Source organism: Arachis ipaensis, chromosome B1, assembly GCF_059453495.1.
Source record: "Arachis ipaensis isolate K30076 ecotype BB chromosome B1, ASM5945349v1, whole genome shotgun sequence".
NCBI lineage: Eukaryota > Viridiplantae > Streptophyta > Magnoliopsida > Fabales > Fabaceae > Arachis > Arachis ipaensis.
In genome coordinates this window covers 6,246,316-6,390,494 of record NC_142436.1, presented here as the reverse complement: position 1 = coordinate 6,390,494, position 144,179 = coordinate 6,246,316, and the positions used below count along the sequence as shown (strand labels likewise).

General features: G+C 33.0%; 3 protein-coding genes, 5 long non-coding RNA genes and 2 pseudogenes across 14 annotated transcripts; 4 read left to right on the top strand and 6 right to left on the bottom strand.

Annotated features, from left to right (window-relative positions):
- Positions 1 to 5,752: 5,752 nt before the first annotated feature.
- On the bottom strand, positions 5,753 to 8,392 carry LOC148575621 (uncharacterized; annotated as a pseudogene).
- Positions 8,393 to 13,674: 5,282 nt separating this feature from the next.
- Positions 13,675 to 14,335, top strand: LOC107610977 (uncharacterized). The gene is made up of 2 exons (XR_002358239.2): positions 13,675 to 13,737; positions 13,821 to 14,335. It is a non-coding gene; the product is annotated as an uncharacterized LOC107610977 (long non-coding RNA).
- Positions 14,336 to 17,803: 3,468 nt separating this feature from the next.
- On the bottom strand, positions 17,804 to 18,710 carry LOC148575620 (uncharacterized). The gene is made up of 2 exons (XR_015902198.1): positions 18,579 to 18,710; positions 17,804 to 18,262 (listed from the first exon to the last, which is right to left on the bottom strand). It is a non-coding gene; the product is annotated as an uncharacterized LOC148575620 (long non-coding RNA).
- A 5,595-nt stretch (positions 18,711 to 24,305) lies between these two features.
- Positions 24,306 to 24,770, top strand: LOC107645138 (uncharacterized). Its single transcript, XM_016349120.1, has one exon. It carries the CDS (start codon positions 24,306 to 24,308, stop codon positions 24,768 to 24,770), a length of 465 nt encoding a protein of 154 aa, XP_016204606.1.
- Positions 24,771 to 57,944: 33,174 nt separating this feature from the next.
- LOC107616340 (uncharacterized) lies at positions 57,945 to 59,800 on the top strand. The gene is made up of 2 exons (XR_001614515.3): positions 57,945 to 58,044; positions 59,375 to 59,800. It is a non-coding gene; the product is annotated as an uncharacterized LOC107616340 (long non-coding RNA).
- Positions 59,801 to 65,318: 5,518 nt separating this feature from the next.
- Positions 65,319 to 66,512, bottom strand: LOC148575619 (uncharacterized). The gene has a single exon (XM_088502452.1). The coding sequence runs from the start codon at positions 66,510 to 66,512 to the stop codon at positions 65,319 to 65,321; it is 1,194 nt and encodes a 397-aa protein (XP_088358578.1).
- A 7,472-nt stretch (positions 66,513 to 73,984) lies between these two features.
- On the bottom strand, positions 73,985 to 75,617 carry LOC110269129 (uncharacterized). Its single transcript, XR_002358246.2, has 3 exons — positions 75,510 to 75,617; positions 74,806 to 74,898; positions 73,985 to 74,513 (listed from the first exon to the last, which is right to left on the bottom strand). It is a non-coding gene; the product is annotated as an uncharacterized LOC110269129 (long non-coding RNA).
- A 13,478-nt stretch (positions 75,618 to 89,095) lies between these two features.
- On the top strand, positions 89,096 to 102,585 carry LOC148575618 (uncharacterized; annotated as a pseudogene).
- A 6,095-nt stretch (positions 102,586 to 108,680) lies between these two features.
- Positions 108,681 to 110,928, bottom strand: LOC107616335 (uncharacterized). Its single transcript, XR_001614514.3, has 3 exons — positions 110,596 to 110,928; positions 110,361 to 110,415; positions 108,681 to 110,049 (listed from the first exon to the last, which is right to left on the bottom strand). It is a non-coding gene; the product is annotated as an uncharacterized LOC107616335 (long non-coding RNA).
- A 7,251-nt stretch (positions 110,929 to 118,179) lies between these two features.
- LOC107610813 (signal peptide peptidase-like 5) lies at positions 118,180 to 121,505 on the bottom strand. Of its 7 annotated transcripts, none has more exons than XR_002358226.2 (9): positions 121,255 to 121,505; positions 121,024 to 121,143; positions 120,244 to 120,866; positions 120,030 to 120,121; positions 119,777 to 119,919; positions 119,581 to 119,651; positions 119,166 to 119,299; positions 119,017 to 119,072; positions 118,180 to 118,917 (listed from the first exon to the last, which is right to left on the bottom strand). XR_002358226.2 is itself a non-coding variant. In XM_021116712.2 (8 exons), exons 3-8 carry the CDS (start codon positions 120,347 to 120,349, stop codon positions 118,897 to 118,899), a joined length of 489 nt encoding a protein of 162 aa, XP_020972371.1. In that variant the 5' UTR covers positions 120,350 to 120,866; positions 121,024 to 121,143; positions 121,255 to 121,505; the 3' UTR covers positions 118,180 to 118,896. The 7 variants fall into 7 exon arrangements, 3 of the variants coding, with proteins under 3 accessions (XP_020972371.1, XP_020972367.1, XP_020972363.1); XR_002358223.2 differs by having other exon boundaries at positions 119,185 to 119,299; XM_021116712.2 differs by lacking the exon at positions 119,166 to 119,299.
- Positions 121,506 to 144,179: the final 22,674 nt, after the last annotated feature.

Here is a 144,179-nt window from a genome sequence, read left to right as displayed (position 1 = left end):
ATGTAATGTATGTTTTTTGTTAACGTCACACTTTATTTACCATGTACTTTTTGTTACCCTCACACAATGTTTATTTTTTCTATTAAATATTTATAGTAATGCATAAATTGCTACACCCCTATTGCAGTTTATGCACAAATCAAGCCAACACGTAAATCGCGACACTCCTGTCGCGGTTTATGAACAGTTCCTCTTGCACGTAATCTGCGACACCCTTATAGCGGATTACGTGTATTGTGTAAACTGCTACACCCCTGTCGCGGTTTACATAGAATAGGCAAAAAATACATTTTGGTATCCATTTTTCATTTTGTGAATTTTGGTAATATTGGGTTGCATTTTATTTATATTAGTAAATTGCCTTATATATTATTCCACAATGCGTGCAATAAACTTTTATGTTTGATATCCATATATAGCTTCCAATTCCAGTCTCATTCATGCACAAATTGTATACAATTTTTTTTAATAAAGCAATTTTAATTTTTCATTTTATTTTCTTTCACATACATTTTCTTTTTCCTGTAAATAGTGGTATTTTTTTCTTTTTTGTTTTAAGTACACTTTTATTAAGAATTGCATTACTAATCTAAAATAAAAAAAGTGAAAAAAAAGTGATACATATATCCAAGAAAAAAAATAAACTTAAATATCAGAAAAAAGAAATCTTATATTAAAACATTTAAAAATAACATATCCAATAAAAATAGTCATAATATATAAATTGAGATAACAATTTAAATTTAAATTAATATAAAATGGATTTAATCAAATACCAATATTAGAAATAAATTACTTAAATAATATTTAATCTATTCTAGTCTTTAGACACATATAAATTAGAGTCATTCTCGTAACGACAACCAACTGAAACATCATAAGTTTGGACATTTAGAATTCGTGCAAATTCAGACCATCCTCTTGTTAAATAAACTTCATCATCCACTATCCATGCAATATGGCAAGGTATAGAATTGTCACACCGAGAAATTAAACTAATCCTTATTCCCCTCAATGGCATTGCATTGATACAAAAGAAGGCCGGTAATTTTTGAAAAAATTTATAATATGTTATAAAATTATTTTAATAACAAAAAACTTAAAATAAGAAAATTTAAATATATTACCAATTGTTGAAATTGCATATCCGAGTTTGACACGAATTTAGCAAAACTGAACTTAAATTGAGAGAATTCATTCTCATTATGTGCTCCACTTCGAAGATCTCCGGGCAGATGTAGAAAGCATGGAGAGGATGGAACTTGAACTTGGCCTACAAAATTTCGTAAAAATAATTCCTCAATAAAAAACCGAGTTCTTCCCAAGAAAACTAATTTTACCCACATTTTATTAGGTTGGTCATAATATGTGAGTAGATCTAACCATCCTTCGATAAAATAAAGTTTACTGCTTTTTTTTAGACTCTTACCATGCAGTTAGAACCCAAATCAGTGAATATAACTCGATGAGGTATTTCATGGATGTGATGCATTGTAAATGATTGCGACAAAAAACAATCGCACTAGAACATTAGACGAAAAGAATAAGTTGGAGTAAGAACAATCATTAAATTATCAAAAGAATAATGTAATAAAATGAGTATATAAAAAATACTATACAAAATTATAAATTGTACTTTAAAAGGATTAACTTTGATGAAAAACGAAGAATACATTCTATGAAGTAGTAAAAGAAGAATACTAAATTTAAAGAAAATGAGTTGACTCTCAGATCTCTAGGCTCATGTACCACCAAAAAAAAATTCTATATATAGACTTTATTAAAAAATATATATAAATTAGTTATTATTAAGATAAATTTTGATTATTTACGTTAGTTATACATCATATATTTGTTTTGTTAAAATTATATGATTTTATCATATTATATCCGTATCATTAGAGGAAACAGCCCTTCTTGGATACATAAAAAAAAATAGAGCAACCCAAACCCCATGCTAACATCGTAACCACAAAAAACCTAACAATATAGAAATCTCAACAAAACACCAAACGAAGATGAAATCTCCTTCAATGAACACATCACGTGAAGAGCCATTAATGAAAACCCAAAAAAAAAAATTAAACTTCAACTACACACTGTATTTCTAACCTTGTTGTAGCTGACGATGACGATACCCTCTGCTTCAACAACTTCGTACGATTGGCGTCCTTCCTTCTCCTGCCAATAAACTCAGTCAAGCACTAACTAGAACGTGCCCTAATGTGATAGCATTCTCTGGACGAAAGGAAGAAGAAACGTTTGAAGAGAAGTAGGAGAAAGACTAACGAATGATCAACCCTCTCTCCAAGCAACCTTTCAATTCCCCTCCATCACAAAACGACGTCGTTCTGATTCATCAACCCCCTCCAAGCAAAACGACATTGTTAAGGCGGCCTACGTGGACCATAAACCGCCAGCTCAGCGCTCCGACTGCTGAGTCATGCCGGAATTGGGTGGAAGGACCAAGATTTCACACGGAGCTCAATCTAAAGGGTGTAATTAGAGCATTTTAAAAGTGAGGGGCAACATTGGTGCACAGGCTCAATCTGAGAGACCGTTTTAGGAATTTACTCGTTATTTTTTTCCTTAATTTTTTCATTTATTATCATATAAACAATACTTTATTTTTTATAATAGTAAAAATATATATAATTAGATTATATTAAAATTTATTTATTTCTTGAAAATAATATTTAAAAAATTACAAAAATAAAGTGAAAAAATTTATATAAATAATATACAATACATTATCAAATTTATACTAAAATAAAATAATTTTACACATCTTAAAATGTTGTGTTACGATGGGTAACCGGAGATTAATGGGCTGGATGGCGTTGGTTGGCCCAAACGTATGAAGGAGGTGGCTTTCGAGTGGATCTGCTACTCGGTGCCCTCCGTCCGACTTGTGGCGTGTGAAAGAATGGGGGGTGGTACCTGCAAAGACACTCCGATGCCTAAGTTAGCAAGAGTGTGAGCAGTTTAGAGAGTATTGGAACTTAGAGATACCTGAGTGGTGTCAGTGTATTTATAGTGGTGAACCAATAACCACCGCTGAAGTAGTGCCACCTTTTTAGGTGGATAACCGTTCCCATATCTTAGGGAGGTTAAGATACGGCTCTTATGAAGTGGTTAGAGAGATTCTAGGGGCAGTTACTCATTCGAATGAGTGTTATCTGCCAGCTAACCCTCGTAGCCGACTTCTTTGGAGCAGGTCGTGTTGAGTACCGACTTCTTGGGATGAAGGCTGGTACTGGGTGAAACTCGACCCTTTGGGTTGGGTTTCTTTGCTTGGATCCTGGGCCTTTATTATTGGGCCAGGGTATGAACAGTGCCCCTACTCGAGCCCAATTTCTTTTTAAGATTTGGGTTCGAGTATTCTACTCGGGGTCGTAGCCGATTTGTAAGAGGACCGACGTGATGGTTTGAAACCGATGTGACTTTTCGTGACCTTTTGGTTCTGACAGTTACGTCTAATCAAGCGTCGTGTCCGTTAGGGGTGTGCGTAGGGATTTAATGGCCTTGGTAATGGTGCATCTTCATTAATGACTGCCCCATTTTTACCATTATGCCCCTAATGTTCTTATAAATACTTTCCCTCTCTTTCATTGTTTCGTTTCTGCGATCTTTCAAATTTCCCTTGCATTCGTTCGTACTGCACTCTTGCGCTTTCGAAGGCTTTTGCTTCCAACCCTCATTTCCAGATAAAGGTTAGTTCTTCAACATGCCTTTGTAGATAAGTTTGATTTGTAGACTTTAGTTTCGCATCCCCCTCCCTTTAGAGACCGTGTTAGTGATTTTTCTTTTCCCCTTGTAGGTTTTTGTCACCCCTTTTTTAGAAAAAGAAATGGCTTCTGTAGATGCTCTCTCTCAATGGGTTGATGTCACGGTCTTAGGGGAGGAACCCTCAGTCGATTCTGAGTTTATCACCCATCTTCGTACTCGCCACAGAATTTGTTCTTCTGAGGAGGATGAGCCGAAATATGAGTTGGTGGCCCCGGGTCCAGAAGACCGGGTTTGCTTTGGGAGGGCTAATGAGGCGGCCTCCCATTTTTTCTTTATGTATGAGTGTATGATCACCCGTTTGGGTGTTTTTCTTCCTTTTTCAGATTTTGAGATGTCTGTTTTACGTCATTGCCGAGTCGCTCCTACCCAGCTTCACCCCAACTCTTGGGATTTTTTGAAAATTTATCAATTCATCAGCCAGGCTTTAGAGTTCTCGACTTCTTTAAAGATTTTTTTCCATCTTTTTCACATGACAAAACCCTTTAGTGGGCTAAACAATAAACAACAGTGGGTGTCGTTCCGAGCCATACAAGGTCGGAGAATTTTCACCCTTTTTGACGAATCCTTCCACGACTTCAAAAACTATTTTTTCAAAGTGCAAGCTGTAGAGGGTCACCACCCCTTTTTCCTGGATGATAATTCTTCCCCCCGCTTTCCCTTATACTGGTTGGAGGCCTCCCCTTGTGAAAAATATGGTCTTGACGACCTGGATGATGTGGAGGCAGCCATTGTAGGGTTCCTCCGAGAAGTTTGGGGGAGGTCTCCATACTTGGACACGAAAAAGTTTCTCCAGGGGTCTCCGAGTTTTATCCAGGCGCAACTAGGTAGCTTTCATTTGTTTATTTGGTTTTCCGACTTGTCTGACTAATTCTTCCGACTTGTCTAATCTATCAATTGTTGCTTTTTTCAGAGATGGCAAAAACAAATGCCCAGGAGTCCTACCAAAGGGTCCAGGAGGCCAAAGCAAGGTCTCGCGCCAGGTCCGGTGGCGCTAGGGCGGTTGCTTCTCCTCCTCCTCCTCCTCGGAACGTCGGGACTCCTTCTCAGCCTATAGTGATTTCTTCTTCTATTTCCTCTCTGCCACCCCCCTCCGCTCGACCCACTCCCGAACCAGAGAAGAAGAAGCGCAAGACTTTAGAGTCTGGCGCTTCTAGTGAGGCGGACGCTCTTGCGTTCGTCCGAAAGAACATTTTTCCCCATGCTCGTATAAGCATGGATGATGTTTCTGTTCGGCATTACCTCACTACTGTGGTTGAGGAGAGTCTCAAGACGGCGGGGGTTTGTGGCAAACTCTTAGATATATTTGAGAAGACTCCTCTCAGCTCTTTAGGGATGACCTCGAAGGTCGAGGAGCTGGAAGGTAGGCTTCGCATATATCAGGAGCACGAGAGGGAGTTGAAGGGGGAAGTCGCCAAGCTGAAGGAGGAGAGGGATAGCCTCCGAGAGAAGGAGAAGAAGTTGCAAGCCCAATGCAACATGGAGGTGGATTTGAGGAAGGCAGCGCAAGCCAGTTACAATAGTTTATTTGATGATCTTGTGTCTGTAAAGGATGACTTGCTGAATGCTCGGAAGGCCTATACCGAGTTAGAGGACTCTATTGCTGATGGTGCTGACGAAGCTTGGAGGATCTTTAAGGAGCAGGTCGGAGTCATTGCTCCTGACTTGGACCTTTCTCCTTTAGACCCTGATAAAATTGTCATTGATGGTGCCATCATGGATCCTCCTGTCCCCGTGGTGGAGTCCGAGTCCGATTTGAAGACTCGGGGGCAGAGGATCATAGAGTCCCCTCCTCGCTCTAAGGACGCTCCGAGTTCTTCTACCATCCCTCCGACTTCCTCTTCAGCTCCTGCTCCTGGCGCTCCTCCCGACTCTGCTGGTGGTGATCCTTCTACTCCTCTTGCTAAGAAGTGATTTTGGCTATTGGGGCCCGGCCTGTGGGCCCCACTTTTTAAACTCTTTATATTTATTTGTTGATGCTGAAACAATTTTTGGCCTTTTAAGGCCGTAAACAAAACAATTTATGATACCCTTTTTAATAAGGGTTTAATTTAGCGATTAAATAAATGCCCTTTTTTGGATAAGGGCTTTGAGTTACCTCATGCGCGCATGCTTTTCTGTTCGTGGTTCTTTTGAATTTTGATCTTTTCAAGGAAAAACTTTTCCTTGGGCTTGTCTGTCTTTCTGAGTCTTGTCGATCTTCAGGACAGCCTTATATCCCTTTCTTAGTTTTTTCCTACCTCTTTTTGTTATTCCTAGTACTCAATTTTGTTTCATTGAGCTTTTCGTGACTTAGGCTACTTTTGCGATTCATTTTAGTTTTACTCGGTTTCGCATTTCAACTTATGAGTCGGACTGCTTCCGAGTTTATCATGATCGACTTCTATAGCCTCTTTACACCGACTTGTACCTCGTCGTTTTATCCTGACGACCATCTAGGTCGGTTCATGGGATTTTCACGTTTTGTCGAGCTTAAATCGGCGCGTTTCGTAGAAATAGAATAAAAAAGGGAATTTAAAAGAGATATTAAAATGAAAAAGATCTTTATTAATTGAGGAGGTACCTTATTGCTACTAAGGGCTTTTGACAGTCTATTTTTCCTTAGCCCCTACTATGATGCCTCGTTAAAAACCCTTCTTCCAGAAAAAACCCTTTGATTTTGGGAAAAATCATGAAGTTGGGAAAAGAGTACATCAAGGAGTAGAGTTCGCTTTTAGCTGTAGTACCTTTTCATATTACAAGCATGCCATGATCTTGGTAACTTGGTGCCGTCAAAGTCGGTCACCCTATAATAGCCTTTTCCTAAGACCTCGTTGATCTTGTATGGTCCTTTCCAATTAGCAGCGAGCTTTCCTTCCCCAGATTTGTTGACTCCAATGTCGTTTCTGATTAGGACCAAGTCATCTGGGGTGAAACTCCTTCGAATGACTTTTTTGTTGTATCTTGCGGTCATCCTTTGCTTCAACGCTGCTTCTCTTATCTGGGCTTCTTCTCGAACTTCGGGGAGCAAGTCGAGCTCCTCTTTGTGCCCCTGTATGTTCCCGATCTCGTCATGGAAAATCACTCTTGGGCTTTGCTCATTGACCTCTATTGGGATCATGGCTTCTACGCCATAAACTAGTCGAAAAGGTGTTTCTCCAGTGGCGGATTGGGGGGTTGTTCTGTAAGCCCATAGTACTTGTGGTAGCTCTTCAGCCCAAGCTCCTTTTGCATCTTGTAATCTTTTCTTCAGCCCTGCCAGTATGACTTTGTTGGCTGCCTCGGCTTGCCCATTGGCTTGTGGGTGTTCCACCGAGGTGAACTGGTGTTTGATGTTCATACTGGCTACTAGGATTCTAAAGGTGGAGTCGGTGAACTGGGTTCCATTATCTGTGGTAATGGAATAAGGTATCCCATACCTTGTGATGATATTTTTGTAGAGGAACCTCCGACTTCTTTGTGCAGTGATAGTGGCCAGTGGTTCTGCTTCTATCCACTTTGTGAAATAATCTATTCCCACTATTAGGTACCTGACTTGTCCTGGCGCCTGAGGAAAAGGACCTAACAAATCCATTCCCCATTTTGCAAAGGGCCACGGAGAAGTGATACTAATGAGCTCCTCTGGGGGAGCCACGTGGAAATTTGCGTGCATTTGACATGGTTGGCACTTTTTCGCAAATTCTGTGGCATCTTTCTGCAAGGTTGGCCAATAGAATCCAGCTCGGATTACTTTCCTGGCTAATGACCTTGCTCCGAGATGGTTTCCGCAGATTCCACTATGTACTTCCTCTAATACCTCAGTGGTTCTGGAGGTCGGTACACATTTTAATAATGGCGTTGATATCCCTCTTCTGTAGAGGATATTTCTTACCAAGGTGTAGTGTTGTGCTTCCCTTCGGATTTTCTTGGCCTTCTTTTCCTCCTTAGGGAGGATGTCGAATTTCAGGTATTCGACTAAGGGGTTCATCCATCCGAGGTTTAATCCGACCACTTCGAAGACTTCTTGTTTGTCTTCTATTTTTACCACTGAAGGTTCCTGGAGAGTCTCTTGGATCAGGCTTCTATTATTTCCTCCTGGCTTGGTACTTGCTAACTTGGATAGGGCATCTTCTCTGCTGTTTAGATCCCGAGTTATGTGTTTTACCTCGGTTTCCGTAAAGCGCCCAAGGTGCTCCAAAGTTTTTTCCAAGTACCTCTTCATGTTTGGGTCCTTTGCCTGATATTCTCCACTTATTTGGGAGGTCACCACTTGGGAGTCGCTGTATATCATCATCTTTGTAGCACCGACTTCCTCTGCCAGCTTCAATCCAGCAATCAAGGCTTCATACTCTGCCTGATTATTTGAGGCTGGAAATTCAAACTTGAGAGAAACCTCTATCTGGGTTCCCCTTTCATCTACCAGTATTATGCTTGCACCGCTTCCTGTTTTGTTGGAGGATCCATCTACATAGAGTTCCCATGTAGTTGGTTTTTCCTCTTGATCTCCTGCGTATTCTGCAATGAAGTCGGTGAGGCACTGGGCTTTAATCGCCGTCCGAGTTTCATATCTCAAGTCGAACTCGGAGAGCTCTATTGCCCATTGAACCATTCTCCCTGCAACATCCGTCTTTTGGAGGATTTACTTCATGGGCTAGTTCGTACGGACTCTTATTGTGTGAGCTTGAAAATAAGGCCGTAGCTTTCGTGAGGCTACCACTAAGGAGTAGGCAAACTTCTCTAGTTTGTGGTACCTTAGCTCAGGGCCTTGTAGAACTTTACTAATGAAATAGACTGGGTGTTGGCCGTCCTCGTCTTCTCTTATCAAGGCTGCTGAGACAGCCTTGTCTGCCACGGATAGGTATAGGACGAAGTCTTCTCCAGCTACAGGTCGGGTCAAAATAGGAGGTTGGCTCAAAAACTTTTTGAACTCCTGGAACGCCTCCTCGCATTCAGGAGTCCATTCAAACTGGCATCCCTTTCTCAATAGGGAGAACAGTGGAAGGGATCTTAGTGCTGATCCTGCCAAAAACCTGGAGAGAGCTGCGAGTCGGTCGTTAAGCTGTTGGACTTCTCTTAAACAAGTCGGGCTTCTCATTTCCAAGATAGCTCTACACTTATCGGGATTGGCTTCGATCCCTCTTTGTGTTAGCATAAATCCCAGAAATTTCCCTGCCTCCACCGTGAAGGCGCATTTTGCGGGGTTTAGTCTCATCCCATGCAGCCTTATGGTGTCAAAGACTTGTGAGAGGTCTGACAAGAGGTCGACTTCTTTCTTGGTCTTTACTAGCATGTCGTCGACGTATACTTCCATTAGATTTCCAAGGTGGGAGGCGAACACCTTATTCATCAACCTCTGGTATGTGGCTCCTGCATTTTTTAATCCAAATGGCATGACCACGTAGCAAAAGTTGGCTCTGGGTGTGATGAATGATGTCTTCTCTTGGTCTGGCTCGTACATCGGGATTTGGTTATACCCCGAGTAGGCGTCCATGAACGACAAGTATTGATACCCCGAGCTAGAGTCTACTAGGGCATCAATGCTTGGTAGTGGATAAGGGTCCTTGGGACATGCCTTATTTAAGTCGGTATAGTCGACGCACATCCTCCATTTGCCATTTTATTTTTTGACTAGCACTACATTGGCTAGCCATGTTGGGTATTTGACTTCTCTGATGAAGCCAGCTTCCAGGAGCGCCTGTACTTGCTCTTCCACTACTAGGGCTCGCTCTGGGCCGAGCTTGCGTCTTCTTTGTTGTACAGGTCAGGACCCCGGGTAGACCGAGAGCTTGTGGGACATGAGCTCGGGATCTATCCCAGGCATGTCGGAGGCCTTCCAGGCGAAGAGATCGGAGTTATCTCTTAGGAGCTTAGTCAACCCTTGTCTTAGGGTTTCCCCTAGGTTGGCTCCTATGTGAGTGTTTTTTCCTTCCTCTTCGCCGACCTGAATCTCCTCTGTTTTTCCCCCGGGCTGTGGTCGCAGCTCTTCTTTAATCCTTGCTCCACCGAGCTCTATTGTGTGGATTTCTTTGCTCTTTCCTCTCAGGTTTAGGCTTTCATTGTAGCATTTTCTTGCCAACTTCTGATCTCCCCTTACCGTTGCTATCCCCGCTGAGGTCGGGAATTTCATGCAGAGGTGGGGTGTCAATACCACCGCTCCGAGTCGATTAAGGGTAGCTCTGCCGATTAAAGCATTATAGGCTGACCCCACGTCGATGACTATGAAGTCTATACTCAGAGTCTTTGATTTTTTCCCCTTTCCAAAGGTGGTGTGGAGGGGCAAAAATCCTAGTGGCTTTATTGGCGTGTTGCCTAATCCGTACAAGGTGTCGGGGTAGGCTCTTAATTCTTTCTCATCTAATCCCAGTTTGTCGAAAGCGGGCTTAAAGAGGATGTCCGCTGAACTTCCTTGGTCTACTAGGGTTCTGTGGAGATGGGCATTTGCCAGGATCATAGTAATTACCACTGGGTCATCGTGCCCAGGGATTATTCCTTGTCCATCCTCCTTTGTGAATGAAATGGTAGAGAGGTCGGATGACTCCTCTCCGACCTGGTAAACTCTCTTGAGATGTCTTTTACGAGAAGATTTGGTGAGTCCCCCTCCCGCAAACCCTCCTGAGATCATATGGATATGTCTCTCCGGAGTTTGTGGTGGTGGGTCTCTTCTATCCATATCATCTCGCTTTCTTTTTCCATGAATGTCCGACCTTTCTATGAGATATCTGTCAAGCCGACCTTCTCTAGCCAGCTTTTCTATCACATTTTTAAGGTCGTAACAGTCGTTTGTGGAGTGCCCATATATCTTATGGTACTCACAGTAAACACCGTGGCTCCCCCTCTTTTATTTTTAATGGGCCTGGGGGCGGCAGCCTTTCAGTATTGCAAATCTCTCTGTATACATCCACTACAGGAACTTTTAGAGGAGTATAAGAGTGATATTTTCTTGGCCTATCGAGACCGAGTTCTTCCCTCTCCCTCTCTTTCGTTGAGGGAGGGTGACCAGGTCGCCAACTCAGGTCTCTTAGCTTAGCATTTTCTTCCATATTGATGTACTTTTCAGCTCTTTCCTGTACATCACTTAAAGAGACGGGGTGTCTTTTTGATATGGACTGTGAGAAGGGACCTTCTCTAAGACCATTGACTAGCCCCATGATGACTGCCTCGGTGGGCAGGTCTTGAATCTCCAAACATGCTTTGTTGAACCTTTCCATATAGGCTCGTAAGGACTCCCCGACCTCCTGTTTTATTCCCAGGAGACTTGGCGCATGTTTTACTTTGTCTTTCTGGATGGAGAACCTCATCAAGAACTTCCTTGAGAGGTCTTCAAAACTGGTAATCGACCTCGGAGGGAGGCTGTCGAACCACTTCATCGTTGCTTTCGATAGAGTGGTCGGGAAGGCTTTGCATCGCGTAGCGTCGGAAGCATCTGCTAGATACATCCGACTTTTAAAGTTGCTTAGGTGATGCTTCGGATCTGTGGTTCCATCATAGAGGTCCATATCGGGGCTTTTGAAGTTCCTTGGAACTTTCGCCCTCATTATGTCCTCACTAAAAGGATCCTCGCCTCCTAGGGGCGGCTCTTCTCTCTCGTCGCGGGGGTTCCGACCTTTGAGGGAGGATTCTAACTTTAAGAGTTTTATTTCTAACTCTTTTCGTCGTTCCATCTCCTCTTTTAGGTTCCTTTCGGTCTCCTTTTGTCGTTCCCGCTCTTGTTCTAGCTGCTCGAGGCGGCTGTGGACTAATCCCATGAGCTCAGCCGCATGGGATGGTCCCTCTTTCTCTGATTCGCGCCCTTCCGAAGAATTCATCTTCGGATTCTTTACTCCGGAGGTACCTTCCCTGTGTTGATCAGCGGCTTCTTGGTGAAGGGTCAAGTCCGCATTGTGGTTTCCAGTGTCCAGATTCTCTTGTTCAGAATCTGACCCTACGTGACCATCTTCAGGGGATCTATCCGCCATTACTGGTTGATCTCTCGGGTCCCCGGCAACGGCGCCAATGTTACGATGGGTAACCGGAGATTAATGGGCTGGATGGCGTTGGTTGGCCCAAACGTATGAAGGAGGTGGCTTTCGAGTGGATCTGCTACTCGGTGCCCTCCGTCCGACTTGTGGCGTGTGAAAGAATGGGGGGTGGTACCTGCAAAGACACTCCGATGCCTAAGTTAGCAAGAGTGTGAGAAGGTTAGAGAGTATTGGAACTTAGAGATACCTGAGTGGTGTCAGTGTATTTATAGTGGTGAACCAATAACCACCGCTGAAGTAGTGCCACCTTTTTAGGTGGATAACCGTTCCCATATCTTAGGGAGGTTAAGATACGGCTCTTATGAAGTGGTTAGAGAGATTCTAGGGGCAGTTACTCATTCGAATGAGTGTTATCTGCCAGCTAACCCTCGTAGCCGACTTCTTTGGAGCAGGTCGTGTTGAGTACCGACTTCTTGGGATGAAGACTGGTACTGGGTGAAACTCGACCCTTTGGGTTGGGTTTCTTTGCTTGGATCCTGGGCCTTTATTATTGGGTCAGGGTATGAACAAGTTGTATATTTACTATTGTATATTTTTTTAAAATTAAATTAATTTAATTGAATAATTGAATTAGTTAAAGTTTTTAAACTTTAGAATTAATACCCAATTAAAGTCAGATTTAATCAGACTTGACTCTATTATATTCTATTACCCATCAAATACAAAATCAATAAAATCATGTCTCATCGCGTTAGATCAGATCAATTTTAATTGAGTGATAATCAAATTATCTGTATTTATGATCACCTCTAATTTTGGTCAAAAACCAAAACAAAAAGTATAATTTCAATGAACATTCTATACTAACAAAAGAATAATATTCTAATAAAAAAATATATTATTGTAAAAAAAATTTCAATAACATAGGAATCTTATCAGTAACTACAAATCTATTATATTATGTATTAAGTTGCATAGTCCATAAGTTTTTCATATATTTTTTTAGATACTTACATCATATATCTTGTATGTTGATTATGCCACAAATGTCAGTCAAGTTGCCATTCACTAAGTCATATAAATTGAGTCATTCCATATACGCCTCACTCAATTGAAACTTCGACTTGGACTACAACGTAATAGCAAAATCCCGTTGACTCTACAACCCACAAAGTGCATATTGTCATTGTCAATTTCATCCCAAAAAAAAATATAAGTAGACAATAAAAATATTAAATAATATGAATAATAAATATATTAAATATTTAATTTATTAAATATATGAATAATTATTTTAATATTAGAATTTAAATAAATAATTTGAGAGTGTAGTATATTTTTATTTGATTAGACCAATTTTAAAATTTATTATTCATATTATTTACAAAAATCATTATCTATCTAATAATATCTATCTTCAATTTCTATTCTTAAAATTTTTAATAATAAATCTTAATGGCTCTTCAAATTGCAACATTTCGGTAAAGTGTCTGAAACAAAACGGCTATAAAATTTTGATATGAAAGTAAAAAGAGTAATATATTTTAACATGATAATTTTTAGTATTTTTTAAAATTGTGGGGTACACAAATCAAATCCTCCAATTTGTGTTTAAAAGGTTAAAAAAAATTCAAAATATACAAATCAAAAGGTCTGATTTGTGTTAAAAAAAATTAAAAAACTCAGAATATATAACTCGGACCATGCGAGTTGTTGGATTATAAAATTTTGCTCTCACATGCAATGTGAAGGTGCCGCGAGATATATATATATACTTGTTGAAAAAAGAGGGCTGTGGAACTTGTGGTGGGCCATTGATTATATATGAAAGACAAAGGAGGGGGTATTGAAGTTTGAGTGGTCCCTCCCCCCCCCCCCCCCCACTGTTTTTTTCAGAGGTCCCCCCCCCCCCCCCCTTTTTTTTTCAGATATATATATACACACCCAACAAATCGCAACAAAAATAGACACCAAAAAAGGGTTCAATTTGCGTGTTCGACAGAGTTATAGAAGCAATAGCAGCCATGGATGTCAGGTAACGCGACTCCTTCGACTCCGTCATCTCTATGTATACTATCGTTTCTTTAGTGTTTATGTTTGCTACTTTGCTCTGCTCAGTTATAACTTTGGTGAAACTTAGGAACCGAACCGACTGCACTGGCCAGTTCGGTTCGAGACCAGAACTCATTTGCGGTTACATTTATTGAAATCATTCGGTACCCGTGTGGTTCCAATTTTAGATTCTTCATCCAACTTTTGGTAACACAGCATCTATAAAGTTTTTAGAAGTCTCTTTACAAAATGAGTTTAATTCTGAATCACTGTGTTGCATCTAAAGAATGTAACCAAATTTCAACGTTTGAAGAAGAGGAGAGCTCTGTCCACAGGCGCCGCAGCAACTATGCAAATTTCAACGTCTGGCATCCAGAGGAGGGGGAAAAGCACAGGCCTTTCTTTTTCTTTCTTCTTTCTATTTATTTTTTTGTTTATTTTTTATTTTAACTTTCAAGAGTTTAGAATTTTTTGTGTTTAGATAACTTTTATCTTTAAAAATATTAATTTTAGTTCATGTCTTGAACTCTTGATTCATTTTTTGAATTTGAAAATAGAAAATGGATATTGTCACTTCCAAATGACTGATATCACACACTCTAGCTAATTTATATATGATATGGTGTAATGATTGGTTGGTTTATAATGCGGCATTCAACCCGGTAGGTTAATGTGTCGCTTTTTTTTTAGGTGACTTAATGTGTCGCTTAACAATATGGAAATATAAAAAAAAAAAAAAAAAATTCATTTTTTGACTATTAAAACGGTAATGCTAAATGAGCTGGTAGTAACATAATCTGTAAAATACAATTTTATGAATTAAACTAGAATATTTAACACTTTTAGAAACAAAAGTATACACAATTATATTTCAAGAATCAAACTCAAATAATATAGTTTTATTTAGTAACAATAATCTTCGAAGAGGTGACTTTGATATTTTTTTTTTCCTAAAGAAAAAGTCTTCTAAGAAAACAAATGCTTAAAATGATTTGTATATTAAATCAAATCCGCTATTAAATGGATAAACTTAAATATTTAAACAATTAGATAAAATAAAATAATATATTTTAATATAAAATATATTTTTTAAGAATATTTTTTAATTTTATATTATTTTAAATTGGTTCGTTGCTTAAAAAAAAAATTGGGTTTACCGATTCTTTAACCTATTTTAGGTTTGCTCTCAATCGATTTTTTATGTTAAAAATCAGATATGTCTTAGGACTAATTTTCTGTTAATCTAATTAAATTGACCCGTTTAATATTCAAAAGAATTACAGAATTATTTTCTATCCAAAGAAGCGTGTATACAGTATAATCTGATATGCTGCTAATAGACCAGTCAATCATTTTGAAAGTCACAAAATATTTTACATAATGAAAATAAAGATAAATAAATAAATATTTTACACTTAATATTTTATGTCAAAAATATTTATATAACTTAATTAGGTTGATAAATTAAAAGGTAAAAATCTAATCACTCATAGATCAAGATAATAGAATAAATATATTACGAAAATTATAATTTTAATGATAATTAATCATTTTATTTTAATAATTTCCTCTAAATATTTTTTTAAACAAATCTACCTTGCATGACTTGGCTTTTAACTGCAAAAGTCAACAAGTATTAAACAACCTTGAGCAAATCGCCAAATCCTTCACAAAGGCACGGTGAAAGTGCAAAAATATTATATACATATTAAAAATAACCTTCAAATATAGTAGAATAGGAAATATTGTTTTATCTAAACTAACGTCTGGTAAACCTTTTTATTTTAAAAACGTATTAAGAAATAAAAATCTTCATATTTATTGAAGAAAGTGATGTTTTTTTTTAATCTTCTTAAGATTCCAACCGCAGACTATAGGTAAGTTAAATTATTCAGATTAATTCATTGTGTTTGGTGATTGTTTCATTCATTATTTTTATAACAATTATTAATATTAATATTAATTTTCATCGAAAAATTATAGTAAAATATATCCAAATAGTCAAGCATTTTTTTGAGAAGGAATTATTGAGGAGAGATTACCACTTATTTCTTGCGTAAAGCTGCTCTCTTGTATTTTCATTCTTTTCTGATTTGGTTTTCCTCTGCCCCTCGTTTAATTTTACCATGGATTAAGAATTTTTTTTTTTTGAAAATTAAAGTATTAAAAAAGTGTTTGAAAAGTTTTTTACGATGTATTTATGAAATTAAGAAAGAAAATATTAAACAAATCTTTGAAGAATTGTCAATTTTTTGACAAAATAAATAAATAAATAAATCGTATCTAGTATTATAATATTTTAAAAAATATAAATTTAGTATTTTAATTTTTGAAAGATTTATTTAATATTTTTTAAAATATATAAATCCATTACAATTTTTTTTAAAGATTTATCTTTTTTTTTGGTAATTAAGATTTATCTGTTTTATTATTAAAAAATTCACTTTATACTTAGATTTCATCGAAAATCAAAACTGAGAGACACGGTTACCACTCGCTAATCATAGTAGTGTATGCTGATTTTGCAGTGGAATTCCAAGCACGGAAGGTGGCAGCTTACACAATTTTGTGAATTTGGTTGAAGACGCAACTACAATTTTGCGTGAAGCTTTACCTGTGCCCTACGAAAAGCGCTCGTTAGCAATGTTGGTTTACCACGTTGCTAAAATCTGCTCTCTCATTGCTTCAAGAACACCCAATCCCAGCAGGGCGACTGCTACTCTCCTGATCTGTTCCACTCTGATTGCTTTCGAAGCCATCTTGTGGGTCGTGGCCGATCACTTCTTGTGGTTCGTCACAGCCAATGCAACTCTCTTATTCATAGCAATGATATGCTACCATAAGGACATTCACAGTCACAGCCAAAGGGCTCGCCAAAGTTGATGCTGCTGCTCATAAGGTTGGTTGGTTTAGACGACATAAAATTATTGAATATCACACATCATGCAATGCTAGTCTATTCAATTAGATTAGCTGGATTCCTTCTTCCTCCTTAGATTTTCACTTACTGTGCTGTGTGTTGTGACAAAAGAAGAAAAGAAATTGGATGTTTACTATTGTTCTGTTTGGTGAGTTTTCTTTTTCTTTAGGGTGTACTTTTTCCCGTTTACAGTTTACAAATTGTTGAATGAGAATAATGGTTCCCCGGCATGGCTTATTTTTACCATCTTTGTCTGATTTTCTGATTACTTGATGCTTTCATCTTCGTTCTATGGTAGACATGGTTATCACATTTGGTGTACCTTGAAACTTCTAGGTACTACATTCCATAGTCTATTTTCATCCAAAAGCTCACTAAAATGTGACCCTTTTTGGTTATTGATATGTTCTAGGAAGATTCCCACTTAAACTTTGTGGTCAACTTTATTCCTTTTCCCCCCTCTCCCCCCCCACAATTGCAAGAATGTTGAATGCACAGGTATAAATATCATGGAGCTTCTGCCAAACTCAATTTCTGTCTTAAGTTCTCCCGTTCTACCAGAGAATGAATGATATCTTGTAAAAGAAGCTGGCTTTTGTTAAATAGTAATATTCTTGAGGTACAAAGTTATGATAAGGGCCATGATTGTCTTTAAGCATATATTTATTTATTTATTTTATGGAATATAGAATTTGTATGGTAATTTCAATCGTTGAGCATTATGTCCAGCATTTTTCATTTTACTTTGAACTTAGAGATCTATTTGTTCCATAATTTAGAATTAAGAATGCGATATTCAAATAGGGAAAGATATCAAAAGAAAGAAAATAATGATTGAAATATATATATACACACTTAGAATAATGCTACACATTCAAGTTTTTTTTTTTTAACCAAATTCAACCAAGTTTATTTAACATAACAAAAATCAGTTATGGCTAATATTATTCCAAGTCTTATTGTTTAACTTAGTTAGACCTAGTACTTGGATGTATAGCATTATCCATAGAGTTATTGCACTGACTCTATGAGATAAGCTGCTTACTAGGGTAGAGAAAGACCCAAGAAAATTCTGAAAGAAATTATTAAAAGAAATGTAAGCATAATTTGGTTGAGTATATAGACATGATGTCCAACAGGGTGCAATGGCCTCATTTGTTCCATATAACTAAGTTGACCTAGTAGAATACAGCTTTGTTGCTGTTATTGTTGTGTTATTCTAGTGAGACAAAGAGAGATCACTTATCATATATATAATATGGGGAAGGTAGATGGCTTGCTAAGCAAGCTATAGAGGTGTATACAAGTCTTTTGACCCTTAGGCAGTTACCATGCCCGTTTGCAACAGTTAGTGACTACTGCCATCTATCATCAGCAGAGATTCTATGACACTAATCATACTCCACACGTAGGCCTAGTCTTATTGTACTCTTATATCTTGTTGGGAAAATACCCAATTTGGAAAGAATATATAGTAAGAAAGATGATATGAATATAAAACACTAACATATATAAAGTAGACCAACCAACATATGTAAAGTTTTATTTATGATTTCTCCATGGTTGGGAGTGGTCATTGGTTCAATGCCTGCATCATACAAAATACAAACAAAGATAGTGTTAAGTGGAAAAATAACTGGTTAAACTTGATGCTTATTGCTTAAACATGTTTGATGCTGGTAGACTAGATGTCAATGATATGCCTTTTGGTGCATTCTTCAGCAGTCATTCTAAGAAGCTAAAATCTGTTTCTGAGAATTTAGTACTTCATGTTTTAGGCTCATAGAAATTGAAACTATCAAGTAAAAGAAATTGGTTCATATCAAATACTCAAGTTTATCCATCAATACATCATATTCTTAGAAGTATTATATAAAAGAGTTCGTAAGTAGAGAGATATATACCTTTAATGGCTTCTGAAGCATGGAAAACTACGAGGTACTTTGAAATAGAGTGAATTGTGATAAAAACAGTGACTTCATGTTATTGAGGATCCACTGAGAAAAGCATGCATTTCAAAATAATAAGCATTTCAGGACTTTCTAGTTAAGGCAAATAAAGTATTATTCCCTCTATTATTAGATCACACAAATATAAGCACATCAAAATGGAAATAAATACATATTGAAAATTATCACACAGGCTCTCTGTCTCCCTTCAAAATCATTTTTCATCAAATCAACAAGATGCATCCTTTAGTCTTTCACCAGAATGTGATCGGTCATGCATCCTCTGTCAGAATGTGAGACTTTAACGCATATATTAGACAACAAATGAATTTCTAACCACTGCAAACTTCTCGGCAGTATCCTTTAGCAAACTGCTAGTTGCTCACTCATTTCTGTTTTCTCTTTTTTGCAACATAAGCTCTACTCGGCAACGGTAATTTCGGCCTAGCATCAGAGCAAAAATGATTTTGCGGCAACTTTTGATGCTACAATTTCGTAGTCCTATCAGCAGAAAGGGAGCATAAGTTGGACTATAAAGCTGAAGCAGGAATCTCCCTCAAGTTTAGCAGCAACACAGAAGATATCAATTTCATAGCCTGAAATCAGACAAGAGCTTGGTCACAAGGGATGATACAGAACAGTGCAATGTTGGCATATTTGTCTAACAAATAAAAATACGCTTTGCTTCAGAGGTCTTAAATAATTTTCATATGGCAGTCGAAAAGCCGATCTCCATGTCGTTATTCGTTAACAAGAGATTTTTACAAGGATTATGAAGGAAAGGAGTTTAGAGACTATGGTTTCTTGTGGTATTTGTAGTTCAAGGGAGATAGGCAAGCTTCAAATACATAAAGACATTATAGACATTCCAATATACATAGAAAGTGGAGGCTCAATCCTTTGTACAAGACAAATATCTGGCAATAGCAATCAACAGGAAATTCAAGCAACTTGCTTAAAGATAATCCTAAATAACAAGTGGCAAATTTCAAAATAAACTACTTTAGTAACTCTATGCCTTTCTTCTTTTTCTTTTTTTTTTTTTTTTTTGAGTACTACAAGTAATTGACTAAGATAAAATTGACAGAATGACAAAGTGCATTTGGGAGGAAAAAGGAATAATTCTCCAAATTAAAGTGTTGATGGCTTGCCTGATTTCCTTTAATTTCCATCTTCAACTTGCTGTTCCATGTCCGTAACACATGGTGACAAGGGCATAGATGGAGTCATAGTAGCAGAGCAATGTAACCAATGATATAAGCACATTGATGATGAAGAACCCTAGAAATTGACCAGCGACGATGAGCCACAAGAGTGCTTCAAATGCAATCACACCTGAACCGTGGAACAGAATAGTAATCAGGGTGTTGGGTCTGGGTGCCTCTTTTGCAATCTTGTGGCAAATTTGAGCCACCAAATAAATAAAGAAGGCTGGCTTGTGTTCTTGAAGAAGATTATTAGCAGTGGTTAAGTCTCCAAGCATCATGGCAATTGCTGATATCACCAATTTTATGAGAACATCGTAGACGCTGCTATAGGTCTCGCTCTCCCTAACAACGCCGCTGCAGAGTCATGTACCACACGCTAGGGTTAGCCATGTGAAGGGACTAATGAACCAAGGATCAGAATTTTGATATATGCTTCAGAGTTTGATCGTTGTGCTTATCGAACGAAAGTTTAGTCATTATGTAATGACTGACATTAAATAAATATTTGGCGAATTCTCTGGTGTAGAAGCTCCTTTTGCTTCTACACATGTAGTATTGTGGTGGCAACGTAATTGAGTGACAAGTATCTATTTTTAAAAGACAAGAACTGCTGTGTGACAGGGTGGACGCAGACTGCAAAGGCTACAGTAATTCTGCACTGTTCACGCGCTTGATAATTAATATCGTTGATTAACAAAAATTATGAATCCTCTAATTATGCTTAATAATGGGCCTGTATGAGTTGGAATTTTTTGTCTGTAGTTCCTTTAGCTAAGAAATCTAAAAATATTTGGGCTATTTTTTTATGGTTTTTTAGATAAGTTAGTTCATCTTATGTGTGATCCAACCTCAGCCTTATGTACTACAAGTACAAGCACCCAATGGCTTCGGCTTGTCTGGTAGTAAGCATTTTGTCACATTTTATCCGTATAAAAATATTTAAAATGTATACAATTATATAAATTTATATAAATATTGTCACATAGATATCCAACTATATTAAAGAGAAAATAAATTCTGTTATAATTATTACAGAATAATTCTTATATAAATTCTGTAATATGATTTGTTATGATGTTTTAAAAAAATGTTTCAATGTACTTAAACAAATTATCTTGTACTTTTTCAAACTTTTGTTCTAATATTCTAATATTTATTTAAATAAAGCTCTTTACATAATTAAAGCAACAAATGGTTAACTACATTTAAAAAATTTAGAAAATTATATTTAAGTATATAAATACATGATAATATTCTACCAACATAGATATACTTTTAATAAAATAGTAAATTGTAATTTTTTTCTCTATTAAAAAATAAACCCTATTCTTAGACTAAATTTTGGTGTGAAGTATGTAACATCCGTTAATAATCGTATTTAAACTTTTGATATTTAAATTTAAATGTTTGATGAAAAATTGAAAATAATTTTAAAAGTGGGTGAAATAATTTTTTGTTGATTTTAGGGTGTTTGGACTTTTGATGTAATCTATGAAATGAAAAATGTAATGGTGCTAATATAGTTGACTTAGGATGGTTTAGGGATTAAGATTATAATTTAGTCTAGGAATAGGGTTTGATTTTTTAATAAAGAAAGAGATTGCAATTTACTATTTTATTAAATGTATATCTATGTTAGTAGAATATTGTCACGTATTTATGTACTTAAGTATAACTTTTTAAATTCTTCAAATGTAGTTAACCAGTTTTTTAATTATAGTTGTAAAAACCAAATTGAATTAGCTGGTTCAACTGAAAAACTGATAAATTAGACCATTAATTAGTCCAATTTAAGAACTGTTTTAGGTTAAGAACCACTCAAGTCGGTCCAATCGAATTGCTCAAGAAAAAATTTTTAAATTAATAAAAATGTGATTTAAATTTGAGTCCTCCTTGTATTGCATGCTTCTCTAGTCATTAAACTATGTTATTTTTTATTATTTTATATGCTAATTATTAATTATATAATAAAATTACACAATAATTTTTTTTAATATTATTTTAATTTTATATTCACTTATATTTAAATTAATTATATTTTTTATTATTTATAATTATTAATGTAAATATGATTAAACATGTATAAATAAAAAATATTAAATATTTTTATTAATTATAATATATTTTTTTATTATATGATATTTATTAATATTATTTTTTAATACATACATATAGTATATAACAAATATAATAAATATAAAAATACTTTAATACAAAAATAAAATTAAAAATTATTTATTATGAAAAAATACTAAAATTTTATATACTTATTTAATAATAATTGGATTATAACTTGTTGATTATAATTTGTTGAAACTTGATTATTTTTAAAATATTAGTAAAAATATGTATTTTAAATTTTAATTTTAAATTTTTAATTATTTTATATTTTTTATTTACATAGTAATAAAATAAATCAATAAACTAGTAATTTTATCGGTTCGATTTTTATAACTATATCTTTAATTATGTGAAGAACTTTATTTAACTACATATTAAAATATTAAAACAAAGTTTTGAAAAATTACAAGACAATTTATTTAAGTACATTGAAAAGTATTTTTAATACGTCATAACAATTATATTACAGAATTTATATAAATGTTACAGAATTTATGTTTTTTTTTTAAATGATTGGATATGTATAGGATAATATTTATATAAATTTATATAATTGTGTGCATTTTAAATATTTCTATACGGACCAGATGTGACAAAATGCTTACTCGTAGACAAGCTGAAGTCATTGGGTGTTTGTAGTATATAAGGTTGAGGTTGGATCACAAACTAATTTATCTAAAGAAGCATCAAAAAACATCCCAAATATTTTTGGATTTTTTAGCTAAAGGAACTACAGACAAAAAATTTCAACTCATACAGGCCCATTATTAGACATGATTAGGGGATCTATAATTTTTGTTAATCAACAACATTAATTATCCTACATTCTAATATCACGTGCGTAAACAGTGTAGACATCATTGTGGTATCTGTACTCACCCTGTCACACAGCAGTTCTTGTCTTTTAAAAATGGATACTTGTCACTCAATCACATTGCCACCACAATACTACATGTGTAGAAGTAAAAGGAGCTTCTACACCAGAGAATTCGCCTAAATATTTTTGTCTTCCTAATAATTACAGAATATAGCAAGTAATTGAACAACTTGTCTTTTGCTTTTTTTTTTTTAATTTTATAAAAAAAATTATAAAAACAAAAAAATTTGTTTCTTATTTCACTTTTTATTTTTTCACAAAATTTTAAAAATATTTTTAAAAAATACAAACTAAACATACTTTCACTTTTAAAAATATAATGATACAAAATTACATTAGGAATCATGTCTCACCATAACTATTTTAGAACAAACTAAAAAAAATATAAAAATGATAAATAAATAATTATTAAATAACAAGCAATAAGAATTTATTTTTCTATTAATGAGGCAGAATATAAATTTTGTTAATCTGACATGTTAAGACTAATTTATCACAAATTTAAGTGATATAATATTTTTAATTTGATAATCATGTAAAATTTATTTGTTCATAATTATAAAAAATTTAAGAAAAAAATAAACACACTATAAAAATTAAACTCAAAACAAAAACGGGTTAAAAAATTTAGATACGAAAGTGGTATGAGTAATATACCTTAACATGATAATTTTTTGTGTTTTTTAAAATTATGGGAGGTATACAAATTAGACCGTCCGATTTGTATTTAAAAAATTAAAAAAAATTGGGGTACATAAATCGGACCGTCCGATTTCTGTGCCTCAAATTTTTTAATCCGATTTCTACTTCTCTAATTAAACGATTCCACATTTGAGAATAATACTCCAATAGTCCACGTTTCAAAAAAACACCACTACTATTCCAATATTAAAAACAAAAAATGACAAAAAAAAAAAAAAGTAAAATTGTAACTTTACTATAAAAAGAAAGTAACTTGAAAGATATTTCTTTGCATCCTCTATAGAAGAGGGATATCCACACCATTGCTGAAGTGTGTCTCGACCTCAAAGACGACAAAAGTTTTGGAAGAGGTGCACAACCATCTCGGACCAAGGTCTTTAACCAGAAAAGTTATCCGAGCCGGATTCTACTAGCCAACCTTACAAAAGGGTGCTACCGACTTCGTGAAGAAATGTCAGCCATGCCAAATGCATGCCAACTTTCACGTTGCTCCCCCCGAAGATCTTATCAGTATAACATCTCCATGGCCTTTTGAAAAATGGGGATTAGATCTACTCGGACCTTTTTCCCAAGCGTCTGGACAAGTAAAATACCTCATAGTGGGAGTAGACTACTTCACAAAGTGGAGCAGAACCCTTGGCCACCATCACAGCTCAGAAAAGTCGGAAGTTCCTCTACAAAAATATTATTACCAGGTATGAAATTCTCCATTTTATCACCACGGATAATGGTATCTAGTTCACGGACTCTATATTCAGAAATTTGGTAGCCAGTATGAAGATCAAGCATCAGTTCACTTCGGTTGAACACCTACAAGCAAATGGGCAAGCAGAAGCAGCCAATAAAGTCATACTAGTCGGATTAAAGAAAAGGCTTCAAGATGCAAAGTGGGCTTGGGCATATTGGACTATGCCTCAGTCTGCCACGGGAGAAACACCCTTCCGACTTGCTTATGGCATAGAAGCCACGATACCAATTGAAGTCAGCAAGCAAAGTCTAAGGGTGAGATTCTATGATGAGGTCGGCAATCTTCAAGCACATAAAGAAAAACTCGAACTACTCCCTGAAGTCCGAGAACAGGCCCAGATAAGGGAAGCAGTGCTCAAGCAAAGGATGACAAGTAGATACAATAAAAAAGTCATTCGTAGAAGTTTCGCCTCAGACGACTTGGTCCTGATTAGGAAAGACATAGGTGTAAACAAGTCAGGCGAAGGAAAGCTCACTGCCAACTGGAAATAGCCATATAAGATAAGTGAAGTCCTCAAAAAGGGGTATTGAAAAATTTTCGACTTGAGCGGTGCCGATCTCCCTAGGTCATGGCATGCCTGCAATATGAGAAGATATTATAGCTAGAAGCGCACTCCGCTCCCTGTTGTACTATTTTTCCCGACTTCACGTTTTTTTTTTCCCAAAAAAGGGATTTTCCTAAAGGGGGTTTTAATGAGGCATCAAAGCGGGGACTAAGGGTTAAATATTTTTTTCCCTAGTAGCTAAAAACAACCTTTTAAAAGTTATCTCCATCAATCAATAAGCATTTATTTTATCTCTCCATAATTCCATTAATATTCTACAAAACGCACCGATTTAAGCTCGAAAAAGCGTGAAAATCCTTTGACCGATCTGAGTGGTCGGCGAGATAAAACGACGAGGTACAAATCGGTGTAAAGAGGTTATAAAAGACGATCATCATAACTCAGAAATAATATCGCTAACGACTCACAAGTCGGGAAGCCCGAGAAAAGACCAAATGCATCGCAAAAATGACCTAAGTTATGAAAACAATTCAATAAACAAAATTGAATAGGTAAAGTTAAAATAACGGAACACAAAAGAGATATAAAAATCTTTCGGAGATAGAAGCGAAGGTTTTCTCAAAATTACACTACAAAAAGCTTTTCGAAAAGTCCTGGACGATAGTGAAATTATCTAACTTAGACCAAAAAAACTTTCTTCATAAACTGAGGAGATCAAAACAACATAGGTTTTTCACAAAAAAAAAACCTTATAAAGTTGAAAGATTATTCAACAAAAAACTATTTCTCGTCAAGCACAAAAAACACCAGCAAAGTGTGCATAATAAAAATATTTTTAAAAGGCCCTTATAAAAAAATGGACCCGCAAAACGAATAATTGTTGACCTTATTTATGGTCAAATGTCAGGAACCACCACATTAAACAAACACATAAAAATAAATTGTTCAAAAAGGACCCACAAGCCGGACCCTAATAGCTAAATCACTAGGAAAGAGGATTGGAGTCATCAACAAGAGTGGAACTCGAATCTGCTGAAGGAGTTGGAGGGGTCAGAGGGATCTCTTCAGTGGCAGAGGTCGGAGCTTTGGCTGGTTGACAAGAAAAGCTCGGCAGGAATCCTTCTTGTTGCTCCACCTCGCGAGGAGGGGACTCAATAACGCGCTATCGATCTCAGAACGAGGAGGAGAGACAATTGCACCATCAATAACAACTTTATCGGGATGGAGGGGTAAAAGGTCCAAGTCAGGAGCGATAACTCCGACTTGTTCCTTGAACACCCTGAATGCCTCCTCTAAGCTCTCCACAATAGAATCTTCCAGGTCCTGATAGGTCTCTCAATTCAACTCCAGCTACTTTTGCGGATCAATATTCTCAGAAAGAAGCCTGACATAATCTTGCTCTGCCTTCTCCTTCAACCCCTCGGCCATGACACATTGGCCCATCAATTTTTCTCCCTTTCTTGGAGTTGGGCAAGCTCCTCCTTCAACCAGGCATTCTCCCCATGCAGCCTCTTCTCCTCTTCCTGATACAGGACAATCTTCCCCTAAAGGTCCTCTATGGATTTTTGAAAAGAACTCAATGGAGTTTTGTCGAGTATATCAAGAAGGGCAGTACAGACCCCCGCCGTCCGAATTCTCCCCTCCCCCCCCCCTCGAGCAAGAATCTGAAGATGGTTTCGCAAGGAAGCATCATCCATGAAAATTTGGCTAAAAGGAAGGATGTGCTTCCTTGCAAACTTTGGACCATCAAAGTTGGTCTCCCCAGCAGTGGAAGAACCAGTCTCCGAGGTCTTCCGCTTCTTCTTTTCAGGTTCGGCGGAGGGCTGAACGGGTGGTGGGGCAGGAGCAGGAGGAGGAAGGGAAGAAGTTTGAATAGGGTTTACCAAAATAGGATGAGAAGAGGAGGTCTCCAAACCCGAATCTCGGAGAAGAGAAGTGTCAGAAGCTCCGACCTTTGCAGCATCAGTTTGGGCACAGGCCTTCCTCTTTGCTTTCTGGACTTTTTGATAGGCAACACTTGATCCACTCTTCACCATTTCTGGAAAGAAGACCAAAAACAATTAGTATACAAACCAGATAAATACTAGTCGGAAGATATCACAAAAGCAACCACAAAGAACCAAAAGCTACCTAGCTCGGTTTGGACGAAACTCGGAAGGCCCATGAGGAATTTCTTAGTATCCAGATTTGGAGCTCTCCCCCAGGCCTCTTGAAAAAACCCAACAACGGCCTCCTCTACCTCATTCAAGTCATCTAAGTTATACTTATCGATAGGGGAGGCCTCCGACCAATACAGAGAAAATCGGGGCTCGTTATTCTCATTTAGGAAAAAGGGGTGATGGCCCTCTACAGGCTGGACCTTGAAGAAAAAGTTTCTAAAGTCATGAAAGGACTTGCCAAAAATGGAAAATACCTTTTGACCCTGAATAGCTCGAAAAGATACCCATTGTTGTGTGTTTTGTTTGCTAAAAGGTCGGGTAAGGTGGAAGAGATAAAAAAAGATTTTTAAAGAAGTCAAAAAGTCAAGCTCTTGGCTAACAAGCTGGTAAATCTTCAGGAAACCCCAAGAATTGGGGTGGAGTTGGGTAGGAGTAACTCGACAGTGGGACAAAACTTTCATTTCAAAATCAAAAAAAGGAAGGGAAACCCCCAAACGGGTGAAAAGGCTATCGTACATGAAAAAAAATGAGAATGAGAATAAGAATCAGCAATCTCCCACAGCAAACCCGGTCCTCAGGATCCGGGGCCACTAATGCATACTTAGACTCGTCAAGCTCAAGACTACAAATTCTATGATGGGTACGAAGCTCGGTTATGAAGTCAGTATCCACTAGAGATTTTTCAATAAGTACGGAATCATCTACCCATCTCAAGAAGGTCTCAGGGATACGGAAAGACATTTTTTAGCAACAAGGGAGTATATATAAAAGTAATAAAACCTACAAAGAAAAATAAAATCATCAAAAAACAGGGCCCCAAAAAACAAGACTGTTTCTTCCAAGGCAAACAAGAAAACAATCACTAAGCGGCAAAAAGGCGATTTTTTTCAACATGTGAAAATTCTAAAACTTCGCAGAGGAACGACAAAGGCATAAAACTTCCCTCAAACACGTAAGTGCACCAAGCAAAAATAAAGAAAACACTACACAAATAACAAGGGAAGATAAAAAAGAACCAACCTTTTTTGTAGAATCGAAGAAAAGCAGTCACGGCGAAAGAAAGCGACGAAGCACCTGAGAACGGAAGACCAAAGGGAGTTTTTGAGTGAAAAAGTGAAAGAGCAGGGAAAGAAGCTTCGAAGAGTAGACGAAAGAAAACAAAGAAAGAAGAGGGAAAAGTATTTATAACAGACTAGGGACATAACAGTAAAACGATACAGTCATTAAAGAAAAGCGTCATTACCAATGTAACTGCCCCCATGTGTAAATGCAAAATCTCAAATGGACGCGACGTTTGATTAGACGCGACGCTTGAGAGATTCAAAATCACGTCGTTTTCCGACTTGAATGAACCCGAGTTCAATCGATACTTGAATCCAACTCATAGCTAAGAGATCGGACTCGAGTAGTGGCACTGTTCATGCCCTGGCCTAATATTATGGCCCAGACCCAAGTAAGCCAAAAAGGTCCAATCCAAAGGTTTGCCTTTACCACCTACCCAACCTTTCCAAAAGAGGTCGGGTTCCACATGAGCTGGTAGATAACGCTTATTCAAATAAGTAACTGCCCCCTAAAATCTGTCATCCACTTCTAGAAGAGCTATCTCAACAACTCTAAGATAAAGGAACGGTTATCCACCTTCAGAAGTGGAACTACACCAACGATGGTTATTGGATCATCACCTATAAATACACTGACACACTTAGGTAAAGCCAAATTCTAATACACTCTAAACCTGCTTACCCCCTTTGCTAACTTAGGCATCAGAGTGTCTTTACAGGTACCACTCCCACATTCTCTCACGTATACAACTCAGATGGCGGTTCTTAAGCAAGAACAGCTCGGAGGCCACCTTCTCTTAACATTTAGGCCAATCCCTCAAACCCAATCAATTTGTCTTAGGTTACCTGCATAATAAAGGTAAAATCGTAACTTTACTTTAAAAAAGAAAAGAGATAGTAAAGTTGAGGTGCAGTGTTGAAAATGTTTTAGAGATTGAATGAGCATCTCAGTTAATTAAGTGTAATGGAGCAATGTTACCTCTTTGTGACTAGGGTTGAGCTGGTGCTACTTGGGTCATTCTTGGTCTTGGCCATTGAATAAATATAAATTAGTATTTTTTGTCAGTAATAATATTACGAAAATATAAGTCTTTTAAAATTATGTTGATTTTATCTTAATATTATATATATTATAGTACAAAAGATTTATAAAATTAAATTATTTTTACAGAAAAATTGTAAAAAACAAAAGTCTCGGTTAACTAAAAAGACCAGAGTCTCTGTAGATAAAAAAAATTAAATAATAAATTTTTTAGTTATTATTTTTATATTAAAGAGTTTAATTAATTTTAACATTTGTTATCTAAAACTTAAAAGAATATAATGTGTATACTTTTACATTTGATTAGGTGTTAAGTATATTGTACAAATAAAAATAATTAACTTTAATATACTTGTTATTTGAAAATAATATTTTCTCTCTCTATTTATATAAAAATATAATTAGATATGAGTATAAAAACTTTATATTAATAATTATAAAATTAACTCAAAAATATTTTTTTTAAAATAATTGAATCTTAATTCTAATTATTAACCAACATTAGTATTCTCTCCAAATTATATGTAATAAATATTTGCAAAAAGAGAAGTAAAAATATAGATTAAAAGAATAAACAATAAAAATTTGAAATTAAATAAAAAATTAAAAAAATATGCATAATAATAATAATAATAATAATAATAATAATAATAATAATAATAATAATAATAATAATAATAATATTTTTGTGTGAATATTATTACAAATTTATTTTGTAATTATTTAATTATAAATTTAATATATTTTTTATAATTTTATGAATGTATTTGAATTATATTATTTTATTAATATTTATTTTTTGTATAATAGAAAGGTAGAGACTAATAGAGATTAAGAGAGACAAAAAAAGAGAAAGATAAAAAAGAAGAAGAGAAAAAGTTTGTTAATTTTGGACAAAAAAATTATTTTAATTGCAATGAAAGAATACCTTGTGACGCATTTTGATTTGTCAAATTAGTAATATAAAATATAACTCATAAGTTATTTATAGATTGGAAAAGATGGAGAAAAATAGAAAACGGGAGAAGAGGTAGATAAAAGGACGGAGGAAGGGAGTTTATTAATTTTAAAGAAAAATATTTTAGCACAATTTTAATGAGTATAATGTGACACATTTTAATTGTTAAATTAGTAATATAATATAATTATATTTAAATTTAAATTTCAATTCAATTTTAATTGTAATTTGAGAATATTTTATTATATATTTTAATTTTCAAATTTATAATTAATTATTGATAATGGTATATAAGTGAGATAAAATAGATAAAAGAAGGGATGTAATTTTATACTCTTTAAAACTTTGAAGTATTAAAATTTCTTTTAAAGAGTTAAAAAAAAATAGCATTTATATTTATTTTATATTTTTTATTTAAATTTTATTTGGACTAATATTAATATTTTATCTTAGGTCAGTTTTAACTTATTAGTTTTTTTTATTAATATTACTCATATTAGACTATTATGATATTTAAAAATTTATTATAATATTATAATTGAAACAAAAATAAAATGTTTAAAAAACTAAAAAATCGAAAATATATTTTTAGTACTAATTTTAAAAGACTAAAATATTTTTTAAGATTAAAGTTATTTAATTTTAATTAAAAGTTAATTTAATTTTAAAAAAGTAAAACTCATTTTAGTTTAATTATAAGAAGACAACATTTTTAGAATATTGACATCCAACTAACAAATACGCACGATACAGAAATTTTAGTACACAGCTCATAAAATTTAGTATATAATATAAAAAAATTCGGGTAAATCACACATATAAATCAAATGGAGCCCAAAATTACACAATTCTACCAAAAAGAAAAATGTTACAAGGATCTACCAGAAAAATAATTTTATGTAATTCAAATCAACCTCGTTCGAATTACCCATTCCAACACTAATTCGAATTAGACCAATTTGAATTACTAGAGATACACACAGATCGAATTGGTTAGATTTATGCAATTCGAAGTAGCATGAGTCAATTTATGCATGCATGTAAAGTCCCTAATAATTCGAAACAAGCTGTTTCGATTTACCCCTGATTTTGTTCTTATATAATTCGAATGGGGCTGATTCGAATTATTATGCATTGATCTATATTAAAATTTTTTATAGTATTTCTAACATCTTTTAAGTCATTTTTTAAAATTATTTTGCATGAAATAAAATATTTTTATGGTATAATTTAAATAAATTTATCAAAAAAAATTATTAAAAAGTATATTTACTCAAATTCCAAATATAATACTCTTCTACATAATTAATAATTTAAAAATTAAAAAAAATATTTTATTTCATGCGAAATAATTAAAAAAAAGATTAAATTTAAAGATAAATATTTATGTATGTACTAAAATTTTAAATAAAATATTCTACATAATCAATAATAATTTATAAATTTAAAAAATTATTTTATTCCATACAAAATTATTTTAAAAAAATGAGCTAACAAACTATTTAATTACGAGACTTTTTCAAAATATTCATGAGCTATCAAGAATATGAATTCGAATTGATAGCTCATAAATATTTTGAAGAAATATCGTAATTAAATATTTTGTTAACTTTTTTCCAATGCATAGAATAAAATATATTTTTTAATTTTTAAATTATTAATTTTTAATAAAATTAGTTAAATTATATTACAAAAAATATTTTATTCCATGCAAAACAATTTAAAAAAAAGGGGCTTAAAAGATGTTAGATGTACTATAAAAATTTGTAATATCCCAATGACTTGAGTAAATACATGTATGTACTGTCACAAAAAAAAAATACATGTATGTACTCAAATTTTAAATAAAATACTACATAGTCAATAATAATTTAAAAATTAAAAAATATATTTTTATCATTTATTTACCTAAATCAATGGGACATTTCAAATTTTTATAGTACTCCTAATATCTTTTAAGCCATTTTTTTTAAATTGTTCTGCATGGAATAAAATATTTTTTTAATTTTTAAATTATTATTGATTATATAGAGTATCTTATTTAAAATTTGAGTACATCATGAATATTTGTATTTAAATTTAATTTTTTTAATTTCTTTGCATGAAGTAAAATAATTTTTTAAATTTTTAAATTATTAATTATGTAGAAGAGTATTATATTTGAAATTTGAGTAAATGTATTTTTTAATAAATTTTTTTAATAAATTTATTTAAATTATACTGCAAAAAATATTTTATTCCATGCAAAATAATTTTAAAAAATGACTTAAAAAATGTTAGGAGTACTATAAAAATTTGTAATACAGCTCAATGCATAGCAATTATAATCAGCTCAATTCGAATTATATAAGAACAAAACCGGAGGTAAATCGAGATAGCTTGTTTGGAATTATTAGAGACTTTACATGCATGTATAAATCGACTCATGCTGCTTCGAATTGCATAAATCGGACCAATTCAATTTGTGTGTATCTCTAGTAATTCAAATTGGTATGATTTCAATTACTGTTTGAATGGGTAATTCTTCGAAGCTGATTCGAATTTAATAAAATCGTCCTTTTAGTGTATCCTTGTAACGTTTTCTCTTTTGGTAGAATTGTGTAATTTTGGGTTCCATTTGGTTTATATGTGTGATTTACCCAAAAAATTCGATGCACAGTATAAAAATTTTTTAAGAACTGTCTAAAATATTGACACCTAACTAATAATATACAGACTGTACAGAAATTTTGGTGTACACCATAAAAAATTTTAATGCATAGCATAAAAATTTTTTGTACACAACACAAATATTTTTAAAAGATTATATGTCTATAATATTGACTCACTCAACCAATAAATCATGTTCATAATAAATTTTTTTATACTATGTGTAAAAATTTATCTGTTACATCTATAAGTTTGTGTTTTGTGAAAAAATATTTGTGTTATGTATAAAATTTTTTTGTACCATATCAAATTTTTGTGCTCTATAACAAAATATTTGCACTAAAAAAAGCAAAAAAAAAAAAAAAACAGGCGTATGCTCTTTTTTTATTGGATTTGTGTCAACTTAATTAAAAAAATGTACACAAATAGTCAAATATATATAATGTGATATCAAATCACTATTCAAATAGTGCATAAAGACTTACACCATAGATGTTATATTTATGCATGTATGCAAGAATAGTTGTAATCATGATACTTGGAGTTTAAAGAAGCATATTGCTGTTGCTTCTTATATATAACCCAAATGAGATATGAAAAATATTATTTTTCAATATTTGAAGTCATAGCTTGTATTAGCAGATAATCGATTAAATAAATTGTGTCTAGAATAGAGAATATATAAGATGAGAGACATTTATACTTTAATTCTACGGGAGATCTATTCAGTTATAAGAAGTAAAATTTTATTTACAAATTCTTGATCTATCAACTTAGAATATGTAAAAAAATAATTTTATTAGTCATTAAAATAAGTAATTCACAAAATTTAAATTTGGTTTAATATATATGATTTGATTTGATTTAATTATTAATTAAAAATATTTTAATTATCTATTTTATTCATAAATTTAATATTTTAATGACTAATAAATTAATTAAATTAATTAATATACATAATTAGTAATTAATTTGGTTTAGTAAATTACAAGAAATAAATTAAAAAATATTACTAAAATAAATTAATATAAATTACAATAAATTATGTGATACTTAAATATTTAATTAAATTAATTAGTTGATATAATTAATTTATCATAATAAATTATATTTAATAAATAAAAAAAATACTCTCAGTGATGAGCGGATAATTTATACGCTTTTTGACATTATTTTTAGTATGTTTTTAGTAGGATCTAGTTACTTTTAGGGATGTTTTCATTAGTTTTTATGTTAAATTCATATTTCTGGACTTTACTATGAGTTTGTGTGTTTTTCTGTGATTTCAGGTATTTTCTGGCTGAAATTGAGGGACTTGAGCAGAAATCAGATTCAGAGGTTGAAGAAGGACTGCTGATGCTGTTGGATTCTGACCTCCCTGCACTCAAAGTGGATTTTCTGGAGCTACAGAACTCGAAATGGCGCGCTTCCAATTGCGTTGGAAAGTAGACATCCAGGGCTTTCCAGCAATATATAATAGTCCATACTTTGACCAAGAATAGACGACGCAAACTGGCGTTCAACGCCAGCTTTCTACCCAAATCTGGCGTCCAGCGCCAGAAAAGGAGCCAAAACCAGAGTTGAACACCCAAACTGGCACAAAAGCTGGCGTTCAACTCCAAGAAGGACCTCTACACGTGCAACACTCAAAGCTCAGTCCAAGCACACACCAAGTGGGCCCCGGAAGTGGATTTATGCATCAATTACTTACTTTTGTAAACCCTAGTAGCTAGTTTATTATAAATAGGACCTTTTACTATTGTATTAGGTATCTTTGATCAGTTGTATGCTATCTTAGATCTCGTTTTGGAGGCTGGCCATCTCGGCCATGCCTGGACCTTTCACTTATGTATTTTCAACGGTAGAGTTTCTACACTCCATAGATTAAGGTGTGGAGCTCTGCTGTTCCTCAAAGATTAATGCAAAGTACTACTGTTTTCTATTCAATTCATCTTATTTCGCTTCTAAGATATTCATTCGCAATTTAACCTGAATGTGATGAACGTGACAATCATCATCATTCCCTATGAACGCGTGCCTGACAACCACTTCCGTTCTACCTTCGATTGAATGAGTATCTCTTAGATCTCCTAACCAGAATTTTTGTGGTGTAAGCTAGAATGATGGCGGCATTCAAGAGAATCCGAAAAGTCTAAACCTTGTCTGTGGTATTCCGAGTAGGATTCAATGAATGAATGACTGTGACGAGCTCCAAACTCGCGATTGCAGGGCGTTAGTGACAGACGCAAAAGGATAGTAAATCCTATTCCAGCATGATCGAGAACCGACAGATGAATAGCCGTGCCGTGACAGGGTGCGTTGACCATTTTCACTGAGAGGATAAGATGAAGCCATTGACAAGGGTGATGCCTCCAGACGATTAGCCGTGCCGTGACAGGGCATTGGATCATTTTCCCGAGAGATGACTGAAAGTAGCCATTGACAGTGGTGATGTATTACATAAAGCCAGCCATGGAAAGGAGTAAGACTGATTGGATGAAGATAGCAGGAAAGCAGAGATTCAGAGGAACGAAAGCATCTCCATTCGCTTATCTGAAATTCTCATCAATGAATTGCATAAGTATTTCTATCCCTATTTTATTATATTATTTTCGAAAACTTCATAACCATTTGATATCCGCCTGACTGAGATTTACAAGGTGACCATAGCTTGCTTCATGCCGACAATCTCCGTGGGATTCGACCCTTACTCACGTAAGGTATTACTTGGACGACCCAGTGCACTTGCTGGTTAGTTATGCGAAGTTGTGAAGATATGTTTAGACCATGGTTCTGTGCATCCGTTTTTGGTGCCATTGCCAGGGAATCAATTTCGAACAACAATTCACAACCTGAGTAGCAATTTCGCATACCAAGTTTTTGGCGCCGTTGCCGGGGATTGTTCGAGTTTGGACAACTAACGGTTCATCCTGTTGCTCAGATTAGGTAATTTTCTTTTTGTTTTGTTTTCAAAAATTTTTCAAAAATCTCTCAAAAAAAATTTTTCTTTTGTTTTCGAAAAAAAAAAATTTAAATAAAAATGTTTTCAAAAATAAATTATTCTATGGCTTCAAAACTTTCAAGAATGAATTCTAGAGTTTCATGGTAACATGTTGAATCCTATATGGCTGAAAAGCCATACCCAAACCCCTTTGGGATTGGTCTTCAACTAATCACCTCAATGGATGTAAATCCATTCTAAAGCTTGAATGGCTATTAAGCCATGTCTGACCCTTTGATTGGAGCTTTAGACTAAAGAGCACAAGATTCCTGGAATTCATATTAAAGATTTTGAAATCCTTATTTTTGTTTTTCAAATAATTTTCGAAAAAAAAAATACAAAAAATCATAAAATCATAAAAATCAAAAATATTTTTGTGTTCTTGTTTGAGTCTTGTGTCATGTTATAAGTTTGGTGTCAATTGCATGTGCATCTTGCATTTTTCGAAAATAATCATGCATTCATAGTGTTCTTCATGATCTTCAAGTTGTTCTTGGTAAGTCATCTTGTTTGATCTTTGCATTTGCATGTTTTGTGTCTTTTCTTGTTTTTCATATGCATTCTTGAATTCTTAGTGTCTAAGCATTAAAGAATTCTAAGTTTGGTGTCTTGCATGTTTTCTTTGCATTAAAATTTTTTCAAAAATGTGTTCTTGATGTTCATCATGATCTTCATAGTGTTCTTGGTGTTCATCTTGACATTCATAGCATTCTTGCATGTATTCATTGTTTTGATCCATAACTTTCATGCATTGCATCATTTTTCTTGTTTTTCTCTCTCATCATAAAAATTCAAAAATAAAAAAAAATATCTTTCCCTTTTTCTCTCTCATAAATTCGAAAATTAGATTTGACTTTTTCAAAAATTTTTAAAATCTAGTTGTTTTCATGAGTCAAATCAAATTTTCAATTTAAAAATCCTATCTCCTTCAAAAATCTTTTTCAAAAATCAAATCTTTTTCATTTTTCTTAGTTATTTTCGAAAATTCTAAAAACATTTTTCAAAAATCTTTTTGTTATTTTTATATCAAATTTTCGAAAATAACATCACCAATTAATGTTTTGATTCAAAAATTTCAAGTTTGTTACCTGCTTGTTAAGAAAGATTCAAACTTTAAGTTCTAGAATCATATCTTGTGATTTCTTGTGAATCAAGTCATTAATTGTGATTTTAAAAATCAAATCTTTTTCAAAAACTAACTTCAATCATATCTTTTCAAAAAAAAAAAATATCTTCTTATCTTATCTTTTTCAAAATTTGATTTCAAAATATCTTTTCTAACTTCTTATCTCCTTCTCTTTTCAAAAATTGATTTTCAAAATTTGTTTCAACTAACTAACTAACTTTTTGTTTGTTTCTTATCTTTTTCAAAACCACCTAACTAACTCTCTCTCTCTAATTTTCGAAAATATCTTCCCTCTTTTTCAAAATTTCTTTTTAATTAAACTAATTATTTTTTTTATTTGAATTTTCGAAAAACCACTAACCTTTTTCAAAAACTATTTTCGAAAATCACCAACTCTTTTTCAAAAATAATTTTCAAAAATTCTCTCCCTCTCTCATCTCCTTCTATTTGTTTATTCATCTACTAACACTTCTCTTCATCTCACATCTCTGCTCTCCTCACAAATGTGTCTCTTTCCTTACATTACACCCCTATTCCTTTTCTTCTTCTACTAACAATAAGGAACCTCTTTACTGTGACATAGAGGATTCCTCTTCCTTTCTTGTTCTCTTATCTTTCTTATGAGCAGGAACAAAGAAAAAGGCATTCTTGTTGAAGCTTATCCAGAACCTGAAAGGACTCTGAAGAGGAAACTAAGAGAAGCTAAATTACAACAATTCAGAGACAACCTTTTTGAAAATTTCGAACAAGTAAAGGAGATGGCAGCCGAACCCAACAACAATAATGCAAGGAGGATGCTTGGTGACTTTACTGCACCTAATTCCAATTTACATGGAAGAAGCATCTCCATTCCTGCCATTGGAGCAAACAACTTTGAGCTGAAACCTCAATTAGTTTCTCTGATGCAGCAGAACTGCAAGTTTCATGGACTTCCATCTGAAGATCCTTTTCAGTTCTTAACTGAATTCTTGCAGATATGTGATACTGTTAAGACTAATGGAGTAGATCCTGAAGTCTACAGGCTCATGCTTTTCCCTTTTGCTGTAAGAGACAGAGCTAGAATATGGTTGGACTCTCAACCTAAAGACAGCCTGAACTCTTGGGATAAGCTGGTCACGGCTTTCTTAGCCAAGTTCTTTCCTCCTCAAAAGCTGAGCAAGCTTAGAGTGGATGTTCAGACCTTCAAACAGAAAGAAAATGAATCCCTCTATGAAGCTTGGGAAAGATACAAACAGTTGACCAAAAAGTGTCCTTCTGACATGCTTTCAGAATGGACCATCCTGGATATATTCTATAATGGTCTGTCTGAGTTATCTAAGATGGCATTGGATACCTCTGCAGGTGGATCCATTCACCTAAAGAAAACGCCTGCAGAAGCTCAAGAACTCATTGACATGGTTGCAAATAACCAGTTCATGTACACTTCTGAAAGGAATCCTGTGAATAATGGGACGCCTATGAAGAAGGGAGTTTTTGAAGTTGATACTCTGAATGCCATATTGGCTCAGAACAAAATATTGACTCAGCAAGTCAATATGATCTCTTAGAGTCTGAATGGAATGCAAACTGCATCCAACAGTACTCAAGAAGCTTCTTATGAAGAAGAAGCTTATGATCCTGAGAACCCTGCAATAGCAAAGGTGAATTACTTAGGTGAACCTTATGGAAACACCTATAACTCAACATGGAGAAATCATCCAAATTTCTCATGGAAGGATCAAAAGCCTCAACAAGGCTTTAATAATGGTGGAAGAAACATGTTTAACAATAATAAACCTTTTCCATCATCCACTCAGCAACAGACAGAGAACTCTGAACAAAATACTTCTAATTTAGCAAACTTAGTCTCTGATCTATCTAAGGCCACTGTGAGTTTCATGAATGAAACAAGGTCTTCCATTAGAAATTTGGAAGCACAAGTGGGCCAGCTGAGTAAGAGGATCACTGAAATCCCTCCTAGTATTCTCCCAAGCAATACAGAAGAGAATCCAAAAGGAGAGTGCAAGGCCATTGACATAAGCATCATGGCCGAACCTGTGAGGAGAGGAGAGGACGTGAATCCCAAGGAGGAAGACCTCCTGGGACGTCCAGTGATCAATAAGGAGCTTCCCTCTGAGGAACCAAAGGACTCTGAGGCTCATCTAGAGACCATAGAGATCCCATTAAACCTCCTTATGCCCTTCATGAGCTCTGATGAGTATTCCTCCTCTGAAGAGAATGAGGATATTACTGAAGAGCAAACTGCCAAGTTTCTTGGTGCAATCATGAAGTTGAATGCCAAATTATTTGGTATTGAAACTTGGGAAGATGAACCTCCCTTGTTCACCAATGAAATAAGTGATCTGGATCAACTGACATTGCCTCAGAAGAGACAGGATCCTGGAAGGTTCATAATACCTTGTACTATAGGCACCATGATCTTTAAGGCTCTGTGTGACCTTGGTTCAGGGATAAATCTCATGCCCCTCTCTGTAATAGAGAAACTGGGAATCTATGGGGTGCAAGCTGCTAAAATCTCATTAGAGATGGCAGACAATTCAAGAAAACAGGCTTATGGACAAGTAGAGGACGTGTTAGTAAAGGTTGAAGGCCTTTACATCCCTGCTGATTTCATAGTCCTGGATACTGGAAAGGAAGAGGATGAATCCATCATCCTAGAAAGACCTTTCCTAGCCACAGCAAGAGCTGTGATTGATGTGGACAGAGGAGAATTGATCCTTCAATTAAATAAGGACAACCTTGTGTTTACAACTCAAGGATCCCTCTCTGCATCCATGGAGAGGAAGCAGAAAAAGCTTCTCTCAAAGCAGAGTCAACCAAAGCCCCCACAGTTAGACTCTAAGTTTGGTGTTGGGAGGCCACAACCAAACTCTAAGTTTGGTGTTGAACTCCCATATCCAAACTCTAAGTTTGGTGTTCGAGACTCTCAACCATGCTCTGAACATCTGTGAGGCTCCATGAGAGCCCACTGTCAAGCTATTGACATTAAAGAAGCGCTTGTTGGGAGGCAACCCAATGTTTATTTATCTAACTATATTTTTGTTTTTCATGTTTTCTTAGGTTCATGATCATGTGGAGTCACAAAATAAATATAAAAATTGGAAACGGAATCAAAAACAGCAGAAGAAAAATCACACCCTGGAGGAAGCACCTGCCTGGCGTTCAACGCCAGAACAGAGCATGGTTCTGGCGTTCAACGCCAGAAATGGCTAGTAAATGGGCGTTGAACGCCCAAAATGGGCACCAACCTGGCGCTGAACGCCCATAGTTGTGTGCAAGGGCATTTTGCATGCCTAAATTGGTGCAGGGATGTAAATGCCTTGACACCTCAAGATCTGTGGACCCCACAGGATCATCTCAGGATCTGTGGTCCCCACAGGATTCCCACCCACCTCACCCTCTCTCTCTCCATTCATGAACATCCCTTCTCTTTTCCATTCACCACTCACATCCATACACACATCCCTCCATCTCCTCCATATCTTCTTCTTCTTCTATTCTTTCTTCTTTTGCTCGAGGGCGAGCAACATTCTAAGTTTGGTGTGGTAAAAGCATAAGCTTTTTGTTTTTCCATTACCATTGATGGCACCTAAACCTCTAAAAGAGGGGAAGGGAAGACAAAGGCTTCCACCTCCGAGTCATGGGAGATGGAAAGATTCATCTCAAGGGTCTATAGCTCAGTGGTAGAACATTTGACTGCAAATCAAGAGATCCCTGAGATACCTCAGGGGATACATTTTCTTCCACACAATTATTGGAAGCAACTAAGGGTGGAACATCAAGAGCACTCCATCATCCTTCATGAAATAAGAAAAGATCAAAAAGCAATGAGGGAGGAGCAACAAAGACAAGGAAGAGACATAGAAGAGCTCAAGGACATCATTGGTTCTTCAAGAAGGAAATGCCACCATCACTAAGGTGGATTCATTCCTTGCTCTTATTTCTTCTGTTTTTCGTTTTCTATGTTATGTGCTTATCTATGTTTGTGTCTTCATTACATGATCATTAGTAGTTAGTAACTTGGTCTTAAAGTTATGAATGTCCTATGAATCCATCACCTCTCTTAAATGAAAAATGTTTTAATTCAAAAGAACAAGAAGTACATGAGTTTCGAATTTATCCTTGAACTTAGTTTAATTATATTAATGTGGTGACAATGCTTCTTGTTTTCTGAATGTATGCTTGAACAGTGCATATGTCTTTTGAAGTTGTTGTTTAAGAATGTTAAATATGTTGGCTCTTGAAAGAATGATGACTAGGAGACATGTTATTTGATAATATGAAAAATCATAAAAATGATTCTTGAAGCAAGAAAAAGCAGCAAAGAACAAAGCTTGCAGAAAAAAAATAGGCAAAAAAAAATAGAAAAAAAATAGAAAGAAAAAGCAAGCAGAAAAAGCCAAAAGCTCTTAAAACCAAGAGGCAAGAGCAAAAAGCCAATAACCCTTAAAACCAAAAGGCAAGGGCAAATAAAAAGGATCTCAAGGCTTTGAGCATCAGTGGATAGGAGGGCCTAAAGGAATAAAATCCTGGTCTAAGCGGCTAAACCAAGCTGTCCCTAACCATGTGCTTGTGGCGTGTAGGTGTCAAGTGAAAACTTGAGACTGAGCGGTTAAAGTCAAGGTCCAAAGCAAAAAAAGAGTGTGCTTAAGAACCCTGGACACCTCTAATTGGGGACTTTAGCAAAGCTGAGTCACAATCTGAAAAGGTTCACCCAATTATGTGTCTGTGGCATTTATGTGTCCGGTGGTAATACTGGAAAACAAAGTGCTTAGGGCCACGGCCAAGACTCATAAAGAAGCTGTGTTCAAGAATCATCATACTGAACTAGGAGAATCAATAACACTATCTGAACTCTAAGTTCCTATAGAAGCTAATCATTCTGAACCTCAATGGATAGAGTGAGATGCCAAAACTATTCAAGAGGCAAAAAGCTATAAGTCCCGCTCATCTGATTGGAGCTATGTTTCATTGATAGTTTGGAATTTATAGTATATTCTCTTCTTTTTATCCTATTTGATTTTCAGTTGCTTGGGGACAAGCAAAAATTTAAGTTTGGTGTTGTGATGAGCGGATAATTTATACGCTTTTTGACATTGTTTTTAGTATGTTTTTAGTAGGATCTAGTTACTTTTAGGGATGTTTTCATTAGTTTTTATGTTAAATTCACATTTCTGGACTTTACTATGAGTTTGTGTATTTTTCTGTGATTTCAGGTATTTTCTGGCTGAAATTGAGGGACTTGAGCAGAAATCAGATTCAGAGGTTGAAGAAGGACTGCTGATGCTGTTGGATTCTGACCTTCCTGCACTCAAAGTGGATTTTCTGGAGCTACAAAACTCAAAATGGCGTGATTCCAATTGCGTTGGAAAGTAGACATCCAGGGCTTTCCAGAAATATATAATAGTCCATACTTTGGCCAAGAATAGATGACGCAAACTGGCGTTCAACGCCAGCTTTCTACCCAAATCTGGCGTCCAGCGCCAGAAAAGGAGCCAAAACCAGAGTTGAACGCCCAAACTGGCACAAAAGCTGGCGTTCAACTCCAAGAAGGACCTCTACACGTGCAACACTCAAAGCTCAGCCCAAGCACACACCAAGTGGGCCCCGGAAGTGGATTTATGCATCAATTACTTACTTTTGTAAACCCTAGTAGCTAGTTTATTATAAATAGGACCTTTTACTATTGTATTAGGTATCTTTGATCAGTTGTATGCTATCTTAGATCTCGTTTTGGGGGCTGGCCATCTCGGCCATGCCTGGACCTTTCACTTATGTATTTTCAACGGTAGAGTTTCTACACTCCATAGATTAAGGTGTGGAGCTCTGCTGTTCCTCAAAGATTAATGCAAAGTACTACTGTTTTCTATTCAATTCATCTTATTTCGCTTCTAAGATATTCATTCGCACTTCAACCTGAATGTGATGAACGTGACAATCATCATCATTCCCTATGAACGCGTGCCTGACAACCACTTCCGTTCTACCTTCGACTGAATGAGTATCTTTTAGATCTCCTAACCAGAATCTTCGTGGTGTAAGCTAGAATGATGGCGGCATTCAAGAGAATCCGGAAAGTCTAAACCTTGTCTGTGGTATTCCGAGTAGGATTCAATGAATGAATGACTGTGACGAGCTCCAAACTCGCGATTGCAGGGCGTTAGTGACATACGCAAAAGGATAGTAAATCCTATTCCAGCATGATCGAGAACCGACAGATGAATAGCCGTGCCGTGACAGGGTGCGTTGACCATTTTCACTGAGAGGATAAGATGAAGCCATTGACAAGGGTGATGCCTCCAGACGATTAGCCGTGCCGTGACAGGGCATTGGATCATTTTCCCGAGAGATGACCGAAAGTAGCCATTGACAGTGGTGATGTATCATATAAAGCCAGCCATGGAAAGGAGTAAGACTGATTGGATGAAGATAGCAGGAAAGCAGAGGTTCAGAGGAACGAAAGCATCTCCATTCGCTTATCTGAAATTCTCACCAATGAATTGCATAAGTATTTCTATCCCTATTTTATTATATTATTTTCGAAAACTTCATAACCATTTGATATCCGTCTGACTGAGATTTACAAGGTGACCATAGCTTGCTTCATACCGACAATCTCCGTGGGATTCGACCCTTACTCACGTAAGGTATTACTTGGACGACCCAGTGCACTTGCTGGTTAGTTATGCGAAGTTGTGAAGATATGTTTAGACCATGGTTCTGTGCATCCGTTGGTGCCATTGCCAGGGAATCAATTTCGAACAACAATTCACAACTTGAGTAGCAATTTCGCATACCACTCAGCCAAAGCAACTCCATAAATAGTTCCATTACTTTCATATATGATCTCTCAAAACTCCACTATATATGTAGCATTTAATAAATCTGATGTGAAGCAAAATAAAACATATAAGAGTATATATACGTTGTGATGTGTTGTCAAAAGCAGAGAAAGAAAAAAAGGGTGGAATGAGCCAATGACAGAAAAAAGAAAACATCATAAAAGGACTAAAAATAAAAACTAATCGTTCGGTTGAATCAATCTAAAATAACAATAATGTTGCATTCTTTTAATGTTAATTCTATGGTATCTATAAATTATTGTCTAAATTTTGTCTAATTTATTTTTTGTAGTAAATTTTAATTTTTTTTAAAATTTATTTATTTTTATATTTTTAAATTAAATATTAATTTTTAACCTTTTATGATAAATAAATACTATCTTTTGGGCACCATAACATTCAACTTCTTTTAATTTGCATTTTCGTTATATTATTTGCTGATAATAATACAATACTCCTCATTTTGACAGGTAATAATAGAGCACACGGGATAGAGAAATTCAAATACAAAAAAAAAAAAAAAAAAGATTTTGCTGAACAAGGAGAGGTCGATCCCGAAAGCAAGGATTTCGACTTGGATTTTCAAGTTGTTGAACGTCTTATCCATCTCTTCGACTACAGACTCTTGAAGGGAAGCATATTCCTTCCTAGCAGTGTTTAACTCTTCCCTGAGGTCGAGAAGCTCCCCATAAGCACGGGTATAGCTCTCTTCCGCCCTCTTCTGAATTCCCTCCGCCATAGTTTCTGCGGCTTTTGCCGTCTTTATCCGAGCTCGGGCCTTTTCCAAGTCAGAATTCAGCGCAAATCTTTCAGTCTATCCACCTCAGCTCGAACAGCATCAAGAAAGCTTTGAGCAGCGCTGATATGGGTCTTTCTCTGCTCCTTAGCTAGAGCAGTTTACACTCCCGCCATCCGGATACCATTATGGGCCATATGGCTGAGGTGATTTTGAATAGCCACATCGTCCATGCTAATGTGATTTTGAGGCAGGATATTCTTCTCATTCTAAGCCAATCCATCAAACTCTTTATCGTTGATACTCAACTCCCAAGCAGTTTTTTGTTTCTTGGGAGGAGGCTCAGACGACGAGAGAGAAGGAGGAATACCAGAATTGCCTTGAGAAAGGCCAGCATGGATCAACCGACTTGATGGAGTTGGAATTATCTTCCTTTGAGTTACAAAACCGGAATTTGACTTCTTCGGAGAAGATCGGGATGAAATACCCCCGGCCTCTTAATCACCTTGAAGATTGCGGGCCACCACGGTTTTTCTTGTCTGTCGAAGATGCTTCATGGTGCCAGACTTAGAAGCCATGGTATCTGCAAAGCAAAATTTATTTGTTCATAATTATAAAAAAATCCTAATTCAAAATCCAAACAATTTAAGAAAATTAATAAACACACTATAAAAATTAAACTCAAAATAAAAAAGAGTAAAACTATAACTTTATTATACAAAACAGTAATTTAAAAGATATTTCTTTGTATCTAAATTTATAATTGGATAATCTTTTTTGTTATTATTGAATTTTGAAAAAAAAGACTTATTCAAAAATCCAAAATATTTAAAAAAAAATAAACGCACACTAGAAAAATTGAACTGAAAATAAAGAGAGTAAAATAGTAAGTTTACTAAAAAGAAAAAAAAAATAGTAAAGTTGAGGTGCAGTGTTGAAATTGTTTTAGGCATTGAATGAACATCTCATTCTCATCAGTTAATAAAGTGTAGGAAGAATTTCAAGTGTATCAGAAATGCATAATATATATTTTAATCGTTGATTTGAATTATAAAAAATATATATAATATATATTAATTGAAATCAACGGTTAAAATAACTGAAACATAATATTTTTGGTATACTTAAATTTTTTTCTATAATATAAATATACCGAAATTTTATAGATATATGATTAAGATTTTCACATATGCCATTGTACTTTACTGGCATACTAGTATTCTTTAATTTTTTACCGTGGATATAATGAATAAAATAAGTTGGTGATGGAGATTATAAAGAGTTCAATCCTAAATTATAATGGTCTTTGAAATTGACGTCGTGCACTAAAATCGTTTCTGAGATTTCAATTGCATCAATTATGTTCTTGAGATTGACAAAAATACACCACATTAGTCTCTGACCCATTTTTCATTAACGACGTGATGATATGGCTTGATGACGTGGACTATTAGTGACACGTGTCACTCTATGATTTAGCCACATGTAATGGAATGAAGATCTGTTGACCAATGACACGTGACATGCTGATGTGGATGGTTGTACTACGTGCACAATGCTATTTGGCCACGTGCCTTTTTGTATCACGTGTTGCAACAGTGTTCGTTTACGTGTCATTCATTATGTTATCGTTGTAAATGCACCAAATTAGTCCCTCACTTTGCATTAAGTAACTTATTTTTGTCTTTGAAATTTGTACAAGATGTCTCTGGTACGGGTTGAGAGATGGATCGAGAACCTGCGGGTTGAGGCAGATGCCGGATCACTTGACTGGAGCAATGGTGGGAGGTACCTGCAAAGACACTCCGACGCTCAAGTCAGAATGGATCTAAGAGGTAGAAGGTGTGAGGAATGAATGAATACCTGGAGGGACCTGGGTCCTCTATTTATAGGTGATGGTGAATATCTTATCTTATCTTATTTGGCTAAGATAAGAGAGATGTTTGAATTATCTTATCTTATCTTATTTGGCTAAGATAAGGGAGACGTTTGAATTCGAAAGTTGGTTAGGAGCTCTAGTGGGCTGGTTGCGGATCTTCTGGAAGGGCGAAGCGGGTCGGACCCTGGTAACCAAATTCGGGGACCGTTCTAGGTGTAAGATCCGTGGGCCGGATCCGTAACAGTTGCCCCCGGAGCGAGAGATTGAGGGTGCTCGGTCTCATCGCTGGAGAAACCTTTTCCTCGCCGTTGTGGTTTGGCAAGGAGATCGTTGTTTGGGCGTCTCATCACATGTCGGGTTTGATGACCATTCCGAAGGAGGGTCCGGAGATCGGGTCTGGAACAGTTGCCCCCGGAGCATGAGAGTATGCTTTCTTGGTCTCAATGCTAAGTCATTGGAGAGTCCGATTCTCTGTAGTTCGGGAGACTGTGAGGGGCCTGAAAAGGGTGTGACGTCATCCTGCACCAATTGGTAGGATGTTGGTCAGTATGGCTTTTCGCGAGTTGGAAGATCGTCAGCTCATGCTTGTTTTGTGTGGCCTTTTTTGGACCGTTATTGTGAACTTATTTTAGGCCTCTTGGTAGGCCGATTTCAAGACTTTGTTTATTTAGCTTATTTGGATTTCCGTTTTGTTGGCTTTGCGGGTGATCGATTCACGAGTCACTATTTTTGTTATTTGGATATCCGTTTTGCTATTTGGATATCCGTTTTATTGGCCTCGGGTGATCGATTCCCGGGTAGCCATTTACTTATTTGGATATCCGTTTTATTGGCCTCGGGGTGATCGATTCTTGGGTAGCCGTTTATTTGGATATTTATTGGCTTCGGGGTGATCGATTCCCAGGTAGCCGTTTACTTATTTGGATATCCGTTTTATTATTTGGATATCCGTTTTGTTGGCCTCGGGGTGATCGATTCCCGTGTAGCCGCGTTTGGTTTGTGCCGTCGGACGAGACAATGCTTTTGAGAAAATGAATTCCATTTATGGTTTGGGCCTCGTTAAAACCTCCCAATGTGGGTAGAAAAGAGTGCCCAGTAAGAAAATATATGATTAAACGACTTAAGCAATAAATGCAAGTAAAAAAGGCAAAATATAAAGGGTAAAGAGATAGTCTTTAAACGACCTCAATCTTGTTACTTTGGAAGGATGTTTCTACATATAGTAGCACCGTAAGTTGGTGGAATTTCAGGATCATGGAAGCTTGGTCCCGTCTAGTCTTTCGAGCATGTAGGCTCTTTTTTTTATTACCATCCTAATTTGGTAGGGACCCTCCCAGTTAGGCGTGAGCATCCCTTCTCCGGGAGTGGGTGGACCGATATCGTTCTGTCGTAAGACGAGGTCTCCTGGTCCAAAGTCTCATCGTACCGTGCTGCCATTGTACCTTAGACTTATTCTTTGTTTTAGGGCTAGCTCCCGTAGGTGTGCTATGCTCCTGACCTTGTCTGCAAGGTCCCACTCTGCCTCTTTGTCGTTTCCTCGCACGGTTTTGCGCGGACTTTGGTCTTGGTATGCATCGAGGTCGGCGAGGAAGATGCCTGCCGCATCTCGGGATCTCTTGCGAAGGGTAGAGCTGGTGTTCTCACACTCTACCGCGACTTTTCGGTCTCTGTGTATTGTGCCGATAGTGCCGTCATCGGCTTGGAACTTCATGAGTAAGAATTTGGTGAAGATGACCGCCGAGAGGTTGTTAATGGTCTTTCTCCCGAGGATGATGTTTGTAGGTGGTGGAGTTCTTGAGGATGACAAATTCGGAGAGGATGGTCTTTCTTTGATTCCCGGCTCCGATGGTGAGGGGAAGTGTGATGGTGCCGTCTGGTTGAAGGAAGTTATCCCCGAGCCCGGTTACCCCCTTATGGTGGGTTTGTAGGTTTTCGTTTCGAAACCCGAGTTTGTCGAAGGATCCCCTGAAGAGGATGTTGGAATCTGCTCATGTGTCGAGTAGTATTCTTCTGACCAGCCCGGTTCCTATCTTTGCGGAGATAACGAAGGGGGCATCTTTCGCCGAGGTGCCGTATTGGCAGTCCTCGGGGGAGAATGTTATCGCATTATTGGTGATGATTGTCGGGGTTTGGTTTCTGACTGCCAGGACCTTAAGGTTCTTTTTTAGTGCCGATTTCGACTTTTCCGGCTTATCCTTGCTTGTTATGACGTTGACGACTATGGTCGGGTCTGTTTCCGGACTTTCCCGAGGGGCTTGTCTTTGTGTCCTTGGGTTGCGTCCTTCCCTCTCTGGTGATCTGTCTCTTTCTGTGCGCTTCGACTCCCTGATGATCTTGGCAAACTCGGAGAACTTGCCGTCTCGTATGGCTTGCTCCAGAGCGTCTTTTAAGTCGATGCAGTACTGTGTTCTGTGCCCGTATCCTCGGTGGTAGCACAATATAAATTCTTGTTGCCGCCCGTTCTTTCTTTAAGTGGTCAGGCCTTTGGAAGGACGCCTCGGTCAGCTATTTGGTGGTAGATCTCGGTGATGGGAGCTAACAAGAGGGTGTAATTTGAGCATTTGTCGGTTTGGAATGTTCCTTTTGGTTTTCTCTTGGTGGGGTGTTTTGGCGAGGTGCCGTACTGCCGTTTTGTCGTTTATTGGCCGCCACGACTTGGCTCACCTCCTCATCGTTTATGTAATCCTTAGCGACGCTCTGAATCTCGTGCATAGTCTAGACTGGCTTCGCGGTGAGATACTTTCAGAAGTCCTCATTCATAAGTTCATTGGTCAGGCAGAGGCTCGCGACTGAGTCCGTGAGTCCGTCGACCGTCAGGTATTTTCTCGTAGATTCGTCTTGTCTTTGGATAATTCCGAGCAAGCTAATGGGGTGTTTAGCTTTGGTGATTTTGATAGTGAACTGGGCCATGAACTTTCTGGTGATATCGTGGAAGCTGGCTATGGACCCGTTTGGGAGGGCGTTGAATCATTTGATCACAGAACCAGCTAAGGTTATCGAGAAGGCCTTACACCGGATCATGTCGGCGGCTCCTTCCAGGTTCATCCTGGCCTCGAAGGCCGTTAGGTGTTCCCGGGGATCGTTGGTCCCATCCTATTTCATGTCAGTGGGCTTGTTGAATTCCTCTAGGAGTTTGGCTCTCAAGGATTTTTCTGTGAACAGGATGGCTTCCATTATTACGTGCATGTTTCCTGCTCGTTTGGCCTCCCGATGGTGCCGTCGGTCGTCTTCTCCGCGTCGGTGTTTCGGGTCTAGGGAAATGCTGCGATCGTGCTGTTTGCAGTGTTGTTGCTCAGGGGGCCTGGTGTTCCTGGTATCACGATGAGATTAGGTCCTGGAGGTCGCTTGGCTTGTATGCTCCGGGTGGTACCGTTCTTTGGGTGTGACTCGGCCTTTGAGGTTTTGCACCCTGAGGCACAACTCTTGGATTATCTGGACCGCCTTCTCTCCCAGGCCATCGGGTGGCCGGGCTTCAGTGGGAGGATGGTTGTCCTCTCTTGGTTGTTGCTGGGTTGGGGTTGGTTGGCAATGTGCCGCGTTTATTATCCTCCCATGGATGGGAGGAGTGTTATCTTGGAGTTCGGGAGTTGGGCTTTGTGGGTTTGAGTTGGGGTGTCGGGTGGAGGATTGCTCCTCGAGGTTCTCCGTCATGCCGCCACGATTTGGCTGTCCCCCGTATCTGTGCAAGAACCTTGAGAACTTTCTTGATCTATTGGCTCCTGAGAGGTCTGAGCTTGGCCACGGTGGTAGCATTTAAGGAGGTCGTTCATGATGAGCTTCCTTATGAATTTTCAGTAAGGTCCGAAGGGGGATCATGCCGACAGAGTTGTCACAGGTGAGGCGGCGGATGACAGAGGTTTGGAACCTAGTGTTGAAAGAGGTGACCTCATGGGTTTGGAGGAAGAGCTTGAAGAGTTCAAAAGAAGAAGCAACTTCGGTGGGCATGGAGCCGAAGTAGAGGGAGAAGATGGGGCCATGGCGCTTGGAGAGACGGATGAGGGAGTGGTGAATGAGAGGGTCCAAGAGGTGGAAGTGTCCCACTAAAGGGAGGTGAGACTTTGGGCTCAGAGGATTTGAAATTTCACCGTTGGAGTAGGGCGATGGTGCATAAAGAGTGTTATCACTAAGAAGGTAATTGCAAGTAACATTGTTCCTTTGGGATTTCGCCGTTGGAATAGGGCGAAGGTGTGTTATTGCTGCAAAGGTGATGTAAGTTAAGGAAACATTATTCCTTTGGGATTTTGCCGTTGGAGTAGGACGAAAGGGTGCATAAACATGCAAAGGTGATGCAAGTTAAGGAAACATTATTCCTTTGGGATTTCGCCGTTGGAGTAGGGCGAAGGTGTGTTATCCCTGCAAAGGTGATGCAAGTTAAGAAAACATTATTCCTTTGGGATTTCGCCGTTGGAGTAGGGCGAAAGGGTGCATAAACCTGAAAAGGTGATGCAAGTTAAGGAAACATTATTCCTTTGGGATTTCGCCGTTGGAGTAGGGCGAAAGGATGCATAAACATGCAAAGGTGTTACAAGTTAAGGAAACATTATTCCTTTTTGCTCTCAGTTACACGCAAGAAATCTGAGTTTGATGATTGCTCTTCTGGGTTATCCGCCATGCCGCCACAACGTTGGAAAGTCCCCACAGACGGCGCTAATGTACAAGATGTCTCTGGTACGGGTTGAGAGATGGATCGAGAACTTGCGGGTTGAGGCAGATGCCGGATCACTTGACTGGAGCAATGGGGGGAGGTACCTGTAAAGACACTCCGACGCTCAAGTCAGAATGGATCTAAGAGGTAGAAGGTGTGAGGAATGAATGAATACCTAGAGGGACCTGGGTCCTCTATTTATAGGTGATGGTGAATATCTTATCTTATCTTATCTTACTTGACTAAGATAAGGGAGATGTTTGAATTCGAAAGTTGGTTAGGAGCTCTAGTGGGCTGGTTCCGGACCTTCTGGAAGGGCGAAGCGGGTCGGACCCTGGTAACCGAATTCGGGGACCGTTCTAGGTGTAAGATCCGTGAGCCGGATCCGTAACAAAATTGAATATCGTATATCAAACTAGTCACTTCACCAGTTTTTCCTCATTTTTTTTAAAATTTAAAATTTTCAATATCTTGGATGCACTAATTTCAATTCTATTTTTTCACATATCATTTAAATACAAATGTTTTTATAACATTTTTTAAGATTTTAGTTTTAATTATATATTTTTTATAATAATTTAATATTGGTAAATTTTGTAATATACAAGTATGTTATTATAAAAAAAATTATATAATTGATTAAACATTTTTTTTCATAAAAAAATGAGTTTTTAACAAGAAATCAATAATTAAAATACATATTTTTTCGATTATTATGAAATACATGTTTCCGTTGTGTGTAAATAAGCTATACTGAAGGCACTTCAAGCACCCCCACTACCATCTCCGACCTCTTCAAAGAGGTCGGAGATGGTAGTAGGGGTGCTTGACATATCTTCACGTCAACTCCAAGATGGCAGTTAAGGGTACCCGCAAAAAAAAAATATTTTATAAAAGCACTTATATTTAAATAACATGTGAAAAAATATAATTGAAATTAATGGATCTAAAGATATTGAGAATTTTGAATTTACAGAAAAAAGGAGAAAAACTAGGGAAGAAATTGGCTTGGTGCACAACATTCAATTTCAAGGACTAAAATGAGTCACTTAACATAAAGTGAATGACTAATTTGGTGCATCTACAATGATGACATAATAGATGACACGTGGACGAATATTGTTGACACGTGACAGAAACAGATATATAGCTAAATAACATTGTGACACGTGGTACAACCATCCACGTCAGCATACCATTACACATGGCTAAATCATGGTGTGACATGTGTCATCAAGTCATGTCATCACGTCGTTAATGAAAATGGGTCAAAAACTAATGTGATATATTTTTGTCAATTTTACTATTTTAAAGACATAATTAATACAATTAAAATTTCAAAGACGATTTGACTGCACAACACTAATTTCAAGATCATTCTAGAGTTTACCTCAATTATAAAGACATCTTTTAATATATTTAATTATTTATACGAAGATGTTAAACACCGTGAGATGAGTACCAACCATTTCGTTAACCGAGGAGTAGATTTTTTCGAAATGTGGCTTGATGCCCTTGTTGTATAAATGATGGCACACATTTAAAGCAGCTCATATTTTGGTATTGTGGAAAGCTAAATTAGTGTTGGACTTGGACCAGCTAAATCTAGTATTAGGGTAAAAGTCAATTGAGTTTGGATGATTGGTTAATGAATTCTTTTATTTAAATAAAATAAAATAAAAATAAATATATAATTATACAATTTTTATAAATTGAATTTAATTATATCTATGTTTAATTTTTTTATATAAATTGTGGTATTTAATTTTAGTATTCATTATTAAGAGAATATTTAAATAACAATAGTATGAACAGTAATTTTAAATTATTAATATTATTCATTATTAAGAAAATATTTATTAAAGACATAAAAATAAAATAAAATAGTCCAGACAATACATGTTAAAATAAAATGAATATTGTGAAGTGAAAAAAAAATTTATTCAAATAAAAAAAATGTTCGTTTACATAAATTTATTTTTGCATCCATATGTTTTATATTTAACTTAAATTCATGTAAGTTATAAACTTCTATACTAATATTAATTTTGATATATAAAAAAAAATGTCAAAAATCAGCCACTAACTATATAAGAATACATATTTAATATTTATGAAAAAGTTTAATTACCTGATTATAATAAATTTTATTCTTTTTCTATACTAAATTTGATTATTCAGGTGATAATATATATATAAAATATAATATAATATATAGACATAAATATATATAGTTGCTGATTATTTATTTTTATAAAATATTTTTATGTGTAATATACACAAATATATAGCAACTATATTTTTGTCACATATTTTATTTTATTTGAATGCAAAATAAATATAATTAACAATAACAAATTTAATCTAATGATTATTCTAATAAAAATTATTCAATTTTATAATATTACAACAATATCATTTTTTCTTTTAATTAATAAATCCTTTACGACTTTTTTATTTTAGTCAAGCCCTTTTACTATATTTGTGCCCAATAACTTCAGCAATATCAAATTGTAAATTTTTATCCAATTTTCATTACTTATCCATTATATTTTTAGGCCTGTATTCTAATAGGTCATCTGCTCCCAATTAGTCACCAAAAAAAATCTGCTCCCAATTGATTTACTACCGCAGTTCTTCAGTTGTCCGCAAAATCGCACCACATGAACTGTTCTTTATCGTCTTTTTACTGTCATTTTATGAACATTAACAACATTACAAAAAAAAAAAATTACACACCTAATAACACGATAAAAATCTTATGAGTTTTTGAACTCTACCTGACACATTGCTATGCCAATAAAGCGGCTGCCACCACAGTGACGGATGTTTGAAAAAAAAAATTTAGAAGGCCAAATATATATATTATATAAGAGTATTTATATTCAAATTAAATATATTAATTTTTATTTTTTAAATTATTATAAATTTATAATTATAGAAATAAATAATTAAAAAACTATAATTAACATAATAGCATCTAAAACTATATTAAATATATAATTTTTTTTGTCTAAATCAATTTTTTTAAAAAAATATTGAAGATCAATAAAAATATAAAATGACAAACTTAAAATATAATAAGAATTTTTTTTATTTAATATTATTATACCAATTACTATATTATGCAACATATTAAAGATAATAGTGATATAAAAAAAATTAAAATATTAGACTTATTTTAATAAATACTTGTATATATAATTTATCTATTTTATAATTTAGTTGAAAAATAATTTTGTTTTATAAAACATTAAAATTAATAAAATAGTATGAAATCATTTATTTGTATTATTTATTATTTGATAGTTGAATTTTATTTAGTTCATTATACTTTAAAATAATAAAATTATTTTTTTATTATAAACATAAAAAATAAAAATAAAAAAATAAAAATTTATTGACCTTAAAAGTAAAAAGAAAAGAATATATATATATATATATATATATATATACAAAAAGAAGAATGACTAAGAGTTTGTGAAAAACCTACAATAAAAATAATAGCGAATTGAACAACTTGTACCAAATAAAATAAGTAGTCAAAGTTTTAGTTTTATAAAATATTTGAGGGGCCATGACCCCATTATCTTAATGAAATTCCGCCACTGCTATCATATGTGAAAATTTTTCATGAGATATACAATTATTTCTAATGGAAAAGTAATTTCACATAAGTTTTTGTGTTATAAACAGTAAATAGAAACTCAAAACATCTATTTCTTCTTCATTAGAAAGAACTAATTTTAGTCTTTATTGTGATCTCACTTAATTAATTAATTAAAGTAATTAAAATTAATGTAGTTACTATTTTTTTTACAATAATATTATTAAAATTTATAAATTCAAAAATAATTAACTATTAAAAATATTAATATTAAAAAAATTAATAACTTCATATATAACAATAGTACAAGTGTACAACAGTTACTTAATGACTAGTATTGCAACAGCTAATTTTGTAATGTGATTAGCAATTTAAATTTTATAAATAAAAATAAACAACTCAACCAAAAATTATTTTATAATGTGTAAAATTAAATTTATTTTTTTATGTAAATAAATCTAATTAATTATAATTAAATATGATAATATAAATAATATTTAATATTAATTTTTTATAATTAATTATAATTTAAATAACTAATATAAATAATTAATATAAATTATTAATTAAATAAAAATATAATTATTTAATATAATTAATTATTATAATTATTTAATATAATTAATTATTATAATTATTAACAAATTAATTATTATTTAATTATTTAACAAATTACCGTATGCGAAATTACAAAATTACTTAATATAAACATATATATATATAACGTAATATATATATATTTTAAATTTTTTTTTTAATAACTTACCACATGACAAAAAATTATTAGCTGTTAAAAGTTCTCCTTAGAAAAAATCTCAGCTTCAGTCTTTGTGAAAGAACACTCTCCACTCTTCATTCCAATGATTTTTCTGTTAGTGTGTGTAAGAATAGAACCTCCATTTACTACTATTAGAGTTGAGCGGCAACCCCAAAAGAAAAACGACTTTTAAAAGACGATGATGTGACAACCTACACGGAAGATGTGTTGACTTATATATACCCGCCGCATGGTAGGCATACCACGAAAACTTCCTCCACCTGCACTCCTTTGCCAACCTGGTTTAAAAGACAATATAATTCTAACACGTCACTCCCCGATAATATATATTAGGATTTACCTAATACTATATTTAGACTTGTACAATGCACAAAAGTAAATTTGGTATATATTTTATAAAATATATAAATTAATTTAAAATTTAAAAATTTATATATAAATTAAAATTTAAATAAAATTATAAAATATTTAATTTGAATTTATTTATTTAAATTTATATTATTATTATTATATTTTTTATTCTTTTTAGTAGTTATTTTTGTTTTTTTTTAATTATATTTAAATTCTTTAGTACAAATATAAAATTATATATTAGATAAAATATAAGTTTGAATATAATATTTTAATAGTTAAAAATAATATTTTATTTTTAATTTTATTTTTCATAATTCACAATAATATAATGTATTTTCAAATTAGTGTAACTAAATGATATTTAAAAAATATATAAATTGTTGAAAGGAAAAAAATGATATATAGATAATATAGCTAATTAATATAATTAGACAAAAAATAAAAATATAAAAATATAAAAATATAAAGATTTAGTAAAAATTTATCACCTAATATACATGTTTAAAAATTTTAAAAAAAGTTGTAGTCATCAATCAACTGTTCATATACTTGTATAAAACATTCGTAAGAATGGAAGAAAAAAAATAAGAGATATAAAATTTTGTGAAAATAAGAGATAAAAAAGATATGTGAAATGAATGTTGATTTATATAGTAACTATAAGAAGTAGTGAATATAAAGAAAATGATGAATTATATTTTATTATTTAATTTATGTCCGTTAAATATAAATAACATTAATATTAAAATCATATAATATTTTATATAAGAGTAAAGAGTAAGAGAATATAAAAAATATAGAAGAATAACCTAAAAAAATTAAATGCCATAAAAGTGAGAAGAAAAATAAAAAAAATTATAAGTTATATTATTATATAATAAACATAAGAAGAAGTATAAAAAAAGGATGAACTATATTTGTATCTATTAAAGAGAAATAATATTAACATTAAAAGTATATATTATTTTATATAAAAGTAAAGAGTAAAAAAAATGTAATTATAGGATAACCTAAAGAACAAAATATCATGAAAATGAGAAGCAAAATGAAAAAAAATTCTAAATTATAATAATGAGGCACATGAAATAATATTAGAATAATAAAAGGATTAAAAAGTAATTCAATTAAAAATAAAAATTAAAAAATAATTTAATTAGACAAATACTAAGTAAATTATGTCAATTAGTTACGTGGCATAATATTAAAAAAAAATTAAAAATTAAAAATGTATTAAAAAGCTACTTTGAATTTTGTTTGTACCAAATTTTAGAAATGAAAATCAAATTTAATTTGTATCAGAGGTTAGTTCCCTAAAAACACTAGAAAGTGAACATATAAAAATTAATATAATTAATTTTTGAATTTTAAAACCAATTAAAAACTGATGGATTATTGGCGATATAGCATTTCTCATTTACAAATTTTCATCTAAAAATAAAACTCAAAAAATTTAAACTCATTTTTTGAGATTTGTCCTTTGCGTATGGCCACCTAGCTAGGCTATGGATTTAACATTAAGAATGAAGTAGAATATAAGATAATTACTATATTATTTTTCAATGGTCAAATAAAATATAGCTTTTCAATTTTTTTGGACAGTTTCTTTTAATTTTTTTCGTAAACAATATTGTTAAATATTCTCTTTTACTAGATAACATCTTCATATTCTCTTTTATAATTTCTTAATTCTACTTAAAAAAATATGATCAAAGATTACATCTTATAATATTAATTGAAAAAAATAAGAAAAATAATATCCAATTTTCGGGACACTTTTAATTTAAATATTAAACAAATAATAATATTTTTTAATGTTATTGAAATTTGGTGTGCAATTATTCGGATAGTCAAATTTTAAAATACACAAATTTAATCCTTAAATTTTTATAATTTTATAATTTTATTTTTTTTTAAATACACATATTGGCACTCATTTGTATTCCATCATCTAATTTACATTCCATTAAATTTTAAAATTTCAGCATTCATAAAATCTGAAGATCAAATTTCTCTAAAAAATTTACTATTTGTTAACATCCATATTAAAAAACACACCCCAAATTATCATCACGCATTCACGCGTATTACACGCAGTGTACCGTTCTATCTTTAAAAAAATAAGCCCTTTCTGGTGAGCTTATCATTTGAATATTGATTATTCAATTTTGCTTGGAAGCGGTCGTCAAGTAGCACTTCATCTCACCACCCAAAGAATGGATATAAACCGCACGATGAAAGGGATCGAACGGTTCCGCTTAAGCTTCTGGATGCTTCTTGAAGTTCGTTCCCTTATAAATATGCATCATCGATCGGCTGTAGACCTGTATCTAAATTAAACGCCACTTCATTCTCCTCTTCCCAGCAAGAGAGATTGTTCATTTGGCAAGGGGGTTGAATCTACTTCTGGCCGTCATGGACGTCAGGTAAACATTAAAACATACACTTTGATCTCACTGCTTTCTATATTTCTTCTGGGCTTATAGTTAGTCTGTCTATACATGGATCTGAATGGAAAAATTTTTATTTATCAAAAAGGCTAAGCATCCAAATTTTTTATTTAAAATAATTCATCTCAGCTCCTACTTCCTCTTCTTCTTTCTCTTCCCCCTCCTTCTTCTACCTCTTTTTCTTCTTTCACAACACCATCGTCTTTCTTCTTCTTTATCCTCTTCCTCCTCATCGTATGCAAAAAAAAAATATCTTCTTTTGATTTTTGACAAGTATTATTGATATATATTTTAGCTCTTTATCCAAGTAATTTAGGTTAAGACAACAATATACAGTACTATTTTGATCCGATCCATCAAATCCACTTTAAACCAATATAATATTTTATTTTAAAGAGTGGGAAGGTGTGTTCTTTTAGTGTTGTTGCTGGCTATGCTGGATATGACATGGAAAATTTCTTATTTTGTGTTAATTTTTAGGTGTTGTTCATCCGGTTGTTTTTAATTTTTGCTCTATTCTGTTGTGCTGAGCTCCATTATTTCAAAAAAATATATTTTATTTTATTGTTCTTCCCGATCATATGCATCCCATGCGTTTTGTATAGATAACATTTTACGATTCATATTGTTTATTATATGTGATTTACATTTATTATTTAATTTTTAATGAAGGCTCTATGTTTTTATGTGCTTTAGGTTATTTTACATCGACATACCTTCTTGTTAGTTATGTAGTATTGTAATTTTATAGCTATATTGTGTTTGCACCGTGAATATTTGAACTTATATATTGAAGGTTAACTCTCTGTATTGGTAGGAATTATGTTAAAATAATTTTAAGAATTTGTGGGTTGGGGTGGATAAGATGCGGGATTGGAGTGTTTAAAATTAGGGTAAGATAGGACCAGTGAGTTAATAATTTTCAGTAGAGTAGATTAATGCCTCTTAATTGGTGTGTCAAATTAGTAAAATTCCTGTTGGTAGAGCTTTTATATATATATATATATATTGATAGCTTCGAAAATTTTACCCAACATGTTTAATTCTTATGCGTTGTCATCTTATGTCTAAAGAATGTAAATATGTGTCATGTGTAGTTTCTCAAATTCAAATTTATTATATACTATAGTATTCATGATTAGATGATTTATGTTTACATTTTTAAATTTTTTATCCATATAAACTCAATATATTATACATTCATCATAAATGGGAATCAAACGACAATTTTCTAAGTTGTTAACAGATTTTTTTTTATTATTGCGGACAAAGGGTCTAAGTCTAACCAAAGTTGTAAACAACACAGCTAAAGATTTGGAACATATCCGGAAAAGTTAATTAAGTGAAGATGGCAAAATAATACAAAGATAAACAAATAAATAATGTTTGGGCCGGCCAAATCAGCAGAGAATGAGAGATACAGACACCGAGTCAAAGTTTCAAGCAAGCAAAAGGCTAAGGCGATCAAGCGAAAGACTTGAAGAAGAGTAGAGATCGGTGCTCACTCCACAAGCGCAGCATTTGGTGACTAGAGGAGAAAAGGGGAGCCGTTTTTTTTCTCTCTTTTAAGGGTTTTTAATTAGGACTTCATTATTATGTTTCTTTGGTCTGTTAACACCCACAATTCAGAAGAACACTAATATAACCTATTTATTGATTATTGATACTAGTGTATTACTAGATGTTAATGTATTTATTAACTCATTATTTATTTATTTATTTTATTTATTAATTATGTTTGAAAATAATAAATGTTGCAATAGTCAACATGATAAACATCTTTTATACTAACAAAAATGTTTTGACTTTAAATTTTAAGAATTATAAACATCTTTTTTATGGATATGAGTACTGTACTGAGAATCAATTTTTGAGAATGTTACATGACTAATAATGTTTTATTATATTTGGCTAATATTTTATTAATTTTAAATACTATAGATTAAATTTTATTTTTAAATTTTAACAATATAAAAATAAAAATATTTATTTAAAATATTGACTAAAATAAAAAATATATATTTTAATATATTTTTAAGTTTTTATAATTAATTAAAATATTTTTAAATTGTTTTTTATCTTTATATTAACAATCTTTCTTCTCTTTTTTTTTTCTTTCTCTTACCACCATTATTAAGATTACTACCACAATTTCATATCTTGCCATCATCTTCAACTCTAAATTTTAATCCTTTCAAAATGTGAAAGTTGAAAAAAACATAAATTTTGACAATAAACAAAAAGGATTGGGTTTGATGTCGGATAATATACATGTCCAATTATATATAAAAGTAGAAATTTGAACTTAAATTTTTTTATAGGTATTTAGTATCACCAAACTAATAATCTGATTTGTTAATAATACATAAATAATATTTAATATTAAAAATGTGGAAAGATTAAATAGTGTTCGAGTAAAAGTAAATTAGTTTTATTCACGTTGGGTTGAGATGTTTTGAATGCGAGTAGGATTAGAGTTAGGTGATTTAAATACGCAGTAGGAATTAAATTAATTTGGATTAGTTGAGTGGTTAGTTTATTCTTTTGTTTAAATAAATATTTAAAGTTCGAATTTTATTTTATGCGTGCAACAATCCATTAACTTAAATAGCTGGAATTCGAATTTCATTTTATACGTACAACAACCCATTAATTTAAATAAATTTTAGATCTGCAATGAATTAATCGGGAGATACTGTGAACAATAAGAAAAAATGCAATATAATTATGATAGGTTTAATTTCTATCTTATTCTACTATTTTTTTCCATTTCAACAAATTTAAATTAAGAATTAATTTGCCACAAATTTAAATTCTATTTAAGATAACTAATAAATTGCTACATAGACAAGTCGAGATTGGATCTATATTATTTTTTTCTTTTTCAATGAAACATGGTCGTTTTTCTATTTACGTCTCGTTCAAGATAGGGGTGTTTGCGGAGCAGTTTAGATCGATTTTGAGTCAAAAATTCATCCGATTTAAACTCTAATAAAAAATCTGATCCGATCCAATTTCAAGCAATTTTGATTGGAATAGATTTACAGTTTCGTAAATTAAAAAAATTAAATACATATAACAAGTCTCAACATCACATTTTAAATAATCAATAATGATATAATAAGTTTCAACAATATCTTAAAAAGTCAACGATAACATAATAATCGAAATAAAATTATAGATTATTTAAAATAAATAAATAAATAAATAAATAAATAAATAAATCACATTTTAAAGGTAAAATATTTATTTATTAAATAATAATAATATATGAATAATATAAAAATATATAACAAATTGAATATATTATAAATATAATTGTAAATATAATAATAATATTATAGCATATTCTATGGTTTAGATTGGATTTGATTCGTTATAAAAAGTAGATTCGAAATTCGATTAAATTCAACAATTTACAAAAAATAAAATCCAATCAAATTTAAATTAGTACGATTTTAATCGATTTTGATTTGGATTAAATTAAACGGTTTAATTTTTTTTTGAAAGAGAGAAGCTCAACACAACAAGTGGAGCGAACCAACATAAGAATCAGTGAACATCATAAGCAATCTAGGTACTCCTAGCAACACTAATGCTTATCCCCTTGTCATCTCCGGCATTGCCATCTCCGGCATTGCCATCAACAACAAAAAGGGTCTACACCTAACCACTCCTTATAGTTCATGAAAGACATATGAATGACCTCGTCAACCCCTTTTCCTTTATTCTGAAAAATTCTTCGGTTCCTTTCTAGCCATATGTTCCATATAATCGCACAAAATCCCATCAACCACCTCTTGCGCTCCACCTTGCTAGCTGATATCTCAGTCCAACTTATGAAATGTTCTTTCAACGTCCCCGGGCAAGACCATAGCCTCCCAACAAATGATAACCAAGCACACCAAACCTGCCAAGTGAAATCACAACCAAGGAACAAGTGGTGACCATATTCAATACTCTTGTTACAAAACACACATACAACATCTTCGTGGTGAATAACTCCCAACCGACTCAGCCTTTCCTTCGTATTGACCCTACCAGTCAACACAAACCAGACAAACAGTTCAACTCTTGGTGGAACTAAACCTTTCCAGATTGTCTTTGTAAAGTTGTAGCTTGTTATGTCCTCCGGAATGATGTCCTCCTGTAGTACCTGCAAAAAAGAGTTAGTAGAAAAGACCCCTTGTTTATCAAATTTCCATACAACTCTATCCTCACTGCCATAATCCAACTTGACCAGCCTTAATACATCATGCAACTGGTTCACTAGATTCAACTCCCATTGGAATAGCTCTCGCCTCCATTGGAAATTCCATATCCACCCAGCCCCATCCCAAAACCCGCAATCCCCTATAACAGATCCTCTTTGGTTTGAAACTGAGAAAAGCCTCGGAAACTGATCTTTCAGAGCACCACCACGTAACCAGACATCCTCCCAGAATCGAGTCCCTCTTCCATCACCCACCTCCATAGCTAACCCAGTAATCATCTTTTGTCTTACTTGCTGATTCTTGAACTGTATCTGGCAGATATCCTTCCAAGGACCCCCTTAATGGGTAAATCTTGAGAGGACAACAGCATACTTGGGTCCAGGTTATTACAAGCACAAACCACCTTCTTCCACAGCGGACAATCCTCCTTTGAAAAGCGCCACCACCACTTAAAAAGAAGGGCTGTGTTTCGCAGCATGGCATCCCCAACACCCAGCCCACCAAGCTTTTTAGGCGCCTGCACCACCTCCCACTTGACCAGAGCCATACCATTCCTACCATCCTCCTTACTCCATAGAAATCTTCTCTGTAAGGAAATAAGCTTCTCCGCAACAGCCTTCGGCATCTTATACAGGCTTAAATAATATACAGGGAGGCTATTTAGTACAGATTTAATGAGCACCAACTTACCGGCTTTATTAAGGACTTTGGCTTTCCAAAGGCTGAGTTTTTCCTCCACTTTGTCAATGATTGGCTTCCAAGTCTTCACCAACCTTGGATTAGCTCCTAGCGATATCCCTAAGTATTTCACTGGAAGGGAAGCTTCCTTGCAACCCAGCACGCAGCACATACGCTGAACCCACTGAGCATCACAGTTAATAGGGATCAAACTAGATTTATCAAAGTTGATGCTTAACCCCGACATCAGCTCAAAACATCGAAGAATCCTCCTGTAGTTCTTAATTGTCTCTTCCTCTGGAGGACAGAACAGAATGGTATCATCCGCGAACTGTAAATGCGACAGCTCAACCTGATCTCTACCTATCAGTAGTGGAGATATGCGTCTGTTTCTAACCGCCTCCCCAAGCATCCTATGTAGCACATCAACGACAAGGACAAACAGAAAGGGAGACAGCGGGTCACCTTGTCGTAGACCTCTTTCCATCTTAAACGGCTTGGATGGTGAACCGTTTATCAAGACAGACATAGAGCAAGTACTGACGCACTCCATAACCCACCCCCTCCACCTTCTTCCAAACCCCATTTTCTGTAAAACAAAATCCACGAAGCTCCACTTTACTCTATCATATGCCTTCTGGAAGTCTAACTTTATTATCACCGCTTCCTTTCTTCTCAGTTTAAGCCATTGAACAGTTTCGCAAGCAATAAGAGCCCCGTCATGAATTTTCCGGCCCTTAACAAAAGCACTCTGTGTCTCACCTACAAGCCGTGGCATTATTGTTCGCATTCTCCTAACCAGCATCTTAGAAATGACTTTGTATACACACCCGACCATACTGATAGGCCTAAGGTCCTTGATTTCCTTTGCTCCAGTAAACTTAGGAGCCAAAGCAACCCAAGTGAGATTAGTACCCGCCGGTAACCTGGAGGACTGGAAAAAGCCCAACACCGCTCCCGTGAACTCAGAACCAATTTCATCCCAGCACTTCTTTATGAAGTTCATGTTGTAGCCGTCACAGCCAGGAGCCTTTGATGATTCACAATCCCACACTGCTTCTCTAACCTCTTCAGAGGTCGGCTGTATCTCCAAAGCCAAAGCATCAGCCTCACTGATCTTCTCCACCAGACCGTCTCTAAACCTCACCAACGGCGACTTCTCCTGGTGGTACAAGTCTTTGTAGAAGTCCCTTATTGCAATCTTGATTCTAGCTTGATTCCTTATCAATCTTCCATTAATAACCAATACATCAACCCTGTTGTTTCTCCTTCTCGCCGAAGCTATGTTATGGAAGTACCTTGTGTTTTTATCTATTTCCTTGGCATGTCTTGAGCGCGACATCTGCTTCCAATGTAACTCTTTTCTAACGTACCACTTCGAACAACATGTCACAAGCGCTTTCCTTCTTGCCTCCACCGTTTCATCATAAGCTCCATCACCCACCATGTCATCAATTTTCTTAATCTCTTCCTCCAACATCAAAATTTTGTTGTCCATATCTCCAAACTTGTCTTTATGCCATCTTCTCAAAGGACCTGCCAAAGCCTTCAGCTTATCCGTGAATTGCATCTCTTGTAACCCTCTCCATTCCTCCTTTACCATTCTTAAGAAACCTTCATGTGTAAACCACGAGTCTAGGCTTCTGAACGGTCTAGGTCCATCTCTCAATCTCTTATCTTCCACTATAAGAGGACAATGGTCTGACAGTCCCCTTGGACCACCTCGTAATCGAGTCTCCGGGAATTTTTCTAACCACTCCAAACTAATCAAGGCCCTATCAATACGGCTACAAGAACGTCCTCTGAACCAGGTGAACTTACGGTCAGTAATCGGCAAATCCACTAAACCCATGTCTTGTATCCAGTTCTTGAAATCCTCCGCCGACAAAGACAAGCTATCGGTACCTCTCCTTTCTTCAACATGTAGAATCTCATTAAAGTCCCCTATGAAACAACAGGGAACCTGGCATAGACCAGCTATGTAACTCAGCTCCTCCCACACAACAAGCTTCTCATCTCTAGCGTGTGCACCATAAACTAATATAAAAGCACAATTAAAATTATTCTGCAACAGAGTTCCTTCAACACACAACCATCTCTCACTTTTATAGCAATTTCTAACATCAAAAAAGCCCTCATCCCATATTAGCAACAACCCGCCAGATGCACCAGTAGCCTCAACATATTCCCAACCAACACAACTATCCCCCCATATACTTGAAATATCAAATCTAGTCACAGATGGTCTTTTAGTCTCTACCAAACCTAGCATGTTTAATCTATATTTTCTTTTCAGGTCCTTCACCATTCTCAGCTTCCCGTCACCCCTCAACCCCCTAACATTCCAAGAACTAATAATCATTTTAAATAAATACTGCACACCTTTTTTTGTGTTTTGGGTCTGCTTCTTCTAGCTTTTGCCTTCTGTTTTGCCAGTCTTTTTTTCCGAGCTATTTCTTCATTCTGTTGTTGAAGTACTGCCATAATATCCTCTTCTTCATCATATAGTTCGGCTCCTGACTCCTTTGCCAATTCCCAAACCCTTTTGTTTTCTATCAACTGTTCCTTCAATTTTGAACTCTCATTATCACTGACTTCATTGTCATTTGCAAGCATTCTGTCCTCCTTACTATCCTTATCATCACTGAGTTCATTTCGGTCCTGAAACTTTGGTAAAGTTCGGTGGCAAGTCGCTTCAAATTCAGGCGCTTTACAGTCATTTTGTTGCACTCCGTCACTGTTCCCATAAGAAGCACCATTACAGTGTCCATTATTCTGTCCGTCATCTCTATCCTTAGACCCTCGGGCCCGTTCAGACATCCCACCAACTATTAGTTTACTGCATCCTTCCTCCATTACCAAATCTCTTCTGCTACTGAACTTTCTTCGCCTATTATCAGAGTCGGATTCCCCAGCTGATTCGCATGGTTCGGCCTCTATGGGGAGCGTCGGTCTCGTCATTAGCCCATCACCGCCGCCTTCCATCCCGGTTCCTCGCCGCTGCTTCGGACCTGCCCTACCCGCCGACTCGTCGCATCCCCCAACTTCAGGACGTGGCCGTGGCCTGGGTCCCCTGCCTCCCACGATGGGGAGTATCTCGTGCGCGGCTGCAGCAGGGAGCATCGCGTTTCCACGCTGCGAAGCAATCCCAAACTGACCCGTTCCCATGCAACCCGGCCCAGTAGCAGTACCCGTGCCTCCATCATGTTGCAGTGCATTGGCTTGTGGTTCGTGGCCCAACAAAGGATTGCTGCTGATTGTATCTTCGCTGGGCCCATGGTTTATTTTTTTGCTTGTAGGCTTTGTATATTCCTTTGCTAGCCCAATATTCTTGCAGCAATAATTCCAGGAAACCGTTACTTCTGAATCCCCTTTTGTACTCTCCTCATATCCCAGTAAATTAGCTGAACCATGAATGCCAGAATTATGAGGATAATATGTTACTAATTTCATTTGATCGGGACTTAAATATTCATAATTCCATTCGTTCAAAATTGTTTCTGAAATTACCAATCTGTCCTTGTCTTCAACCTCCTCACGCTGTCTCTCCATTATCACTTCTGCAGCCTGATCTATACAGTTCGTCAAATTTATTGAGTTTTCCGACCACCTAACTGCGTCATCACAAGCTCTTGCACGTATATTCTCCTGTTGTTCACAACTGACTGCTTCACCTTCCACTATTCCTACCTGACAATTCACCCCAAACGTTTCACGTCCCACTTCTTTTACCAACACGTCAAAGCCACTGGTGCCAATCGTGATATGGACCCATTCATTGATCACGTCTAACACACAGGTATCAATTTGGATTCGGCCAACACTAAAGGACTGGCATGATTTCGTTACTTCATCGCATCCAACCACCTCACCCCATTGGTTTCCTATTATACTAAAAGTATCCACGGACCATGCATGCAACGGAACCCCAAAGCATTCCAACCAAACTCTTCGAGTTTCACTCTTCTCCGATTCATCCCATCTCCATACCCTATGGAACAACTGTAGCAGACTATTCATTTTGAATGTGTAAGCCTCCTCCGCATTCAACAAACTGTCAAAGGTCAACAGCACTTTATATGCTCCCATTTCTCGCACCTGGATGACTTGAGGAAAATTGTTCGCAACTAATTCCTTCAAAGATCTATAGTCAATGGCTTTCGTCGTTCCACCTACTAGGCTTCTCTGTAACCAGACCAAGTTTTCTGTCGCCACCCCCACTTCCACCTTTTTTGTCCACCCATTCTTGTGCGGATCATGGAGTGTTTTCTCCTTAGTTAGATCTGTAGCAGCGACCGCTGGAGCTTTCTGCTTCTCTTCTCCTTCTGGTGGTTGCTGGCCTCGTGGCTGCACACTGTTCATTTCCTTCACAGCGGACGTTCTCCGATATTTAGCCTCCCCCACGAATACTACTTTCCCTCTCAACCGCATCCGATTCATGTCTGCTATAGCTTTCAAAGCTCCTCCTTTCGTAGTATACCGTATGAACGCAAAAATGTATAAGCCACCATGTTTTTGTTTCCTTGATAAGTATATGTCGTTTATGCGACCAGTCCAATTGAACAGTTCGAACAGCTCCCTCTTGGAAATGTCTTCTGGAAGATTATCCACAAATATTGAGTATGAATCGTGCTCTAAACGTCGATACTCTTCTCGGTTCCAAACTCGAGGATCTTTAACCTGACCTATCCTTCTAAATTAAACGGTTTAATTTATATCGATTTAAATTTAAATACTCCTAGTTCGAGATATTTGAAAGCAGGCGTATGAGTTGCTTCTAATATTGGTATAGTTGATTAAAAAAATAGAGGAAATTAATACATAGCAATATAATAGTTATGAAAAAGTAACTGATGAAAGTAATTAAATACATTAAAATGACTGAATGAAATATTTTAGTTAGTTCAAAAAGGCGAAAGGAAACATGAACAACAATAATTTTGGCCAATCTATTAAAATAAACGATCCCATTAGGAAACTAATTAGGGACAGCTAATTTAGAGTCAATTAATTAAAAAGTAAATTTATTAAAAAAATTAACTTCTACTATCTTAATTTTTTAAATTTTAAAATAAAAATAAAACTTTTTTTTAACTAGTTTACTCCAAATTGACTACCCTCTAATTAGTTCCTTTGACTTTTTCTAAAATAAATTTTGATCGTAACATTTCTAAACGCTTTTTAATCATTCATTGCACACGTTGTAGGTGCACAAGACGGCCATGTCTACTACGGATTGTTACTGCTTAATAATAATGTACCAAATACCTTACCGGCTTTAATTCTTGCCAAGCCTTTTTTTTCCCTAGAAAAGATGACTTCGACGTTGTTCAGTGTGTCATTAGTACATTACTCCCACCTAAACTATCCTGACAGCCTCTAATTGCTGTTTATGGGAATATATCCTCTCAATTGTTTAAAAAAATTGAGAGTGTGAAGTGTAATTTTTTATCTTTTATTATTTTTTTTATATTTATTTTTGATCTCACTTATAAAATTAATGGTGAGAGATCACACTTTACTCTCTCAATTATGAAAAAAAATTGAGAAGATCCATTATCACTATTTACAGCTTTTATTTTCTCACAAACAATCTAATTAAGCTAATGGTGAATGTCAATTTTAATAATCTTGTATCAGCTCCGTTAATTATGAAATCACATATCTATTTCAAAAATACTTGCCCAAAACTTTTAAAAAATGATATTTCAAAATAATAATTCATTTTGAATGTATTTTTTTCATGATACCCTTAACTTAGTTGTGATAAATCAATAAACTTTAATACACATATTTGTTTGTTTAAAAATAATTTTGTCCATTCATACGATCTTATATATAAGTATTCACTAAGATTGTTTTCAGAAGAAAAATTGAGATTAAATTAAGTCTTTATATTATATTTGGTATAAAATATATTGTTGAGTTATATTTTAATATTATATTTAATTTAAAATAAATATAGAGATTAAATGATAAATTTAGAATTTAAAAAATTAAATAAAAATATTTTTGATAAATATTATTAAAATTTCAGTCTTTTGCCTCTAAAATTTTAGTCATTTCTATCTCCATTTTCTAGAAATACTGAAAGAACTAAAATTTTGGGACAAAAATTTCAATCGCTAACCATCGAATACAATACTAAATCTCAATTCTTCAGTTTGTTAACAAGTATCAAACATTTCAACAACCTTAACCTTACCAAGTGCTTTACAAAGCCATAGCTCTATGAGTCTGGCAGTCAATGTTAAGAGGAGTAGAGGGCCAATTAATGTTGGTTTTTGTTTTTGTTTTTGGTTTCACCGATTAATGTTGTTGACAAATGAAAGTAGGAAAACTACTTCCTTTTTTTCTTATATATATAGGAAAATTACTTTGTTTTTGGTCAGGGCATTGGAAAACTACTTAAGTTACTCATTTTTTCATCTTTTGGGCTAAAACACAGTAGATAGGTTGAAAAGAACGTAACAGACAACAATGGCCTTTAACTCGTTAAAGTCCAAAAACCCCAAGACCAAAAGAATTTACGGAAACCCGACTAACTCATTGGGTTAAGTAATTAACTTAGTCTGTTTATTTTTAAAATTTTATTATTTTTACCTTTTTGGAACCAACTTTTTTTTTTTTAAACTTTGTCGAGCGAAGTCTCTATCATTGATGGGTCAAATAACTAGTTCAAGACACCAAGAAAAAAAAAAAAATCATTAGTTCAAAATTTTAAGGTTTTGTCATGCATTGATAATTGGGTAAATTATACTGTTATCCTACATTTTCAGTAAAATTATAAAGTGATCCTTATATTTTAAAAGTATGTTACGTTTCTAAAGATAATTAAAATTTACAATTTAGTTTTTGTCATTCAAAAAGTATTTGATTTAATAGAATATTTTTAACATATTCCTTATTTTAATAGAATATTTTCAGAATAATATTATGTTAAATCAATATTTTTTGACCGATGAAGACTAAATTATAAATTTAAATTTTTTTTAAGACTCAATTACAAACTTTTAAAATGTAGAGATCAATTTGTAATTTCATTGAAAATGTAAGAACCTACCGCAGAATTTAACGTTGATAATTTGATATATTTTATATTAGGTTAAAGTAGGATAAACTACGGTTTGAGTTTATGGCCCTAGTTACCTAATTTGAAATGATTTTATGTTGTAGTTACCAAAAAAAATGATTTTATGTTGTTAATTAGTTTTTTTTGTCTGCCTTTTAGTATATTTTATTTGAGTAAATAATTAAATTTTTTATTTAAATAAAAAATCCGAAAAGAGAATGTTAATATATTCTAAATAAAATTCAGTATAATGGGTTTTTTTGAATAGGTTTTTAAGAGGTGTTTTTTAAGTAATTTTTGTTTAAAAAAATAAAATTAATTTGATATTTGAGTATAATAATATAAACAATTTTGATTATGAGTTAATGATAGATGTTCTCACAAATTCTGAGTACCACTGACATGCAATTCATTAATTTTTCAGTGGAAATTCAAGTAACGCATATGTCATCTTCCACAAGGTTGCCAAATTGCTTGAAGATGCAGCTGGAGCAATGCGCAAATTGTTACTGGCCAATCCTTATGAAGAACACTGGGCAGCAATGTTGGTTTACCATGTTGCTACCATCTGCTCTATGATTGCAAGAGCAGCCAATCCCAGCCTGGTAACTGCTAGTCTCTTGATTTTTTCCTCTGTGATTGCTTTCGAAGCCATCTTGTGGGTAGTGGCTGCTCAGTTATGGTGCTTCATCATTGTCAATGTGACTATATTATTGGTAGCAGTGATATCCTACTATAAGGACATCTACAACCTCCTCACTACACGCTCTCAATATCAAAGGACTCACGACAGTTCCGATACTGTTGCTTCAGAAGGTCAGGTCTCAGGTGACATAAACTATGGGGTATCACATATCGGACAGTGAGGTCTTTTAATTTAGACGCTTACAGGGATTGTTTGTGAGTTGTGATTTTACTTTTAGAGGAGAAGAGAGAGAGAAAGGAAGGGTTTGTACTTTGTAGTGTAAAACTTCAAATTTTGATACTACACACTTTTCCTTTCTCTCCAAAATCCCAATGCACAAACAATCCCTGACTATCATTTTTCCCTGATCTTAATTAATTTCTTGTAGTAGTGTGTGAAACGGGAGTTAAACCCTAAAATGGTCTGAGATTGACATTGGTCGCTTTCATGGAAAAGATCCGATCCCAAGATTCCAATAGCCAGATTGAAAAAAATGCAGCATATTGGTCCTCACTCCCTTCCCACCAAGTTTGTCATCACATTGTGAGTGGCCTAGCACATATCCTTCTATGCTGAACTAGATGAAAATGCATTGCTTTAGTTTATTCATTTGGTCTAGTCCAGCATGGAAGAGATGTGTTATGCCACCCGCGGCGTGAGGTCTTACTCAATGAAAATTAAAGGGAGTGGAGGATTAATATAGTGCAATTTTTTTAATTTCGAGAATGTTTATGCTGCAATCGGAATCTCGGGGCCTTTTTGGTACAAGAGGCTAATTCCAGGACCACTTTGCGGCTTAACTCGTGAAAAGGAGAAAACAAGGTATATGCTTACTATTGTTCTATTTTTGTATTTTTTTTTCTTTTTCCGTTTCTTTTTGTTTTCGGATGTTACCGTTTACGTATTGTTGAATGAGAATGATATTTTTCCCATCATAACTTATTTAGTTGTTTTTATCATCTTTGTCTGATTCTCTCATTACTTGATGCTTAGCCCATGTATGCTTTGATCTTCTATGGTAGTTGGTAGACATGTTATCAATTTGGTGTACCTTAAGACTTCTTGATATTACATTACATAGTCTAATTTCATCCGAAAGCTGACTAAAATCTCCTTTGAATTTAGGATATGTTCTTGAAAGATTCTCACTTAAGCTTTATGGTCCACTTTATTCCTGTTTTCTGATTGTGCAAGAATGTTGAATGCACAGGTATAAATATCATGGAGCTTCTGCCAAAATGAATTTAATAGAACTTATAGATCGGAGTTGATTTTTCTGTCACAAACTCAATTTCTGTCTTTAAGCTCTCACATTCTAACAGAGGATGCATGATGTTTGGTAAAAGAAGCTGGCTTTAGTTAAAAAACAATATTTTTAAGGTACAATGTTAACATATGATAAGGCCAATGATTGTCTTTATTTATTTATGGAATATAGAATTTGTATGACAATTTTAATTGTTGAGGCCATATCACTTGCATTTTTTTGAACTTAGATATATAGGGTCACTATTATATTCTCAACCTGTTCTTTCAAGATCTATTTGTAGTCCATTGTTGAGAATTGAAAATTTGAGACTCAAATAGGGAAAGATATCTGAAGATAGAAAACAGGGATTAAAAAATATATGGATGCGTTACTCTGATTTTATGATATAGTCACATGGTTAGAGTAGAGAAAGACCCAAGGAAATAATGAAAAAAGTTACTTCAAGAAATTTAAGCATAATTTGGTTGAGTATTTACATGATCCATGGCAAAGTTCAATGACGTCATTTGATCCATGTAACTAATTCGACATAGGGGGATAAAGGCTTTTTTTTTTTTTCATTTTATGTTACAAGAGACAAGACACGATTACAACAATCTATTATAATAGGCAAATCCTAATCGTAATTATATGAGGAAATAATTCTGAAAGAATGGTAAGTATCAAACCTAATCCTAAGAGATGATCTAAGATATTTGTTGATATTCTAAGATATGGTGATATCTTATTTATTTCTAAGATTCAATTCAAGTTGCTTCATTTTGAGTGAGAACATGTTACTATTATGAACTGATATTTTGATTATGATGTTGAATATGTTATACGACATAATATATATTAGGGAAGATGGATGGCTTGCTAAGCAATCTATGGAGTGGTATAACAGTCTTTTGACCCTTGGGCAGTTACAGTGACTGTTAGCAGCCGTTAATGCCAGCTGTCATTACGAGAGCTTGTATCTTCTATAGAGTTTTAGGACACTAATTTTACTGCTCAGGCCTAGTCTATTATGTATTCTTATGTCTGGTTTTGTTGGGAAAATACCCAATTTGGGAAAAATTTTATAAGAAAGATGGGGATAAGACTCAATTTGGTTCCTTGAGTTTTTGAACATGTTTAGTTTCTACCATGAATTAATTTTATAACCATGAATTAATTTGGTATTTTTGTCACCAATCTAGTTAACGTAACACTTATGTGTGCAGTAAAATTAAGTCTCAATGGCTTGTTGATATTTCACTAAAAGTGTGGGAATCAATTTAGTCTCAATGTATTCCCTCAGTCATCTATAGCGAGTCATCTACCATAAAATTTACTCAATTGAGGGATCAAATTAAGTCTCTTAAGATACCAAATTGAGTTTGTCACCTACTTTAGTGTCATATGAGCTAGTGTTAAACTGCTACAATGACAGATGAGCACATACATAAGCAGTCTGTTATTTAGATTGGTTGCAAAAGGAACAATAATGCAGGAGCATATGTCTTTACGTTTGTGTCGTTAATTAAAATAGTTTGTGATAAGGGCAATGATTGTCTTTAAGCATATATTTATTTATTTATTTATTTTATGGAATATAGAATTTGTATGGTAATTTCAATCGTTGAGCATGTATGTCCAGCATTTTTCATTTTACTTTGAACTTAGAGATCTATTTGTTCCATAATTAAGAATTAAGAATGCGATATTTAAATAGGGAAAGATATCAAAAGAAAGAAAATAACGATTGAAATATATATATATATATATATATATATATATATATATATATATATATATGCACACTTAGAATAATGCTACACATTTAAATTTTTTTGTTAACTAAGTCCAACCAAATTGATTTAACATAACAAAAATCAGTTATGACTAGTATTATTCTAAATCTTATTGTTTAACTTAGTTAGACTTAATTCATAAAAAGACTTGGATATATAATATTATCCATAGAGTTATTGCACTGACTCTATGAGATAAGCTGCTGACTAGGGTAGAGAAAGACCCAAGAAAATTCTGAAAGAAATTATTAAAAGAAATGTAAGCATAATTTGGTTGAGTATATAGACATGATGTCCAACAGGGGGCAATGGCCTCATTTGTTCCATATAACCAAGTTGACCTAGTAGAATACAGCTTTGTTGCTGTTATTGTTGTGTTATTCTAGTGAGACAAAGAGAGATCACTTATCATATATATAATGTGGGGAAGGTAGATGGCTTCCTAAGCAAGCTATAGAAGTGTATACAAGTCTTTTGACCCTTAGGCAGTTACCATACCCGTTTGCAACAGTTAGTGACTACTGCCAACTTTCATCAGCAGAGATTCTATGAGACTAATCATACTCCACACGTAGGCCTAGTCTTATTATACTCTTATGTCTTGTTGGGAAAATACTCAATTTGGAAAGAATATATAGTAAGAAAGATGATATGAATATAAAACACTAACATATATAAAGTAGACCAACCAACATATGTAAAGTTTTATTTATGATTTCTCCATGATTGGGAGTGGTCGTTGGTTCAATGCCTGCATCATACAAAATACAAACAAAGATGGTGTTAAGTGGAAAATAACTGGTTAAACTTGATGCTTAAACATGTTTGATGCTGGTAGACTAGATGATCTGCCTTTTGGTGCAGCCATTCTAACAAGCTAAAATCTGTTTCTGAGAATTTAGTACTTCATGTTTTAGGCTCATAGAAATAGAAACTATCAAGTAAAAGAAACTGGTTCATATCAAATACTCAAGTTTATCCATCAATACATCATATTCTTAGAAGTACTATATAACAGAGTTCGTAAGTAGAGAGATATATACCTTTAATGGCTTCTGAAGCATGGAAAACTACGAGGTACTTTGAAAGACAGCGAATTGTGATAAAAACCAGTGACTTCATGTATTCAGGGTCCACTGAGAAAAGCATGAAGTTCAAAATAATAAGCATTTTAGGACTTTCTAGTTAAGGCAAATAAAGTATTATTCCCTCAATATTATTAGATCACACAAATATAAGAACATCGAAATGGAAATAAATACATATTGAAAATGATCACACACGCTCTCTGTTGGGAAAACTCAACACCGGTTTAAAAACAAGAATCTGTCTAACAGCAGAAGCACCAAAATTAATTTTTCCTACAATCTGTGCAATTAAATGGACAACACTAAAGATACTCCAAGCAACATATATAATGGCAGAAATTAAATAATCAGACACCAGAATTTTTAACATGGAAAAACCCCCAAAAGAGGGACAAAAAACCCACGGGACCTAGTCCAGAAAAAACTTCCACTATCAGAATAATGGGTACACAAACAGTCTTCCTAGTGACACTAGGACATCTCAACAATCAACAAAATACATCATCAAAACTGATGGAAATTAACATAAACCCTCCACAAAGTGGGTATCTCAAATCAAGCAAAAGAGAAGGCAATACAACTAACAAATTATATCCTAATGTTCATCTCTACACCAAGAATAACATACTAAAATTTCATAAGAAATGGAGCAAGTTTACCAAGTCAATGTGATCAAGGTTGACATGCCCTTTTCCCCAATTTTCTTCTTCCTCGACGCCGATGCTCTCTGTTTCTTTCTTTCTTTTCAAAAAAGAAAAGATCCAACTCTCTCTCACTCTCACACCGTGGCTTAGCCACTTTCTCTCTTTATTTCTTTTTTTTTTTTGTTTTAAAAACTTGTGGGCCCCACTTGGTTGGGGATCCACCAACAAATCTCCCCCTCACCAACTCAAGTGGGGTTAGGCTGCTTCACCAAGCCCGCCTTCTCTTTGCAGGAATCAAACTTCACTGCAGGTAAACTCTTAGTCATCATATCTGAACCATTATTATCAGTATGGATCTTCTCAAGTGCATATGACTTCATCTCAAGCGCTTGACGTATCCAATGATACCTCACCTCTATGTGCTTTGATCTGGAATGAAACGTCGGATTCTTACTGAGATGGATAGCACTCTGACTGTCACAGAATAACACAAACTTCTCTTGATTGATGCCTAACTCTTGTAGAAATTTTTTCATCCACAAGAGTTCCTTAGAAGCTTCAACAACAGCAATGTATTCTGCCTCTGTAGTAGACAAAGCAACACATTTCTGAAGTCGATATTGCCACGACACAGCTCCCCCTGCAAAAGTCATCATATAACCAGAAGTAGACTTCCTTGAATCAAGATCCCCAGCCATATCCGCATCTGTGTAACCATCCAACACAGGTTGGCCACTCCCAAAGCATAAACAAACTCTGGAAGTACCATTAAGGTATATGAGAATCCACTTCACTGCTTGCCAGTGTTCCTTGCCAGGATTAGAGAGAAACCGACTAACAACTCCAACGGCATGAGCAATATTCGGCCTGGTGCAAACCATAGCATACATCAAACTGCCAACTGCAGATGCATATGGAATCTTCTTCATTTCCGCTTTCTCTTTCTCACTTGTAGGACATTGCTGCGAACTCAGCTTGAAATGACTAGCAAGTAGAGTACTAACTGATTTGGAATTACTCATGCTAAACCTCTCTAAAACCTTCTCAATATACTTCTGCTGCGACAACCACAGTTTTCAATTCTTCCTATTAACGAGTGATACTCATACTAAGGATTTTCTTTGCAGGACCCAAATCCTTTATAGCAAAGGATCTGTTCAAGTTTTTCTTAAGACTTTCAATCTTCTTAGTGTTATGACCAACAATCAACATGTCATCAACATAAAGCAAGAGAATTATAAAATCACCATCAGAGAATTTCTTAACATATACACAATGATCAGAAGGAGTCTTACTGTACCCATGACCTTCCATGAAGGAATCAAACTTCGTGTACCACTGCCTTGGCGCTTGCTTCAGCCCATATAAGCTCTTCTTCAACTTGCATACAAGATGCTCCTTTCCTTTAACTTCGAAACCCTCTGGTTGCTCCATATAGATTTCTTTATCTATGTCACCGTGAAGAAATGCAGTCTTCACATCAAGCTGCTCAACCTCTAAATTCAAGCTAGCTGCCAATCCAAGCACAACTCGAATAGAGGACATCTTCACAACTGGAGAGAAAATCTCCTCAAAATCAATACATTTCTTTTGCTCAAAGCCTTTCACAACCAATCGAGCTTTGTACCTTGGCCGTGAGACACTTTCATCCGCTTTCAATTTGAACACCCATTTATTCTTGAATGCTCTCTTACCCTTCGGCAACTTCACCAATTCAAAAGTATGATTCTCATGCAAGGATTTCATTTCCTCTTGCATGGCCTTCAACCAATCTTCTTTATGCTCGTCAGACATAACTTCCTGGTAGCTCTCTGGCTCCCCAGTCTTAGTATTCATCACATACTCATGAGGAGAGTATTTCTGAGAAGGATGACGCTCTCTAGTAGATCTTCTCAATTCAAGCTCAATTGGTGGTTCAGGTGGAACATCAACATCTGGCACCTCAGGTTGAGGTGTAGGTTCATCATGCAAATCATCACCATCATTATCAACTTGTACATCTCCCCCGTCAATAGGAGGTCTAGTGGAAGGACCAGGTTCATCATCAACAGAACGTCTAACAGTTACTGTTGGCTTATCTGTCTTCTCAAGATCTTCAATAGTTTGGTCTTCAAGAAAAATCACATCTCGGCTTCTAATTATCTTCTTGCTCACCGGATCCCATAATCTGTAACCAAAGTCTTCGTGACCATAACCCATGAAGATACACTGCTTTGACTTCCCATCAAGTTTAGACCTTTCATCTCTTGGAATGTGAACAAAAGCCCTGCAGCCAAACACTCGCAAGTGACTATAGGAGACATCTTTCCCTCTCCAAACTTTCTCTGGAACATCACCATTCAGTGGAACTGAAGGAGAAAGGTTGATCAAATCTACTGCAGTCCTCATTGCTTCACCCCAAAAGGATTTAGGCAACTTTGCATGAGAGAGCATACACCTGACTCTATCATTGATAATGCGATTCATTCTCTCTGCAACTCCATTATGTTAAGGAGTCTTAGGAACCGTCTTCTCAAGCTTGATCCCATGTCCTTTACAATACTCTTCAAACGGACCCCTATATTCACTACCATTATCTGCTCGAACACATTTCAATTTCCTTCCTGTTTCTCTTTCAACACTTGCATGAAAGTGTTTGAAGATACCGAGCACCTGGTCTTTAGATTTCAAAACAAAAGCCCACACTTTTCGAGAATAATCATTAATAAAAGTAACAAAATATGATGCACCACCTAGTGTCTTAGCATCCATAGTGCAAACATCAGTGTGAACTAAATCTAGAACATGTGATCTCCTATGAGGTCCAGAATTATGAAATGATACTCTAGCATGCTTTCCAACAAAACCATGAGTGCAAGTATTTAAAGTTGTACCTTTCACTGGAAGTGAGTGCTTCTTGGCCAAGACGCTTAGTCCTTTCTCGCTCAAGTGACCAAGACGTATATGCCACAAAAAAGAGGAATCATCAGCTACATTCACATCTTCTTTGCACAACTTTGCTTGCAACCGGTAGAGAGTAGTAAGACTATTGTCTTCTCTAGCAACAATGAAAGCCCCTTTGATAATCTTGCATTTTCCACTACCAAAGGAAGTGCAATATCCCTCTTGATCCAATGCCTTCACTGAAATGAGATTGAATAGTATATCTGGCGCATGCCTCTCTCTCTCTCTCTCTCTCTCTCTCTCTCTCTCTCTCTCTCTCTCTCTCTCTCTCTCTCTCTCTCTCTCTCTCTCTCTCTCTCTCTCTCTCTCTCTCTCTCTCTCTCTCTCTCTCTCTCTCTCTCTCTCTCTCTCTCTCTCTCTCTCTCTCTCTCTCTCTCTCTCTGAGGCTCAATTTCGTCTTCCACAGAGCTATACAAGCAATACCGGTCATGGCTGTCAGGTAAAGCGACTCCTTCGACTCCATGATCTCTATGTATCTTCTCATTTCTCTCCGGTTATATACTTGTTAAAACTTGAAACTTAGGAGCAGGTAATTAATAATCTGGAACATATCCATCAAATTTAAGTAATGATAAACAATGCATAAAATAAACAAATATAGATGCAGAGTCACAGTTTCTAGAAAGAAAAAGCGAATCATTTGAACAAGAGTAGAACACTGTCCACAAGCGCCGCATCAACAATGCAAATTTCAACGTCTGGCATCCAGAGGAGTGGGAAAAGGAGAGCCTTTCTTTTTCTGTCTATTTATTTATTTATTATTTTAACTTTAAGGGGTTTAGGGTTTTTTAGGTTTAGATAAGTTTTATGTTTAAAAATATTGTCAATTTTAGTCCATGTCTTGATACGTTTTTTGGATTTGAAAATAGAAAATAGATATTGTGACTTCCAAATAACTAAGATCACACTGATCTCTTGCTAATTTATAAATGATATAGTGTAACGATTGGTTGGTTTATAGTGTCGCTTAACATGATATAGAAATAAAATAATAATAATTTTTTTAAAGAATAAAACCGTAATGATTAACGAGCTGCCAGTAAAATCTGTAAAATTTTAAAAATTAAAGTATATACAATTATATTTTCAAGAATCGAACTCAAATCTCTTCTCCGGTAGTAGTATATTAGTAACAACTAACAAGTATCCGTAGACAACGAAAATAATAAATAATTTGAATAATAAATATATTAGATGTTTAATTTATTAGATGTGTAAATGATTATTTTAATATTAAAATTTAGATGATTAATTTAAAAATATAGTATATTTTTATTTTATTAAATTAAATTTTAAGTTTATTATTCATATTATTCACAAAAATTATTGTCTACCTAACAAAATCCATAATTTTATTTAGTAAATATAGCTTTCCAAGAGGTGACTATGTTTTTTTTTCTTCTTCTAAGAAAACAAATGCTTAAAATGATTTGTATATTACTCAGGTTCTATAAATCGATTTGGTTATTAAATTAATAAGTTAGATATTTAAATAATTAAATGTAATAAAATAAATTATTTTTATATAAATTATATTTCTAAAAATTAAAATTTTTAATTTTATATTAATCTAAACTAATTCATTGCTAAAAAGCATCGGATTTACCTATTTTTTTAACCCATTTTAGATTTGTTCTCAACCGTTTTCTTTTAATATATAAATCAGACATGTCTAGTGACCAACTTTCTGATAATCTAATTAAATTGACCCGTTTAAGTTGGGATATTACTTACTCATCAGTTGTCCAGTTCACCATGAAAATCAATTATTATTTAATATCCAAAGCAGCGTGTATAGGACCAGTCAATCATTTTGAAAGTCACACAAAATATTTGATATAATGAAAATTAAGAAAAATAAAAAATATTTTACACTTATTAGTATTTTATGTGCAAAAAGTTTGGATGAAACTTAAGTAGGTTGATAAAAAAAATTAATCGATCATAAATCAAGAAATAAAATTATATATTATAAAATTATAAATTTAATAATAACTAATTTATTTTTTTATTTTACTATTTTTTTGTTTTAATTTTTCTTTAACAAATCTACCTTGGGTGACTTGGCTTTTAAGTTTTAACTGGCAAAAGTCAACAAGTATTAAACAACAACCTTAAGCAAATCCTTCAAAAAACATTCTCAAAGTGCAAAAATACTATATACAAATTAAAAATTAGTTATCAAATTATATATATATATATATATATATATATATATATTATTAACATATATTTTATATAAATAAATAATTTAGTAATTAATTTTTTATCTACACGTATCATAATTGCTCAAAGTGAATGGTAAATTGATAATAATTTGTTAGATGACTCACTAACGTTGACAATTAATGACAATTCATCCCATGCTTTGTTGAGGAAAGGATTTCGATTTCTACTCTTAAAATATTATAACTATTTTGTAAAACAGTAGTTTTGGTATAATTCAATTGTTATTGACCTTTTTGTCTTGTCACCCATATTTATATTTGAGTGAAATTTTTTTTTGTGCTAATATATAACTAAATGTCTGGTAAACTTTTCTATTTTTACAAAAGTAAAAAAAAAGGTTAAAATCTTCATATATTATCGAAAAAATTTATTTGTTTTTATCTTCTTAAAATTCGAACCGGATGCCATAGGTATGTTAAATTTTTTAGATTAATCATTGTGCTTGGTGATTGTTGCATTAATTTATTCTTATAATAATTATTAATATTAATATTAGTATTATTTTTTTTCCAAAAATTATAGTAAAATATATCCGAAAAAGCAAGCATTTTTTTAAAAGGAATTATTGAGGAGAGATTACCATTTGCTTCTTGTGTAAAGCTGCTCTCGTGTATTTATTTCCGTTCTTTGCTGATATAGTGATATGGTTTTCCCCTGCCCCTAGTTTAAAGAATTTTACAAAGGATTTATAAGATTTTTTGAAAATCTTTGAAAAATTATAAATTTCTAACAAAGAGATTAATCGTATCTAATATTATAATATTTTAAAATCTATAAATTTAGCATTTCAATTTTTGAAATATTTGTTTAATATTTTTCCTTATAATTTATAAATTCATCAACTTTTTTTCAGATTTATTTGTTTTATTATTCAAATAATAATAATAATAATAATAAAAGATTTTACTGTATATTTGAATTTGATTTGATAAAGTTTTTGAAGAGATATAACACAAATTTTTTATTTTATGTTTGATAAATTGAAAAGATCATATATCTGTGCTTGTAATTTTTAATTTATAAGACGGAAATAATTTTAAAAATACTAAAGTAAAATTTTTCTAAAGTTGATTTATATTTATCAAAATTAAAAAATTTAATATAATTTTTTAAATTAATTAACTTTTAAATTTAAATTTTATATTTCTGTCTATTATAATTTTTTTTAATTTTAAAATTATTTTATTAAATATAATTGTAGTATTTTTACTTATTAAAAATAATTTTTAATTTAATTTTACCAAATACATATCTTAAAAACCTATCACTTTTACTTTTTAAAAGACAGCTTTCATTTTCAAAAATAAAAACTTTATGAAACCAAAATTTGAATCCATCCAAAATCTGAAAATCATAACTCTCAGTCATAGTCTCACAGACACGGTTACCAGTTGCTAATCATACTAATGTGCGCTAATCTTGCAGTGAAGTAGGTGGCAGCTTACACAATCTTGTCAAGTTGGTTGAAGATGCAACTGCAATTCTGCGTGAAGCTTTACCTGTTAATCCCTACGAAGAGCACTTGTTAGCAATGTTGGTTTACCACATTGCTAAATTCTGCTCTCTGGTTGCTTCAAGAACACCCAATCCCAGCTGGGTGACTGCTACTCTCCTGATCTGTTCCACTCTCATTGCTTTCGAAGCCATCTTGTGGATCGTGGCTGATCACTTCTTGTGGTTCGTCACAGCCAATGCGATTCTCTTATTCATAGCAATGATATGCTACTATAAGGACATTCACAGCCAAAGGACTCGCCAAAGTTGATGCTGCTGCTCATAAGGTTGGTTGGTTTAGACGACATAAAATTATTGAATATCACACGTCATGCAATGCTAGTCAATTCAGTTATATTAGCAGGATTCCTTCTTCCTCCTTAGATTTTCACTTACTGTGCTGTGTGTTGTGACAAAACAAGACAAGAAATTGGATGTTTACTATTGTTCTGTTTGGTGAGTTTTCTTTTTCTTTAGGGTGTAATTTTTCCCGTTTACAGTTTACAAATTGTTGAATGCGAATAATGGTTTCCCCGGCATGGCTTATTTTTACCATCTTTGTCTGATTCTCAGATTACTTGATGCTTTCATCTTCGCTCTATGGTAGACATGGTTATCACATTTGATGTACCTTGAGACTTCTAGGTATTGCATTCCATAGTATATTCTCATCCAAAAGCTCACTAAAATGTGGCCGCTTTTGGTTATTGATATGTTCTAGGAAGAGTTTTACTCAAACTTTGTGGTCAACTTTGTTCCTTCTCCCCTCCAATTGCAAGAATATTAATTGAATGCACAGGTATAAATATCGTGGAGCTTCTGCCAAAATGAATTTAACAAAACTTACAGATCGGAATCGATTTTGCTGTTCAAACTCAATTTTTGTCTTTAAGTTCTCGCATTCTAGCAGAGAATGCATGATATCTTGTAAAAGAAGCTGGCTTTCGTTAAATAGCAATATTCTTTAGGTACAAAGTTATGATAAGGGCAGTGCTTGTCTTTAAGCATATATTTATTATTTATTTATTTATTTTTTGAAATATAGGATTTGTATGACAATTTCAATCGTTGAGCATGTATGTCTAGCATTTTTCATTTTACTTTAAACTTAGAGATTAATTTGATCCATATATTGAGAATTAAGAATGCGATATTCAAATAGAAAAAGGTATTAAAAGAAAGAAAATAACAATCGAAATAAGCTGCTGACTAAGATAGAGAAAGACCCAAGAAAATTTTGAAAGAACTTATTAAAAGAAATGTAAGCATATTTTGGTTGAATATATAGACATGATGTCTAATAGAGTGCAATAACCTCATTTAATCCATATAACTACACTGACTTAGTAGAATACAGCTTTGTTGTTAGTGAAATTCTGGTTAAATATGACTTATTCCGGTGTATCTGTATATTTTTGGAGATGACGATAATAATTGTTATTGTTAAATATGACTTAATTTTTTTAGGAGAGTGCTAGTGCTAGGTGAACAATGACTATCTTGAACAACATGAACAACCACCAATCAAATAAAAATACACTACACTCTAATTTAATGCTACTAATTAAATTTAAGATTAATTTACTCTTTTAACCCTATTAATTCACATTGTTCACACATTTTTCAAAAATATTGTTGATTATTTATACTTTTTATTTTTTTTAATTTATAATTAAAAAATTTCTTAAAGAAGCCATGCTTGTTATCTGTGTATTTGTGTGTACTCCTATATACTATTTGGAGATGATGATAATGGATTAAAAATGTGAGATTGAAAAAAATTAAAGAAAGTTCGTCAAGGGATTAGACGAACTTGCTCTATACAAAAAAAAAAAATCGTATTTGGAGAATTAAAGTTTAAAAATAATTTTTGGAAAAATAGGATTTTTTTTCTGAAAAAAATCCGACAAAAGAGAGATCACTTTCATATATATATAGTGTGTGTCACCAAAAAAAAAATATATATAGTGTGTGTGTGGGGGGGTTTTTTTTTTTAATATGTGTGTGGCTTTTATTGTTGTGTTATTCTAGTGAGACAAAAAAGAGATCACTTATATATATATATATATATATATATATATATATATATATATATATATATATATATCTGTGTGTGTCTGTGTCACTAATCATACTCCATACCTAGATCTAGTCTTATTGTACTTTTATGTCTTGTTGGGAACATACCCAATTTGAAAAGAATACACAGTAAGAAAGATAATATGAATATAAAACACTAACATATATAAAGTAGACCAACCAACACATGTAAAGTTTTATTTCTATTTTCTCCATGTTTCGGAGCGGTCATTGGTTCAATGCCTGCATCATACAAAATACAAAGAAAGATGGTGTTAAGTGGAAAAATAACTGATTAAACTTGATGCTTAAACTAGATGTCAATGATCTGCTTTTTGGTGCATTCTTCAACCGTCATTCTAACAAGCTAAAATCTATTTCTGAAAATTTAGTACTTTATGTTTCAGACTAAGAGAATTAGAAACTATCAAGTAAAGAAATTGGTTCATATCAAACACTCAAGTATATCCATCAACACATCATATTCTTAGAAGTATTATATAACAGAGTTCGTAATTAGAGAAAGATATATCTTTGATGGCTTCTAAAGCATGAAAAACTGTGAGGTACTTTAAAAGAGAGCGAATTTGTGATAAAAACAGTGACTTCATGTTATTAAGGGTGAACTGAGAAAAGCATGCATTTCAAAATAATAAGTATTTTAGGACTTTCTAGTTAAGGCAAATAAAGTATTATTCCCTTGATATGATTAGATCACACAAATATAATCAGAAAGAAATGGAAACAAATACATATTGCAAATGATCACACAGGCTCTCTGTCTCCCTTCAAAATCATTTTCATCAAATCAACAAGATGAATCCTTTAGTCTTTCACCAAGAATCATGAAGGAAAGGAGTTTAAACTAATAAGATATTTCAACAAGAATTATGAAGGAAAGGAGTTTATAACTAAGAGCCAATCAAAGAGTATATGTGCATTCTTCAAATCAGTTTCCAAGACTCATGCACTCACACAATCCACAGACTGTAGTATCGTGTAGTATCAATAGTTTAAAGGAGATAGTGCCAGCTTCAAATGCATAAAGACACTATAGACATTCAACTAGACATAGAAAGTGGAGGCTCAATTCTTTGCAGAAGACAAATATATGGCAATAGCAAACAACAGGAAATTTAAGCAAGTTTCTTAAAGATAATCCTAACTAACAAGGGACAAATTCAAAATGAAACTACTTTTCTACTTTATGCCTTCTTTCTTCTTCTTCCTCTTCTTTTTTTTTTTTATTACTATAAGTAGTTGATTAAGATAAATTTACAGAATTACAAAGTGTAATTAAGAGGAAAAAGGAATAATCCTCCAAATTAAAGTGTTGATGGCTTGCCTGATTTCCTTTAATTTATCCATCAACACATCATATTCTTAAGAGTTTTACATAAGATAGAGTTTGTAATTAGAAAGAGATATACCTTTGATGGCTTCTTAAGAATGAAAAAACTATGCGGTACGTTGAAGAGAGTAAATCTGTGATAAAAACAGTGATTTATGTTATTGAGGGTCAACTGAAAAACAATCATTTCAAAATAATAAGCAATTTAGAATTTTTAGTTTAGGCAAATAAAGCATTATTCCTTTAGTATTATTAGTTGACAGAAACATAAGCATAAAGAAGTGACAATAACTCAATACATAGAAATGATCACGCACACACACGTACTCTGACACACACACCTCAAACATGAGTGACGATTTCCTTTTTTATTAGCATAATATCCGATTTCCTTTTTTGTTAATTTTGAAATTATTTAATTCATAAATGTGAGTCACGATTTGTTTATTAGCTTCTCTATATATAGGGTGTGTGCATGAATGTAATGTCTTGCAATTTTCGATCTCTTTTTCTCTTTTTAATGTTCTTTTTCTACTTCTTATTCTTTTTATTGTTTTTCTTTTTTTTGTGTGCAAACAATTTTTTTGTTGTTTGTTTTTTGGTAAGTTTTTTTTGTTTATTTTAGTTATATAGTTATTTCATTTTGATACTATGATATTTCGTTAATTCGTGTTAAAAATTATAATAGAAATATAATTTTCGTGATGACAAAAATGAATAATAATATTAGTTTTAAAATTTATTATAATGATCAAATTTTATCTGAAATGGGTGAAGGTGTGATATTTATGTGTAATAATTGATAAAATTGTGAAAGAATAGGAAAAGAATAGATGAAGAAATTTTATTGATTGTTGATTGATTGATTGAATTGAATTGAATAATGTTGTAAACTATGAGAGTAAAACTAAATATATATAGTGCATTGCCTACGAAAGTAAAAGTAAAGATAAGATAAGAAGATAACATAAAGATAAGATAAGATAAGATAATAAAGACTAAATTTGTAATTGAATTGATGTATTCTGTTGGGCTGAATTTGTGGGTTACGAGACTTCTTTATTGTTGTCATGGGTTAAGGTGGAAGAGTAGTTTAATACGCCCCCGCAAACTGGTGGATGGAAAATGTCAATAATCCACAACTTGGATAAGTTCTGATGAAATTGTTGAGGAAAACGCGTTTGTAACGCAGAGGAAGATGCGTGCGGCGGAACTTGAGCTGCCGACGGCAAAAATATAAAAGGAGATGCTGTGCTTGAGCAGCGATCTTCAAAAAATTGCGTAGAGCGCGATAAAAAGAGGGTGCGTGGATTGCAATTTTTTTGGGCCATAAGACTTCTTTATTGTTGTCATGGGTTAAGGTGGAAGAGTAGTTTAATAATAATTCTTGTATATCTGTTCTTTCTTTTATTATAATGGTCAAATTTTATTTGTTTTTAAGAATTTAAGAGTTATATTTGTCAAAATATAGATCCTCATATGCCAAAGAGGATGACAAATATTTTATACAAACGACCTATATTAGTATTCGGTGGGTTCGTTCAATTTCATGCGATGTGCATCAATAATGATACAAGTCTGCAAGAAATGTTCTCAATCTACTATCAAGCCCAATCACAAATGTTTGTTATTGAGCTGTATGTGGAGTTCGACCAATTACCGAATACGTGGAACAACATGATCATGATTTCGATTGGGAAAGTTATAACTTATAACAATGACAGCGAAAAGGAATATGAAGGCAATCACGATTTCGTTGATCCGGCAGACGAGGAATAAGAGGACTGCAACATTGAGTTAGACGTAGAAGACGTCGCAAATGCACTAGCGAGCGAGCATCCATTTGAAGAACCGTCTTTTATGCGCGCTTTGGATCTCGATACAATGAATGCTCCAGAATTTCCAGAGTATGCCAATGTAGGTTTGTAATTGCATCACACCATATTTGGATTAGTACATTCAAATCAATTATTATAACTAACTTTTAGTCTATAATAACACTATCAGTAATCATATAACTATTTCAATAATAATAATAATAATAATAATAATAATAATAATAATAATTAAAAAAATAAAATAGTCACTAAACTCTTAAAAACAGGATATCCACATGTTTATTTAGACTAACTATCATGTTCATATTAACTTATTACACTCAAATCTATTATTATAATTGACTTTTACTCCATAATAACACTATCATTATAATAACACTATCATGTAAACATATAACTCTCTCAATAATAATAATAATAATTAAAAAATAAAATAGCCACTAAACTCTTAAAAACAGAGTACTTAAATATTTATTTAGACTAACTACCATATTTATATTAACTTTGTACACTCAAATCAATTATTATAACTAACTTTTAGTCTATAATAACACTATCAATAATAATAATAATAATAATAATAATAATAATAATAATAATAATAATTAAAAAATAAAATAACCACTAAACTCTTAAAAATAGGGTACTTACATATTTATTTGGATTAACTATCATATTCATCAATGGCGAATGGACGGGGGACCTAAGGTGGCCATGGACTCCCCAATTTTTTTTTTTAAAAAATTAGTAAATAATAATAATTAATAATATAAAATATTTTTTATATATAATATTTAAAAAAATATAAGTTACAGAATTTTATAAATTAAAGTAATTAAAAATTGTACTATGTATTGGATATTTGGATTATTGTTACTCTTGTTAACAAATAGCCCATTCTAATAATTAATAAAAATGGTTCTATTATACTAGCCCAATAAATAGTAGCCCATATTATTAATTAAAGTAGTACTAGTACATCTTTTAAACATTTATGCAGACTTTTGGTCTTCTACTCTTCTCATTCTAATTTTCTTTTCATACCAAAATAAGGCATATGAAAAAAAATCATTGAAGATTTGAAGTGAACAGCAAAATATTAACCATTGAATGTACAACAAAGACTCAAAGATGTATATCTCAATTTTTTTTTAAGTTAATAGCAATATCAAGTATTATTTACATTATTTATTTAAAATAATTAATTTATTTTTTTATAATGGACAGTTCAAAGATTGAAAACTTGAAGTGAGGGCAAAACTCAATAGAGTTATTTTTGGTGGGACTTGGAACAAAAAATAATCAGGTAAATTAATAATTTTATTTTTGGTTATTATATATTTGTGTTTCTAAAACTATTTGTTATTACTCAATAGGTTTAATATTTTTTTAAAATAACATATATGCAATTATTTTTGTTTTTTTTTTTGTTAGATAGTTCAAGTTAAGTTAACAATGTCAAAGATGAAAACAATTCACTCATTTTTCAAGAGAAAAGAGAGAATATATGATGAACAAAATTCAGCTTCAGATTCTTTGAGTAATGTTCAAAATATTATTGAACAACCTAAGATACAACCTGTGACACAACTTGTTGAGCAAGATATTCAACCCCTACTTCCAAAATAACAAGGACTGAAATAGATCAAGTTAGTATTGATACATTGATGCGTGATCCCGGAAAGCGTCCGCAAATTTGGAATTATCCTATCAATCAACAAGATGAAATCCGTAGAGCATACATAAAGTTTGGACCATATCAATTTATTATGGATGAGTACCCTCTTTCTGGTCTAGAAAGTCATCCTCGTCGTTTCAAAACTCATTGGTTTAAGAGTTTTTCTTGACTAGAATATTTTCCAGAAGTGGATGCTGCATTTTGTCTTCCATGTTATTTATTTTCTAGAAAATCAAGTCCATTCACATCAGGAGAATTTCGCAATTGGAAAAAAGTGAATAATGGAAAGGATTGTGTATTTTTATCTCATGTGGGTAAATCTCTTAATTCTCCTCACAATATTGCTGTTAAGTCTTGTAAAGATTTGCTTAATCAATTATGTCACATTGACAAAGTATTGGCTACGCAAAGCTCACAACAAGTTTTAAGCAATAGATTGCGTCTTAAAGCCTCTATTGATACTGTTAGATGGTTAACATTTCAAGCTTGTGCTTTTAGGGGACATGACGAGAGTCATGAGTCTCAGAATCGAGAAAATTTTTTTTGAAATGTTAAAATTATTAGCTTCTTACAATAAAGAAGTGGATGCAGTTGTCTTGGAGAATGCTCCTCAAAATGCAATATACACATCACCTTCTATTCAAAAGGAAATTCTACATGTTTTTGCTAGAAAGGTGCAAAATGAAATTCGCAATGAGATTGGTAATGTAAAATTTTGTTTGATTGTTGATGAAGCTAGAGATGAATCTAAAAGAGAACAAATGGCACTTGTTGTTAGATTTGTTGATAAGCATGGATTTGTCAAAGAAAGGCTAATAGATGTTGTTCATGTCAAAGATACTACTTCTGCTACTCTAAAACAAAAGATTTGTTCTGCATTATCCCATCACAATCTCAACATTCAAAATGCTCGAGGTCAAGAGTATAACGGGGCTAGTAATATGCGTGGAGAGTGGAAAGGGTTACAAGCTTTAATTATTCAAGAATGTCCTTATGCATTTTATGTTCATTGCTTTGCTCATCAATTACAGCTAGTTCTTGTTGCTGCGGCTAAAGAAGTTGTTGATGTTCATGCTTTTTTCCAAAGTTTGAGTAATATTATCAATGTTGTGTGCTCTTCTTGCAAATGCAATGATGAATTACGATCTGTTTATGCAACTGAAATTTCCCATTTAGTTGCAACTAATCAAATTGAAACAGGAAGGGGAGCAAATCAAATTGGCACATTAAAAAGATCAGGAGATACCAGGTGGAACTCTCACTTCAACTCAATTTGTAGCCTTTTACGTATGTTTGGAGCAACAACTTCAGTGCTGGAAGATTTGGCTACTAATGGATCTACATATTCTCAACGTGGTGATGCTACTTATGCTCTTAAATCTTTATTATCATTTGATTTTATTTTCATTTTGCATATGATGAAAGAAATCATGGGAATCACTGATAAACTTTGTCAAGCATTACAACAAAAATCTCAAGACATTTTGAATGCTATGCATCTGGTTTCTAGTACAAAGTCATTAATTCAACAGTTAAGAGATAGTAGTTGAAGAGCACTTTTGGAGAAAGTTAGTTCTTTCTGCAATGATCATGCTATTCAGATACCTGATATGGGTGCTTCTTTTAGTGACATAATTCGGTCTCGTCGTAAAAAGGATGTTGTCACTGTTGAACAGCACTACTGCGTTGATATTTTTACTAGCGTGATAGATTTTCAATTGAAAGAGCTAAATAGTAGATTTAGTGAGCAAGCAACCAATCTCCTCATATTGAGTACATCTTTGGATCCTAAAGATGTTTTTAAGTTATTCAGTGTTTGCAACATATGCAATCTTGCAAAGAATTTCTATTCTTTAGATTTTTCTGAGCAAGAAAAGATTCAATTGGATTATGAGTTACAACATTATGAACTTGATACAAGGCTTCGAAACAAGATGGAAGATGAATTTTTAGCAGATTATATGATTGTATATATTGAAAAGGAGATTGCTTCAAAATTCATTTCAGAGATGATAATTGATGATTTTAGTTCCATGAAGCATCGTCGAACAAGTTTAAAAATACCAAAATCTTAAAGTATGTAGTTGAACATTGACTTTTATATAATATAATTACTCTTTTGATATATATGCTACAAATCATATTTTGTTATATTTTATATTTAATTGACCCCCTCTTATGAAATTTCTGGTTCTGCCACTGATGTTCATATTAACTTATTACACTCAAATTTATTATTATAACTGACTTTTACTCCATAATAACACTATCAGTATAATAACAGTATCATGTAAACATATAACTATCTCAATAATAATAATAATTATTAAAAAAATAAAAAAAAAACCACTAAACTCTTAAAAACATAGTACTCACATGTTTATTTAGATTAACTATCATGTTCAAATTAACTTATTACACTCAAATCTATTATTATAACTAACTTTTACTCTATAATAGCACTAAGTTCATTTAAGCAACTTATAATTGATATTAACATTATAAATAATTTTATAGGAAAAAAATAACTTATATATAAAGGATGATCAAGATATTTCACAATATGTTTATCCATTGAAATTTTTTTCTTCCCCATCTCAAAAAAGATAAATCTGGAGTTCCACAAAACATACAACCTTCATATGGAAACAATGGCACAAAGAAAAGGAACCGAAGCAGAGAGCAGAGAGTTAACACACACTTATATTTTGGTGTTTTGGTCTTCTCAATAATGAGTGGAAGCGTCTGCGGAGAGAGGAGTCACGGACCACACAAGGGCTCACCGCATGCGAGCCACATGGACACGACATCAAATCGGAATTACCGATTTTCTTCATGCTTCCCAACCATAGATCGCCCATCTTGCGGTTGCTATCCACCGTCTCTCTACTCACCTCCCATGAAATCGGTACCCTCATTTTGTTTATTGATCCTAGCCGTTAGCGCCTAATCCAACGCCTCCGGCTTTTCTTTCCACACTCTCTCTCCTAATACAAAACGCTATTCACAATTTCTTTAAAATCGATATTAACGATTTCTGAATACCCCAATTATCAAACCCATATCTGTGCATAACACATTCGGAACCTCATTTCAAGTTAATTATTTTTTATATGATGGATGAAAGGGTGTATTACGTTGGTATGAGTTAAAATGGGTGTATTTCTCAAGTGTGATGCATAATATAAATAATTACTTATGATTTGCATAACAAAAGAAATCGTTATTCACGATTTCATAAATTACATTTTTTTAAATTAAAAAATTAAAATCGTCACTCATGATTTCTTATTCTTTTTTGTTTTATTTGAAATCGTAATTAACGATTTCTATTAACTTTTTTAAAGTTTTTGTCTTATTTGAAATCGTTACTCACGATTTCTTTTTATCCCATATCACTACATTACACCAAAACATCATAATATTAATGAAAAACACCAATAATAACCCAATGTAAAAAAAATTAGCCCCTCATTTCTGGGTATTACCCACAATCTATCCTAATATTAGAAATAAAAAACTCTAGTAAAAGAGACACCCCCAAAAGAAATACGACTTTAAAAGACGATGATGTGACAGTGGAAGACGTTGACGTATATATACTGCCGACATATCACGCAAAGTTCCTCCACCTATTAGGGGTGTTTATGGGTCGGGTGAAACTGGGTTTGATGTGATACAAATTCGACCCAAAATATATATCAGGCTTATTTTTTAGACCCGAACCCGACTATAGACCCGATGAAATTTGTACACTTTCGGGTAAAAATCGGGCTGTTAATCTTACCTTCTTGTAAGTTAGCATGTGAAAATATCCAAATTTCAAGACTCCAACTATTATTTGACATGGTAAAATTCACTTAGAAAAATATAACAAGAACCAACCCTTCCCTAAAATTAAAGCATAACCAGTTAACCACAATCAATACTAATATTGTCTAATAAAACCAAATATTTAACAAATAACACAATATTATGCATTAGTCTAAAGTCTTATACATTTTAAATATAAAACATTAAGGTTTATAATACTTAAATTCCACATAAAAATAGTCATCATCCATCACTAATAACACAAAATATTAATTGTGTATGATGACCGGGTCACCAGACCGAATTCAGATGACCTGAGCTATGGCCTGGTTGGACCCGATCCGAAATAATGACCGGGTCTATTTTAAGACCCTTACCCGACCATAAACCCAATAAAATCACCTCAAATTAGCCCCTAAAAAATTCGGAATCGAGCCGGATTTTCAAGTCGGGCCGGACCATGAACACACCTACCACCTATACTCCTTTGCCAACCTCGTTAAAAAGACAATATAATTCTAACACGTCACTCTCCGATAATATATTTTGTTAATACTAGATTTAGACTTGGACAATACACAAAAATAAAATTGATATATGTTTTATAAAATATATAAATTAATTTAAAATTTAATAATTATAAAATTTAAAAATTTATATATAAATTAAACTTTAAATAAAATTATAAAAATATTCAATTCAAATTTATTTATTTAAATTTATATTATTATCTTTATTTTTATTTTTTTAAGTAGTTATTTTTTTAAATTATATTTAAATTCTTTAGTAAAAATATAAAATTTTTGGATAAAATATAAATTTGAATATAATATTTTAATAGTTAAAAATAATATTTTATTTTTTAATTTTATTTTTCATAACTCACAATAATATAGTATTTTTAAAATAGTGTAACTAAATGATATTTAAAAAATATATAAATTATTGAAAGAAAAAAATATAGATGAATAATATAACTAATGAATATAATTAGAATAAAAATAAAAAAATATAAATATAAAGATTTAGTATTTTAGGAATTTATCATATGTTTAAAAAACTAAAAAAAAAGTTATGATTATCAATTAAATTCTTCAAATATTTCTACAAAACATTAGTAAGAATGGAAGAAAAAGAATAAGAAATATAAGATTATGTAAAAAGAAGAGATAAAAAGAAAATGAATTATATTTTATTATTTAATTTATGCCTATTAAATAGAAATAACATTAATATTGAAACTATATAATATTTTATATAAAAATAAAGAGTAAGAGAATATCAAAAGTATAAAATAACCTAAAAAAAATACCATAAAAGTGAGAAGGAAAGTAAAGAAGAATTCTAAGTTATAATATTATATAATAAACATAAGAAGTGGGTATAAAAAAATGGATGAATTATGTTTGTGTCTATTAAAGAGAAATAATATTAACATTAAAGTATATATTATCTTATATAAAAATAAAGAATAAAAAATGTAGCACCCTACCACACAGAACTTTACACCTAGGATGTAAAACAGAGGTAGCGAGACGCTACGACCTCTAAAATAAAATACATACGTATAATAGCAGAAAGAATATAATAAACTATGAGCCTTGAAAAACGGGCAAAATAAAATTCGTAAAATAAAAAGCGCAGCGCTCGAGAAAATATAATTACTTACGTGCTAAGAGACTTAAGAGTTGAAGATAGGAATAAGTAAATAGTCATAAGAGTGCTAATAATACAAAGGAACTAGCTCCTGACTCAACCTGCGAAGTCAAGGCTGGCCGGAGAATATTTACAATATATATATATATATAAAGTATCCCAACACCCAAAATACAGAATTAAGCCCCTAACTCTCTTGTAGCCTCTATGAGGAACAAAATAAACAAAATTCTTGGAGAGTAAGCTAAGTTCATAGGTATATATATATATAAACAAAAAATCCAAAATAATCCAGGGACTCCTCCGCTTCAGAAATCTAGACGCCTAGCGAGGAGCCTCTCGACCTGCATCTGAAAAACAACAACACAGTATTGGATGAGAAGTAGAGGTTCTCAGCATGGTAAAGGTGCCACGCGTATAATAAATAAGGTCCTGGGAATGCCAGAGGCAATCCTAGAACTCCGTCATACAATTATAAAATTTAATTTGTAAGCAAAAGCCATACATAGGGGTAGGTACTCTAAGCCTTCCTAAACTTACTCTCTTCTAAACCTAACATCAATACCAACCCATTTTACCTTTCCTCCATTCCTCCGTTGATGAATTTATATTTGACGATGTATTTTGGTTTGATTTGAGTGGATTTCATCATGTAAATCCACATTTATTCACTTAAATAGCATGCTTTTGTGTTTTCTCTCTAGATTGTGCCTAAATATGAAAACATGCTATTTTATGCTTATTTTGATCAATTTTATCCCACTTTTATACAATTCGATGCCCTGACATGTTTGTTGAGTGATTTTAGGTCTTAAAAGCAAGTTTGGCAAGGCAAAAGTGGAAGGAAGCATGTATAAAGGGAGAAAACATGAAGAAAACAAAGGAGAAGCACACAGCCATGTGTGCGTATGCATAACTCTTTGTGCATACGCATAGGTACCAGCGCATGCCTCCATTAAAAAGTCACGTGGACTCGCGTTTTTTGGGCTCTTTTGGCCCATTTTTGATGGCTTGGATGCTGAAATCAAAGGCTATATGAAAGAGCAACAACACATAACAAAAGGAGCTCATTTTTAGATTAGAAAATTCTCTCTTAGGTTTAATTAGGGTTTGTAGCATTTTATACTTCAAGTTTTGATTTGGAATTATAGCAATTACATTGTAAGTATTTCCTTAATTTCTCTTTTAATTACACTACTTGTTCTACACTTTCTTGCATTTTCATTTTCTTTGTCAATATATACATAGTTTTGCAATTTTGAGTTTTAGTTAATAAATTTGATGCTTGATGATCTTTATATGTTTATTGAGTTGCTTTTGTTGATTTTGATCATTTGGTTGTTCTTATTTTTTATCAATTTTCTAATTTTGCCATGTTTTATGATTATGCCCTCTATGTGTTTGATGAAATGCCAATTTTAATTATGGGGTAATTTCCACCCCTTGCCTTGGGAAAAATGAGTGTATGTTTTACTAGAGCCATAATGTCCAACATTTAGTGATAATTCTTGGGTTGTTGGTTGTTATTGTTTCCACTAACGCTAGCTTTTTACCAATTAATTTGGTAAGTTAGTTAGGACTTGTGGATTAATAACAACTATACTCACTTAACTTATCCTTCGATGTTAAGGGTTGACTTAGTGAGATTAATCCATCACAATTATCATAGTTGTGGTTATGGCAAGGAAGGAATTCTATAACTCGTCCCAAGTCAAAGTCTCATTTATGTTTTAAACCATTTTTTTTTCATCACTTTATAGCATTATTTGTCTATATTACATACATAGTTCATTTATTCCTTTATTAGTTTATTAATTGCAATTTTGTCTTGTTCTTTTATCTCTTTATTTGTTTGCTTCCTTATCATTGAAAACCCCTTGCTTTCTCACAACCAATTTTATGCACTCATTGGCATTAGTTCCTAGGGAGATGACCCGGGAGTCTAAATATAAATACCGATAATATTTACTACTTATACATGGTTTAATTATGGTTCAGTTGAAATCTGAAATGAATTCAATGTGTTCTTGTCTTTGGACTCTCTTTTGTTTTTTATAGCTTCCCTCTAGAACCCAAAAAACAGGATATTACGGTGTCTCTTACGAGTTCTGTTATTGAAGAGTTTTTCAAAGATGACTATGTCTATAAAATTTCCGATGAAGAACAACAGCAACAATCCCAAGAACCTCTGATGGCATGGCAATCAGAACAAAAAACTCTAATCTTGTCATCATTTGATAGGTATGTTACTTGCTTTTCTTTAATATCATTTTTGTTTAATATCATTTCGGTTAACTGTAAGTTTGGATTTAGGTTCACTATTAGTTTGGATTTCAGTTCACTATAATGATTAATATCATTTTTGTTTAATATCATTGTTAAATATCTGTCATCTTGTAGTGCTGCTCAACCTACGCAAAGGGAAAATGAAAGGCCTTCCTTTAGCCTTGGAATAAGTCCACCAACATTTCAACCAACTCAGCCCTCTCAAGAGAGTGTTTCACAGCTTGAAATCATGGCAGAGGCGGTGGTAGACGCTGGAGTGACAGCAGCATTAAAGTTTGTTAAAGCAACAACTTCAGAGCCAACCTTACCAGCTGCTGAAGTTTTCATATTTATCTCTTAAATATTTATACAATTTATTTTTTAAATTGTTATATTGGTCTTCTCTAATATAATATAAAAAATAATTTTTCATAAAAATAATTTGTTTAATTATTAATTAAATAATAAAGTACTAATAAATTAAAAATTAAAAAATAAAAATACTATAAAAAATACGATAAAAAAGTTAAATTTTATCATTTTAAATTTCTGTTATTAATTTTAATAATATATTTATTTTTAAATAATATATGTATGATAAAAAAAATATGTTTATTTGTTTGGAGTACAAATTTTATTATTGTATTTATATGTTCATGATTTTAATTATACTTTTAAATACTTTGAATAGATTTATTTTATTATATTATATTTTACATATAAATATATGTTCCATCACGTAATTAAATAAAGATATGTTTTTTAATAAAAACATTTAATAACCAAATTAACCATTAATTATATGGGTAAGCAGTGATTCACAGCAAAAAGAGGCGCTGGCTATACTGAAAAGAGAGGTTGTGTGGGAGGGTATGGCGATGACGTTGGCGCTTCTTGTCACGAACGCGACGGTGCTTGGAAGGACCAAATCTAGGTAATGAAGTGATAAAGAATGGAGGAATGGAATGTGCTTCAATTAACGATAGTGGAGCTTTGATATTTTAAAAATAATAAATTATAAAATAACTCAACTATGATTAAGATAAGGACCAATTACAATGTGACATCTAATAAAGAATAACTTACATGTTATTTTAGAGATGGTTGGGTAGCATTCACCAAAATAAAATATCTAATAACTCCACATTGGTGAAAGGAATATTAAAATTTTAGAGAAAAGAAAGGTGTTAATTGATTATGGCAAAATGAGACACAGACAACAAATAGTGTTTTTATTGTTATCCGTGAGAACTCAAGAAAATTATTAAAACGATAAGAAGTTTGCTTTTGTACCTACTCTACTATCTACAAACACCTACGTTCAGTAGGTTACATTGTTACAAACTTAAAATGGCAAATTGAGAATGAATACAGTAACATGTTTTTAAATTTTTGTTGTTACTATCATGTGTTATTTTTTTATTTATGACTTTTGGCTACATATTGCAATTAAGTATTTAGATTTTTTTATTATATTCCATTGTTAATAAAGTTTGGTATATTTACGGTAAAAAATACTAGTTTTCTCTGTAGAAGAACCTCCATCTTCTCTATAAAAAACCTCCATCGTGTTTAACTCTGTTAGTGTGTTCCCCTTTCTGACAAAACATAAGGAAAAGGGGTGTTGAACTATTTCCTTATTGTTGTGCTTTCCAAAGATAGAGAGTGAACAACGTAATCCTCTGCTCTTTTTAGTGTTTACTTGAATTCCCCTTTCTCTCTTTTTGAGTATTTCTTTTTCCCCTCTCTCCCCCCACCAAAAAAGGTTCAATTTCGTCTTGGACAGAGTTATAGAAGCAATAGCAGTGATGGCCGTCAGGTAAAGCGACTCCTTCGACTTCATGATCTCTATGTAGTGTTTATATTTTGTTGAAACTTAGGAACATATTTTTCCATGTTATCACTAGGACTCATTTGCGGTTAAATCTATTGAAATCATTCGGTACCCTTGTGGTCCAATTTTAGATTTACAAAATGAGTTTAATTCTGAATCATTGTGTTACATCTAAAGATCAATGTAAACGAATATGTGTCGTCTTTAAATTTCATGAATATATTTTTTAATTATTCTAAATGGGACTCAAACCACAATTCTCTTAAGTTGTAAACTGCCCATAATGCAAATTTAAGTGATGATGGCATAAATACATAAAATAAACAAATGAAGCTGAGCCACATTGACAGATTCAGAGTTGCATTTCAGTTTCTATAGCAAGAAAAAACGAATCATTTATTGGAATAGAGGTCCGTCCACAAGTGCAGCAGGAACAATAATGCAAATTTGCAACAACGTAACGTCCGGCATCCAGAGACCAAACCAGAGGGAAAAGGAGAGCCTTTTTTTTATATATTTATTTATTTTAAGGGTTTATAGGGTTTTTTGGGCTTAGATAAGTTTTATCCTTAAAAATATTGTCAATTTTAGTTTATATCATGAGTCTTTACTCTTTACACATTTTTTGCGTTTGAAAATAAAAATGGATATTGTACCTCCAATTTCCAAATAACTAATACTATAATCTCTTGCTAGTTTCGTAAATTTTTTCAAAATATCATTGTATTTATCTGTTACTTGCATTCAGACTTTGTTCTATATTTAATGTATAGACAAATTGATTTGAATTTTCATTTTTATTTTGCTTACAAATAATTTGTTTTATAAAATATATAGGGAAAATTCCACCCCCTCCCCTGCGAGATGCTAAAATGACACTCCCTTCTCCTCTATTTTATAAATGTACATTCTCCTCTCTTCTAATTTTTAAAAAACCTCCTCTTTAGTCCATTTTAAACTTTTTGTGTTAACTAATGTTAACTTTATCAATTTTTTAAGAAAAAAATTATTTTTAAAAAAAATACCCATTAACAAAAATTTTATTTTTTATCATTAAATTTTACTTACCAAAATATCCTTTAATAAATTATTCTTTTATTGATTAAATTATATTTTAAAAAAAATGAATAATTATATTATTTTTTCTAAAATACCCTTCAATAATTTTTTAATTATTAAATTATAATTTTATCAAAATTTTTGTTAATAATTTTTTTATATTTTACTATTAATTTTTTGATATTTATATATATTATTTTAACATTAAATAAAAAATTTTAGTAAGATTATTTTTTAATATCAATATATATTAATTGTTATACATATTAACAGTAGTAAGATATTTTTATTTAATATTAAAATAATATATATTGATATAAAAAAATTAATAGTAAATATAAAAATAATTGTTAATAAAAATTTTAGTAAAATCACAATTTAATAATTTAAAAATTATTGAAGGGTAGGTATCTTAGAAAAAAATAATTTAATTATTAATTTTTTGAAAATATTTTGGTAAAAATACAATTTAATTAATAAAAGAATAATTTATTAAAGGATATTTTGGTAAGTAAAATTTAATGATAAAAAATAAAATTTTGTTTAATGGATATTTTTTCAAAAAATAATTTATTTTTTCTTAAAAAATGGATAAAGTTAACATTAGTTAACACAAAAAATTTAAAATAGATTAAAGAGGAGGTTTTTTAAAAGTTAGAAGGGAGAAAATGTACATTTATAAAATAAAATGGAAGGGAGTGTCATTTTAGTATCTCGCAAGGGAGAGGAGTGGAATTTTCTCAAATATATATGTATAAGTATAATAGTTAAGAAGGGTTCGTCCTTAAATACTTTTTATTTAAGATGTGTTGTACTTCTTGTTAACTAAATAAAGCTTAATTTTTTATTTATTATATTTTATATTAATAATTTACATATAAAATTTAGAGTTTAGAATTTTAATTTATGTATTTTATTTATTATTTTCTTTATTCTTTTTATCTTTAATGACAAATTAATTTTCAAAAAATACTACACTCTTTACTCTTTTTTTTTTTTTTTTTCAAATTGCATTAGAATTCATCTTAAAAATAGCCAATTGATAAGAAGGATGAATTACTACAAAATTATTAACAATGACTTAATTTAAGTTATATTCAAGAAGGAGAAAGAAAAAATACATATAAAATAATAAGAGTTTTAGCCAATCTTTTAATTTCATAAAGATGAACTTCTGCTATTAATAATTTTGTATTGTATGGAATAAAATGATAATCGTATCTCCTATCGCTTAAAAATAAAAATATTTTACAATTTACACTCAACATTGTATATCCAAACATTCTACCTTGCATGACTTGGCTCTTAGCTGCAAAAGTCAACAAGTATTTCAACAGCCTTAAGCAACTCCTTCCTTTCCAAAGGCATGTTCAAAGTGTATGGCAAATTGACAATCAATTTGTTAGATAACTCATTAAAGATGACACAGTTCACAATTTAATTATCTGATATGCTTTGGTATAATTCAATTTTTATTAACTTTTTTGTCTTGTCAGCCATATTTATATTTGAGAGAGTCAAATTATTTTATGTGCTAATATATATCTAAATGTCTAGTAATTTTTTTAGAAAAGTATAAAATAAAAATAAGTTAAAAATCTTCGTATTTTATTGAGAAAAATAATTTGTTTTATTTTTTTTAAATTCGAACCTAAGATCATAGGTAAGTTAAATTATGAGTAATTATCCAATCAAATTCTAAGAATTTTAAAATAAGACGCTTTGAAAGAATTTTTTTTATGTATTTTAAAAATTAAGAGACTAAAATGTTCAATTTTAAAAATCTTAGAAACTGATGATTTGAATAATTGCTCTTTAAATTAACATGCATCCTCATTGTATTCATTTGGGTAGAAAAATTGTCTGTTTTCCAAACAAGTGTTTTAAGAATGTGATCTATCCTCGGCAAATATATCCAAAGAATCAAATATATCCAAATCTATCCCCATTGCTTCTTGTGTAAAGCTGCTCAGCCAATTTTAAAAAAGTATTGAAATTTTTTTAGATGAATTTACAAAATTAAGAAAGAAAATATTAAGGAATCTTTGAAAAATTATAAATTTATAACAAAAAGGTTAATCGTATCTAATATTACAATATTTTAAAATTTGTAAATTTAATATTTCAATTTTTAAAAGATTTATTAATATTTTTCTTTTAAATTTATAAATTCACCACAAATTTTTTTAAAGAATTATTTGTTTTTTTATTAGATCTATCTAATATCTATTAATTTTAATATAAAACAGTTTTACATATATTTAATAATTTAAAAATAACTATTTATATTTACGGCATAAAATCATTCAAAAGAATGATAGTGATTGAATGTCCTAAATGTTAAAAACTTTACATGGTCAAAGTGACGGTACATTAAAATTAAACTATAATAATTAAAAAAAAAAGAAAAATTTTACTTTATACTTGATTTCATGCTAAATCAAAACTCACAGACACGGTTACCAGTTGCTAATCACAGTAGTGTGTGCTGGTCTTGCAGTGGAATTTCAAGTAGAGAAGGTGGCAGCTTATGCAATCTTGTCAAGTTGGTTGAAGAAGGAACTGCAATTTTGCGTGAAGCTTTACCTGTTAATCCCTACGAAGAACACTTGTTAGCAATGTTGGTTTACAACGTTGCTAAAATCTGCTCTGTAATTGCTGCAAGAACACCCAATCCCAGCTGGGCGACTGCTACTCTCCTGATCTGTTCCACTGTGATTGCTTTCGAAGCCATCTTGTGGGTCGTGGCCGATCAGTTCTTGTGGTTCGTCGCCGCCAATGCCACTATGTTATTCATTGCAGTGATATGCTACCATAAGGACATTCACACCCAAGGGACTCGCCAAAGTTGATGCTGCGGGTCATAAGGCATAAAACTATGGGATATGACACTTCATGCAATGCTAGTCTATTCATTTAGATTTGTTAGATTCCTTGTTCCTCATTACATTTTCACTTACTATCTTTGCGATCTTGATTAGGTTTTTGTTGTATGTTGTGACAAAAGAAGATCGAGTTCTGTTTTCAGTGAGTTTTCTTTTTCTGTAGGGTGTACTGTTTGCCGTTTACACGTTGTTGAATGAGAATGATCGTTTCCCAGCATGGCTTATCTGATTCTCTGATTACTTGATGCTTAATTTAGATATTTATTCAAAAAATTAATTCAACGAATATTTAGTGTGTAAGATGAACGCAACACGTTCCCAATATGCATGAGTTCTTTCATAAATAAATAGTTGTCCCCTAGTTCAGCCATAATCCATAAATATTAAAATATTGGATAAACAATCAAGAGAAGTCATCACAGCAGAAATGTAAAATGAATTGAGTCATTGACACATATGAAAGGCGGATCTTCAAAAGGAAAAATTAAAGGCCAATAAATATTCAGTATGTCAAATAGTGGGAATTTATGTTTATAAATAATTTTTTTGATGTTTGCATTCAACCATCTCATTTTGTTGGGGTATTTCTGTACGCAACAAGTCATGAATAATGGCTTCTTGTTGGAAAAAAAATCAGCCATAATGAACTCTTTCATTAGCTGATCTTATGCATTGAACAATACAATTAAATTGAGTTTTTATTAATTGAACAAATTCCTTTTAAACATGCACTAGTTTTTTATTTATTTTTCAAACAATATAATCATATAATGATGTAAATCTACTACTATCTTCAACTATTGTTTAAAATACCTATGATCTGAAATAGATGGAGTGTCAATTGACTTGCCCGATCTCTCACTTTTGAATGATTTTTATCTTATATTTTATTTTTTAATTTTACCTATAAAACAAATAATAAGAGATCATACTTTATCCTTTAAAATAAAATTCAAAATTTAGAGAATCCAAATTTCGCCTATGTCAACATGAATTAAAAGGAAAATTTTATCAGAAAAGACTAGTAGCCTAGTACTAGAGGTGACATTTTCTTTTGTCTGGAAGTGACATGAGTCAAATGTGACATTATTCATCGGACACTCAATTATAGGGTACTTAGCTTCATAGTATTGACTCTATCTGAGGATAGATGTCCTAACCTGCAATGCCAACGGTGCTTGTGACCGTGTTAATGTGATGCTGAAGTTGCAATGCATCTTATAACCTCTCCAATTGTTTAGCGATGAAGATTTATGTACCATTATCTTTGTATAAATAAAGTGGATAATTAAGTATTATTAAATAATAATTTAGTTAAATATATTAAATTATTTAATTAATTTTAATTAATAATTTTATATAAAGATAAATACATGTAAATTTTTACCTTACTTTTAAAATAAAAAATTATACGTTCAATTATAATTACACTAATTGTATAAATCCTTTCATTTAAAATTTTGAAAACACACTTAAAATTGCTCCCACACGGGTAGACCTAATAGTTTTTTTTTTTTTGGACTTATCCCTATAGTATAACAAAAAACAATTAATATTCTAACTTCATTAGTTGTTTAGCATATTTCTATATCGATAATTAAATTTAGGAAATAAATAATTATATGAATAAAGAAAAACCATAAATTACAATAAGCTAAAAATTATATAGATTTTATTGAGGGCTATAGCTTTTTAAATTTAATTCCATAAAAATGAATCCTCAATTGTGGGAAGGATAGATGGATTCAGTTAGTCAATAAATAATGTGTTCCCCTAATCCCCTTTCTGAGAAAGAGACACAGGTGATAGCATCAGTGAGACAGTGACATATGATATTATATTTATGCTCTCCAACTTTTTTATTTGTCCTAATTCTTCCAAGTTCCAAACCATATAATATTATATTCTAAAGCCTTTTCTTTTCCGAACCATATGGATAAATATGATCATTGAATTCAAAATCAAATTTTTTTTAACCTTTTATGTTTATAAGTCGCATTTTTTCTATTTGACTTTTATTAAAAGTAGTATTAAATTGATACTTGATTAAATATAATTTCATTTAAGAGTATGTTATTAGTTAGTAGATTATTACACCCACAATTAATTCCATAAGCACTTTGATATAAATAAAATTTTTAAAATTATTTTTAGTTATAAATGATATTAAACTTAAAATTTGTTTAGTAAAATTTTTAATTTTAATATAAAACTTGACATTTTTTTATTGAAAATGATAAACAAAAGTCAAAGGCTCAAAGATCGCCCCCTGTGCAAGCGTCCACTTTTTGCCAACTAAGATATAAAGGTCTTATCATAAAAAAAAACAGTGAATATTTTACCAATTTTTAACAATTATTTCGAAAAAATAATGAGGTCCTAAAAAAAATACTCAATCCAACTTCTGATTTTTATTTTTGGATTGATTAGTTCTATATAAAAAAAAAATAACATTAATTTTTTTGGTACCAAAACCTCGTTGTCCTTTTGAGATAATTGTCACGAGTCGGATTGAATTTTTTTTTTCAAGAACTTTGTTGTGCGAGATAATTGTTAGGAGCTGTTTTTGATTTTTCTCCCAAAAAAAAAAAGATATATAAAGGTTTTGGGCCTCTCCTTGAATCCTCACCAACAGCCCCCTCCCTTTCTATTCTTCAGTTCTTCTTTCTGCAAGCGTCCACTATTGCTTTTTCCCGTGTCTGACCCCAACAAATCGCAACAAAAATAGAGACCAAAAAAAGGTTTAATTTCGTCTTCGACAGAGTTATGGATGTCAGGTAACGGGATTCTTTCGACTCCGTGATGTCTATGTATATTATCATTTGTTTAGTGTTTATGTTTACTACTTTGCTCAGCTCAGTTATATTACTTTATTTGGTGAAAGTTAGGATCAGAACCGACTGCACTGGCCAGTTGGCTTTGAGACTAGAACTCATTTGCAGTTAATCATTCGGTACCCGTGTGGTTCCACAATTATCTTAAGTTGTAAACAGTTAATAATCTGGTAGAGCTCAAGTTGAATGGCATAAACAACACATAAAATAAACAAACATAGCTGAGTCGAATCGGTAGATTTAGAGATGCAGAGTCACCGTTTCTACTCTAGCAAGAAAAAGCGAGACGATTGAAGAGAGTAGAGCTCTGTCCACAAGCACCGGAGCAACAATGCAAATTTCAACGTGGAGGGGGAAAAGCAGAGGCCTTTCTTTTTATTTATTTATTATTTTTATTTTAACTTTCAAGGGTTTAGAGTTTTTTGGGTTTAGATAAGTTTTATCTTTAAAAATATTAATTTTAAGTTCATGTCTTGATACATTTTTTGGATTTGAAAATAAAAAATGGATTTGTGACTTCCAAATGACTAATATCACACTCCCTTGCTAATTTATAAAGGATATGGTGTAACGATTGTTTGGTTTATATTTAGAGTTTAGCTAACATGTGTTTTTGTTATGAGAACACATGATAAATTTATTATTAATAAAAAATTTTAAATATTTTTATTTAATAAAAGTAAAATAAATGTATTAAAAATTTTAATTTTTTATATTTTTATTAATATTTTTTATTAATAATAAATTTATTATATATTGGTTTAATTATTTTATTGGTCTTTATAGTCTTGCAAAATTTTTAATTAGGTTTTTATATTTTTTTTTCTTTTTAATTGGGTTCATGTACCAATTTTTTTTAATTGAGTTCCTACATTTTTTTTTTATTTGAGTTCCTATACCAATTTTTTTTTTAGTTGAGTCAGCCAATTAGGCAATTGCTACCAAAAGAGACTTAATTAAAAAAAAAATTGGTGCAAAGACCCAACCAAAAAAAAAATATATAAAGACTTAATTAAAAATTTTACAAAACTACAAGAACCAACAAAATAACTAGACCTTAGTTAAACCTTTATATTTATAATGAGGCACTCAATCTTGTAGGTTAATCGTTAATGTGTCGCTTAATATGATATAGAAATATAAATAATAATCATTTTTTGACGATTAAAATTGTAATGCTAAATGATCTGACAGTAACATAATTTGTAAAATATAATTTTATGAATTAAATTAGAACATTTAACATTTTAGAAATTAAAGTATACACAATTATATGTTCAAAAATCAAACTCAAATCTTTTCTCTCGTAGTAGTACAAGTAACTGGTAATATAGTTCTATTTAGTAACAATAATCTTTGAAGAGGTGACTTTGATATTTTTTTCAAAAGAAAAAGTCTTTTAAGAAAACAAATGCTCAAAATGATTTGTATATTATTCATATTTTTTAAATCAAATCGGATGTTAAATTGATAAAGTTAGATATTTAAATAATTAGATAAAGTAAAATAATATATTTTTATATAAAATATATTTTTTAAGAATATTTTTTAATTTTATATTATTTAAAATTGGTTCATTGGTAAAAAACAAATTGGGTTTAACGACTCTTTAACCTATTTTAGGTTTGCTCTCAACCGGTCGTTTATGTTAAAAGTCAGATATGTCTAATGACCAATTTTCTGTTAATCTAAGTAAATGTAAATTGACCCGTTTTTTTTTTTTTTTTTTTTTTTTACCAAAGATAGGAAACCTCTTAATTGAGTATGAAAAAACTATGCCATTTGAGTTATAACTCGTTGGCAAATTGACCTTTTAATATCCAAAGAAATCACGAAATTATTTAATATCTAAAGAAACGTGTATAGTATAATCTGATATGCTGCTAAAGTGCTAATAGACCAGTGAATCATTTTGAAAGTCACAAAATATTTTACATGATGAAAATAAAAATAAATAAATAGATATTTTACACTTAATATTGTATGTCCAAATATTTTTATATGTAACTTTAAGTAATTTTTTTCTTTTAACAAAGATAGAGAGATTCGAATTCGCGACCTCTTAAGTGAGTATGAAAATATTATGTCATTTGAGGTATAACTCATTAGCATGTAACTCAAGTAGGTTGATAAAGTAAAAAATAAAATTCTAATCACTAGTAGATCAAGAAAATAGAATAAATATATTATAAAAATGATCATTTTAATGATAATTAATTTATCATTTTATTTTAATAATTTCCTCACTTTAAATATTTTTTAACAAATCTACCTTGCATGACTTGGCTTTTAAGTTTTAACTGCAAAAGTCAACAAGTATTAAACAACCTTAACCAAGTCCTTCACAAAGGCATGCTGAAAGTGCAAAAATATTATATATATATTAAAACTAAGCCATCAAATCTAAAGCCGGCAATGAATATAAAAGAATAGGATTTAAATTTCATTCTAATTCTATCTGTAGATATAATCTCTTTTTTAAATTCAATTCTATCTTACTTCTATTTTACTTATGAATTGACAATCTTTTAACTTTAATTTTATTCGTATTTTAAAATTTTTTACTCTATCCTAAGTTCCTAACTACAAGAAAATTATTTTTATTTTCAATCAAACACAATATTTAATTTCATAAATATACCTAAAAACAAAATACAAAATTAAGTTCATATTACAAATAAAAACAACAAAATCACAATGAAATTCATATAAAATTATAAATAGCATAATCACCAATCCATCAATTTCGTTATATATGTTACAAAATTATAAATGAGAGTGAATGGATTCAATTTCTTTTAACTTTATTATGTGTATAAATTTTTAGTTACATACTATAATATATCAGGATACAGGTAGGTCGGGTAGAGTTTGACATAAATCTGGATCTGATTCTACTTATAGTTCAACCCATTATGTTTTTCATCTGACTCGTTACGGATTGAATTGCTAATCTTATCTGAACGGATTGGGTCGGATTAGATTTTCGCAATTAAGATTAGTATTGATAACTTGTTCAAATTAACCGTATATGACTAATGTAATGACATTTTATTTTTAATGTATAATATTTATTTTCAAAATATATAAATCCATTACAATTTTTTAAAAGATTTATCTGTTTTATTATAAAAAAAATAATTAAAAAAATTCACTTTATACTTGATTTCATCCAAAATCAAAACTCAGATACGGTTACCACTCGCTAATCATAGTAGTGTATCCTGATCTTGCAGCTTGCAAAATCTAGTCAATTTGGTTGAAGATGCAACTGCAATTTTGCGTGAAGCTTTACCTGTTAATCCCTACGAAGAGCACCTGTTAGCAATGTTGGTTTACCACATTGCTAAATTCTGCTCTCTCATTGCTTCAAGAACACCCAATCCCAGCTGGGTAACTGCTACTCTCCTGATCTGTTCCACTCTCATTGCTTTCGAAGCCATCTTGTGGGTCGTGGCTGATCACTTCTCGTGGTTCGTCACAGCCAATGCAACTCTGTTATTCATAGCAGTGGCATGTTACTATAGGGACATTCACAGCCAAAGGACTCGTCAAAGTTGATGCTGCTGGTCATAAGGTTGGTTGGTTCAGACGACATAAAATTATTAAATATCACACATCATGCAATGCTAGTCTATTCATTTAAATTTGATGGATTCCTTCTTCCTCCTTACATTTTCAATTACTATGTTGTGTTGTGTCAAAAAGAAATAAAGAAATTGCATGTTTATTATTGTTCTGTTTTTGGTGAGTTTTCTCTTTATTTAGGGTGTACTGTTTGCCGTTTACACATTGTTGAATGAGAATACTGGTTTTCCCAGCATGGCTTATTTTTACCATCTTTGTCTGATTGTCTGATTACTTGATGCTTTGATCTTCGTTCTATGCTAGACATGGTTATCATATTTGATGTACCTTGGGACTTCCAGGTATTACATTTCAGTCTATTTTCATCCAAAAGCTCACTAAAATGTGGCCTTTTTTGGTTATGATATGTTCTAGGAAGATTCTAACTTAAGCTTTATGGTCAACTTTAAGTTCTCACATTCTAGCAGAGGATACATGATATCTTGTAAAAGAAGCTGACTTTTGTTAAATAACAATGTTCTTCAGATGCATAGTTATGTAGTCTGCTGGTTGAGTATATACAAATGAGGTACAACAGGGTGGTGGAATGTCGTGATTTGATCCATATAACTGACCCACCTAGTAGAATAAGGCTTTGCTGCTGTGGTGGTTGTGTTATTCTACCGAAACAAGAGATAGATCACTTATGATATACATATATATAGAAGGTGGATGGCTTGCTATACAAGTCTTTTGACCCTTAGGCAGTTACCATGTCTGTTAGCAACAGTTAGTGCCTACTGCCAACTGTCATCAGCAAAGATTCTGACACTAATCATACTCTTCACTTAGGTCTAGTCTTATTGTACTCTTATGTCTAGTTTTGTTGGGAAAAAATCCAATTTGAAAAGAATATATAGTAAGAAAGATGATATGAATATAAAACACAACATATATAAAGTGAACAACCAACATATGTAAAGTTTTATTTCTGATTTCTCCATGGTTGGAGTGGTCATTGGTTCAATGCCTGCATCATACAAAATGGAAACAAAGATGGTGATAAGTGAAAAATAATTGGTTAAATTTAATGCTTAACTTAAACATGTTTGATGCTGGTAAACTAGATATCAATCATGTGCTTTTTGGTGCATTCATAAGCAGTCATTCCAATAAGCTAAAATCCGTTTCTGAGAATTTGGTACTTCATGTTTCAGGCTCATAGAATTAGAAACTATCAAGTAAAGAAACTACTCACATCAAATACTCAAATTTATCCATCAATACATCATATTCTTAGAAGTATTATACAACAGAGTTCGTAATTAGAGAGAGATATACCTTTAATGGCTTATGAAGCATGGAAAACTATGAGGTACTTTGAAAGAGAGTGAATCTGTGATAAAAACAGTGACTCATGTTATTGAGGATCAACTGAAAAGCATGCATTTCAATAATAAGCATTTTAGGATTTTCTAGTTTAGGCAAGCAAACCATTATTCTTGAATATTATTAGTTCATACAAATATAAGCACAAAGAAATGAAAATAAATATATTGAAAATTATCACACATACACTCAGTCTCTTCAAAATCATTTTCATCAAATCAACAAGATGCATCCTTTAGGACGGATATTAGACAGCAAACGATGTGGTGACCCAGAACTTTATAAGCTGGCCTTCATCCAACCATTGAAACTCATTTCTGTTTTCTCTTTTCTGCAACATAAGCTCTACTCGGCAAAGGTACTTGCAGTGTAATGCCAGAGCAAAATTGATTTTGCTGCAACTTTTTATGCTACACTTTCACAGTCCTATCAGCAGAAAGGGAGCATAAGTTGGACTGTAAAGTTAAAGCAGGAATCTCCCTCAAGTTTAGCAGAAACACAGAAGATTATCATGTTTATAACCTGAAATCAGATAAGAGCATGGTCACAAGGGATGAGACAGAACAGAGCAATATTGGCATATTTGTCTAACAAAGAAAATAAGCTTTGCTTCAGAGGTTTTATAGAATTTTCATATGGCAGTCGAAAAGCTGATCTCCATGCTGTTATTTGTTAATAAGAGATTTTAACAAGGATTATGAAGGAAAGGAGTTTATAAGTAAGATCCAATTGAAGAGTATATGTGCTTTCTTCACATCAGTTTTCAAGATTAATGCACTCACACAATTCACAGACTATAGTTTCTTGTAGTATTTGTAGTTAAAAGGAGATAGTGGCAAGCTTCAAAGATATAAAGACATGACAGAAATTCCAATACACATAGAAAATGGAGGCTCAATCCTTTGTATAAGACAAATATATGGCAATAGCAAACAACAGGAAATTTAAGCAACTTTCTTAAAGCTATTCTTAACTAACAAGGGGCAAATTCAAAATGAAACTCCTTTTGTACTTTATGCCTTCTTTCTTCTTATTTTTTTTTTTAATAATTACTACAAGTAGCTGATTAAGATAAATGGACAGAATTACAAAGTGTAATTAGGACGAAAAAGGAAAAATCCTCCAAATTAAAGGGTTGATGGCTTGCCTGATTTCCTTTAATTTCCATCTTCAACTTGCTGTACCACGAAGCCAAACACATCTCCATAATACATGGTGACAAGTGCATAGATGGAGTCATAGTAGCAGAGCAATGTAACCAATGGTATAGGCACATTGATGATGAAGAACCCTAGAAATTGACCAGCGACGAAGATCCACAAGAGTGCTTCAAAAGCAATGAAACCCGAACCGTGGAACAGAATAGTAGTTAGGGGGTTGGGTCTGGGAGCCTTCTTTGCAATCTCGTGACAAATTTGAGCCACCAAATAAATAAAGATGGCTGGCTTGTGTTCTTGAAAGAGATTATTAGTAGCGGTTAAGTCTCCATGAATCATCGCAAGTGCTGATAACACCAAATTTATGAGACAATCGTAGACGCTGTTATCGGTCTCGCTTTCACTCACATCGCCGCTGCAGTTATGAATCTCACGCACTATGTTAGCTATGTGAAGTTGTGAACTCTGAAGGGAGGAAATTCTTCTTAAATAAATTAAGAAAATTAATATTTTTCAAAATAAATTAAAGCAAAAAATGCACTTGAATAATTTTGTTGCTGACAAAAATGTATTCAAATTTTGTTATGGACAAACATTTTAACAAATAATTTAAGAATATGATAAAAGTAAATATCATTTTTTTGCAAGTGATAGATGATTTTTGTATTTGACAAATTGTTTATGCATTTGATCTAAAATTAGATACGAATATTTACATAATATAACTATTTAAAAAGTACACACAAAAACCCGAATAAAAATTTTATCTCTATCCTTTTTTCATTTTTTAAAAGTAGTATTGGTTGTTGACAAAAAAAAATCATAAAATATATATTTAGCGAAAAATTATTAAATTTTAAGAATAAAAATATCTAATTTTTCTAATCATATTTACAAAAAAATTGCATCAAAATTCAGTTTCTAAAGTATTTTTTGAGAATACATATTTTATGGATAACAAAATTCGAATACATTTTGTCTTTGACAAAATTATTCAGGTGTTTTTTTGTGATTTACCCTAAATTAAAACATCATTAACTTTTTTTTAGGAGGGAAAATCCTCATTTGATTATGTTTTTTTTATATTTGTGATATTAGTTTTTAATATATATTTATAATGTTTAATTTTGATGTACTGGTAGTGTAAAATATTTTACATGATCATGCAATCACATTCGTTTTCTGATGTAGTATTATATAATTAAATACACATGTAAAACTATTTTATATTTACAGTGCATCAAAATTAAATTCATATTTATATTAGTTTCAAGGTAAAACTTTTATGATTAGTGTAAATTATATTTAACAAAATTAGTTTAATCTAACTTGTTATTTTAAAAGTTTGTAAATTGTATTAATAATTAATTATTTAATATTATATAAAATTTATATTTTAAAATTATTATTCAGAATCAAACATTATTTAATTTAAAATTAATATAATATTAAAACTAAATATGAAATCAAAATATCAATTAAAATTAACAATTTTATGATTTAAAATTGTCAATTTATTTGGTTTTGTAAAATAATAAAATAATTAAAATTAAGAAATGAATAACTAAAAAATTGTTTTTGAAAAACTAAAAATCTATTTTTACATTAAGAAGCTATGTTTAAATTAAATACAACTATAAGATTCTAACTTTTAAAAAAATTTCAATTAAATAGAAGATCTAATTCAAAGCATAAAATTTTAACTTTTATAGTATTTATTAGTTTAATTTGAATAGAATTTAATTTTAAATTATAATTTAATATATCTTAAATAATATAAAATAATTAATTATTAATGTAATTTCTTAATTTTAAAATTAATTAAATTAACTTAAATTACTTTTATTAAAATTTTTTCTACTAGCTATAAAAATTTTACTACTAAAATAATATAGTATATATGTGTGTCAGTGTGTGTCACAAATGTTAAAAAGGAAAAAATATAAATAAACAGAGTCCACTCGATTTTAGATTTTTAGCAAAGTCCATCCAATTTTTTCTCCTTAAAAAATTTATTTTAGTATTTAACTATGTGTTAATTTACTTTTTGAAATATTAGTTTTTTTTAATTTATTTAAGGAAATTTTTATGTGAAGGGACTAATGAAGGAAGAATAAAAATTTTGTTGAGTGCCCAATAATTGGGTTACCAAAAAACGAGTTTCTACTTTGTAGCTTGTTTAATTGGTAAATGTTATTTTTTATTTTATTTTTTATTCTATTATCTTTATCTATTGGGCTCCACTTGTTCTTTGTCACCTTTATCCTTTTCTATTTCAAGGTGGATACTATTTGCCATCCTACTTTTTTTTTTTTTTTTCTTATAGTATCCTTCGACTCTAAACACTTATTTAAACAGACTAATCACTAGAATAACCTAATTTGATTATTTGCCATCGTACTTTGACCGTATAATTTCATAAACTTTGATACATTTTATCCACCCTTTCATTCCATATCACCATGCCATATCCCATAATTGTCATTTAGTCATTTACATACATGATTATTTCCACTATAATCTATCCAATACCACCATTTTATCCCTTCCTCCTTCACATACACAACCTATTTAATTTAGTATTTAATAAATTGGAGAAAGAAATTGGAGCGAGTATTAGTTAATTCAACGTTCAATTTTGATCTCAACATTATTTTACAACCAATCTTGTATAACAAAGACATCAACAAAGTTTAGCTATTGAAATTAATTCTCTATCACAAAAGAAAGGCAAAATTTATACCTTAATTAATTGTTCTCTTTTCTTTTCTCTTTTATACTGTTGTGAAATTCTCTAGTTGCTTGGCAAAGCATAATGGAATTGATTTTGAAGTGCCAGGATTAAATTAATGTCATTTAATTTATTTTTCCAGAGTTAAAAACATATTTACGTAAAAAAATATATATTGTCATACATTAAATTTATTTTTTTATTAATAAGAATTATATTCAAAATACAAAAAAAAGTTATATTTTTAATAATCTTTTTAAAGATATACCTTTAGAGTATATTTTAATCAAACAATTTTTTTGATAGCACAAACATTCGAATTATGAATTAAAATGTTAAATTAAAACTCATTTTACACTTAACAGAAAAATTTTAATCTCAAAATAAAAAGAGCAAATTACAATTTTTTTTCTATATTTTTATAATCATAATGGATATACATAAAAAATCAATTACTAGATTAGTCATTTATATAAAAAAATATATATTAAAATATAAAATATATATTAAAACTAAATTATATACAAATTAATTTAATGACTGATTTTTGGTACATATAGTATTTTTATATTGATATAACATTAAGATGAAAATGTTTTAGACATGGAAGCTAAGGAACATATGAAGTAAATGCAGGTGCAGTGTTACGGGCACCTCACGGAGACTGGTGTTGAGTTTGCGTTGTTTCCCTCTTCCATTGTGTTTTGTTACGAGCGGAGCCCGCAAACAAAGATCCAATATCTGTATTTATAACCATGCATGCCATGTATGTATATATATAAGGTATAAAGAATACTTTTTATTCTTAAAATTTATTAAAAATTTTAAAAATATCCCTAAATGTGCCATGGTACATTGGTACGATGGCGTGTATGTCGTCGCGTTAATCGTCTGTCTCTGTCATGCATTCATGAAACTGGTTAGTGCATGTCGTGTATTGTGGCTATCCTATGGCTATGTGGGACAATAAACGAATGGACTACTACATGCACGAAATTCTATATATGGAGATGGTGTATTAGCGGGTGTATGACTATGATGGCATTGCATGCATATAATCAATAATTAATAATAAGGAGGTACTGTCTAACAACTAATCTAATTACTTCCATCGCTCTTGTAAGTGACTCTATTTTCCACCATTCATTCACTTAACATCATCTGACCATTCTCCAATTCAAACTTTTCCTTGAATTAATACCTTCTTGTAAATAATAATGATAATAACACCACCACAACAACGTAACCAACCACAACAACTTTATTAAATTTTATTTCAAACGTTGTATTAATAAGTCAGCATGTAAAGTCTAAAGAACCAATAATTTTATTAAATTCTGGTCAGCATGTAACCGGTCAGCAAAAAAAAATGAGTAATTTTATATCATTGGATAAAATCTGACACTATTAAAAATATCATTGATAGTTATTTGATGGCTACAAATCATAAAAATTGCTGACCTCCTAGCATTCTTCAGTCTTTTATATCAATGGATAAAATCTGGCACCATTAAAAATATCATTAATAGCTACTTGATGACTACAAATCATAAAAATTGCTGGCCTCCTAACACTACTCAATCATATATATATATATATATATATATTATTAAATTTTAGTGTTGCCAGAATGCCAGTCACTATAGTTAAGGATAGAATTGAGGTAGAAGCTTTTGTTCTAACAAATAATTAACTAAACCTTGAACATCAAGCATCATATATGTAGCTCGTAATTAACTAATTATTGACATTTTCCAATGCAATGCCTGCATAATACAAAATGGTGTTATAAGGAGAAAATTAAAATAATTGGTCAAACTTGATGCTAAAACATGTTTGGTGATGTTAATGCATTGTGGTAATTCAAAATATGCAACATAGAGCTGAAAATAAAAAGATATATATATATTTTTTAAGTAAAGGAAAAGTATAGGTGATACCAACAATATTTTTGAACAATGTGTGAACAATATGAATTAATAGGATTAAAAGAGTAAATTAATCTTAAATTTAATTAGTAACATTAAATTAAAATGTAGTGTATTTTTATTTGATTAGTGATTATTTATGTTGTTTAAGATAGTTGTTGTTTATCTAGCACTTCCCGTAAGTAAAATCAAAGACAGCAAAATACTTTATTGGCAATTTTATGTTGAGTGCCAATAATAACATAACTAATTTGAAAGCCAATAAAAAATAAAAATCAAAAAACAAAGAAACATAAATTACTAGATCAAGCTATTTAATTATAAGAATTTAAATATGAAGTGATGAAGAGATGTCACCTTGTTTTTTGTCAATATATTCTATTTAATCATATATTATTATAAACGGACGGATAAGAAGTTAAATTATCTATACTTTAATCATCTCTTTATCACACACTTGCTACCTACTTATATATTAATCGGCATTAGTGCCACATCATCCCATATCAATACTTTAATCATATCTTCATCACACACCAATTCCCTTTAAGTAAAATTGACCCAAGCCCTTTTAATAAGATATAATTATTCAATTATGTTCAATACCGATGCTACTGTCCAAATGTTTATTAGTGTTCTTTGTACACTTTATGATCTAAATATGTTTTGACCCTATAACTTATAAAAATTGACGAACTTTGTTATAAAATATTTAACCCTAAATTAAATTTTTACTAAAGGAATTGATTGCATAGAAGTTATATAAGGTTTAGCGAAAATTCTATACAAATTTTAAAGGATATCTTAATACTAGTATAAATTCATTATATTATGCTAGTTGTGTTTTAGTCCATTATGCATTTGATCGAAATATCCAAAAGTTTCTTTATAGCACTCTTAACTGCTGCTTTTGTGGAAAGTTCTATGAAAATTCTAATCTATTCAACAAGAGTTTCTCTAAATTATCTAAGAAGCATGCAAATTCTAACCTAGCTACCTTCCATTAATATTATCCCTTTCTTGCTTACTATTGGAATGCAAAGTGAGAAATAATTGTAAATTCGTTACTAATATTTGTTTACGAGTAAAGTGTATATATATAACGATATGGCAATAACTTTACTAATTGTCGACATCAGTCCAATTAATTAATATCTCTAATTAATTTAAATAAATCACATGAGGTGTTACAATGGACTTTTATGCTTGATTGCTTCATCAGTTACTATATGAATCGATTCATTTCAACATTTCAACATCTAGTTGTGATATCCCATATGTTACAAAATAAAGTAATATAAAAAGGAGAAGTATATGAACCAAGAGGTTATCAGTCAAAAAGTAAATAATTTAATTAATTTATAATTATATTTAATTAATTTTATTTATTTTTAATTTATAATATTTGATATTAATTTTTTCTCACCTTAAATTAAAATTCTGAATGATACGTGGGAGAAATAAGGGCGAGAATCATAGAACTTTCAACAATTTTGATTCTTAGTATATAAAAAAATTTATAAAATATATAAAAGAACATCTATTTAGTATGAAAAAGAAACATTCTGATATTTAGTAGAAGAAATATCTTAATGCCTAACATAAACACCATCCACGTAAAAGTTTTAGATTTACCTAGAGATATTTAGTTGATTTTTTGCTGGTACCCTCTTAATTTCCTAGCATTGTTGATATAAAAATGAAAAGGTGTTTGCTACGGTACGATGATAAATTCATACGTACCGATACATTTAAAATATAGACAAATAACAATAAGACATGTGGAATTTATTTTTCACGTCAGCATTTAATTTTTTTTAAATATATAATATATCACCACCTTTACTAAAACACCCTTTTAATTAAATAAAAATAAAAAATATTTATTTATTTAATTTTATAAAAAGACTTAAACATCCTTCCTTTATTTGATTAGACAAAAATATCCTTTTAAATTAATCAAATTTTAAAATTCAATTAATTCTAATTTTATAGATTCAAATAATTTGAAACAACAAAACAAAAACATATTAAAAAAACAAAAAATCAAAATTATTCTTCATCTATGTTAAACATATTAAAAAAACAAAAGACCAAAATTATTCTTCACCTGGTTCAAAAACCTTTTGGTTCACGCACGCCTTGAAGGTTTCAGTCTTCTTCATCTTCTTCTCTCCTCTTCCTATCCTCTCTCTCTCTCTCTGTCTCTCTCTGCTCCTCGATCTCTCTCATCTGTCTCTGCGTCGCACGCGACGCCATCTGCGCTCTTTGTGAAAGAACTCTTTCCTTTCCCTCCGGTGACGATTCTGATGCCCCAGCTTCTTCCCTCTGCAAATTCTGCCACCCGCACCCTGCTTCTGCCTCCTCTGCCTCCAAAAGACTCTTCCGAATCCTAGTATCTTCTTCTTTTTTTTTCCCTCTTCAAAGTTCTGTTTTTTCTGTGACCCTTTGTGTTGTTTACACCAAATAGTATTGAATTTTGTTGTGTGGGTGCTTTGTTTTGCAGATGTTGGTTGCGACAGAAACAAAGGTATTCGGTGTCATATGCTTCAATAGAGTTGTCAAGGTTCTGTTCGGTTGTTCTGCAGATGACTTCTTTCACTTTGCAAAGCTCCACCCTTTTTGTGGTAATCTTCTACCCCCTTCATTTGGAATTTGGATTATCCAAGCTCTCAGTGGTTATTGCCTTTTTCCTTGTAATAAGAGTTAAATGGGCATGATACCGGTGACCAAAGTTCTGATGGAAATATAATTGGCGAGACATCAAATTTACTGTACGAAGAGGATGGCACCTTTTCTCCTAAGATTGACTTTGATGATGGAGATTTGGATGATGATGGGATTGAGCCTGCAATTAGGGAAAAAATTGACAGGTACATTTGTGTTCTTACATTACCTTTATGTTATAGGTGACTTGCTTTTCTTTTAGAGGAAAAAATACCAGAATTATTGAACTGTACCCTCATGTTTCTTCCTTTTTCTTTTCCATTTGACTTGAGCACCACTTGAGCTAAGCCTTAGTAGTAGTAGTGGCTATGTTTTCAACACTCCATTTTTCTTCCATGTTTTCCCTAGCTGATTTTGAGTAAAAGATTTTTGTGTGGTGATTATGCTAGTATGTTTTCAAAGATGCGTGTTTTCTCTGTTGTGGTGATTATGCTAGTATTTTTGTGTGGTGATTACTGTATTGTGTCTTAATACATTGCAACAGAAATAATATTCAACTTCAAACAGTTTTTCTTACTATGTAACGATCCAAATACCACTGATTTAACTAGGTCCAAAGATTTTTGAGGTAAGTTACTGTCTCTGTTGAAAGATCTTATCAATGAGCTAGCATTAGATCAAGCATATACCTAAGCCATAGGCAGTCATTGCCCACAAGAAGTACCCAGCGCAAAGGCTCTTCTTTGCCAACCAATCATACCTGTAAAGATATCAATAGAATAATCATCCATTAACTGTAAAATATGATACTAAATATTCTCTGAAGTCTCAATCTGTTAACTTATAGGGCATATTATGTTATCTATCAATGAATTCTGATTAAACCTTAGTGAAAATGCTACTAGAAGCCCTGGTAAGATAATGTCCCCAAAACCAATGATGTTGTAACCACCCCAATGATCGAACAAACGTGGTATCTTTAGCAGCATTGGGATACCATCTTCTCTACTCTTATCACCTCGAGCTACCTGTATAGAATAAAATATGTTACAATAATTTAAAGTAGAGATAAGAATAATTTTTGCGAGTGAACTCGAGCTTTGTAAAGAAAGGGAAAGCATTTCTTTAGAACACTCACCACTATCATGACGCTCTCATGGAACCACCGTTTAGAAACGAACACCCAAAGATGTCGTATAGGAAGGCGCAGCTGAGAAGAATAGTTCCAACCTGATACAGAGACAAGGAGGAAAAGAAGAAAAGTGGTATGTTAATAGTTCAGTAGTATCCCAAAAAAACAGCCAACAATATAATATCATAGATAATGAAGAATTTGACAACGAATTTTTAACTTTGAGATTCGGTATTCGTACAATCTGAAAAACTGTAATTATCAGTGTGATACCCTGCATGACAGGAAGGCGGCTGAAGAGGTAAATATTTGATCAATTCACTCATTTCTATCTTGAAAGTTTAATCCGAAGCTTTATGCTTAAAGAAGGAAGTGCAAAACTAATAAGAACTCCTAACAGCAGAAAATCAATTTCTATTTGAATCAAACATTAACAGAGAACTAATATCATGAAAAACAAAATATGATAAGAGAAAATAGACAATATCAACATGAACCTGAAACTACAAGTAACATGGACAAAAAAACTAGTAGTGGCTATATCCTATCTCAGTGACCAAGAATATTCTCAAAATAAATGCAATGAGTATCATATTACACTCATATGAGAAGTAACAGATTATGTTCTAGTTCATGAACATTTTATAGTTTTACTAAGATATGCTAGGTAGCTCAGGCCAAATAATAAACAGTAGAAGACATTGGTATGGTAAAAAAGGGGGTGAAAGCAGTAAGTTAAAGGAACAGCCGATGCAAGCTTTAGATGTCTAGTATTGCCATTGAGGAGCTTGGTTAGAGTCATAGTGAACATCTCTCCCTCCAGAATCTCATTTACAGTCACACCTGCAGATACAAACCAGGTTCAAAGCTGAATGCAGGACCCAAAAGGGGGGGGGGAGGAGGGAGAAGGAATCTTTCACAGTATAAACTCTATGTTCACGCTCTACATCATTGAGAGCTTGGATAATCCAAATTCCAAATGAAGGGGGTAGAAGATTACCACAAAAGGGTGGAGCTTTGCAAAGTGAAAGAAGTCATCTACAGAACAACCGAACAGAACCCTGGCAACTCTATCGAAGCATATGACACTGAATACCTTTGTTTCTGTCGCAACCGACATCTGCAAAACAAAGCACCCCCACAACAAAATTCAATACTATTTGGTGTAAACAACACAAAGGGTCACAGAAAAAACAGAACTTTGAAGAGGAAAAAAAAAAGAAGAAGATACTAGGATTCGGAAGAGTCTTTTGGAGGCAGAGGAGGCAGAAGCAGGGTGCGGGTGGCAGAATTTGCAGAGGGAAGAAGCTGGAGCATCAGAATCGTCACCGGAGGGAAAGGAAAGGGTCCTTTCACAAAGAGCGCAGATGGCGTCTTGTGTGCGAAGCAGAGACAGATGAGAGAGATCGAGGAGCAGAGAGAGACAGAGAGAGAGGATAGGAAGAGGAGAGAAGAAGATGAAGAAGACTGAAACCTTCAAGACGGGAACCGAAAGGTTTTTGAACACAAATGAATAACAATTTTAGTCTTTTATTTTTTTAATATGTTTAACACAAAAGAAGAATAATTTTGATTTTGTTTTTTTAATATGTTTTTATTTTGTTGTTTCAATTATTTGAATCTATAAAATTAAGATTAATTGAATTTTAAAATTTGATTAATTTAAAAGAATATTTTTGTCTAATTAAATAAAAGAAAGATGTTTAAGTCTTTTTATAAAATTAAATAAATAAATGTTTTTTTATTTTTATTTAATTAAAAGGGTGTTTTAGTAAAGGTGGTAATATACTATATATTTAAAAAAGAAAAATTAAATACTGACGTAGAAAATAAATTCCACATATCTTATTATTATTTATCTATATTTTAAACGTATCGGTACATATAAATTTATTATCATACTGTAACAAACACCAAATAAAAAGCTGTTCCGATCCATTCCAACATTTGTATTTATTTTTCTTTCCATATATGAGCGACTTTTTACTGTAGATGTGGCATGCAGTTTAGAGCCTATCTACATTTATCTAATATTATTAAATAAAATATAAAATTTAAATAAAATAACTTGAAGTTTATGTTTTATTAACATTATAATAAAATATATCATCAATAAATTCAATATATATCATGTACAAATAATATATTTACCTTTATTTTCCTTCATTTAATTTTCCAAATAAACTGTGCTTTATAAATAACCATCAGTAGTCCCCACGTTAGCATGGTCGTCAATGCATCCCACAAATTTTAACTACAAATAAAATATTTCGTGAAATCTATACTAGTGTCTATGTGAGTTGGTGCTAAATTTTCGCTAACTTAATTTTTTAAGTATTTATCTATTTTAGTCTTTAAAAAATTTTAAATTAGATATTTTAATCTTAACTAAAATTAATTATTCGATTGCTTATTAACAATTAATTTTGTAAGTCACTTAGGTTTTTTGTTTTATCAAATCTAACAGAAGACAAAATATATAGTCTCTGACAATTCTAACAGGAAGCAAAATAGTCCTTAACTTCCTCTGTTCAGAAACGACACTGTTCTCTCTCAATTTCCATCATATATCGCATAACTCTAAACAGTCTAACAATGTAACTTCAAGCTACACAATGCACACTCTACAACTTCAATATTCATAAGAAAAAAAAAATCCTCAACTTGTTCTCAACCAATTCATACTCAGGAAACTAATAACTATATCTTTCAAGTACTTGTCGTCTTCGATGGATCCCATGAATCTAGACAGCAAATCTGATTTGTTAAGACCAGTCGTCGTCGTCGCCATCTCCCTCATCCTCTGTCCTATCATCTCCATGCCACATTGTCCACCACTCTGATTGCTTCCTTCAGATTCTTCTCCGAATCAATGTTCAGTAATCGCTTCAGTTTTCATATGAGCAGCAACGTCGACATTGTTCGTTGTACTGATAGCTTGGATGCGAAGTTGAAGCTGTCTGCCAACTTGGACTCCGAGAAAGAAGGAATGAAACATTCGGGGTCCATTTCAAATGAGAATTTGCATATAATGTTAAAGGACAATCTTCTCATGATGTCCTAATGTCCAATAATCTATATTGCTTGTCGGAGAGTGGAGAAAGGCGTGCCATTGGGGTAGTTGTGGAACTTGATCTTGAGGATGTAGTGGACGTTGTCGGTTGGAGGTGATACTGTTATCGAGGATGTGGAAGTGGATACTTCTGGTGGGTGAAGTGCGGAGGAGGTGGGTGTACCAATCATAGAGATTTAGGAAGCGTGTTCTCCATGACATGTTGAGGTAGGTGCGACACGTGTGGCAATTACACCATGGCTTGATGTTGGAGCTGAAGAGGAGGAAGGAAAAGATGGAAAAGAAGACTGTGAATGTGAAGAGGGAGAGTATAAATGTTAGAGTTATGCGAGATATGATGAAAAAATTGGAGAAGAATAAGGTCGTTTTTGAACAAAGGGATCAAGGATCACTTTGTCCCCTGTTAGAGTTGTCAGGGATCATTTTGTGTTCCGTTAGAATTGACGGAGCTAAGGACCTAAGTGACTGACGAAATTAATTGTTAGGAACCAATCGAGTAATTAAATTTTGATAGGGACTAAAGTGTGTGGTGCAAAATTTTTTGAGGACTAAAATTGGTAAATACTCTATTTTTTTATAGCAAATTTTAAATTTTAAAAAATTATTTATTTTTATATATTTTAAATTAAATATTAATTTTATATTCTTTTAATAATTTAGACATGACTTTTTTAACCGACGCAGATCCTTGAAGAAAAGGAAGAAAGAGAAGAAGCTAGGTCAGAAATTAAGCTAACTCTATCAGCCATGTCTCTCTGCTGTAGTAGCTTTCCTGTTTTGCGTTTCTACTCTGATTTCGGAGAAAACAAGTTCAAAAGATGATCAACTGTTCATACCTGGAATCTTGATGAAACTCAAATTTTAGAAGTTTTACCCTCATATAATAGGGTAAATACCCAAAAATTGAAGTAAGGATGATAGAACGAAAATTCAGAGCATTATTTCATACATATGCTACAAAATTATTTTTCTTCATCTTTGAATTTCATTTAAGATTTTATTGTTATAGTTTTTCTGATGTCTATCTTTCTATAAATGGAAAAAAATCAAATCTATAGTGAGATGAAAAATAAAAAAGTCATAAGTGAAAAAAGATAAAAGAGATAGATTGAAAAAGCCAAATTGATTTTCTGTGTATTTGGTTTTATTGAACTAGAGAATTTGTTCCCCTTGCCAAGTTGAAATAGCACTCGGTGGTTGTTAAACCTATTGGGTTCCCTTTGCCAAATTGGAATATTGGTAGTTGTTGAACCTGTTAGTTTCTCTTTACCAAATTGGAGATAGCACTTGATGGTTACTAGGTTTGGATTTAAAGCTTATTGTTTGATGCTAAATGAATTAAATTGTAATTCATTGATATTAGTGCATGTAATCAGTTTGATTATAGTTGAAAGTCTATTATAATTGTGATGGAAACTGAATATAAACCACATTGCACAAAATAGTTAAATCAAAATATATGACTGTGTTTTTTATTTTTTTCTGCTCTATTTTTTATTCACTCGTTATGAGATAAAAATAAATTATTTCTTGTATAATTCATATTACAAACACAGCAGAAACATATTATCAGAATACTCAAGTTTAAAAATATAAAAACAATTCTAAATTTAACTCCTTCTCTAAAGTCTATTCACAACTATCAGTAGCATTACTCTTATGTTATGTCATCATATTATTAGTAATATCTAAAAGATATTTTATTATTTAATAGTAATTATTTCAAGTGATGCAAATATTATAGATATTCCTAATTTTTTAAAATATGAATACAATAAACTTTATTTTAGTTACTCTTTTAAATATTTAATGTGAGAATCTAGAAAAGTAGTTATATTGTTTACTCTACTTTCTTTTGGTTGGATAACATTGTATTGTATTGATACAATCTTTTAAATAATTCCAATTTAATATACTGATAGTTTGTGCTTGGCAAACTACATCTATGGAAAATACCAAAATGGTGGTGATAGAAACAAGAGACTGAGAGAATGATGTGAAAAGTGTATTATTGAGTTGTATTTCCGGTACAATATATAAGGGGTATTTATAGGTGCTAAATGAATCAAAGTAATAAAGACATAGAATCCTATAATTAATGTACATATATGCTATATAAATATAGACGATGCTAATTGATCTAAATTGATTCTAATGATTCTCTAACATCCCCCCTCAAACTCAAGTGGGAGCTAAGGATACCAACTTGAGTTTGGATAACAAAATCCGAAAGCGAGTCGGGTGATGAGCCTTCGTGAAGATATCAGCAGTCTGATCCAGTGTCCCAACAGCAATGAGACGAACAGCATCAATAAGGATTCGTTGCCGAACAAAATGACAATCAATCTCAATGTGTTTGGTGCGTTCATGAAACACATCATTATGGACAATCTGAACAGCACTGCGGTTATCACAAAAGACATCAGTAGGGGACGACTGAGGAGCACCCAAATCTTCGAGAAGCCAACGAACCGAGATAACCTCAGCAGTGGTGTCAGCAAGGGCACGGTACTCAGCTTCTGTGCTTGAGCGAGCAGTGAACGTTTGCTTCTTAGCACGCCAAGAGATGAGAGCGTCGCCAAGAAACAAACAATAACCAGTAGTAGAACGACGATCAGTGGGATCACCAGCCCAATCAGCATCAGAGTATGCCTGAAGGGTCAAAGAGGAATGGGCAGAAAAATAAAGGCCATGAAAAAGAGTGCCTTTGACATACCGAAGAATGCGAAGAACTGCCGCATAGTAAGTAGTACGGGGAGCAGACAAGAACTGGCTGAGGACATGAACTGGATAGGCAATGTCTGGTCGGGTGACAGTCAAGTAGACGAGACCGCCAACTAACTGGCGATAAAGTGTCGGATTATCCAAAACAGTACCATCCATAGGGGTAAATCGAACATTAGGCTCAAGAGGAGTAGACTCGGTGCGACTATCTGTAATCCCAGCGCGAGCAAGGAGATCTGAAGCATACTTAGCCTGAGAGAGATAAATGCCATCATCTGTGGAGATGACCTCGAGACCAAGAAAATAGCTGAGAGAACCAAGATCCTTCATCTCAAAGGTACGCTGAAGTGAGGTCTTGAGATCAGAGATACCATCAACATCATCTCCAGTAATAATCATGTCATCAACATACAAAAGTAGAAGAACAACTCCACGGTCGCTTTTACGAATGAAAAGCGCATTCTCATGAGGACTAGAAATAAAGCCAAGACTGCATATGGTAGTGCTGAACTTGTCAAACCATTCACGAGGAGCTTGCTTAAGTCCATAAAGTGCCTTGCGAAGGAGACAAACCTTACTGGAAGGACAAGGATATCCTGGAGGTGGTTTCATATAGACTCTCTGTTTCAAATCCCCATTAAGAAATGCATTCTTCACATCCATCTGACTGAGAGACCATCTTTTAACCGCAGCAATGGCAAGGAGAGCTCTAACAGACGTAAGGCGAGCAACAGGAGCAAAAGTCTCTTCATAATCAATACCATACTCTTGCGTACAACCTTGAGCAACCAATCGTGCCTTATAACGGTCAATAGAGCCATCAGAGCGAGTCTTGATCTTGTATACCCATCTACTGCCCACAACTTCCTGATCAGAAGGAGGATCAACCAAATTCCAAGTGTGTGTTTTTTCAAGTGCCTGTATTTCTTCCTGCATTGCTTGTTGCCAATTTAGATTTGTGGAGGCTTCTCTGAATGACTTAGGTTCATGTTGATGAAGAATAGTAGAAAAGCAATGATAATCAAGAAGATGAGGAGGGGGATTCCTTACTCTAGAAGAACGAGTGGGAGGAGGAGGCATGACGCTAGGAGTGGGATCGCCGTTCGGACTGGAATCATCGGGAGATGGAGAAGGTGGAGGATCAGGAGCCTCGAGTGGTGGACTTGGGGTAGACCCTGTAGTATCATCACTAGGAAAGAGATCAACATTTGGGTTAGTAAAAAATGGTAATGGAGTAGAAGGAATGGACTCAAAGGAGGAGAAACTAGAGAACATGTGATGTTCCCAGAAGACAACATGACGAGATATACGAATACGGCGAGAGATAGGATCCCAACAACGATAACTCTTATGTTCAGAAGCATACCCAATAAAACAACACATGCGAGCCCGAGGTTCAAGCTTATTATGTTCATGAGGCTGAAGAAGGACAAAACAGACACAACCAAAAACACGGAGAGAACTGTAATCGGGAGAAGTACGATAAAGACGCTCAAAGGGAGTAGTGTTACCAAGAACAGAAGAAGGGAGTCTATTGATAGCATGAACAGCAGTGAGGACAGCTTCACCCCAAGCACGCTCAGGACAGGAAGAGGAAATAAGCATCGCACGGACAGAGTCAAGAATATGACGGTGTTTACGCTCAGCTCTGCCATTTTGTTGAGAGGTACCAGGACAAGAAAACTCGGACAAAGTACCCTGTTCAGCGAGAAAATTTAAAAGTTTGGAGTCACGATATTCCATAGCATTATCACGTCTGAAAATTTTAATGACCTTTGAAAACTGAGTTCGAACCATAGTGGCAAAGTTAATATAAATCTGAGACAACTCACAACGATTAGTCATCAAATAGACCCAAGTAAAACGGGAATAATCATCAATAAAGAGGACAAAATATCGAGCCCCTCCCATAGAAGCGGTGGGAGCGGGTCCCCAAACATCAGAATGAATAAGATCAAAAGGAGAGCATGCAATAGAGGAATTATTATTAAAGGATAAGGCAGGTTGTTTTGCAGTGTGACAAGAAATGCAATCTAAAGACTCATTTTGAACTTGACCTAAAACACCCGTAGATATAAGAGGACGTAATTTGCCTAAGGAGCTATGGGCAAGACGTCGGTGCCACAAGTGAAGAGTAGATGGAGAGGAAGCAGCACAGAGATGGGTAGAGGGAACATGAAGGTTCTCGAGCTCAAATAAGCGTCCAACCTTACATCCAGTCCCGATGATCTTTCCCGTCCGACGATCCTGCACACGACATCCAGAATTTGAAAAAATGACATCAAAACCAAGTTCAACAAGCTGACCGACAGAAATAAGATTAAAATTCAATTTTGGAATAAAATAAGCATCAGAAAGATGAATATTGGACTGTGAAATAACCTCGTGATGTGTTGCATGCAAGAGGGAACCATTAGCAGTGTTAATAGAAGGTGCATTTGTAGTGGGAGACAACGACGAAAAAAGATGACGCAAAGGAGACATATGATTGAAACAACCAGAATCAAAATACCATTTAGAATTACCTTGAGGGGTGGAAAAAGTAGCGGGGTATTACCAGAAAAAGAGAGAAGTTGCCGAAGAAGGGTTTCAATATCTGATGGAGAGACAGAAGGTGTGTTGAGAGATGTGGAAGAGGTGGACTCAGGAGCAGCAGCAGCAGCAGAGGCAGGCACATGCGAAGAGTGGTTGAGACGAGGTTGATACTTGTTCTGATCTGAGCGTGGTGATCGAGTAGGACAGGTAGCAATCAAGTGACCCGAGAGCTTACAATAATGGCAGAACAGTTTCGGGCAGTTGGAGCCAATGTGGCCTTTTTGTTTGCACTTACGACATTCAATAGAAGGACAGTCGGAGAAGGAATGCCCAGGCCGATTACAATTGCGACAGATTTTTCCCTTTCTGTCGGTGGCAGCAAAGACAGTTTCACTTTTAGAACGAAGCAATCCCAAGCGCGTTTCTTCAGACTTAAGACGAGGAAGAGCATCTTCAAGACTAGGCAAGGGATTCTGATGAAGAAGAGAAGCCCTGACCGGCTCATAGTCATCAGTAAGTGCCATCAGAAATTGGATGAGACGTGTCCGGTTCCGATAATCCTGATATGCCTTAGCATCAGTGGGATCTTTAAGAACAGGCTCACAGGAGGTCAACTGATCCCAAATAATCTCCATCTGAGCAAGAAAATCAAAAACTGCTTGGCCACGTTCTTGCTTAAGGCTGTGAAGTTCCTTAAGCAGTTGGTACTGATGAGAGAGATCAGAGATAGTGTAACGTTTTGCCAAATGATCCCATACCTCTTTAGCAGTTTCAAAACGCCCAAACTGTAAGTGAATGCCAGGAGTAGAAGTGTTGTAGAACCAAGTGATAATTTGATGATTTTTACTATCCCAATCTTCCAATTTCTCTGCATAGTCCTTCTCCTTCTCAGCATCCTCCTTGGATTTGGAGGCACCATCTTTGGATACAGTTGGCTTAACAGGACAAGCAATATCACCAGTCACATATCGCCATAATTTTCTCCCTTTAAGAAATCCTCGCATGGCTTCAACCCAATGTGCATAGTTGGAGCCATTAAGAATAACAGGGATAGGCTAAAAGACATCCGGTTTTTCCATAGTAATAGAAGAAATAGCAAAGGAAGAAGAAAACTACAAATTCGGGGCAGAAAACGAGAAAACAGAACGCGGAATCGGAAAGAGCTCACCAAAAAACCTTAGGGAGGGTCCACTTGGCAGCCACGTCAGCGCCACGTCAGCAATGCGTCAGCCCCATGTCAGCAATGCGTCAGTGCCACGTCAGCGAGTGACGACACGTGGCAGCACAGGAGAGGCGGAAGGAGGCACGCTGGCGCACAGGTGGCACGCGGGTCGTAGGTCGGGTCGGGTCGGGTCGTCGCGGGTCGGGTTGCCCAACCAGCTTACCTTGTGACACGTGGACGCTCCAGGGACGTCCGATCTGCACGAAGATCCAACGGCTGCTGAAGCCTCTGGATGAGAAAGAATGGTGGTGGACAGCAATGTTCTGACGGCGCGTGGAGGCGCGTGCGGTGGTCGTTGGCGGCGATCTTGGCGTCGTTGGAAAGCTGACGGAGAGAAGAACACGATGATGCCGGAGGTGACGAACCAAAGCGTCAGAAACAGCTCGAAAATCGCGAGCAAAGAGGCACGGGTGGAATCTGGAAGGAAGATCAACCTGGTCGTGACAGCGTCTTTCGGCGGCGCGTGGAGGCGCGTCCGGCGGCGGATGGCGACGGTTCTGGTTGCGTTTGAATCACGGCGACAAGACGAACAAGAGGGTTATGGGGGTGACGAACCAAAGCGTCAAAAAGAGAACGAAAAAGGAGGCCAAAGAACACTGCCGACAAGGAAAAACAAAGGGGCTATGAACTAATATTCATTGAAAAAAAAAGACCTAAGCTCTTGATACCATGATAGAAACAAGAGACTGAGAGAATGATGTGAAAAGTGTATTATTGAGTTGTATCTCCAGTACAATATACAAGGGGTATTTATAGGTGCTAAATGAATCAAAGTAATAAAGACATAGAATCCTACAATTAATGTACAGATATACTATATAAATATAGACGATGCTAATTGATTTAAATTGATTCTAATGATTCTCTAACAGGTGGAAAGCAAATTTTGGTTTATGCATGCCTAAGATCTGCTTTGACAAATTGAAAAATTGAAAAATAAATATGAAGAACAATCTTTTTCAACTTAAAGGCGAGGCATGAAAAGAAGGCCTTCTCAGTTTTTATTTTTTATATTGGGATGGTAATGATGGGTTAAATTAGTTAACGTATGGTGTCTTATTAAGTTGAAAAAGATAGATACCCGTAGAAATGAAAGGTAGATGATACAAAAATAAGGCTCAATTTTTTCGTTATGGAACCATACAGCTTGATGTGCTTCGATATAGAACTAGAACGTACTAGACCAAAGGGTGGAACAGTTTTATGTCACTGGCAAAAAAGTAGAAATCGCATGATCCAAGTTATTTGCTTGGAAAAAATATACCAAGAATTCGGAGAGTCCGATTTTATAATTGTTGGAATTTGATATATATATATACCAAATCGGACTATGGGTATATATATATATATATATAAAAGGAGTAAAATGAAGTCACATAGCCCGATTTCTTCCTTGCCTGGCACCACACACCAATAAAACTCCCCCTCCTCCATAACCGGTCCAACACAAATTTGCCATTAAAAAGCGCAAAAACAACTTCTAAATAAAAAAATTATAAAGTAAATAATAACAACTTTTCTTCTATGTGGCTGATAATAGTTCGTCAGTTTTGATATACAAATGTATAAAATAAAAAGAGTAAAGTATCAACTCGGTCTCTGTCCATTTTCCAAAATGATAAGACGATCCTTAACAAAAAACATGTTCCATTACGGTCTCTAACCCTGTACTTCGTTTGTCAATCCGGTCCTTCTATCAGTTTTTCGGTGAAAACTCGACGGAAATTACTGACATGTCAGGTTAAAAAATGGACAGGGACCTAGTTGTCTCTAAATTTAAATTGGTTAGGGGTTTATTTGTCTTTATTATTCTTTAAACAATATTTTTAATTATATTTTTATTCATTATTTTAATATTCTTTTTTTAATAAAAAAGTACAAACTAATTAATAAATTATTCAAATTTAAAAATATCATTTATTATAAAACCAAATAAATAATTTTTAAATATAATTTTTAAATATATAAATAATAAACATTAAAATTCAGTTAATACATTAATTATAATAACTAGTGACGGATCCAAAAAATTTTGATAGTGAGGGCGAAATATATATAACATGATAATAATTTTTATAATAAAAATATTACGTTTACATAAAAAATTAGCTATCAAATTATCACTATAAATTTGAGTATAAATACATATATTAACTTATTTTTAATGTGTATTTTGTATTTCAAAATTTGTATTTTAAGATTTATTCTGTACAAGTGATTATTTTATATTTACGTAGCATAATTGTTGTTATAATTATATTTTATTATTATAAAATATGATTAGGTTTCAAGATATCTAATTACAAATTAAAATACGAAAATAGTAATTTAAATAATAACACATAATTTAAAATTTAATTTTTTATATTTCATATTTTGAAACCTTGACAATATAATCAAAATGTCCCTTTTTTTAGTCACAAAAAAATGTCTTTTTTTTGTATATGTCGTTAAACAATCATTTAAAACTCAACTTTCATACAATTAGCTATTGATGATATTCATAGTTGAAAAAATTCATTCAATTAGTGTAGTTATTATGAAAAAAAAAAACTAAAGCTAATTTTAAAAGAAGAAACACAAATAGATAGATAATATTCTTTTGAACCGATTTCTAAAAAAGAACACCAATCTTATTTAAATTTAAAAATTAATTATTATAATAGAAATCTAATATGAAGTTCTCAAATTGATTATCAAGTGTCGAAAGTTGAATAAAAAATTATTGTGGGGTCAAATTTAATAATTTAATGGAGGCAAATAAATATTATTATTATATACTACTCAATAAAATTTCAAACTGTAGTGGGGGCGCTTGCCCCCACACCTATAGGAGTGGATCCATTGGTGATAATAACCCTATGATATATAATTAGTATTATAAATAATGAACACATTATTTGATATATAGTAAACTTTTTTTTACTAGTAACAAATTTAATTTTTTATCTCTTTAAACTAAATTAATAATTCTATTATGTTTTATTTCATTTAGTATTAGTAGCCTACTCATAGTGTATTTTAGTGTAAAGATATCAAATAGAATTATTAATTTAGTTTAAAGAGATAAAAAATTAAATTTGTTATTAGTCAAAAAAAGTTTACTATATATTAAATAATGTGTTTATTAGTTTTCACTTTATTGTAAAAATTAGCTAGATCATAATACTAATAGTATATCATAGGGTTATTATTATTAATATATTAACTGAATTTTAATGTTTATTATTTATATATTTAAAAATTATTTATTTGGTTTTATAATAAATGAAATTTTTTAATTTGAATAATTTATTAATTAGTTTGTACTTTTTTATTAAAAAAAGAATATTAATATAATGAATAAAAAAATATTATTTAAAGAATAATACGGACAAATAAATCCCTAACCAATTTAAATTTAGAGACAACTAGGTCCCTATCCATTTTTTAACCTGACACGTCAGCAATTTCTGTCAAGTTTTCGCCGGAAAACTGACAAAAAGACCGGGTTGGCAAACGGAGTACAGGGTTAGGGACCGTAATGGAACGTGTTTTTGGTTAAGGATCGTCTTGTCATTTTGGGAAATGGACAGGGACCAGGTTGGTACTTTACTCAAATAAAAATGAGAAAGTATAGGGAGCCAATGGCTTAAGCGTACAATGTGTATAATGAAGGTTTAAAAAGTATTAAAGATATGACTATTAATGTTACATTATCCTATCAGGTTATGCTTTTAGGATGAGTGGTTTCATGACATGGTATTAGAGTTTCAGATTCGGAAGGTCTAAGAGTTCGAACCTTTGGTGAACCCAAAATCAGCTTTTTATAACATGAGATGTTTATTATCCCTGGTATCCGGATGGATATTCTGAATAGTATAGGTGATGTTCATTTTATTCATAAACCATTTAGCCAATTGTACGTTTAAGCCATTGGTTCCAGCACTACTCAATAAAGATTAGTTCCACGTGGAATGAAAAGCCTGCATCAGCCAAAGGCAAACAATGACCATTATAAATATCATGACGTCACTTTTCAAGTATACGACTGCATGTCGGCTGTGTCCTTCCAAGTACCAAAAGTTTATATAAGCACTTGAATTTCCCCTTTCTCTCTCGTACACTATTTTTATTTTCTTCTCTCTCTCTTTCCACCAAATCGAAACAAACACACACCACACAAAAGGTTCAATTTCATCTTCCACAAAGCTATACAAGGAACATCGGTCATGGCTGTCAGGTAAAGCGACTCCTTCGACTCCATGATCTCTATGTATCTTATCATTTCTCTCCAGTTATATACTTGTTGAAACTTGAAACTTAGGAACACCTAATAATCTGGAACATATCCAGCAAATTTAATTGATGATAAACAATACATAATATAAACAAATATAGATGCAGAGTCACAGTTTCTAGCAAGAAAAAGCCAAGAGTAGAACACTGTCCACAAGCGCCGCAGCAACAATGCCAGAGGAGTGGGAAAAGGAGAGCCTTTCTTTTTCTGTCTATTTATTTATTTATTATTTTAACTTTCAAGGATTTAGGGTTTTTAGGTTTAGATAAGTTTTATGTTTAAAAATATGGTGTTTATTACGGTGTGGAATTTATTTTTCACTTCAATATTTAATTTTTGTTTTTTTAAATATATATTATATCACCACTTTTACTAATATACCTCTTTAATTAAATAAAAATAAAAAATATTTTTTATTTAATTTTATAAAAAGTCTTGAACATTTTTTTTATTTGATTAGATAAAAATATCCTTTTAAATTAAGAAAATTTTAGAATTCAATTAATCTTAATTTTATAGTTTCAAATAATTTAAACAACAAAACAAAAATATATTAAAAAAATAAAAAATTAAAATTTCTTCATCTTCTCCGATTTCTCTAATCATTCGTGCCCCCTCTAAGCAAAATATATCAAAGAAACAAAAAATCAATCGTTCTTCATCTTCTCCAATTATCCCTTTGAAGTAAAGCAGTGAAAATCCCAAACCAAACCCTAGATTGTTCGCGCGGCCAAATATTGATAATTGATAATAAAAGAGACTGTTTCTATAAAGCTACAATTGTGTTCTAATCAAATAATTAACATTCCTATCAATCTGACATGAAATAGAAACTACCACTTAACAGTTTTTTTACACTTGACAGTGCCTCAACAGTATTATGAATTTATGATTTCCATTAGAGAGAATGATTTTCTCTTCTCACTAAACTTAGATAACTCATTATTAAAACATTTATCCATATGCTATCTTATTCTATTATCAGGTCAAATTCTCAAGAAAAAAAGAAAGGTAAGTGATCTGTGAACAACTGAACATATACTGATAGCATTGATGTTCTTGTGTATTATGGATACACTTGAAACAATGAAACTGTATGCCATCTTTTTTTCACAGTATAGTGATTCTCCCTGCTTCAGATTGATGCCATAACATTCTCTTCCTCTGCTCTTGTATCAGCCATGGAATTCACAATGCCATTATCACAATTACCACTAACTATTGTTCCATTACTCTCTGAAGATTCTGTGCTCTTTCTCTTCCTCTTTGAGTTGAGAAATCTGTACTCAAGAACTTTCAATGCTTTTGTGGTCAATGGTCGGTTTCTAGTACTTGTCCGACGGCTGACAATGCCAGATTGCTGCACCTTATCATGATGATCAGGAGATTTCTGTATGGCATTGAGCTGCGCTGTGTCGGATGGAGAGGACGGCGGCGGCAAAGAACTTAGGGTTTTGGTTTGGGACTTTCACTGCTTTGCTTTAGAGGGGTAATTGGAGAAGATGAAGAACGATCGATTTTTTGTTTTTTTGATATATTTTGCTTAGAGGGGGCACGAATGATTAGAGAAATTGGAAAAGATGAAGAAATTTTGATTTTTTGTTTTTTTAATATATTTTTAACTCCGCCTATGTTACACTTGCGGTACATAGCCGGTCCCAAGCCCGGATAAAGAAGGAGGGTTGTGTTAGGTCTTCGGCAACCAACATAAAAATATAGTCGAACCCCATGACATGAATCAAAGATATTATTGCGCTAAAGCTAGGTCGTTGCCCGGAAGCGGCGCGCCGTATGGCTCGAGTTATTTTAACTTTCAAGGTTTTAGGGTTTTTTAGGTTTAGATAAGTTTTATGTTTAAAAATATTGTCAATTTTAGTTCATGTTTTGATACGTTTTTTGGATTTCAAAATAGAAAATGATTGGTTGGTTTATCATGTGGCATGGTTTAATATGTTGCTTAACATGATATAGAAATAAAATAATAATAATATTTTTAAAGAATAAAACCATTTTTATGAATTAAACATTTAACATTTTAAAAATTAAAGTATACACAATTATATTTTCAAGAATGGAACTCAAATATTTTCTCCTGTGCTAGTAGTAACAAGTGATATAGTTTTATTTAGTAACTATAATATTAATATTCGAAGAGGTGTTTGATTTTTTATTTTTTTTTCTTCTAAAAAAACAGATGCTTAAAATGATTTTAATAAAATTGATTATTAAATTAATAAATTAATGAGTTAGATATTTAAATAATTAAATATAATAAAATAAATTTTTTAGTTTTATATCATTTTAAACTAATTCATTGCTAAAAAGCATCGAGTTTGCCGATTTTTTAACCCATTTTAGGTTTGCTCTCAACTTTTTCTTTTAATATATAAATAGTTTTGTTGGTTAAATAATGACTTTTGTGAATAATATGAATAATAAATTTTAGAATTAACCTAGTAAAGTAAAAAAAAATACTTCATCCCTAAATTACCTCTTAAATCCTAATATTAAGATAACTATTTACACACCTAGTGAATTAAACATCTAATTATTGTTAACTGTGCATAAGTAAATCAAATTAAAAAAAATAACTATCCAATTAAAAATTAACATAATCACTTGCATACCTATTAAATTTAACATCTAACATATTTATTATTCACATTATTTAGTATTCTCATTGTGTTTTTATATTTTTCCATATATAAAACAGACATTTCTAGTGACCAATTTTCTGATAATCTAATTAAATTGACCCGGTTAAGTTGAGATATTACTTACTCATCACCAATTCACCATGAAAATCAATTTTATTTAATATCCAAAGAAGCGTGTATAGGACCAGTCAATCATTTTGAAAGTCACAAAATATTTGATATAAGAAAAATAAAGATAAATAAAAATATTTTATACTTATTAATATTTTATGCCCAAAGTTTGGATGGCCTTAAGTATAAAGTCGAAAATAAAATTTAATCAATCATAAATCAAGAAATAAAATTAACATATTATAAAAATTATACATTTAATCATAGCTAATCTATTTTTTTTATTTTACTAATTTTTTTACTTTATTTTTTTTTTAATAAATCTACCTTACGATGACTTGGCTTTTAAGTTTTAACTGCAAAAGTCAAGAAGTATTAACTATTAAACAACAACTTTAAGTAAGTCCTTCACAAAGCATATTCAAAGTGCAAAATACTATATATATACGAATTAAAGATTAGTTATGAAATTAATCGTTATATATGTATACAATATATATTATTTATTTTTTTATTTTAATATATATTTTATATTAATCACTGATTTAATCATTTATTTTTTTATATATACGTATCATAATTGCTGAAAGTGAATAGTAAATTGATAATAATTTGTTGGATGACTCATTAACGATGACAATGGACAATCCATCCCATGCTTTGTTGAGGAAAGGATTTCGATTTCTACTGTTAAAATATTGTTTTAAATAACTATTTTGTAAAACAGTAGTTTTGATATAATTCAATTGTTATTAACTTTTTTGTCTTGTCACCCATATTTATATTTGAGCGAAATTTATTTCGTGTTAATAGATAACTAAATGTTTGGTTGTTTCGTCGATTTTTAGTAAATCGATGGTGGTTCGATTCTAATGGTTTGGGAGCGAAACCTAATCCTCATTTGCAGGTATCAGTTTTCTATAAGTGCATCAAAGTGTCTTCGATTAGACAGGAATCGAAATAAAACATAAATCGAAATTTATAAAAGGATAAAAAAATGAGAAGTAAAGTTTTCGAAAAGAAAATTAACTGAAATTGAAAAAGTTGCGTTGAAATTTAAACAAAGCAATAAAAGTGTCTTCGACTGAATCAAAGAGCTTTGACTTGGAAAATAAATTCACTGAATTGTAAATTGGACATGAAAATTAAAGAGTGCTTAAAAGATAAATTGACTTGAAAGATAAAGTTTATAGGAATTTTAAATGAAAGATAAAGACAAATGGAAGGAACCCTATAGATAATTGACTTAAGGCAAACTCAGAAAGTCGCTGGGATGTGAGAGTGCGTGAGTAATTTCTAAAACGAAGTTCCAACCTTTATTCTCTAAAACTTTCTAGTATTTATAATCTACCTCCGTAACTGACAATTAATCACAAAATGCAATCTTGAATGCACACTCCTTGGTAACCGTTCCCGCCCTTTAGCTTATAAACGCTTACTCATAAATCCCTCACATGGTAAATGCCATTAACTTCTCCACTTTCGTAACCGCTCGATCTGCTTTTCGAAATATCCTATTCGATTACTTCTTTTGATTATTTGCGACCGACTATGCATGTTCGATTCAATAGAGTGCTTCAGAATCGAATCCGCGTCGAGTACCTCCAGCCAATGCTTGCACGTGCATCTTTTCGAGAACTGCTTATATCTTCGACCTCTTTACCACTTCGAACCAACTTACTTTAATCGAAAATATTTTTCGATCAACAAATTGCCCCCCTTGGATTAATGTATTTGCCATTTAACTTTCCCATTAATACTGATCCACTCGACGCGTTTTTCGAAACTTACGCTTTCTCTTTCCACCATTTTGCCTTCTTCGCAAAGTTACCTCTTTTTGCATTCATTCTGCAATAACGGCTACAGTAACACTTCCTTTAAATTCGACATTTTCGCCTTTGTTCAATTTTTCTCGAACCCTTGCTCTCTGAATTCCTCTTTGCACCAGACTTTCTTGCATAATCCTTAACCTTTCAAACTTCCCTTTTTCTCTGTTTTGCAATGGCCACTTCCTCTTCTCACGCTGCTGCCCAAGACAAGGGTACAGGCCTCATGGTAGCACCACCAGCTCCCCCAACACTTCATATACTGAATCAAGTCAACGATAAAGTTATTGGCGATCTCCAACTTCAAGTCGATGATAACAGAATTTTAATCCCTTTTACAATGGATGAAGACACTCATTGTTTCCTTGGACCTGTCGAATCCCTGGAAAGGGCGAATAAGAAATCACCTTTCTTCCCTAGTGCTCAGGGAGAAGATTTGTTAATTAACCAAGCCTTCGACATCTCTCTCTTCATTAATCAGAAACCTTTCAGGAATAATCCAAAGATTAATCCTCGAAATACTGATTTCACAACCTGACTTCAACGCCTTGCTCCTTCAGAAAGTACTGCTTGGGGGCTCTGAGTATTCAAGAACTTCTAAAGCTCTCTCATTTTTCACCCTCAACGCTCCCTTAGATGATAGGAGCTGTAACTTGTTTCTGGAATAGGACAACTAATAACTTACATGTCCCTTGTGGAATGATTGGTATGTCTCTCTTGGATGTGGCCGCTATCACCGGGCTTCCCATAAATCCTCCAGACTGCACTCCTAACATGAAACCAAGACGCCACTACAACATTGCCTCTACTAGTTCTTACAGTAATTTTATTTCTCATCATATGGGTGCAGAGGGCACTCCTGTTACAGATGACGAGCATGTAGCCTTTCTTTTCTATTGGCTAAATGCAACCGTTTTCTGTTCTCGAAGTGTCCAGATGACAAAGTTTTTCCTTCCTTTGGCTGCTCTACTACATGAAGGACATACCCTCAATTTGGCCAAGCTTCTTCTAGCGCATGTTTTCGAAGAGCTTGGTCAATTTGTGCATTATCTCCGAGACAATAATCTGACAAGTACTGGTGGCTCCCTCTGGCTTCTCCTACTATGGCTTAATGCCATTTTCGAAAAATATATGACAAAGCCTGGAGGTGGTGCTACTGACAAGCAACACCTCGAAGGCTTCAGATTGGCTGACTACAAGCCAAACTTCCCAGATACACAATCGGACGAATACCAATTTTGAGCTGTTTTTTCTCTCTTCCACTCCTGTAAAGATTTTTATAATGAAAACCTCAATTTCACCCCTTTTTTGCGTCGAAATTGTGGTCCTGCATGGCTCGATCACTTGCTCTTTCCACATGATACTGAGGAAAATGAATTGGTTAATCGAAATTGGACAAACTTGCTAGCTGTTCAAGTAATTCCTACAGGGTTGCCCCAGCACAAAAAAGAAAAGTTCAAGGTGACCCTGTACGCCCCTCACTTCACAGCTAGGCAACTGGGATTTTCACAGGCCATTCCAACCCCTTTTCATCGAAACAGCAAACCACGTTGCCACATCACTCTGACTTCTCAAAGTGACCTTGATTTCCTCCTTGCAACAAATCAACAACACAAGGAATATTTCAATTTCCTTGTTTATGATCGCAGCTCATACATCACCAAGTCTTGCCTCGAATGGTGGACTGCTTACTACTCTAGGTACAATCATACTTTAGAGGAAATCCAGCAATTTGCCATTCGAACAGCCCCTGCTGCTCAAGGTTCTCCCAAAAAATCTCAAAAAAGAAAAGCTGACACCGCAGCCTCCTCTCAACAACCTCAACATAAAAGGTGAAGGACTCCCACCAGGACTTCTAGAAGGGTAACTGTTTCCTTACACACCCATGCACTTCGAATTAGAACATTTCGAATATCATATTTGTTTGACAATTCTTAATTTTGATTTTTCCATCAGTTACAATTGCAACCATCAAGAGAAAGCTCTGATGGAATTGATCAAACCATCCGGAACATTCTTGCTGCTTCCTCTCAATAAGAGAATACAGCTGATTCAGACCCTGGTCCTCAACTAATTTCAAGGCCAAGACACATCCTGGTAATATTATCATATTTCCAGACATATTTTATTTAAATTAGAATAAATCCTAACTTATAATTGTGTACCTTTTATATTAGCTTACCACTGCTGCTCACTCAATTACATCTCTTGTGGCACCTGATCAACCACTTCTGCAACAACACCTTGATCTGGGTCATTCCACATCCATGATTCAATCCAAGCTACGGGGTCTGTTAAACCACTACAAGTTGCTTTTCCGCCTCCCATTGGAACACCGGTAATTGATTTAACAAAAGACCCTTCACAACATTCTCCAATACAAACACAAATCCTTGATCCAACCTCTCCAAACAACTAAGCTGCACTTTCTACTGAAAATCAAGTAGCCCCAAACTCTGATTCTGTCTCTCAACTCGCTGAAACTACCAATTCAGACTCGCCTCGATCTAGAGTCTTAGAAACTCCTCAAGGATTCTCCAGTCCCCCTCAACAGGCTGAGTTTCAAACTCCTCCTGGTCAAGAATCTGGACACTTGGGAACTTCTACCACACCTACAAATGCTACATTGGCTAACCCGATCTCTGTCTTAAATCGAGTTATCCAAGAGGACGAAGTACCTGCTCCCGTACCAACACTTTCTAGACCACCTTCATTCAGTCCTCTACTCGAGTTGGATGTTGACACTCGAGAACAGCTTCGATCACTTCTCAAACTCTTGGATCATCCACCTGTTGCATGGATCAAGGATACCCTTCTCAACCAGCTTTTATCTGATCTTTTGAATTCTACTTTTGAATTTCCAGCTTCTACTCCGTACTCTGCCATAATCCAAAAATTCAAACAGCTTGCCAATAACAGTGTAGCTTTTCAGAATAAACTCCAAGAGATCGAAAACGAAGAGACTAAGATCAAAACTGAAGTAGACAATTGTGCCTCTGCTCTTCAACCGAAAAAAGCTTCTCGTGAAGAATTCAATCTGAGAATCTCTCATGCTATTTCTATTCAAGCCTTTTATGACAAGGAAGAGGTGAGACTCAAAACAGAATTGGACCAAATCAATGAAAAGTTTACAAAAGTACGCGAGAGACGGGCTGAAATAGCCGCTCCTCTGACTACTGCCCAGTAAGAACAACAACAAATCATTCAAGAAATTGTTTCTATTGAGACCAAGAAAAAAGAATATGAAAAACAAATTGACAAGGTCTAATCTAAAAAGCTCATGCATGCTGAGGCACTTTCAACTTTGGATAACAACAGGGAAAAGCTACGCTCAGACTTGGCAAGACTCTTGGTGCCTGATTCCTTTTAGATTTCAATAGTGATTTCAGTATTTGTAATAGTTGTGCTTTCTTTCGGACTTATGCATCCTGACTTCAATTCAGCAAACAAAAATATTGCTTTAAATATTTCCCATTAATCGAATCAATTATATTTTCCGATTCGATATCTTTTATCCGATATGCATTTCCCGAATAGAATCCTATCACTTGGAAAGGACCCTTCCAAGTATGGGACCATTTGCCAAGAAATTTCTATTTCTTTTTCATTGGCAAAATGACTTTTAAAACTAATTCACCTATACTAAAATACTTTTCTCTTATTCGACGGTTATAACTTCGAGCAACACCTTCTTTCTGTCGAATCATATTCTCAAGTGCCAGGATTCGCTCTGAGTCTAATTCATTCAACTCATCAAATATTGCATTCCAGTAATCATCAACTGGTAAATCATTCTGTTTCGATACTCTTAAAATATTCAAATTAATCTCTATTGGTAGCACCGCATCATGGCCATAAACCAGTTTATAGGGCGAAGTACTTGTCGACTCCCTTGGCGAATTTTGATAAGCCCACAACACTTGGCTTAAAGTCTCATGCCACGTTTGAGGTTTGTTCCTGATATGTTTCTTGATCAAACTTGATGAGTTTGGAAAACTCTAATTTAAATTGATGATGATCAAACATTATTAACATAATTAATAGTAAAATTATTAATTTGATCTTTAATTCACATTTACTAATTAATAATTTTGTGTTATGCAGATTTTATTATTGGGCCAAAAAGAAAAGAAAATAATTGCAAGCCCAATGTGAATCCAAGTATTCGACCTTATTCAAAAATGTTTAAATGTTATGGCTGAAGCAATATCTTGTTATTGGGCCATATTGTTTAATCATTATTATTAGCCCAATTCAATTTTGGTTGGAACCTAACTAGCTTGGTCCGAAATGAAGAAAAGAGAGAAAACAAATGCTTCTTGCTTCTAGCGGATCTCTCTCTCTCATTTGATGGATTCCAAATTTAATTCAACTTACATTAATTGCATTAGAACCATGAGAGAGAAACAGTAATTGATTTGATTGCTATCATTAGTGCTCCACGCCACTCAATGCAAGAGGGAAGTAAAAATTAATTCATTTGTTCAAATCACATTCAAATTTCTCTCTCTTCTCTCTCATCTCTCTTCTTACTTTCGGTATCCTCACAGCAACTATGGAAGAAATTTTAAGCTACCATCTGAAAGAAGAAGAAGCTAGAAGCAAGCCAAAGACCATTGTAATGATGGCATCAAGAAAAAGAAAACAAAAATTATGTTGTGACTGAGATCTTCACCAAAAAAGGTAAGATATGGTGAAGTAACCTCAAGCTCTCCATACCCAAAAATGGAAGAAGATGATCTCGGTCAGAGGAAGAAGATCCTTGAGGGATGGCTTGTCTCAGCTTTTGATCAACTGCCACAGGAGGTAGCTACTGTAGCTACGTGGAGAAGATGCAGAAGTTAGAGCAGAAGAAGTTGTCATCATCAAGAACTCATCAAGGGCTAGGGATCCTTCTTGGAGTGCAATACAAGATGGATGGCTCGGATTGGTGAAGCTTGGTGTAAAGGGAAGACACAGAGGTAATTGCATGTTGGGTTTTACATTCAGTTTCCTCTCCTCTCTCTCTGGCCGAACCGGTTTGTATGAAGAAGAAGAAGTTGGCTCGGTTCAAGAACTTCAATCTTGGAGGCTTCCCCTTCTATAAATAAGGGAGAACATCCAGAACTTGAAGTAAGGAAAAAAGTGAGCACAGAGTTCCTATAGCTACCTAAGCTAACAGAAGTTCTTCTCCTTCAATGTTTTCTATTTTGTATTTTTTTGTTTAATTTTGTTTGTCTTGAGTCTCATGGAAAAAGGCAAACAGTGAGGTTTGTAAGAAAAAGCCATAGAGCGGAAAAAGGCAGAGAGTGCAAAATTAAAAGAAAAAGCCATAGATGTCCTTATAGGTCCTTTGTACATCTGTGTTGTGTTTCATGATTCTATGAGAATCCCCTTGCAAGTTGGGTTAGCACTTAGCAGTTGAAAGCTTGGCAGTGACCAAGTCAAGTTCAGGATTGGGAATTAGATTCTGAACTTGTCCCGGATAGGAAGGGTAGTTCCTAGGAAGAATTGGTGTATGTAATAATGATTATAGTGAAATTTCATCATTGTTGTGATGGAGACTGGATATAGGCTGCATTGCACTTAGCAGCTGAACCAGGATACATATTGGTGTGATTTTCTCTCTTTTCTACTCCATTTCTGTTTCTGCTGCATAGGAGACAAAACTAAAAAATTATCTCTTGGCTGGTTACGAGACAAAAAGAAAATGTCTCTTGACTAGGCACAAGACAAAAATAGATATATCT

Coding starts and splice junctions, on each gene's coding strand:
- LOC107645138 (XM_016349120.1), top strand. CDS start 24,306: ATGAAGATCAAGCATCAGTTCACTTCGGTTGAACACCTACAAGCAAAT.
- LOC148575619 (XM_088502452.1), bottom strand. CDS start 66,512: ATGGAGAGACAGCGTGAGGAGGTTGAAGACAAGGACAGATTGGTAATT.
- LOC107610813 (XM_021116704.2), bottom strand. CDS start 120,349: ATGAGTGAATTGATCAAATATTTACCTCTTCAGCCGCCTTCCTGTCAT. Junction 119,920..120,029: donor ATGAGAGCGTCATGATAGTG/GTGAGTGTTCTA, acceptor TATTCTATACAG/GTAGCTCGAGGTGATAAGAG. Junction 119,073..119,580: donor AATGACTGCCTATGGCTTAG/GTATATGCTTGA, acceptor CCCTAATTGCAG/GCTCAATCCCATCATCATCC.